The sequence below is a fragment of the Oxyura jamaicensis genome, chromosome 5 (genome assembly GCF_011077185.1).
Source record: "Oxyura jamaicensis isolate SHBP4307 breed ruddy duck chromosome 5, BPBGC_Ojam_1.0, whole genome shotgun sequence".
NCBI classification, from domain to species: Eukaryota; Metazoa; Chordata; class Aves; order Anseriformes; family Anatidae; genus Oxyura; species Oxyura jamaicensis.
The window spans coordinates 50,280,114-50,401,759 of record NC_048897.1 but is presented as its reverse complement, the minus strand read 5'-3'; the positions used below and the strand labels follow the sequence as shown (position 1 = coordinate 50,401,759).

The 121,646-nt window shown below is 46.5% G+C and overlaps 1 protein-coding gene across 1 annotated transcript; it reads left to right on the top strand.

Annotated features, from left to right (window-relative positions):
• The first annotated feature begins 18,406 nt into the window (after positions 1-18,406).
• Positions 18,407-94,058, top strand: PELI2 (pellino E3 ubiquitin protein ligase family member 2). Its single transcript, XM_035327377.1, has 6 exons — positions 18,407-18,593; positions 42,880-43,009; positions 78,735-78,836; positions 84,094-84,291; positions 84,996-85,184; positions 88,026-94,058. The coding sequence occupies exons 1-6, from the start codon at positions 18,517-18,519 to the stop codon at positions 88,590-88,592; spliced, it is 1,263 nt and encodes a 420-aa protein (XP_035183268.1). The 5' UTR covers positions 18,407-18,516; the 3' UTR covers positions 88,593-94,058.
• Positions 94,059-121,646: the final 27,588 nt, after the last annotated feature.

Sequence of the window (121,646 nt, the reverse complement as noted above, 5' to 3'; positions counted from 1 at the left end):
AACAGATCGCATGAGCCTGTTGTCACACCCTGGCCAAGCCCCCCTCCAAGAAAGAAGTGGCTGGTTTTTTGGTCCCATTAGTCTGGAGATACCTTGGACATCTGTATTCTGAGCCCACCCTGGCAGGCAGAGGGGTCTGGCATGTCTGTTAAGGCGACTGAAGGTTTATGGCTGTGATAAGACCCTTAATGGCTTTTTTAATTTACGTACATGCCTGTTGGTTGGCTTTTCCATTAATAAAGTGCAGAACTTGTGAGCAGGAGTCAGGATGGGATGTGCAGTTTGTGGGGTTGTTTTGGGGAGAGGCTTAGACGAGGCACCCCTAGGCTACGTGAAGCACTCAAGGCTGCCAGAGGTGAGTATTGGAGTTGTTTTTTTTTTTCCTTTTTCCATTGTTGCAATGGGGAGGAACCAGAGGGAACCTCTCCTGGGAGTTCTGGTTTAAGAAGGTTTGGTGTTTGGGCAGGTTCCCTCTTTTCATGTCCTCACTGGCTCTGCAAGAGCATCTCTGTGAACAGCGAAGGATGTGCATCTTGCAAATACCTGCAAGGGGTTTCTTGTTATGGCAGAAAAACTCAAACCAAACCTTTAAAATTCAGGGCTAGGACCAAGGCTTGTTAGTGTCTGGTGTGTCACTGTGCAGATAATCACACTCTTTAACAGTTCTGCTTGTAGATCGCAGCAGCGTAACCAAGGGGGAAATCTGGTCCCTTTTGCTTTTGCGTTAATTTGCTTTTATACTGGTACTTCCCAGATCCATTATCCAGGAGCAGAGCTTCATGTGGTAAGGCTAATCCTGAAAAAGAGCAGTTGTGGAGGAAAATCACAGCCTGTGCTCATACAGCAGCCCTGGGCCAGGGGGAAAATCAGGACTCTGGTCTCGCCGGCCGCGCGTTGCTGCGATGTGAGTCAGCTGCTTCCCCCTGCCTGCCCCCGGGATGAGTGATTCAGCCGTGATAACCTTTAACGAGTCTCAGAGACTGTCGCAGCTTCATATTCAAACACAGCCAGACGTATTTCTTATTAGCAGTGCCTGGGATGGAGCTGAAGCACCATTGTAGGGAGCATGGAGGTGGAGCTGGGGGGTCAAAGGATCCCCCCAAGAAGCAAATCCAGCCCCTACAGCATCATCTGTGTGTGCTGGGGAGGGAGCCCATGTCCAGGCAAATCCCTGTGACTCAGCCAAATGTGATTCATGTTTTAATGCTTAAACCCCGCTGCCCTTGGCCTTGATGCTGGAGCTACAGGGCCGTGGCTGTGAGGGGAGGCTCCCAGGGCAATGCAGGGATGGCAGCAGCTCCTGCACTGAAATGAAACCACAGAATCCCAAACTGGTCAAGCTGCAGAGACCTTTGGGTGCCTCTGGCCCAACCCCAGCCCCAGCAGGGCCCCCCTGAGCAGGGTGCCCATGTCTAGGTGGGTTTTGAAGCTCCCCAAGGAGGAACCCCTCTGGGAAGCCTGTGTCTGAGGGGCAGGGGGAGCCGCCGGGGCTCTGCGCCGGGGCTCTGCACTAGGCCCAGGACCTCTGGCCCCAGGCACCTCATGGCTGCATGTCCAACCCAAAACACATGTGCAACCAAAAACAGGCCCCTCGCTTTGCAGGACAGGTGGCTTTTTGGTTGCTTCTATCTGTACAGCAGCTCAGAGAGGTGAGTCTTGGCCCACTTTGGGGTTCTGGGGTGCAGATATTGACTCCAAGCCCAACAGGCTGAGCACTGTGAGGCTTCCCCAAGAAGATCTTTGAACTTCTCTGTGGGGATTCCTGGGAAGGACCACATCTCCTGCCTAGACGGCAGCAAAATCACGGGGCCGGAGGCCATCAGGGCTGTGTGTCCCTGAGGGAGGTGACTTTTGGAGGCCAGGATGAAAGGAGCTGTTGTGTGCACTCAGCATGGGCAGGGCTTGGCACCCGGCAGGACTCATTACCCCAGTGGGGTAGGATGACAGCCACAGTTGGGCTGTTTTAAAACCTCCCCTGCTCCTAGCTGGCCTGCATGTGCTGGCTGTGCTGTGCCTCTCTCATGCTATAGACACCCCAAGGGACTGTCCCCAGAAATGATGGGTACAATGAGCCGTGTTGCTCACCGAGCAGCTGGGTGGCTCCAGGCTTTTCTTTGGCACCTCCTGCTGCCCATGAGCTGTCCTGGTTGGGGACACTAAAGCTGGTGCTGCTGAGATGTCAAAAAATACAAAAGCCTTTTGGGTACCTGTGCAGGTTCTTACCTAACTCAGTTCCTCCACCACCTTCAGAACAGCCCTGTGAATCAGAGAACCATCCAGGCTGGAAAAGACCTTCAAGATCACCAAGTCCAACCATCAGCAAGACCTACTGAGTCCCATCACTAAGCCCTGTCCCTCAGTGCCATGTCCCCACATCTCCTAAATACCTCCACGGATGGGGACTCCACCACCTCCCTGGGCAGCCTATTCCAGTGCTTGACCACCCTCTCCATGAAGAAATTCTTACTGATGTACAGTCTAAACCTTCCCTGGTGCAACTTGAGGCTGTTACAAAGGGTGAAGGATGTTGTGTCTGAGGAGAGGCAGGAAAACACCCAGCAGGACACAGGGCTGGAGTCAGAGCCCTCACCACGGCCCATGATTTCCCTTCACAGCAGTGCTCACATTTGTGGAGGAGGAGGAATCGCAGTGGAAATCAGCTTGTCCGTCGTGGGGATGGTTTCTAGACTCACAGCTTGGCCAGCCACCGCATTGCTCATCTTTTACAAAGCACCGAGTCCCAGCTGCATGTGTTATTTAAATGGAAAGTTCATTTTTCATGGGTGCTGAGCAGTTTCAAAATATGAAGTTTTAAAAATACACTGTCAAATGAAAATAAAGAGAGTGCTTTCTGGAATCTGCTGATTTTTCAGTGTCAGCCTCAAGATTTTGAGGCTCTGGTCTACACTTGAAAAAACACACTGGGTGTCTGCAACCCAAGAAAGGCTATGTGGGCATCTGTTTGAGAGCACAAGAAACCAGGGGCTTGTACATGCTTGTGAAGATACAGCAAGTCACTGAGAAAGTCCATCTCCTTGCTGGAGTAGCCCTCAAAACCCATGGTTTTGGGTAAAGAGTTGGGAACAAAAGGGGTCAGGTTAGTCATGCCCAGTTTGGCAACTGATGCTCCAGCCATGATTTCTCCTCTGGAGATTTGTCCTGGGCTTTTCCTCCAGCTGCTTCCCTGGTTGTCTGCTGAGCAGGAAGAGAAGGAGGAGAAGAGGAGGAGGAGGAAGAGAAGGAAGAGTGCTGTCACACAGTGCTTGCTCTTCTGGGGGTTGTACAGCACCCATGCCTGCTCCCAGAGCTTCTGACCATGACTTTCTCCTCTGAAGCACGGTCTCACTCTCCATACTCCTGTCTGGTCTCTCTTCTCCCCTGTGGCTCCTAGCTCACCCTTTGAAGAGATGCCCTCTGTCTCCTACAGCTTTAATTCATCCACCTCTCACTGCACAGGACACAGGAGCAACATTAAGCACGTGCACATGCCTCTGCTAATTTATGGCCCAGCTTGGGAACCCCTTGGATTCTGGATGTTGCTGGGTGGTTTTGCAAGCAAAATAAATATCACCCCTCTTGGATTTGGGCTGATAGCTTTATTTTAGGCATTTTTTTTTTTTTCCCAAGGGGGAAATATTGAATGTACCCTTTAATTCTTTGCTGATATGTGTTCCTTGTGAAAAATGTTGCTCAGCTGAGTCATGGGGAAAAGAAATGTGTCTCACTGCAGAGTTAGTTCCCACCACTGGGGATTTATGTCATGGACAGCGTCATTCCATCAGGACATAGCTTCTGTGGGCATGTTTCCAGCGAGATGGGAAGTTGCATTTATCCTGTTGTGTGCATGCAGAATAGGTATTTTTTTGGTGATAAATCCAGTGCCAGCGTCTCACTGGAGGATTTCGTTTCTGTGGTAGGAGGAATCTCATTAACACGAGCTTCAGAGAAATTCGGCACTGCCAGCCAGAAGACAAATGCAGCAGTGCTGTCGTCATTTATCAAATGGAGAATGACCTTTGCTATCCATTAGGATGAAATGAAAAGCTTTGGGCTTTAACTTTGTTAAAATGCACATAGCTGTCTTTTTAGATCTCTGAGTTGGTGCATTGCTGAGATTAATCAAATTGTGCATTTTGCTAGTGCTTAAACAATATTGTTATATAATTCAATATCCACGTGTTTTCAAGACAGCAAGCAGAAGAATTACACTGAGCCTGGCTGCAAAAATACCCTGCTGCGTTCAGTGGCTTAGGAGGCAGAAGGGGTTTGGAGCCAGGTGCCAGCCTGGTGTTTTGAGATCGTATCACTCAGATTCAAGTTACTTTTGGTTACAATTAGATATGTGTGCCTATTAAGATGTGTGTGTCCTTGGGAGAGCTCTGCTGAAGGAGGCGGGTGTTCCTCCCTCTGGTCTGCACCAAACCTCCTCATGGAAAGAGGGTGTGAGATGCTTTATTTTTTTTCCTTGTTTTTCACTTTGAAAGATGCTGATTCTCTTTCCTCTTTTCACCAGCTGTTTAAGCAGGAGGACTCAGGACGTGGGTCCCTCCTCTTTGCTCACACCTTGTCTCTAACAATCATCCACCAGCACAGATTTGTCTGTTCCCTACGGAGACGTCTCACAGACCCTCCTCAGCTCCTTGGCCTCCATGGCATGTAGCCTGCACCCAGCAGATCTTCGTGGATGTCTGGCAGCTGTTCTGCTCCCTCTCCCCACACAAGCTCATCCCTGCTCTTTTCTGGTCACAGCAAAGCCCACCTCCATCCAGCTGGTCATATGGGCTGATAACTTGGGATCATCCACAGCCTGGACAGCTCTTGGTGTCCCTACATCAAAACTGGACCTATTTTTCTGCCTAACCCCTCCAGTACATCTATTTTCCTGTTGATCCATAAGGTGAGGACATTTCTACCAAGGAACACAGGCAGGGCACTGAGATGGTGCCTGGAACCTCCTTGTCTCCACCCACCTCTGTACCCCTGTTTTTTTGGCAACTTCTGCTCCTCAAGGAAGCCAGTTCCTGCCCTGCAGCTAAGTCTCATTCCTGGCTGTTTTGGGCAAAGGCAGGACAGGCTTGGGGCATGCGAAACAAACCCAAAAGGTCCATGTGGCTGTGTGCATGAGGTCTGGTGAAATCCATCTGATGTCACACCTTGCAGGTTACCCATGTGGAATTGATAAACTACAATTGGGTCTATGGCTGGAAAAACTGCCAAGTTCATGGGTTGTAACCCAACCTCTGTTTGTTTCAGCACAAGTCTATGGGGATGCTTTGTGTGAAACTTAGACCTGTTTTTTTCCTTCTTATTGTATCTGCTTATTTACAGACATAAATTAAATCTAGAGTACGTGATTTAAGAGGGGCTTCCATTAAAATAATGACAAGTGGTGCTTTGTGTTCCAGAGGGTGCAGCTCAGCTTGCTGAAAAGCCAGTAATACCTTTGCATATTGACAAGCCAATAATACCTTTGCGTACAGAAGCAAACCTAAGTACGTATATCGTGGCTTTACTGCAAAAAGCAAGAAAAAGCAATGACCATGAGTGCTGGAACCTTGTACATCAACTGAGCCCCATCGGCTGGTCTGACAATAGTGGACGAAGAGCGGCCGATACCTCAGTGGAAATCAATCCATTAACGGATAGGTTTCCTTGACTCTTCCTGGAACTACTGCAAGGATCTGAATGAGCGAGGATCTGAAACACATTCTTGTTTGAGGAGGGTCTTCGGGAAGTGTCTCTGTATCTGCAGTTATGTGAACTTCCATCTGCTGGTGCCATCGGTGCTAAAGGTGGGCACAATCCCAGACGTCTCTAACACCAAATACCATTGATATCAGCACACGGGATGTGGCTTTCATTTCTGGGTGCTTGTAGCAAGGAGGTTTGGCTCGCTCGGTTACAAATCCAAGTGCAAAAGTCATGCCAAGGGTGGACCATGAGTACCTGGAGGAGCGGTGGGGCACAGATCCAGTATCTCGCCCCCGCCCTGCTCTCCCTTGGGAAAGGCTCTGCTCTGAGAAACCGAGCTTGGAGGCTTGAACGGGGAACGAGTGACTAAATATTGACTCAGAAAAAAACAAAGATCCCATTTAGATGTAAATTGGAAAAGGGGGGGGGGTGGGGGGGGGGAGGGAAGGGGGGAGGAAGGAAACAGAAATACATAAAATAAGAGTCTACAAGCAGAATTGTCTCGTTGCAGAATCCATTTTCCAGACTTCCCTTAGTGAGTTATCGGCAACACTCCGCATATTTGTGCAGCCGAATAGCTGCGAGGCACAAGTACATTCTCCAGTAGCAAATAATTCCCTTTCCTGATAACATCTCCAGCAGGGCTTGGCTGCGCTGTGCAGGCACGGATCTCGCTCTGGAGGTGGGGGACCCGGCGTGCTTTTTGTCGGGCGGCTCGGATCGAAGTGATAACAATATCTGCACCCAGGAGGGGAGGCTTTTGAAGGCGCCTAGGTTCTCCTGGGATCTCGGTACGTCAGGTTCACCCCTTTTCCACAGTCTGCATTCAAACCTTAACCCAGAGGTGATGGGAGCATTTCAGTTCTCAGCAGGATGGTGCCCAGGTACCAGCTCCAGACAGAGCAAAGCTTTGGGTGTGGAGAGGACCGGAGAAGAGATGCAGGGCAGGAAAATGCATTTTTTCAGTCCTGAGGATTTTTCCACATTGCGGACCTGGGCTGCTCCTGGGGTCCTCCAGCAACTCCAGCCTTTGGAGCTGAGCTGAGTTGGGTGCTGCCAGGGCCACATGTGGACGTTGGCCTTGGCCTTGGCCACTGAGGAGCCCCAGCCTCTTGTGCTCACCTCGGCCAGCCTCTGCAGCCTCTCCATCGCTAACCTGGGTTATCTGCAGTTAAATGAATGCACCTCGCTGCAGGTCTGATTATGGATTTCAGTGCTGGGCTTGTTTTGTGTTACAGCAATTGGAAGATCCGACTGGGAAACCCTGCTAATTTAATGGAGTGGTTCCTTTTTGCCAGTAACGCAGGACGTACCCTGGCGTGAAGTGTTAGCGCCTCAACCCCTCCAAACCAGGGCCTGCCAGACCTCTCTGCACCAGGGCTTCTGCTTGTACACGGTGAGGCTACGCAACCCCACAGGGAGGCCTGGGTGGCCCTGGCCTTGGCCTTGGCTCCTCTGTGGCTTCCCTCTCTTTGAGACACAGCTTGTGCATCGGTGTCATCCACCCGCCTTGCTTTGCTCGGGCACTTTCCAGCCATGGCCTTCAGGTGAGGCTGCAGCAAGCTGGAGTAGATCACATCTGAAAAGGAGATTACTGCAAGAATCTCCCCAGCCAGCTGAATGAGCGCTTGGGATGTTTCAAATTAGGTTAAAGCCACATAATGTCCATTGGTTCGGGTTTTTATTTCTCTCTTTGGTGTCACCAGCTGACCAAGGGAGGTAGGTGGAGAGAAGGGCAGCTGTGTGCTCTCAAGGTCAAAGCCTTTCTGAGCTCTGGCGAGATCAGAAACTGGAAATTAGGAAAAGCTTCTTCATAGAAAGGGTGGTTGGCTCGGGAACAGGCTGCCCAGGGAGGTGGTGGAGTCCCCGTCCTGGAGGTATTTAAGAGACGTGGGGACGTGGTGCTCTGGGACATGGTTAGAGGTGGGCTTGACAGCATTAGGCTGCTGGTCAGACTTGGTGATCTTAAGGGTCTTTTCTGACATAAATGAGTCGGTGATTTTATGATCCTATAAAACACGATGGAAAAAAAAATCAAGTCTCCTACAAAGCCCTGAGCCCACAGTGCAAAACCCTGCAACCAGCAGGAGCTCCCTGGCCGTTGCTCACACGTGCGAGAGCCCAGCCAAGGGCCCCTGCTCCGTCCGGGCTCCCAGCAAGCGCTGTGTATTCCCATCATGAATTTTCCTGCCGATGAGGAGCATGAAGAGACACAGCCCAGAGCCGTGCTTGCAAATTGAATTCCTGAGTCCTGCACCCTTGCTGGGAAGCAATGTAGCAGCGGTGAGCGCTCGCAGTGCGGTGTTTCACCGGGGCACATCGGCAGGGGCTTCGCTTCTTGCAAGGCTCTTGCTCCGTGGTGGGGGAAAATGTGATTTTCCTGTTTTTCTTTATTTTATTTTATTTTTTAGTGGAAGGCTTTACAGGCTGGGAGTTGGAAGCTTTCCCAGCTTTTGCAAATAAAACTGCGAGCCTGTCTGCGGAGCGTTGGAAGAGGAATCTCAGGAACGTGGGAGCTCTCCCTGGAGCCGCTCTGGAGTTTCTCCTGGTGCTGCCTTTAAATGCTCTTAAGGCAGCGGCTGTTCTGCACATCCCTGCGTGCTGCAAACAAAGGAAAAGAGGGGCACAACAGCTGTTTTGTTCAAAATAATAATAAAAATAAAAAAAGAAAATTGGGCCCTGCAGTTGCAGAACAAAAAGAGGGGAATATCAAGCTCGTATTTTGCATAGCGAGCGTGGGGGAAAATTAACACCAGCGGCAGCCCCTGCTTCAGTCTCTGCAGTTTGAAAAAACAAAACAAAACAAAACAAAACTACAAAAACCTCTGCATCTGTGTGCCCTGTTGGCTGTCACCACGCTCTGGAGGCTGACTGCAGGGGCAGGGAAGCAGATTCCTGACTCTGACGGGCCTTGAGCAAGCAAAGAGATGTGCCACAAGCTGAGATGAAAGGATAAGGGCTGCCTCCCAGGCTGTGTGCATTGAAACGTGTCGATGCAGCAAGAGATGTTCCTTTCTTGCCGTTTCCCATGGACGTGAAGGATATGATGACTAATCATCAGGTCTTACCGAACAAAAGCTAATGGGCATTGCATTTCCTTTTTTGCAGGAGCTGCGGCCAGGTCAGGAATGTGGCGAGCCCTGGGAAGAAGGAGTTTTATCTGCTTCGCCTGGGGCTGGAGCCGCTCGGTGCCACCGCCGGGATAATCCGTTTCCTCCAGGCTGCTGCCTTAAAGATGTCAAGAAGTTAAAGGGATTTGAGTAAAAATAGAAAAGAGAGAAAGGACATCCTGCATGAGGGGGAAGCCGGGGAAGCAGGAAGGCACAGGCAAAGCCCATTACTGACGAAGAAACCCTGTAAAAGACAAAAATCCCCCTTCCCAGCCTTTCTCCCAGGAGGGACACGGGGTTACTGCTGCTTGTCATTGCTACCCTGGCATGCACGTAGGGCCACAACGAGATGGGGACCGGGGGCTGAGGGCATCCCAGTGACCCCAGGACAGAGACACGGGGCTGACACAGGCTGCACGGTGGCTTTTTTCCAGGGCTGGGTGCTGAAATATCGTCTCGGTATAATTGAGCGAAGAAGGCTCGGTCTGTCCTCTAACAGCAAATTAAACACAACTTTGTGGGTTTGGTGGTTTGCTGCCAAGTGCCAGCACAGCTCCACATTAATAGCTTATGACAGGGTTATTCTGCCTGTTTTTTTGGCAGGAAGGAGCTCTTCGGCCTTAATCCTGCTTGTGGCTAAGGGAAAAGCCCTGCATGGTCCCTGCACAGCCCATATTTACCAACAGCACCCGTGGGTGCCCGTCCTCGCCACGCGGCTGCGCTTTCCAGGGGTTTGTACAAGCTGCTGGGCTGCTAAATCAAGGGATCTTAAAAAAAGCTGTGTATACCTGTGTAAACCTCGAGTTTAAGTGCCTGAAACGGGGAAAAATTCAGCATAGGGCTGGAAACAGAAAAGCAAAAGGGATTTGAAGGTTTAGGAGGGCACACGATCGGGTCTGAACCTCTTTTGGGGCATCTGGATGAAGGCTCCCACATCATTAATCCTTGTTAAAAGTCACGGACTCCAGCCAAGGGACCTCATGGTCATGGATTATGTATTTAAATGAAAGTCTCCAAATCACACATGTTAAGTAGTTTCCTGGGAAACCCAGAATCTCACTCTTTGCTGCGCTCACAGCAAGGAGAGGCTTCAAGGGATGGATCTGGGGAAAAACTGAGTTGCCAGTGCTCCCAGCTGAAGTTTTGAACTGGTAGCATTTGAAACAGCAGTAAGGTTTTCCTCCAGGAAGGAATGTTCAGAATTTCTCCCTAATTGTCCTCGCTTTGACTGTCTATATCAAAATTTGCTATTTTCTGGGTGGGCGGCGGGGCTGGGCTGGCTCTGGAGGCTTTCTGGCAAGGCAGCATTGGGGTGGGGGAACAACAAAGATACGTGTGTGTGCAAAAACCCCGAAACCTCCAGGAAAAATGAGGACAGCCTTGAATTTTTATAAGGAGGTCGGCACAGCCACCGCTTTGTGCTTCCCACGGGCTGCCTGACAATGTCCCCTCTCACTGCTGCACATTCGCAAAGAGGAGGAGGAGGAGGAGGAAGAAGAGGAGAAGGAGGGAAGAAATGTACAACATTGTCTCCTTCGCCCTGCCTGTGCCAGCCTCGTCCTGCAGACACAGGGGAGGTGACAGGGTGGCCGTGGTGGAGGTGACACCCCTCAGCACCCATCCCCTGCGGGCACATCCATCGGTGCCAGCAGCCATGGCACGGATCCCACGTGGATTTTGGGAGGCAAAAAACATTTATCTCGGCTTTGTGCTGAAAACTGCACGGTGTACCAGGGCTCAAGGCAGCAGCACAGTAAGCATGGGGAGAAAAGAAGCCCCGAGCCCCCGGGCTGCTTTAAAGTTCTCCTGTGGCGCCAAGCAGGGACATCTGCACTTGTTCCGTGCTCCCTTATCTTACCCCAGACACTGCTGCGACTCAGAGGAGCTCCTGCCCGCACGCACGCACACACACACAGACGTTTCGGAGAGGATCCAGCACGTGCTGAAATATTTTAATGTCTCGCCGTGCTCAGGCAGTGCCCTCTGCATAGTCAGGGACTCTTTCTGTTCCTGATCCTGGAAATCGCCCGCGGCTTCTGCCTTTGTTCGGCTCGCTCCAGCCTCCATATGCTCCCTTCATACCCCGAAGTTATCGATGGGCTGCGTGTGGCAAACGTAAAGGTTTGCAGGCGGGGGCTGGCAGCTCACCCAGGTTTTGGCTGCTGCAGATGGGGCGAGCTGCGGGTCCGGCCATGCGGGTGGCACATTGGGCCAGCTCCTGGGCGAGGAGGCTTCCCGTGGCCCTGCTTCCATCTGTTCCCAAAATCACACGAACGCAGCACCAAGTAACTCACGCAGGGCTGTCACGTCCTGCTCTTCCTAATAAAGATGCCAGCGTGTTCCTACCGTCGGCTTCAGCACCTCCCCTGTGCTGGGTTCTACAGCCCGCTGAGAGGAGAATGGTCCACGTGTGTTTTCCTTAGGGCACGTTTGGGGTGTTTTGGCTAAAAGGGCAGGGGGCTGTGGGTGCTGCCTGGAGGGGGTTTCACCCTTAGGTAGGACCCCATCCTTCCCCGTGAGGTCAGTGAGGGTTTGCCACCGACTCTGTGGGCCCTCGTTGTCCAGATGGGATGGATACAGGTGCTCTCTCTTGCATGAAAAAATGACTGGCAGCCTCATTTTTGACTAAAATATCTGAAACAGGGAGTCTTTCATTCCGAAAGGTGATTTTTATTAGCAAGCAGCTGCCTGTTCTTTCTATCCCTTCAATAATGTATTTTTCATTGCTTTGGTTGGACGTCTGCTATATCTATGGCCACTAACACTTAGCAATGAATCCGCGTTTATTTTCTTTCAGCTCAAAGGCTTTTTTCATTCGTCTTGTGTCTCTTACTGTCAAAAAAAAAAAAGTCTCATGGTCTTTTCAGAGCTGCTTCTCGTGTTCTCATACAAAATCTCCCCCTGTTTAACGTCACTAGTAAATCTCAGCAGCGCAGCTTACGGCCGTGCCTTTCTCCTGGCCCGAAAGGTGAGGGGTTCTCACCCTCCTCCAAAATAACTCTGCTCCTTTGTTAAGGAAAGGCATTATCTGATGAGGTACGAGGCATCTTCATCTCCTAATGATGCCAGCGAAAGCCAGCAGCAATCAGGGGGCTACCAGAATTGCATTTCGCAGTCATTACCTTATTGCCGAGAAATACAGTTTCGGCCATCCATCTGCTAAAGTGCCTATAATAATGACAACCCAACCGGCGTCTCAGCTGATCCCGACGACGGGGATGCTTTCAGCTTACAGAGCTAACGACTTCGTAATTGCCCACCGCGTGCAGGTGTAGGAGAAGCGACCATCGATAACTGCAAACGCTCCCACGGCCAGGAGGAAGGCAGTGCTGGGGGCTGCCCTTGCACAGTGCCTTAACAGGATGTTGCAGGACATTGTTCCTTTTGCTACATCTTCCTGACATCTGTGCCCATCTGTTGTTTGGTTTTGCTGTGGGTTTGTTTGTTTTTCTTTCCTCGTGCTTAGATTTCAAGGTTTCGGGGGTTTCAGCATTTTTTTTTTGGTGAGTTTATCCATTGCTTGGCTGAAGGCAGCCTGGATGCCTGCCAGGAGCACCTGGCAATGCACTCGCTTAGTAAATTATAGTAATGAAAAGAATGTCAGATGCTAGGAGGTGGTTACAGGACTCTTCACTGATGTATATACTTTGGAAGGCCAAATGCTGCTTTTAACATATTCTGCTATGACCCAGCCCCCCTTTACCCTAAGCAGATGCAGAGGAGAAAACTGATTAATTGAGTTCTTGCTGCTGGAGAGGTCGGAACTCCGGAGCAGTTATTAACCATAGATCCGATGGAGCTCAGCAAAACTGTGTTTTCCTTTTCTTGTAAAGTCAGGTGCAGACGGCGTGGTCCTGCAGGATGAGCAGGACCCCATGGGCACAGGGCTTTGGAAGATCCCCTGTGGGATCATGCTGGAGGCTGCTTCTGCAACGTGCTGGTGATCCGCTGCCTGAACGGCAGCCAGGGGACCCTCTCTCCTTTCTAATATGCAATGATTTCTAAAACGCATTTCATTTTCTGTCACAGAAATACGTGCAAATGGTGTTTGGTTTTTAAGTGGCTTTGTGGGTGAAATCCTTCAGTGGCTGCAAACTGTGAAAGTTTGGGGTCTGAGGTTCACCCTGCTGGCATAGCGGAGCTCCCATCACATCCCAACTGGAAAAGAGGAGCTCTTCTCCCCCCTTATATCCTGCAGCAATTTGGGCATTCGCGTTAAGTCCGATGGATGAGGTCTGGTTGATTTATGGGCTGGCTGAATGCCTCTTTGTGGATGTGGACCCAGCCATCTGCTGCAGAAGCTCCTCTCCTGGCCTTCCCGGGGGGAAGTGTCGTTGCTGGGGATGGTTTTTGTACTAGGAATAGTGTGGTCCAAGCCTGGGAACTGGTCTCAACAGCTTTTTCTGTGGGGATGAAGGTTGGAGTAGCAGCATTTTCCCTAAATTGGGTTCAAGGGAAGCTGTACCCATTTCCTACCTCCCATCATCGCTGCATTAGTGTTAACTTTTGAAATGAGAGGACATTAAGAGGAAAAAGGGCAACATCTTGGAGGACATCCCACAAAGGGGACATGGTGATGTGAGGGGGGACTCAGCTCCGGGTCTGCAGGCGGTCCCATATTGAGAGGCAATGCTGAGAGCTGGGTTGCTGGTGCTTCTGATTTGGGCAGATTCATACAAAGTGTGTTTATACTCCCTTAGCTACCCCAAGTCCCTCAGGAGATGAATTGCACGGATGAGCTGCTGGGGCACGGGGCAGAGCGATGCCCTTGGCTCTACCCCATAGGGAAAGGGATGAGGACCACCCAGCCAGGGACGTCACAGATTTTCTCAGAATAACCCATGCTGTTGGAAAAGACAGACACGTTTAAGTGCAGGCGCTCCTTTGCATATTTTATTTGTCTTTGAGACTTCTGTTGATCTCTGGGCTAATGTTGCAAGAGAAGGACCTATAGTGACTAAAATCTCAGTGTGTCTTTGCTGAATGATAATAGCTCAATTAGAGCCAGTCATTAGGTAGATATGGCTAAGGTCATCTTCCCTATGTACTTTACTTGGATGTTTTCTTCCTAGGTCCTCCTATAACTCTTTGCAGTCAGCTTAAAATTTTTGGCTTCTCAGCAAACGTTTCCATTATAAGCGAGCTGCCCGGCCAAGGTCCCAGCACACCACCACGGTAACCTCTCCCCACTGTGAAAAGGAGAACTCCAAGCCTTTGGTTTCTCCTGCTGCTGCTCCATGAAGTGCTTTCTTTCTTATCTCGTGCTGCTTTTATTTCTTTCACAGTCCTAATGTGGCAAACCCCTCGTGAAATGGAGGTATGTGATCATGTTTTTTGGCTGTTTCAGAGGGTATGAGTGGGTTACAAACTTTGACTCCTTCCTGCAAAAGCCCATGTTGCCCTCCCTGGTTTATTAATTGCATCCCAAAGTATCCATAATTACCTGTTCTTTACTGCATTTCCTACACATTTGCCAGTACAGAAGCCAGACCGATCGGATCACAGCTCTCAAGCTTGCTCGTGATGTCAAATTTGGTGTTTCCCATCTGCTGGAGACAAACGCTGTTAATAATTCAGCCCTGTCATACCTGAATCTCTTTACAACCCTTGGGCCAGTGACATCTCACCCCAGCAATCTGCTCCACTCTCAATTAATCTGTTTATTTTAAAATCTCTGCTGCTGACAGTGGTATTTAAGGAGTTCCCCAGCACCAGCCCTGATGAAGACAGCATTGTTCTGGGAGCCTCCAGACCCCGTCCTGGTGCAGAGGCTTCACTGAGCTGAGCCACTGTGGTTTTATCCCTTTTTATCCCCTTTTTATCCTCATTTCTTTCACCCTTGCACTGTGGGCTGTCCCCAGCCTGTCCCTGATGTATTTTTCTGTGCATTTCTATGCCTTTGGCAAATTGTTCTGTAACATCATTTTTTCTTGTCCGATTGTGGTTTTGTATTCACCAGTGTTTATGCTGTATTCCCTCTTCCTCATTTAGATGTAGCCTTTTGATGACTGCCTTTTTGCCTCCTAATGGCCTTTGTCACTCTGCTTAGCTACTCTGCTTCCTAAAAACCCTTTAGGGTCTTTACTAAAGAGTTATGTGCTAGGCACGAGCCCGTAACACATTCTTAAGGTGCCACCATGATACTTGAGATCATCTTATCCTTTCAGCTCTTCCATTTTATTTTTGATGTTGTTGCCCTTCCTAAATTTTAGGTGCTACCATAAGTGAGAATTAAGTGCAAAATGAAGACATTACCAGGTCCGAAGCATAAAAATGTCTTCTCAAATATTGTAAAGAAATGCAAATCTGTTTCAGTCTGTGTTGGGCACCAAACCCCACATGTAACACAAGGAACTGGAAGGGTTCTGGTGCCATGCTAAGCCCAGCAGCACATCCTTACCAGCCACCTCCCCAAAAGCTGAACACCGACCTGGCCCCGCAGGACCATTGGGCTGGTGATGGATATCTGCACCCCGGTTTATCACCAAAGCTGATCCCTCATCCCGGGAGGTTCACGTGCAATGTGAGCCACACGTATGGTGGGAGGACTATTGATGTCTTTCAATACTTTATATTTCAAGCTCGTTCCCTAAGCCCCGATTCATGAAAGCACTGAAGTATTTACTCTGAGTCCAGCACATCTGCAAGTACTTTGCTGAATTAGAGCCTTATTAATCTTCCTGTATTTAAAATAACTTTTTACTACATTTTAAAAACAAATGGGCATGCACCATTTCTCCATGTCTAGGATTTTTTCAGACACTGATTTTAATGCTCTCCTGGCTTTGCTGGATAGCCCTCCTGCGAGCTGCTGCCATGGCCAAGCAGCTGCTCGCGATAAAGCCGGGAATGAGCTGCCTCTCGCAAGGAAGGGGCTCAAAGTCATCAGCAATTCTCACTTCAGGGGATGCTCCCCAAAAAAAGCTGTCCTGAGAAGCTACGTGGAGCCATCCCAAAGGCAAGAGCGTAAGACAATTCGAGCTTAAAAATAACTGAATGCAGCTGTAGGTACATTTCTCCATTATTTCAATGGACTTGGGGAAAAGTGCCAGCTACGGTTTGTTTGCTCCAGTTGCAAAAAGGAATTTTTGGAGCTGTAGGAAGCGCTGGTGCTGGTGTTGGTGTGGGACATGGAGCCCTGCAGAGCATGGCAAAGCATCTCCCTGCCCCTGTCTCTACCTCATTGCTCTCATTAGAAAATTAAAAGCAGGTTTCCAGTGCTGGGAGCAGTGGGTCCTTGGGAGCTGCAATGAGAAAACCAGTGCTTTAGGAAGGAAGGCCCTTTAACACCTTGTGGGGCTGGGGCTGTGCCTCCCCTCTCCGTTTTCCAGCCTAAAACAACCAAGGTGGGACTGCCAAATGAAGAGGCTGTTAGTGCCGCTCACCCCTCGCTGCAACATAAGTCACTGTCAAAACAACAGACAGTCGCATTTCCAAGGGAAAAAAACTGCATTAACCCAGAGCCCAGGGGTTATCTCACCAAATACACCTCCCTAAAGCCTGCTCAGCTCTTTTTCTCAGCCCTGCACTTGTCTTTTCTTTTCTTCAGCAATGCAAACCAGTGTATTTTCTTCATTCATTGCATTGCAATAGCACTCACGAACCTCTCTGTGCAAGGCTCTGTCCGTTTTGGCCTCTGCTCCCAAAAGTGCACCATGTTAGAAAATGAGAAAGAAGGAAACAGGCAAAAGCAGATCTTCAAGGTCCTTCCTCATCCTCCATCCTCATAGGGGATAGGGGGCAAGGGGGCAGCAGAAAATGCTGTAAATCCAGCCGGACAGCGGGACTTGGGGCTTACAGGAAATCTGAAAATGTTTCGGATCGCTCCTTGGAAGACAATTTCAGTTTGTTTATGCCGTGTGAAAGCAAAGCTAACACGAAGGTCTTGCGTTCCGTGGGGGGAGAAAGGGAAGGACTTGAAGAGGATGCAGCCAGGAGGACTGTTTTTCACACTGTTTTCCAAGCTGTATTTGTTTTCTTTGACAGTGACTTACGGCCCGGCTTTCTTTTCTATTTTGTTAGGGCAATAAAGAAGATAAATCTGTAATAATTCAGCTCTCTGTCTTTAATAAAACCTTGTCTTCTTCGCACAGCCCCTGGGAAGATCTCCATCCTGCAGCCCTGCAAGATTGGCTGGATTTTTCCATTTCACCTCTTCACCAGAAATGGCAAAAAAATAGCAACACCAGGAAAATTAATAGCTAAATACAATTTCAGCCAGGGGAAAGCTCCCAGCAGGAGGAGCCGGGCTTGCACCCCAGCCCATGGCTCCAGCCGGGGAAGATTTCCATTGAGGGCCACAAGCAGCATTGAGGCCATTGAAATTACTTTTCTTTGTCCTCAAACTGGGTGCAGAGACCTTCATTTAGGGCTGGTGGGAATTCCCATACTCCACAGGCATCGTTTTGGGCTAATTTTGTGGGTTTTCTCCTTGGTTGGGTACTGAAGGAAAGCGAACGGTGGGCATGCATGGGGGCTGCTTGGTGAGCAGCGCAGGGTGGTGAGCCCTTGGGTGTCACCACGGAAAAAATTAGGGTTTGTTTTTTTTTGCACCCTGCTGCCTTTTTGGCCCAGTTTTGGGCTGCACAAGGCCTGGTGATGGCGGGACATGGGAACATGGCTGGCCTGCTCACCGAGGGCAGCGATGGGGCGGCCTGAGGTGCTTGGGGATGGTGCCTATGGATCTGGTGATCTGGGGCCTGGGCTGTGAGGGATCCTGGCACTGAGGGGATCAAGGCCCATGGGGGATCCCGGTGCACGGGGGATCCCAACCCATGGGGGATCCACACCCATGGGGGATCCCAGCCCAGGGATGAGCTCAGCCACAAGCGGCATCGCGCCCACTGCAATTACTTCTCTTTGTCCTCAAACGGGGTGTGGAGTCCTCGATTTAGGGCCAGTGGGAATTCCCATACTCCACAGGCATCGTTTTGGGGCTAATTTTGTGGGTTTTCTCCTTGGTTGGGGACTGAAGGAAACAGAACGATGGGTGTGCTTGGGGGCTGCCAAGGCCATGCACAGCGCAGGGTGGCGAGCCCTTGGGTGTCACAACAGAAAATTTAGGTTTTTTTTTTTTGCACCCCACTGTCACTACAGAAAATGTAGGGTTTTCTTTTTGCACCCTGCTGCCTTTTTGACACAGTTTTGTGCTGCACAAGGCCTGGTGATGGCGGGACATGGGAACATGGCCGGCCTGCTCGCTGAGGGACCTGAGGGCAGCGACAAGATGGCCCGAGGTGCCTGGGGATGGCACCTATGGATCCGGTGATCTGGGTCTGTGGGCTGTGCGGGATGCTGGCCCTGAGGGGATCCTGGCCCACGGGGGATCCTGGGATCACAGGGGATCCGCACCCCCCCCCCCCCCTCCAACATACGCGGCCCCTTTAAGAGCAGCCCCATCCCCTTTACTCTATGTTTACATAACACACAACGCCCGTACCACCACCGCAACCGGCTGGGGGGGGGGAACAGCGTCTCCTTCCAACCCCGCCCCCCTCAGCGGGCGGTGAACGGGCGGCCGCTTCGCCCCTCCCACTCCCCCGCACTTGGTACGCCCCGCGGGCGCTCCTCCCGCCTCCCCCCCCCCCGGGGTGTAGTGGCCGTCGCCGGGCGGCCGCGGGCGCAGAGCGGGCTGGGACCGGCCCCGGCGGGAGGGGGAGCGAGGAGGAGGAGGAGGAAGGGGAGGAAGAAGGGGGCGAGACCTCGCGGCGCCCCCATGTTCTCCCCCAGCCAGGAGGAGCACTGCGCCCCCAACAAGGAGCCCGTCAAGTACGGGGAGCTGGTGGTGCTGGGGTGAGCTGCGGCGGCGGGGGGGCGGGGGGGCACCCCTTGCTGCTTCTTCATCCCTCCTTCATCGTCCTCGTCCTGGGGCCGCTTCACCCCCCCCCCCCCCTTTTTTAAATTATTTCTTATTGTTTTGTTTTATTTTTCCTTTATTTCCCTTCGCCGGTCTCCGTGCGGGATGCTGGGGGGGTGGTTTTGGGGCTGGAGGGGTTGGGTTTGGGGTCGGGGAGGGGTGGTTTGGGGGTCGGGGGGGTGTTCTTGGGGTCAGGGGGATAGGGGGAGGTGGTTTTGGGGTCAGGGAAGATGGTTTTGGGGTCGGGGGAATGGAAATACTAAGGTTTCCTGCCGGGCGCCCCGTGCGAAGCCTTGTTCAGCCTCCCCCAGGACCCGTGCCAGAGCTGCTGGGAGGTGAAAAACCTTATTTATGTATTTATTTTTTTTTGCTCCTTCGGGCTTTTTTGTTGTTGTTCTGCTCGAGTGGTGCCCTCCCGAGCTGGGCTCGCCTCCGCAGAGCGGCTGCTGGGGTGGCAAGGAGCGGGCAGGAGCGGCAGCGGGGCCGGGAGGCGTGTGGCCAGCCCTGCGCCTTCCTCCCTTCGGGGATGCTGCGCGCTCCTCGCGGTGATGCAGGTCAAGGTATGGGTACCGGGGAACAACATCCAGCTGCCAGCAAGGGACGCGGCATGCCCGGCACTCCGAAGACTCGAATTTCAGTGACTCGGTTTGGGCAGAGCGCCTCTGTCAAACTAAATCTAATAAAGGAACGATCTCGCTGTTGTAATTGCGAAAATGGAGGGTACCCTCAGCCGGGCAACGCCGGCTCCAGCAGTAAAGTCAGGGTGTAACGCTGAATCCCAAATCGCATCGGAGCACGTAGATCGCTGTTGTGCTGCAGAGGCTTTTTGTGCACAGCTGGAAGCGTTTTCCTTGCTGTTGCTTTACTATTTTTAGCCGCCGCTGAAAGTACAGAAGTATGAAATGTTTTGGCTCCGGTCTCACCGTAGCAAAGTGCGGGCGTGTTTTTTTTCCCTTTCATATGGAAATGCATCGATCCCGCCTTATCGGCTCTGCCCAAGGTCTTGATCTTCGCTGCAGTGTGTTGAAACGCGCCAATAAAATTGAAATAAACTTCCTATCGCCGAGCATAGTTATTATTTGCCTGTCAGCTGTTCCCTAAAGCTACCGAGGCTGTATTGCCTGGGTATTGCACGTACTAAAAAAAAATTAAAAACAGCACACAAATCCTCTCGTCCTCGTAGTAGGAAGCCTGCGAGCTGGCAGCTGAGTGCGTCTGTGGCCGCTCCGTCTGCGTAGCCCGCAACGGGACGCGGCAAGGCACTGGCTGGCACGGCGCGCTGACGTGGTGCGCTTCGTGGAGGTGGTGTACAAAGAGGTGGAGGTGATGGGGACAATGCAGGGAGTGCTGTTAACTTCGGTAATGGCGCTTGGATCGGTGTGTTAAGGGCCGCTTGACACTTTCGGGGTTGATTGCCACGTTTCCAATCGGATGCTTTAAATGCGATGGGTAGTGCTATAAATAAGACAAACTTGCTCTCTCTTTTTTTTTCTTTGGTGACTCAAAATTTGTGGCTGGGAATTTTTGGAACAGCTTAAGCATCTGTTCAGTAGCATTTAAAAATACATATATAAATACCTGTTTTGTATTTCAAAATCTTTCAATCTGGAGTTCAGTGCAGATAAGACAGTATAAATCTGCTCTGCTCGTCAAAGTGAGACCAAGACCCATCAACTGCAAAAGCCTAGCATTGCAGCCGTTGTCGTAACTGCTTGATTTAGAGTGATAGAATGACCTCACAGCTAATTTGACCCCAAAAAGTTGTTTTGAGATACCTTGGAGTGTTTAAAAAAAAAAAAAGTGATTGTGATGCTGATGAATAACTTCTGCCTGGAGCTGTGAGACCTTTACACTGGGTGGGGGAAAATGACGATGAATGAAGAAATTGGCCGACCTGGCAAACTGCTGAGAGCTCTGTTTTCAAGATGATAAAACTTTCCCTTCGTCTTCTGAACTTAGTCTGCCTTTCATATTAAAGTCGGATGCTCCGATGCTTGGCATAAGCATCAAGGGGAAGGTCTCCCCTGGTGGGTCTCCCACCAGGATGCCTTCCCGCGGTGGCTGTGATCCTGTCTGTGCAGGGTAAAGGCAAAGGTGTCTGCAGCTGGTCACCGCAGCGAGCGTGCTTCTACTCACTTCTCCCGGCAGCCCGTTACGTGCTTTCTGTAAGTGCTGTGGCAGTTTGTGTTTGGTTAGGGTTTTGCTGAGGTTTACATAATCGGTGCTGTCGCGAGCAAACCCAGTTTGTGTAAACCAAGCCAGGCAGGTCAAGATGGCTGGTAAAGAAGAGATCATCTGGCTGTGTACATCTGCTCGTAGCATCATCTGTTCACAGAAGGCTGTGGATTTCTTGGTGAAATACAAACACTTGTAGTCTTTTCATTTTTTTTAGAGGATTATTTGAAGTCCCCTTGAAGTAATGTCCCATTATGTGATTGTTGGGATGTGGGGCTGGGGGATTTGGGAAGGAGATGCTGAATGCAGGGCTTTGTGGTGTTAGGGAGTTGTTTGACGTGCCTGGTCAGGGACTCAGAATGGGTCAAGGTTCAGCTCTGGGCTGGACAAAACCAAGTGGCCCCGTTGAGGTGCCTGTCCTGTGGCCCATGGCAGTGGGGGCATGGTGCTCACCAGTGGGGTCTGTGGGTGCTGCTTGTAAGGTATCTGCCTTTGGACTATGTAAGCACGTACCCTAGGCCATGTGTACACCTTTTGCAGGCTTCTCCAGCGTTTCATGGTGTTGGTGAGCAGCTGTGACCTCTCAGCTGAGCGGTGTGGTTAGTGGTGTCAGCTGCAGGAGGAGCACCAAAGCAGCACATGTCTTAGTGGCTGAGTTCACTGGCAATGGAAGATTTGGGCCCTGACACTAGATGAGCTGAGTTTGGTGTCCTGCCACCAGTTCTTGGGGTTTCTGCTAAGTGTGTGCATGTAGGCATAATATTTCTTACAGCACGTTGAGGAAAACTTTCCTATAGACTTCATGTGTTTTGCAGTATCCGATATTACTTTATTTTGCTGAACGAAAATAAGGGTTGTCACTCAGCCTTGTTATAGTGGTCGCTTTGAAATCTCTGTCAATATTTACGTATAAATTTTCAGAGGCAGCCATTGCAGTAAATGAATGAGTGAACTTGTTAACCGCGTTGCCCAAAGAGCTGCTGTGGGTTGTTCCCCAGCTTTGTTTGGTGTGGGCCGTTGGACATCCTTGGACAAACAGACGGCAGCTCTGCTTCGCTTTAAGCTTTTTCAAAAGTAAAATTCTGCTCTATGTTCACAGCGATAAATTTGACGATAACCTTTGGGAAGTTCTTCTGATTGATGGACTGCTTCGTACTTTGAGCAATGTAATTTGAAACATGCCTTTGTGTTAATCTGAAGGGACCTTCATTTTTAGACTCCTCTTTCTCGCACAGGCTTTTCCTGACTGATCAGAGTTCCTCCTTAATCACTACCTTCTCGATGAGCTAAATAAAGTTCTTTAAGTGTTTCCTACTTCCAAGTACATTTTCCAGTTGTTAAATTATCTGTTGGGCTTTTCTTAGAACTCTTTTGTTCATCTTCCCGACCCGCACAGCGAGAGAAGCTGCTGCGAGGTGCCAGCAGCGCTGTCGGAGGCAGGAGCAGTGTGCTCCTTGCTCGTCCTTGGTGTCCGTCTCCTCCTGCTTACGGCGAAGGCAGAGGGAGGGGTGGTCCTGGCTGCTGTGCTGGGGGTTTACGCTGCACGTGCATGGATTTGCCGCTGGATGCGAGCCCGAGGCTGTGTTTCGTGATTCTGTATTTTTCTTTGCTACATATATTAGTGAAACTGCTTAGATACCCTGTGTTCTGCTTTTGAACCTTATTTTAACTCTTGAACCTTATTATAAAGATGTACTTCAGGCTTCGTTTAGAGGACAGTATAGCAAAGGCTGGTAGCCACCCGCTAAATGTGTTCAAGGTCACCGTTCTCCCAGGGAATCATTCGCTTCAACAGTCATAGCTGGAAGGCTGCTGTTCTGGAGAAACTGATATATATATATATATGAGTGTGTGTGTGTATTTGATATTGATGGTGGCTTCTTGGGCACCTTTGAGCTTCTATTCTGTTAGATCTTACCTGCTACATATCGAGCATGTGATCAGTGCCAGCTCAGAGCTGGTGGGTAGGTTAATCAAACACCAGGATTATCGTGTCTGAATAGAACATGTGGGGTAGGAAAAAATAGCAGGAAAGGTTATATCTGAGGAAAGGTTGGTGGATTTCTTCAATGAAAGCTTGTGTATGAAAGCTGAGTAGAGCAAAGGTTCTGCTTCATTTACACTAAGAAAGAAGACACATCCGAGTTGGTTCTCTGTGACTGTCATATTCCTTGGAGCACTTCTGACTTCCTCAGATTTGCAGGAGTGCAGATCTGTGTTTGGCTGTTGGCTGCCTTCACAGCATCTTGATCCCGATGTAAAATCGGAGAACAGGAATCTCAAACTTGAGAAGTTAAGTTCTATGTGAGTTGAAGCAAATCAGAGCATCAAACGTCTGTGGGTTTAATGCTTGTTATGGAGGGGGGAGAGGAAAAAAAAAAAGGAAACAGGATGCATTTGGGAAGTTAAGCTGTAATCCCTCTGGCATGTGCAGTCAGTAGGTCACATGTAGAAGACTATTTATTTATTTTTAATATGGAAAACAAACTGTTTACTCCGAATAAACAAGTGTGATAAATGTAAGGCTTTGCCTCTGACTGATGCACTTCCCATGCAGAGCCAAATAACTGCTCCTTTCCCCCCTTGGCAGAACCAGGGATTCATAGTTTCCATTTTCAATTGGAATTTATAAATGAGTAGACGCTATGAAAGTCCACTTGGCTCTACTTAAAAATGTGCCTATAAAAGCAGGAATGACTTTCTAGGCTATTAAGATTTGTTTTTTTTTTTTGTTGCTGAAAGCAGCATCTTGTTGAAGCTATTGCATGCTCCATCTTAACAGCAGGCTGTTCTTCAGCTGCGATTACAAGGTTGCTTGAGAACAGATTTTTCCTAAGAAATCAGGAACTTTTTATTACCCAGTTCAGACTAAATTATGGCTGTTTTATCCTCATTTATTACCGAGTTAATGCTGCCCTTTAACTTGCTTAATTCTTGTTCGTTAGTAGTGATAGCACACACCAGCTTGATGCTTTGAGAAGATGCAGCCTTCTTTCCCGGTGCTCCAGGCTGCATGAATGGAGCGTGGCACTGAGCCTGAGCCAACACACCTCCCTGAAGGTAGGGTTTATCAGCGCAGAATGCCAGCAGAAAAAGTCTTACAGCTGTCTGCAAAACACCTGTAAGCAAAAAGATGTTAAGGTGGGCTGAACCAGCCTTTGCCTTGTGTCATTTTTTTTTCTTTCTGGTGTTGCCACACGTTTTTGGTTCTGAATTTGTCTCTTATCTGTGAATAGCATGGGTACAAAGCCTTACAAAGGAGACACCTCTACCATGTTGTACGGTTGGCAGTACGACCTCACAGTTAGCAGGAGCGCTGCTGGTGTCACCTAGGGTTGTTGGGTTATTCTGCACTGTCCTACACGTGGCTCACTTGTCCCCTGGTCAGCAAGGCAAGTGAAACTGGGGAGGATTCAGTCAGAGTGCCCAGCTTCAAGCAGAAACTTTTGTTTCCAGGTGTACTTTGTGCTGTCCGATAACCCTAAATCTCATTTCCATTAAGGATAATTTTTATTTTATCAACAGATATGCTTGGTGTTTGCTCTCGCTCACTTCCAAGGTCAGCAGTGAAAAGCTAATGTGAGGTTTGTCCCAAGCCTAGACGTTGAGGGACAGGAAGAGGGATGCAAGCCTTTCCAGAAAGGCTTGTAAGGCACAGCTACTCACTTTTCTTTTTTTATAAACACTTAATTCAGTAAGTGGTGATCTCACGCCAGTCTCTTCTGTCACCTGCATGTGCTAATGCTGTATTGAGGGGTTCCTCTTTTCTTTTAGCTGACTTCCCTTTGGACAAGATGCTGTTCAGAACTTTATACTTCCCTTTAAGTAGAGGTTGGAATATTCCATCAGTTCTCTCTCTCTACAGTCTCTCCTAGTCCTGGGTTATTTCTGCTGAAGCTCCTTTTATTCTTTGAGCGGGGAAGAGTCTGGCCTCTCTGAATTCGATGAAAGGTTGTTTCCATGCCTACGTAAATGTGTGCCACCTGTACCAGGGCAATTTCTCGTGTTTACTATTTAACAGATCTTTGCTTTGGTGAGGTGTGAAACTTTTATTTAGTTGGTAGCTGCTTGTCAGTTCTTGCAGAGGAGTGACGATTCTCCTTTTATTAGTAAGATAAATATTATTTATTCTCATGTTTTAGACAGCTCCTGGTAGAGCTTTACGCAGTTTATTACTGGGTCTGGAGATCAACATGTCCTTCAGGTACTTTGGGGTGGGGGACTAATTTGTAACTTCTCTGGCAAGCTGTAAGTAACTGGGATTAAATTTATAATCCTATTACTCAGTGGCCTCGGACAGGCCTTGCTTGAACACCAGGCAAGGGCAAGAGGGGCTTCCAGAGCCGCAGGTGAGTGTGCTGGGCAGGATGATAGCCGGAGCAGTGCTGTCCAGCTCTGGCACCCCATCGTACGTCCTCCCTGGGTGATCAGGCGTGCCCCTTGTGTGATATCCCTTACACATTTAGCCTTGTAGTGTGGCCACGTGTGCGAGTGCTCTCGCTGGGTCTCTGTACTGTTGATGACTGTATAATAGGCAAATTTCTGGCTGTGTGATTCAGAAACAAAAAGACTGGGGCAGCAAGGGGAGGGAAGGGTGGCAGGCACAAAGCTGTATGTGGGATTGTCTTCATGTCATAATGGGTACCATAGCTCAGGGGGTTCATCAGGAAATGTCACCTATCTTTTGGGGTTCAGCTAGCTCTTTCAAAACAAATGTCTTTCCTACAGCCCCTGCCGCAAACAGCACTGGTTGAATAGAGCTGATAACAGAGACTAAGGTGCAAGAAAGACGGTCCTTACAGGAAAGCTTCAGCAGCAGTAATAGCAATGTTCAGAGTCTTTGAAAGCTTGATACCGAAGGGCTGTATGGCCTGAGAATATGGGGTTTTAGTACAGTTGGGTTATGGGTGGTGTGTGAACGAGGTGGCACTGGACTTGCACTGGCTGACTGCAGCTTTTTCTCATTCTAAATAGTACAGCTTCTGTGCCTAGCTTTATGGCCCTGTTGGGCAGGATGGGTGAGTATTGACTGTTTGCACATAAGGTTTGTTCAGTTCTTCGTCCATGAAGTCCTGTGAGGTCAGCCAGAAGCGTGTGCTGCTGCTTTATAGGGTCAGTTAGGTCAGGATGAAGAAAGAACAATTCGCCTAAAAACTTTCCTGTTTCACAACAGAAGGGCTCTATAGATGACATAAACAGTTGTGAAAGTGGGTACAGGCAACATCTACAATGCTTTATTTTTTTGTTAAGAACAAAGTAGTTTAGAGCTGAGCTTGATTAGGCACAACGTGAAGGTGCTGGCTGCTGACGACCTGTTAGGCACGCTTCTCTCGATAGCAGCTTGTTCCACTGGTAGGCAGGGAAACCGAGCAAGCCCTGTCTTGTGCTGCTGGAAGGGATTTATTTTAGCTGATTTTTCCCTATTTAATAATATCATCTTTAATAGAGGGCTTAAGTACACTGTATATCCTGACCTAATACTCATCTGCCATATCTTATTGCTTATGTTAACTACAACATAGCTCCATGTCTGACTGTAGCAGTTAATTGCGTTAAGTAGAGACAAAAGCAGTCATTTGCACAGTGAGACAAATCCCTAAAATGTCAATTTATTGTGCTGCCTTCCCAAAGGAGTGGAAAGGCAAGAAAACACAGCTGACAGCGTGTTAAAAAGGAGAAGGCCTAAAAGCATTAGTCCTCTCCTTGAGTACTGTAATGCTAACTAATCCCTGTTGTGAAATTCTCCTTTCCTCCTTGCATCCAATGAATTAAGGACAAAGGAGAAACGCTGGCATCATCTTTCTCTGATTGATAAACAACGCTTTTCAGAAGGCAGTCATGTCCAAGTGTAATGATGTGGTTAGTAGGATTTCAAATTACTCCTCACCTTGAAGTATATATATGCTGCCTTCATTTTAGGATCCAGTAAGTTGATGAATTGTCATGAAAGAACTTTATTCTCCAAACTCGATGGCTTTAGTAATGCTTAAACAAACAGGTAAGCTTCAAACTTACGAGGTATATCCTCTTAGGGCATATAAATGTCATGGACAAAGTGATACTGACTATGAAGACAATTAGTCACTATATAAAAGTAAGCTAAACAAATCGAAGCATCTAAAAGCTTCAATCTCCCTTTGCATATTACAAATAAACTGGAAACCAAATGTGCAAACTCTCTAGCACGTGCCTTTAGCAAGAGTGAAAGAAATGTTTAGTCTAGACGCAGAAGTTAATGGGCTGAAACTTTGATATAAGCACAGCTGTAGTTCTTCTCATGGAGCAGCACGACTTTATTTTGATTGTTGCTGTCTGATCTAGTAACGGCGTGGTTGTAGTCTTTGAAACAGAAGTAGTGTGCGTGTGCTTCTTTTGTAGGAAAGACCGGACTGTTGAAGGATACTGAGAGCCGTACAGTTCCCACGCGTCCTGTGGCAGGATTCTGCACATCTCTATAGATCACCATGTATTTTAATGGAACATTAACTAATAAATCAAAATGTTCTTCCATTTGGCTGTTCTTCCAACTCACCTTCCTCCTAGTGCGCACTTGACCTCTGAGAGCAAGCAGCTGTGAAACCCAATACCTGGAATCAAAAATCACTTTGGCTTTGGAGGGGAATATTTTGGAGCAGTTATGGTTCATTATCTTGTAGTAATTGTCTTCACCTTCCTGCTAACAGACATGTAAGACGTTGTTTGAATTATTTTCTGGATCTTAACACTCGCTGGAATAGTTTCCAGGTGCATCAGGGAGCGAGTTGTGAATTCATGGGCTTCATGTGTGGCCTCTTGTCACGGCCTGTGGCCAGAGGAGGTTATTGGGCCTTGCTCTATGGCTGTCCCCGCTGGTAGAGCAGTGCTGGGGACAGGATTTGATCATGAGTGTTTGTTAATCCGAATCTGCCACAAGACTTCATTAAATGGGCTGTCAATACTTCAGAGGCTTTCGCCAAAAAGTACTGGCAAATGAAACCAATTGATCTTGGGGCCAATCTATGAGGAGGCAAGCGTTGGCTGACACGAGCGGCTGAGTGTCTTCCTCCATCAGAGCTAAATCTGGAGACAGAAGTTTGGCACTAGCCAAACATCGGTTTTGCATGGCTTTCTTACTCCTCTTTTGTCTTTAGGTGGTCTTCACCAGGTTAACAAGAAGCCATTGACCAGGGTGAGACTTCCCTTAGATAGGGTGTCTGGATGAAGCTGCTGGAGCACAGACTGCAAGCTGCCCTTTTGTGTTTTAGGGATGTGCGCCGTGTTTGTCATCAGTTCCGAAAGGATTTCTTCAAGTAACTATTTTTGGTATTGAGTCCCTGCACCCACTAAAAGACTCTGACAGAGCTTTCCCAAAAGCGCTCTGAATATGTTCTTTCTTCTCAGTCTGAGAGGTAATTAAGCCTTTCTTTGCTGTGTTTTCACAATCTGCTTGCTGTCAGAGCAGAAGAGCCTTAACTTCTGACTTCTGTTTTATGCCTTATTTTCAGTGTTTGAATACAAAATACTGTTGTTATATTGCTGGCTCAGCCTTGCCTTATCTCCTCGCTTGCACAATCACATTTCCAGCTGTAACGCTTGCATTAAAACTAGATACATAGCCTTCAAGTTGTGAGTTTACAGTGTGCAGAGGCGGGTGTAATATAGCAAATACCTTTCCATGTAAGGATTCAGGAAGACTACAAAACATAAAGCACAGTTCCTTCTGTAAGTAAAGCTAGGGTTTAAGCGATTAGCAGGGTCTATGTCAAGCCCAAGGTACCCTCCTAGTTTTATTATGTGCGATGTGACTTTGAATTCGATGCAGGAATTGGCCTCTGATCGTATATTGTGACTTTGCACCTTAAACTTCTTGGAGAAAACTGGTGTATATTAAAGCTTCGCCTACTGGAAATCTCTCAGCATAGAGAGAACAACTGTAAAGTAATACGCTGTTAAAGAGTCAGGATCTCTCTATGGCAAAAATGATTTGTTCTTTCTCCTCTGGGCATTTTGTAGCCAGTGCAGGCAGGAAGGAAGGAACTGGATTTGGGGTTGGCCGGATTCCAGCTGCAGGCTCTATTCAGACCCCAGCCAGCGAGAATATGGGCTGGTTTGTAAGTTTTGGGCAGGGATGGCAGTTTGAGAAGAAACAGCCGCCCCAGTTTTGTGAGCTGACGAAACTTGCTGTGAGTGTGTCAGGTGGTAAAAGCGTGATGCTTTGTGCAGTGTGGAGTTGGTGAAGTGCATTCGAGATCGGTTCGTCATGCGCAAGTCAAGGGAGCAAAGCAGCTGAGTGAAATGAATAAATGAGCACACATGATGCTTTTTAATATCCAGAAAATAAGCGTATTCATTTGTAAAAGTAGCAGCTTGTTCATTAGATCCAGATGTGTTAAGTGACTTTATACTTCCCCCCCAGCCCCTGTTGCCACCATTCTTACTTGTGCATGAAGTAGGCGGATTTGATGTAAGTGACTGGAAGTAGTCTCTTGTTTACTTAAGTGAAGGTCATTTCCCACCGATATTCATGATTAACTTAATATAAAGAGTGGTATGGTTAGGGATAATGTGAAAATCTAAGCTCTCTTTTTTTTTTAATTTCTCCTACTCCTAGGTGTTAAGTATACTCTTGCCATTTTTTGGAGAAAGGGGAGTTTTGGTTATGCACAGTGTGGCATCATAAAATATACTAGTCATAGCTGTTGTCAAAATAAGTTTTTTTTTAAAAAAAGGTATAGCATGTTGCACTTGACAGGACCACTTTAGTTTTTTTTTTGTTTTTTTTTGTTTTCTGTTTTTTTTTGTTTGCTTTGGGGCTGGGGAGTGGGGAGAGTCCAGATGCTAACTTCAATGTGTAGTTTGGTTTGGAATAAATTAAGCCTACATAAAGCGTAGAGAAATTCTGTGTAGGTGCCTATTTCAAACTGATCATTGTAACAGCTTGTAGCCTCTAGAACTGCTTAGGGGTACTGAAGTGGTGTGAGGCAAAGCGTTCAAGGCTCTGATGCCTCTCTGAGACCACAAAGGGTAGATGTGGGGTAGGGGCAGAACTGGGTAAGGAGGTTTAGGGTGATGACCCAAACAGATGGAGACAGATATGAGGTAGCTGCTAGAGGACTCCACGCTGCAATCTGCCGGCACTGCTGGCTCCCTGTTGCAGTCATTTTCCATCTGCCTCTGATGAATGCTGAGTGATTTACTGGAAGAGGTAGTGGCAGGTGAGGCTGTAGTCTGTAACTGGAAATGAGGTATGTCATTGAGCTGATTTTATTCCAAAGCCTCCCAGTGCTGTTTGGGCTCTATTAAGGAGAGTGTGTAACATAAATCAGCCCCCCATCCCCCCCCCCTCCTTTGTTAGGCATCAGGGATCCATGTGCCCATGTTTGCCTCACTGCTCAGGAAAAGTTCAATTGGAGCTGTCACCGTAGCAGACAAAGAAGGAATCCAACTGCAAGACATGTTACCCAGAGGAAATCATGCTTTGCTGCCTCCTTGGCTTATGAAATTCCTTGGTTTTGATTGTTCTGTGTCACTATCATTGCCTCACCTCTACTGCTTGTAATATTTGTGGGATGTCAACCTTGAGTGAATGGGAACGAACGCAGACGTTTGTCACTGCAGGTAACTGGTGTGAAGAGGTCTGGGTGCAGAAGTGCTGTGATCCCTACAGGCAGCCTGGGCCACGCCATAAGGTCTGTCCCAGGTGGCTGTGAACAGCATAGATGTCTGTTGTGTTGTATATGAAAGTCAGCATAGTGCCTGCCGATGGAAAATATCTGTGGTAGCAAACGGGCTCCTAGCAAAGCCTTAAGTAAGTGTTCTCAATGAAATGCTCAGTACAGGACCAAGATCTCATGGTGATGTGTGCTTTTGTTTTGGATAAGCTCATTTCTGCTTTTTCAGTGGAAAACGATGTACCTGAAGAATAACTGAGTGTCTGCTTTTCCTGGAAAATCAGCCTTTTGGAGGCATTCTGAAACTTTGGGGGTTACAGATAATGTCCTGTGTAGTTCAGCAGCCTCATCCTTTTGCATCTCGTCTATGAGCTCAGTTCAGAGCCCAGATTAGCATTCTGCTACTCAATGTAAACCTTAAATTTTCTGCTGGGCAAAAGTTGGACTTTCTAAGTGCTTGTAAAACAGGCCAGAAGTCCCAGAGAAGTTTTTTTTGGGATTTGTCCAAATACGAATGTTTCTCTAGCAGACTTAAGGCTTGTTATGTTATAACGGGTGGTTACAGGAGATGGACTTGAAAATTTTACAGACTGAAGATACTAAAACAGGCTGACGAGATGCGTTTCTGTACATCTTCCCTATCTTCTGCTAACTGCTTGGTGGTAGAGTGATGGCATCTCTCGCACAAGAGATTTCTACATAATAGAAGCAAACGCTGTAGCTCTTTCCTGTGTTTTTGATAGAGCACTGGGAGGAAAGTCAAACAGTTGTGGGAGAACTATACAGGTAGTCTCAGAGGTATAACATCTAAATTTTGACGGGGTAACAAAGGAGTATTTTTTTTCTGTCAGTGTGTCTAGGTGGGCAAGGGAGAAGAGGTAAAAATGCAGGTATCTGTCAAATGCTTATGTATGTGCAAGTACATATAACCTATAGAGATGTGTACATGTATTTATACATCCTCGTGGGCTGGCAAGGCAGTGGGATGTGGCATTTCTTAGCATCATACACTCCTCTGGTCAGTTGGAAACAGCAGCTCTTGGCCCAGGTGCCCTTATGGAGACTGATGTCAGCTATAAAAATCAGTGAGGGCAAAAGGGAATCTTTTGAGCCAGTCAGCTGTAATCGGTTACTTGATTTCTGTATCCCTGAACCAGATCTCCTCAGACATGCTTTCAGCTGCAGTTCTGTGCTCATCAGCTTTGATTTCTATGGCTGAATTTCTATTTGGCTTGCAAATTCTGCTTTAAGTCCTGTAATACTATTTGGGATTATAGCCCGTACTTTGGGAAACGCTGCTTTAAACAGATCCTCTATATTCTTGGTCTGGTTTGCTGTATAGTGCTCCCTTGCCTTTAAAAACAAAGAAATCGGGATAAATAAAGAAAAACATATGGGGTGGCTTTTTTTTTTTTTTTTTTAAAGTTGGTGAACAAAAATAGTAATAGTGTGCTGACTGTGTTTGTGGGTGTTGGCTAAGAAAGAGAGATTTCCAAAGGAAGAAAAAGAGAGAACTATATGTGGTTTTAACTTGTTTTCTGTTCTACTTGTGCTGCTTGTGTGCATTACTTCGTATCGGTTGGAATGTATAAATGCAGGTTTTCTGAAACTTCGCTTTGTAGAGCCTAACCAGAAATAGGCAGGCTGGATTAACGCTGCAAATAAACGAAGTGAAAATTGTGGTCCTCCAAGAAACTTAGCTGCTGCAGAGCCTGCAGCGTGGCTTTAAGGTTTCAGTGGTGGCATCCGTGTATAAACAGTTCAGCATAGTTAGCTTGTGACTGACCCAGCACGTGTCTCGCTGCATCACTGACAGTGGCTCGCCTTCCCATCTGAAGATGTGAGCACTACAAAGGCTCCTGTTCAAGCAGTCATTGACCGAACTGCAAGAAGCTGTGAATGGGATTCTTCTGGAGATCGGAATCTGAGCTTCTAGAAACGAAAAACTTCAGGCATATATCATTTATGCGACTTTGATTCATTCTCAGTAAGTGTACGCAAATATGTTGTAATTCCGAAATATTTATGGAGTTTGTCTTCTGCGATCAAGCATCTGTAAAGGTTCGGTGTTTATCTGATGTAACGTTTTGGGAAGTCCTCTTAAGGGCAGAAGAATCTCAAGAACTTTGCATTAGAGTGTAAGACTGAAACACTTTGCAATTATAAAGCTATATGGAATCAGAATTGGTTTTTCTGATCAGCCGCAAACATCTAACAGCCTTGCAAAGTCTTTTCCTGACTAGAGGTGACCGATTAACTTTGTTATAGATTATGATAAAAAGCAAACGCCCAAGGATGCTGTGAATTAGTAAGCTGTCAGGGTATTTTAATTCTGAAGAAGATACATTGAAGTCTAGCTCTCTGCACTACTGCACTGTTAATTTCTGCTCTATTAAGACTTGGGGTGGAAAAAAAAAATCACAGCTTCAGCTCTGCCGCAATGCTTGCTTACCTCTGCTGAGGTTTTATCTTTACATTTTCCTCATAAAATGCCTGTTCTTGGTTTGTATGGTTTGGAGAATGCGACTTGGAAGTACAGACCTCTGGCAATAACACAGAATATTACATGCTGAACGTAACCATGGAATGAATCTCAGCTAGGTTGGTGTGTCTGGTACCAGGTGATGGTGGAGAAGCCCTCTAAAACGCATCCCACTGGGGAACTTCCAGCCTGTGGATCTTGCTAGGTACTGTAGGCAGAAAGGGAACTCCTTGGTTTTTCCCTTTACTTGCCTGCTCGGAGCAGGCCGTGCGGTAGATTGCCTTGCCTTTGGCTGTGCCGCCCTAGCAGTCAGCGGTGATGCAGCACCGGCGATATTGAGGAAGCTGCTGTGGTAAGAGAGGCTGTAGTGTCTGCAAGCGCTACGCAGGAAGAAACCCAATTACTTATTTTCTAGTCCTGAGGCAAACATTTGGGGATCTGTTAAGCAGCTGGGATTGCACAGGGAGCCGTGCATTTGTAAGGCTGTCTTCCCTGGGAAAGTAAGAGGGATGTTGAAATTGATATGATTTGACATAAACGTTGCAGGTCAGGATACAGTAGCTGAGTGCTTCACTTTCTATTCGGTATGCTGCCTCTGAGCTCACCTAGATTCACAAAATGGATGTAAATTTTCTCTCTTCCTCTGTGCTAAATGATACTGGAATGAACCTGAAAAGATTCTTGTCATGCTTGAGTGTTTGAAAAAGCTGTAAGTAACAGACCCTGCAACTTCTTGTCTGTGGAATCACAAAAATATTACAGCTGCTTGTGTTTGGAGGATAAGCAAAAGTGATAGCTTTCTTATTTCAGTTATAAAATGTGAGCAGTCAGACAGTCCTTGATAGGGTTTTAAGGGGAGCATTTGGCAGTTTAGGAAATGAGTTGTCTGAGTTGCGCATTTGGGTTAATGGCCCAAACGATGCTTCGCATCCAATGTAGCTTCTCCGTAATGCCTAATGCAGTGAAGTTTCAGACATAACACGATGTTATTCCTGTTCATTCCTCAGACTAACATTTGGACAGTTTGCTTTTGCACCCTCAAGTATGTATGAAGCACAGATGGGTTGGGAACATGCTTGGTATGTCAGGGCAGGTATGTTTCATAGTCTCCTGTCCCCCTGCATTACATAGTCTTAATTTGTTTTAATTTTGCAACTTCCAGCCATTTTGATCTGCTATGTAAGAAGAGGCTGTAAATTGTTTCCATGTAAAACCGTGTGTGGGTCCTTAGTCTGTGGTGTTTCGGTTAAACAGACTTCCCCCCTCGCTTCTTCTCATTTTCATCAAAATGATATGCACAGCTGTGCATTGTACTTTTCCTTTGAAAGGAATTTTGCGTTTATCTGACTTGTTTTGAATGTACTGAAAGCTAGATCTCACTTTATCATATCTATCTGTAGCTTAACAAAACGCTGTATCAAACAATTTCAGTGGTATTTACCTAGATTGTAGATAACTCCCAGATGAATAGCGTTTTTTCTGCTATGAGAGATTTGGGGTTGGAAAGAAGATTCTTTAAACATGGTGCTTTGCCCACCTTTTATGCTCCTTTAGCTAGAAGAAAAAGCATGCTTTTGAAATGAACTTGACTAGTTTATACCCTGTTATTTTGCCGTGCACCGGCATTGTTGGTTTTATGCAGTGGTGAATGGTTTTAGTTGACAGCTTTGGAGATGGGCTTAAAGCGCTGAAGGAAATTGCCTCCTTGTTAAATGAATGCTGGGGGGGAGCAGTAAAATGCTGGAAATAAGGATTGTTAAGGAAGTCATTATGTGAAAGAACTGATTCTCTTACCCTTTGCTTTCTATAAAGAAAACCCCTTGCATTCTAATGCTCTTCTGGCATATTACTTACGTTGGAATTGGGATAATAGTGTCTTAAGTGGTAATAGAGTCTTGGTGAGGCTGTTTTTTCCTTTTTTTTTTTTTGTCCTACTGAAGGTAGCTGCTCTTTTTCCCTGCTAGCCAGATGGCTGTGGATGACTGCTAAGGAACATATGATGCAGGTGCAGCTATACTCGTTCCTGTCTCTGGCTGTAGTGTTTAACTGGGTTGCTTGGGTAGGTTTTCAGCTGTTAAGTTGTTTGAAACAGTCAGGCTATTTGACTATTTTGTTTGAAGCTCATCCTGAGGCTCTGGTAGTCTGCATCAGCATGTTCCTTTGGGCTTGTGAAGAATATGAGCATTCGTCAAACTCTTGTGCTGTTTGTATAGGTGTCTTGCAGAAGCCCGTGCAACCTGTATCTTCCACTGCTGCTTCTTGAAATATGCATTTCCACATTGGCAATAATACATGCAGTGGAAGATCTTCATTTTTTAATCAATCTAGAGTTACTATACCAGTTGACATTGCTACAGAAACATGTCTTTCAAAGCTGTGACAAAGGTCTGCTGTCCTTGGTTTCACAAGAGTGGAAAATATATATATATTTTTTCCAGAAAAATTATCTGGGACAAGTAACAAACCACTCATTAAGCAGAATTTGGTCAGAGTTTAAGAATTTTCTGAAGTAAGTTCCCCGTACTGCAGAAGAAATGTGAGATCGCTTGCACAAGTGTCAAAATTGTGGGTTTGGTTAAAACTAGTCTTTATATGTTAAACGTAGCTGCTGTGATGAAACCTGACCCCTGTGCCCCTTGTTTGCAGACTGGTTGCTTCTGCCTCTTGGGTTCCGTGTTTGCCTGCTCTGTAGACGCCTTTCTGCATCAGGGTGGGGGAAATATCAACATGGCAGGGGCTTGGGCAGTTTGAAGGAAACTGAATGTATAGTGCAAATAAAGCAGATTAAATGCACCTCTTAAGAGATTAATACGGTATTTGTAAGCAAATAGTACCCTTTAACTTTACATAGAGGTTCAAATTTATATAGATCAAATGTGTATCTTCTTGGGTTGCCCACATAATGTAAGCTAAACATACAGAGGGATTAGTCAGATGTATTTTCTCTAAATACTCTCCTTAAAAAAAAGACAACTTTTTACAATTATGGTTCTCTAATTGCTACAATGGCAGGGTGGTCCTGCTGCTAGTGGAGGGGATGTGTGGAGGAGCCATGCTCCAGCTGAAGAACCAGCCTATGACTTGATCCGAACCATAGTGTGCCAGCTCCTTTCATGACTTTATGGGGTGGTGGAATTGGGAAGAAGCCAGAGCAGCCAGGGATAGCTTCGTTCCCTCAGCCAGGAACACAAACCAGAAGAACAACCAGTTCTGTTCCAGAATGCTAGAGGAGAAGCAAGGTGACCCTGGAGAACTCCTGCCACTTCACACGTGGCTTCTTGCAGTGTTTTCGGTAGATAAGGTTCAGCTTAATCTGAATACCCTGGGAAGGAGGGAAGTAGGTTCTGGGATATCTGATGTGTTGCAGGTGGCTCTGATGGCCTTTTTCACAGTCTGCATAACCCTTTAGCCATGTGTTCAGCTCATCCACACTTCTCTTTCTGATCAGAAAGAGGCTGGCTGCATTTGACCATGAAAGCACAGTAATACTACCATAGAGCATTTAGTCATGGTGGCTCCTAGGTTCTTTAAGATAGCAGGAGCAATTGCCACTATCTTTTGGACTGTAGTTAAAAAAACCATTTGTAAGGGTCCATGTCTATAGCAGACTTTTCAAATAGTCTCAGTTTGAGTAAAAATACCACCTCTAATCATTAGCCAGCCATGCCAACTCAGCCTTTGCTCTGACAGTCCGCCTAATAATTACAGGGGTTATCAGGTCAGGCTGCATTTCATTGAAGCACTGTAGCCTCTTCGGAGGCTCTCGGGCTGTACAGGTAGCACTAAACAAGGCGGGCAGTCCTAAAACCTGGTTCTGGGGACCAGAGGCTTGTGGTGAGCACCCAGGATTGATCACTGTGCCAACAAGTGTTCCAGAAGTACTGGAGAAAGGAATACTTTCTAAGGTGTTTTATAGGGGTAAAATGACTTCCCAAATGCAAGTTACAAGAACAAAAATTTGTCTCGCCCCGGGCGGGGGGGGGGCAGGAGGGGGAGAAATGCTGATTATAGCCACAATGAACTATTCCGACATACCTTTCGCAGGGATAATCAAGTTCACAGATGCAAAAACATTGCCTTAATTGGGGAGAGAGATGAGATTATTTGGGACTTCAGAACTTGCTTGTTTGGATTTTCTTGCTCTACAGGAAGACTGCTTTATTAAGCTGCTCTGCTGGTTAGGAAGCATTTAGGCTTGTAGAGATGTCTTAGCCAGCAGAGCCTGAGGTGGGACTATGTGGCTTTTGTTCAGGATTTCCCCAAGGTTGCTTAAACCTTGTCTTGGATCCCTGGCTCTTGTTAATCAAAGGATGGAAACCCTTGTCTTACCCATGGGTTACTTGATGCTGTAGTTATAGTAGCAAATTCTGTTTAAAGCTACTTTAGTTAGTGCTGTAACTTCTTCGAATCTCTTCTTTCAGAGAGAAAAATAAGATGGGAATCAAGTCTTCTAGCACATGAGCCTGCTGTAAAATGAAAAAGAGAACAGATTATTTAGGTTCCTTGGTGGATTTGGCAGGGAGAACAGGAAACTTGCTTTGACCTGGATCTCCCTTGTTGCATGTATGGGGGAGAGTTGTAACTCTGAAGATGTTGAAGTTGTAGGACACATCTATTGAAGACACACAAATGCTGTTTGCAAGGTGGAGAGGGCTGGCTTTCCAGATCAACTGAAATGTTAACAGAAATGTTGTAGATGCACTGGATCAAGTCCTCAAATTGGGGATGGACTGGATGACGTCCTGCGGTTCTGTCTTGCTCCATCTTCCGCCATTCTGTGACCAGCAGGCAGCTGTATGCTTTCCCAAAGGTCCACCTGGTAAGGAGGGAAAGGTACATCTCTGGAACACAAAAGAGAACCTTTTGGTCAGTCTGGGCTCCTTGAGCTACCTCTGAGGACTGGAAATAGCTAGACTTAGAGTGCTGGGGATGTTGGCAATAGTACCCTCCTTCCTACCTCCCAGGAACTTCTGCATTAGAAGGTTTTCTTGTAATCTGTGGCAGTCATCTGTGAAGCACTACAGTGTTTGTTAATCAAGAACCAGTCCTGCATTCACTGCCAAAACTTCAATCAATATTATTTTTAGAAGGAAAAAAAATAGAAAACCCCAAACCATTCAAATTACTGTGCTGAAACAGTACAGGAGTTCTGTGTACAAAATGAATTGTTTGCTATGGTAAGGGAGTGGTGTAAAGAATGAAATATCAACAGTGGAATTACCTAAAAAGAAATGTAAGTTCATATATTTTGCTACTGATATTCCATATATTGGAACTTTGTTTGCATTTTGTTACAAACTAGCATGTGGACTTTTTTGCCCTTTTAGTCTGTGTTCAAGAGAGTAAAAGTTGGGTGCTTCAAGCAGAAGAGGGCTTTTCAGTTGGTCAGGACTCTAGCCTACAGTTGTGAAAAGCCCTGCAGTTGGATATTGGCAAGGTGAATAATGTATCTTTAGACTTAAAGCATTGTAGGTGTCCTAACTGTAGGCTCACAGCACTGCCAAAGGAATCTTTCTCCTGCCCCCTGTGCCTTTTTTTCCTCTTGTTAATGTTACAAGTGCTTCTGTGGCCTCCCAGTGAACTGGGGAGCAAGGTATTGATGTGGTTTAAAACTAAATTTAAAGCATAAATCTGGTTTTATTTCCAATTCATGTGAACCAGGGAGAGAAGCTGGGAACAAAATAGCAAATGAAGGGTGGGACTGCCGCTTTTGGCTGTGGTGTTGGCCCACACTGGTTCAGTGATGGATTAAAATAAAAGTGTAAGCCCAAACTGACTTTTTGCTCTGTGCTGAGCATCTACTGCTGTATGATACCAAACACGCCGTCAGAATGTACTTAAAAGGAAAAATTCACTCAAGCCTGACTTCACAAGGAAAACTGTTGCTAATACTTTTGTGGTGTTGTTGTTTAGCGCAGCAAAGATGTGCTCTGAGTAGCATGTCAGCTGTTTGAAGCTGAGGCTCTGAAATGGGATGGTTTGCCCCTAAAAACGATGTGCGCTGGAGCCTTTGGTATTAGTGAGGAAAGCTAGGTGAAGTCGCTCTTTGCCCAGTAGAAGTATTACTGGTGAAAATGACTACCTGACCTGTTGTAGTCTCCTGGGAGGTAGGTTGCATAGGTATGAAGTGTTTAAGTTTTATGGTAGTTTGGATTTTCATAGCATTGTAAAAAGTTGGCTGCAAGCAGCAGCTTCTGTGTATGGTAGGTAATGGCTGTTCTCCCTCATTTTGGGGTGACTTCCATGAGTTGAAATTGAACTTTCCTAGGTGCAGGTCAAGATTTCTAGAGCTCTTCCCCTAAATTAGTTCCTTTTAAAAGTAAAAGGGGTAAAAGAGAAAAGGAGAGTGGGGGCACCCAAAACACAACAGCTTGTGGAACAAGCATCCCATGAGCGTTTCCAAACGTGATGATCTTTGAAGCAGACCAGTAGGTTGCTACAGGACTGGTGGAAAACAGGAACTTGCCACAGTGCTTGGCCTGTGGGAGACAGCATGTGTGGTCTTGCTCTCCGGAGAGCGGAGGGGAGGCTCTCGTGGCGTGTCCCAGCCCTGGGAAAAGCAAGACGGGAGTTTGCATGTCATTGTATAGCGAAGTCCTCCACAGTTTGATGTAGATGTGTAGGGAACTGGCTTTGTTAGTGATGGTGCCCGCAGCCTGTGCCAGCACCACTCCCTTATTTGCAAGGAATAATGCTATCAACAGGAAGAGTTATCCCATGAGGTTTCACAACGGCAATCGTCCCGGGATTGAGTATTTGGAAGAAGCATGGGGCTGCTCTTCCACCCGCCATGTGGTAGCAGCTGGAGAGCTTCAGGAGCACCCCTCAGACCCACGAGGGAGCAGGATGCCCTCCATGCAGGTGGATTTATCCTGGAGCAAGTTTCCCTAGCTGGACACAACGCTGGCTTTTGGCTGCATGTGGACGGCACTATGTTCCTGTGAGGCAGCTCGACTCAGGAGGCCGACGAGGCCAAGCCAGTGGGGTGGGTGCACGCAGGCCCTGCTGCAGCTGGGGAGATCCCGTAACCTTAAAACTGCCTCCTTTGTGGCTTTTTTTGTGGCTTTTTCGCCACTGGGGTTGTTCAGGAGGTGTTGGGGAAAGGTGCGGCCCAAGTGCTGTGGGGAGGGCTGGGCCGTGGTGCGCAGCTTGAGAAACCGGGCCTGGAAAAAACGAACTCGTCCGCTGGCTGCGGAGGGGGAAGAGGCAAATTCTGATGCTAATTTTTTCTCCTGGGAAACATTACTGGTATGCCAGTAATTGTCCTATCTCCTTTTTAGCAGCGTCGGATCAAAATTAAACTTACAAGTCTATAATTAAAGCATAACAAATAGTAAAAACTACTCGAGTCCTCCTGCCCTTTTCACAAAGGAAATTGAGAAATTGGCACAGGGAGCCTTCATGAAAAACTTGTCAGTGCTAACCGGGATGAATGAATTAAACTTTCACTTTGCTTGCATTTCCTTCCTATTTGAAGCTTCCAAAAGGCCTTTTAACCTTGAGTGGCTTCTTTCTTTCCCTGTTTAAAAACAGTTTAAATCCCTCAAAAAAAAAAAAAATGAAATCAAGTAGCCTCTCCAGTTATAACTCCTTTGTGGATATGAAGAAAAAAATAACAACCCCACCCTCCTGGTTTTAACTTTCAGTGAAACTGCTTAAATTTGGTACTGTTAAATAGTTACATGAATACAAAAATGTTTAATTACAGAATATAAAGCTAATGGTGATGTTACTTAATACATGATTTCTTCAGGAATTACTGGTTTCTTCAGTTTTTAGGTACAAATACTGGTAGGAGGAATATTGTCTTTAACTCTCCTAGAGTAAAAGTTGCTGGCGTATTTGTGGTAATAGTGTCACTGAAGGATGGCACATGTATATATCTGAGAAGATTCAATTTGCAGAATCGAATCACTCACGTGTTGAGGGCTTGTATTCGAGCTGTCTGTGGATCGCGATGATGTATTTTTCTGTGAAGCAGTCTCTTTTGTGGTGAGAATCACCTGTGTTAACTGAGTGCGTGTCTAGGGTTAATAACAAGTTTCCTGATCCGAATAGGCATGAAATAAGTAATTTACTCCTGGTGTTCTGCTGCGTTGGGGAATCTTTGTTAATATTCCAGAGATACAGAAATCTTCCCTGTGAAAACAGGAGTGGGAGAACAAGTTCAACTGTAGCCCAGCTGAAAAGCTCTTAACTTCTTGTTGAGTCATGGGATCGTGTTTTTAAATATTTATTTAAATAAACCTCAGGTCTGGTTTTAAATGTTTTAGAACATTTAAGCCCTTACGTTCTAGAGCTTAAATTTGAGGCTGAAATCTCAGATCTGTTCTCATCTGCACTGATGAACGTTCAGCAGTCCTGCAGCTCAGATCTCAGGTACTCAGATGTTGTTCAGGAGAAGTTTAAACTATTTTTCCGTGTGAGGCTGTAGCCTTCTGCAGGGCAATGCTGCAGGGCTTTAGCAACGAGACTGCCTGGTTTCATCTGCTGTACTTCTCTTTTTGCAAAAAGATTCAAATCTCTCCAAGTACATTTTCTTGTTAAACAAACTAGGTGGGTATGTATGCAAAACGGTAATGATATGAAAAGTATAATTCTGGGCTACTGCACTGCTCTTTCCTAGTCAGCAGTTGTCAAAGAATTTCTCGTACAACCTGAGCAATGAGTGACTATTGGCCTCCTGTGGGGCTACAAACAACTTATTGTAATCTGAAGATTACAATAAGTTACAAGGGTGTAGAGCTGAACTTCTTGAAAGTGCAACTCTAAACAGATGAGTTCTCCTAATTTTTTTAACCTCTTTTGCTTTCCAGGAAGTTTGTCACCTTTAAATCTTTCTCTTCCTTCTCCTGTCCAGATTCTTTTCCTTGCTGTGTTGTTAGCTTTTAATCACAAAGACTGTAGGAGAGGAATGTACGCGATCTAGTATAGAACAGACCTCCCCAGTCAGACTACTGAAATCTAGAAGTGGAATTGCAGCTGTAGTTCTTCAGGGAAAAGTCAGAAAACTCTGAAGATCAGGTATGAGGGAGGCATCTGTGCAGTAAGTCCAAGCCCTGAGACAGCTTCACAGACCAGTTGTCAGGGATGTTACAGGTGAAGGTGTTATGATGAGAAGCGCTTACCTTTCCTAAATCTTTGGTGAGGGGGAAATGTGATTTCCATGCTTATACACTGCAAAGAAACTTTGCTTGGTTCCTTCCCTGGGGAAGGAATTATCCCCCTTGAGGCTTAACGTTTCTCTGAATAACTTATCCATTGGGGCTCTATCCTGGGAGAGATGAAAGAACTGGTGAAGTCTACTGTGTTACACCTGATAAAGGCTGTTATTAACAAGTCCTCAAATAGTCACATAAATTAATAACATTAATGTCCTCCTTCCTTAATAAATGAAACCTTTATGATTAGATTTTAAAAAATTCTATATGGCTAGACTAAAATTCCATTTCATTTAGTTTGGATTTCCCCCAAATTGTGTGGGTTTTTTCCTCCAAATCACTCCTTTCCTTCCACTTGTCTTCTCTCCTCTTACATGAGCTGTGGGGAAGGGAATGGTAGGGTAAAGGAGTTTTTCAAACTCCCCATGTCATGAAATTGCAGAAAAGATTTAGAACTCGTTCTTCCAAATTCCTTTAATTCTAGAGGTGAAGAACTATTTCTGTGGCTGAACAGCTCACTATCATTTGTAGTTGATGACCTTATTAGCGATGAGTAAAACTTCAACCATTGGCAGGAAAGGAATGTTGGAAGGCCCATAGTAATTTAGGAAGCAAAGCTTACTATGGCTGTTACTTGTTTTATAACCACATCCTTGAAATTATCAGGATATTGTGACCAAATTACTGCTTTCCTTTTCTGTATTCTAAATTGTTGATGTTTATTTAAATGACATCCTTTTTTGTTCCACTCTAGGTATAATGGCTCCCTCCCTAATGGTGACAGAGGACGCAGGAAAAGCAGATTCGCCCTTTATAAGCGACCTAAGGCAAATGGAGTTAAGCCCAGCACTGTTCACGTGATTTCTACTCCTCAAGCATCCAAGGTATGCAGCAGTGAGACACATTTTTTGGAGTGATCCTGGGTTGAGAACAACTCATGTATCACAGCTGCCTGATTTACCCTGCTGTTGGTTCATTCTGTGGTATTCAGATACTTGTTCTGATGGAAAGTCTGCACTGGTGGATTTTCTTTCTAGAGATGTGTATCTTTAATCCAGTTACTTATTTAAAATAGTCTTTAACCTCAGGTATGAGTTAATCTGACCCTCCTGCCCTTGTTCAGAAAGCTGATGGATTTATCCGAGTCATAGAATAGTCATGTGATGCAAACACAAGTATTCCTTTTTCACTGGAGTGTAGGATTGGTGTGTGTTTCCTCTTCAGGAAGATAACTGAAATGGCGTTTTGAAACAAAACAAACAATCAAAAAATCAACTGAAACAAAAACACAGTGATCCCTATAGGCCATTCATTTTGTTGCTCATAATATTGTGTATATTTTCACCTGAGGCCTAGTGTAGGGGAAGAAGAAAAAGCATTACAGCAAATATGTTAACATAGTAACTTATTAACATATAGAATTGTCTTGGTTAAAGTTCTGTTGGTAGAATGCATTTCATGGTGCAAAAAGTCACCTTCTCTCCTCTCTCAAACCACTTTTGTCAGAAGCAAAAAGTAGCTAGAGCTCTGGTCAAATCGGAGGGCAGTCCTCTGGTGAACCTCAAAAAAATGGATGGTTTATACAATGTATATTTCACTTCCCCAAAATATATCTTGGGGAGAGGGACACCATACTCTGTTTTAAGTGTGTTTTCTAACGTGATTAAGAGGAGTATTGTTTAATGCATAGTATGTTGTTTTCTTTCATAATACATACCATGCATAGTGCCCACCCAAGCATATCAAAATGTACTATATCAGAGTGTTTTTTCAAGACTTTATAGGGCCTGCATAGTGTAGATGGATATGTAGTCTTTTGGGTTTGTGTAAATATTTTTCAGCATTCATATTCTTAAAATAAAAGTATTGGTGACTTAAATCTTCCTGATGAAATCAACTTTCGAAATAAGCCTGTATTATCTGTGTGTATGTTGGCAACTCTGGTTTGTTTCTTAAAATTTAATAAATTTAAAAAAGCACGTTTCACATAGTTGATGGAAATGTACACATACTTGCACTGGATAATCTTAAGCATTTGGACTTCAGATAGTATTTTGGCATTTGATTTTCAAAATATTTAAACACCTGACAGACACCACAAGGTATCTGGTTAATGTACATCTGCTTTGTTATTGTAGCGCAGATAAAATATGTGCTGTACAAATCAATGTCCTTATAAAGATAGCATAGGGTCTGAGATGTTAAAGTGTTTCCTTCAAGGATCTGGATTCAGGTGGCTATGTCAGGCTGAATGTATTCTTTTTGCACTTTATCTGAACCCTTATAAAAGAGCTTTTCTGTATTTATATTGTTGTCTGGGGCAAGGCTGGTGGATGCGTTCCAGTACAGTGATGCAGTGGATTTCAGTTAGTGTTCTTTCATATCCACAAAAATGACATTTACATTTTAAAACACTTTTTCTTAGGCTTTTCTGACATCCTAGACACCAGAGTCTAAATCTGTTTTTCCAAGAATGGCTTCTGCACACAACTTCTGTAAATGATTCTAGAAATGCAGGGAATTACAGAATAGACAGTGAGATGCTTTGTTCTTGGAAAATAATGTGCAACTTGACCTTAAAAAAATCTTTGTTCTGCTCTCAATCTTTCAGTTTAATTCTTGTTTAGGGAAGAAAAAAACCAGTGGGAACATGTACTGCACAGGATATTACAAGTTTCCTCCCTTTACGTGCTCCCTTGTAACTTTTCAGATATGAGTTCTCTGCTTTACTTTTGCTTGTTTGTCACTGTGTGAACTGAATCTCTGAGTAGAAAGAACCACGTTATTCCTGGGCTACTGATACTTTTTTTGGTGGTGGTTAAAGCTCTGTCTCCATCTGCTTTGTCACTGCTGTGGCATGGATCCTTGAATGCTCAGCGTGGCTGGTTTTGTGCTAATTCCGTTAATGCAGCAGCTCAAGAACTGTTGACTGTCACCAATTCTAAGTTAGCGTGTCAGCTTGAAAACTGCAATAGATCATAAGAGCGTGCTTGTCATGTTCCATTGTCCCTGCTATGCAGGTGTCAAGGACAGCTGGAATAGCAATGGTTTCAATAGTAAATTTAGCTGGGATAATTGCATATGAATCAGTGCCTTTTTGTTTTTTTTCCCCTGGAGAGCTTGTGTTTTGCCACTCTGCCTTCTGGAGGTGCTGAAGAAGATAATTTGGAGTTGTTTGGCCTCCTGAGGATGTATGGATATATTCTGGGGGGAAAGCACTATGTGGGGTAGTAAGTCACAAGGTTTTTTCAGAGTACTGAAAACACATGCATGCAGATTTTCAATTTTACATACTTCAGAAACTATTTTATTAACTTTGTGCTTAGGCACCATTCAGAGAATTTTCTAGTGTCATTCATTTCCAAGGCTCAGGCCATTTGTTGGAGACAGACTTTTCCAGCAGGGTCAAAATTGGTTGTATTGTAAGAAAACTCCTAGGCTGTCTCTGGCTTGTGACATATGACCGTATCAAAATCATCAAGTCACAAAACAGTGTATCCTCACTCTTCTTAAAACTGGAATGTAGAACAGGAGAGGCCTTTACTTTCAAAGGCTTGGATCTCCTGATGAAGAGGAAGTCTGTCACCGGGTATGATCGTATGAGCTATGAAAACCTTCTGTGATTACTCAAATCTTAGGTGCAAGTTTGTTCATAGCTCATCATGGCATAGTTAGAATTGCTGATTTTTATTTTCAAGCTGTGAAAGCAACAGCGAATAAACTCAACCAAACAAAAAGCCTTTAATTTTGTTAAAGTTTTTTTTTTTTTTTTTTATTTGAGTTTAACTGTTGCTTTCATATGTAATAGTTAATGCCATGGAACTCAGATCTGGGTCTGCTGGTGGGTGATGTGGTTACAGGCTTTACTCAAGCAGTAATTTTCCAATGACTGTGGAACTTCATGAAAAGCTACATCCCCCCTCACTATAATGACCTGGGAATGATGAGATGTTAAAATGGGGTTTACTGGGTTTCTTTTGTTTTTTTCTTCGTTTTGTGGGTGGGTGTTATTTTTTGGCTGGCGTATATAAGTAGATATGTCTGGCAAGGAAAGAGGTGTCTGGCTGAAAACAAAACCAGCTTAGAACAACGTTTGAGGATGGTATGTCTGTCTTACGGATCTTAAGTGGGTGACTAATACACCCTGCCTAAATAAGACCCTGATCCCATTTTCTGCCAAGCAGAGATGTGCATCTTCCCATACACATCCAATCTGTTGGTTCAGTGGGCTGTTAGGTTAATGCTTTCCCCCTGTGCAAGCTCCTCTTTCCTCCTCATCACAGCCAACACGAGCTCCTTGTTGGCTGCTGCTACCTGCAGTTCATCTCCTGGCACGGTGGGAGACGACTCCTCCTGTTCTGCCCGGGTACGGGCTGCTGGCACCTGGCACCAGCAGTGCGGTTCCTGGCAATACCAAACGCGCAAGTGATGTCATTGCCCACAACCAGTTATTTCTGCATTGAGCTTTCTTTATGGGTTTCTAATGCTTTGGAACCGCTTTCATGGGTGTGTAGGTTAGAAAAATGAAGTGCTTCATGCGCTCGAGTTACTCAAAGTATGCCTTTTGGAGACATGAATTGTGCACAGGAGTGAAGTGGTTGACATTAGCCCTCCAGGTTTCCCTAGGATTACTCTGGAAGCATGAATGAATTCTATTGTAGCAGTATATAGGAATTAACTATAACTACAGTAGTGGCTTACTTGCTACGTGAGACCTTCCAGTGCATTTTACTCAATGGGCAGGAAAATACAACCAGCAAGTACTAGAAATACTCCTTTATAACAACAGGCTGTTGTGTTTTGATACCCAAGCTTTCTTGTTGGATATTAATGCAGACTTGATAGTAGATTGCAAACATCCTTTGAATTGCTGCAGAGTACAAAATAAAAAAGAAAAATCTACCTTTCCTGTCCTTTTTGTGGAGGTACGACTTGGCATTTTTTGTCTGCCTTGGGATAAAAGTTTTCCTGTGGTACATAAAGACAATGTATTTTTCCCCTATGAAATTACTGTTTCAAGCTGACTGGGAAAGATCTTTCTGACTTCAAGTCCAATTACCTGCCGAGTTGGCTTCTGCCTTGTGCTATCACAACAGCAGCTTGTATAGTCACTGGCTGGGTTCCTGCAGCTCACATCAAGTTTCATGCTGCTACTGGAAAAGAACAAAATGCAGCCATATGAGTAATTATCAGGTCAGGGGAGAGAGCTGCAAAGTGTGCTTTGAGTGACTGAGAAAAGGAACGTGTAGGATTCCTGTGATGAGTTCTCTAATGCAGATTATTGCACGTGCTTTGATGTACTCTGTGAATTCTGAGCAAAAAGGCCCCTCATCCTTCTGAAGCTTGCAGCTTTTGGTGCTGCTTTGGGATGAGAGCTGTAGAGCTTGGCTGCTCTAAGGACGGCGCTCTCTGTCAGTGGCTTGTCTCTTTCCTCTTGGGCTTATTTTTGGTGTAATCAATTCATGGAGCATTAACCTGTTCTGAAATAACTTAATCACATGTATCTTGAAAGTCCAGACTTGCAAAAATTGCAGAGGCAATTTTTTCCGGGCTCATCTGCTTCAATAAGGGTTCCTCAGTGTTGAGCATCATCCTAACATGTGAAGTCCCTACCCCTTTGCTCTGGAAAACAGTAGGGAATGGGTAAGCAGAAAAAAATGTTTAGACCCATTTCATTAGTATGGTTTAATAAATTACTACTTTGTTTGATGCTCTCCATCCTAGGCTTTTGGGACCTATTGAACAGAATGCATGTCAAAGGTTTTGGAAAATCACTTTACAATGTTTCCTAACAAAAACCAGATGCTTAGTGAAGGAAGGGGAATTAAAATTGCTGAGGACTACAATTACTTTTTTTATGACTTAACAGTGTTTTTGTTTTTCATGCTCTCCTTTCAGAGGGTAGACAAAAGATCAGAAAATGCTTTCCTTGTAAACTGTTTAAACTACATCTGCTATAAATCAGGATTTAGAGGAGATTCTTCTTGAATTCAAGTGTCCTTTGGAAGCGGAAGAAGGAAGTGCCGAAGGTGTGCTGTGCATTGTGTTTCCCCCAGGCACTTCCATTTCATTTCCCATAGGGAGCCAGGCTGTATCCTGCCACAGCACAAGCAGTTCACAACTTCCCTTACCCTGTCAGAAATAACCTGGGGGATTTCAGCCTCATGGAACTGGGTAGCTGGGTGAGCTAGAGGCTGTGCATCCCAGGTGAGCTTAAAGCTGCAGTGAGAGCTCAAATGCTGCAAACCTTTGCTGCTGGTCAGGGCAAGGTCTTCAGCTGCTCTACCACTGGAAAATCTGCCAGTAGGATCTGTGCTTCTGGCAGCAGAGCCACTTGTTTTACTGAAAGATGATAATTTCACTACTTTAGCTTCAGATAGCATGACTTATTTGAAACTAACCTCTTCCAGTATGAGTGGGTTGTGCAAGCCTGTCCACACCCCAACACATGAACACCCCCTGTCCCCAATTTAGAGTGGAAGGCAGGGACCATCTAGTGTGGTGGTGAAGCTCTGTCCTGTGACACGCTTCCTTTATTCATGCTCTTCGTTGCCTGGAATGGATCTGGTCTTAGGAATGGATCTGGTCTTTGAGGTGCGTGGGCCAGTCTTAGCTTCTCAAAGGTTAATAGAGAACCTGAGGCTGGGTTGTGATCAAATGAAACTGTACGAGCTGTGCTTGGGTGATGTTGCTGCTCCTCGAGCTTTCTGTAGGAGAAAACAAATCATTGCAAGTTGGCATCACAAAGTGAGAACCTCCCCAGAGTGCTACAGACAATGACAACCTGCTGCTGTGTTCTAGGGTTTGGTTTGGCTGTGCTGCAGCACGATTACAAGCAACCTGGTGCCTGTGCACAACTGCTAGCAGCATCTGGGACTGTGAGCATCTATGCTACAGGAATTCCCAGCTTCTGTTTTGGAAACAAGCTTCTTCACCTCCGTCGTGGGGGGACTTTACACAAACCTGAAGTGCGACTTACATGTTAGGTTTGAACACAAAGCACCCGCAGGGAGAGACGGTTGGATTCTAGGCTGTGCAGAATGTGGATTTATGGCATGTGTTATGCAGAGAGCCTGTCCTTGCCTGAGATGTGTACCGCAGAGCTAAGACAGATGTTCTGGCGCTGTGAAGAAGCGTACGGCCGTCTGCATGCTGTTCTTGCATTACCATCTTTCAGGGAAATTGAAGGTTCCTGGAGCATTTGTTGCTGATATGTGCATAGGTGGTTTCGTGTTCAGAAGAAGAAGAAGAAGCGGTGAAAAGAGGAGCACGCAGCCAATAATGGATGCGTTATTCTTTTCTGGTAACCCAAACTGTAGTGTCTCAGGGAAATTGCCTTAGATGGGCATAGCCCTGTATTTTGGAAAAATGAGGTAGCACGTACTCAGTCACAGCAGTACGGAGCAGCTGTCCTGGAGCAGAGGAGCTGGAACTGCATCAAACAGTAGATGAGACTCCTGTGTTTTAGGGGTTTGTTGAGAGGAGCAATTATTTTGAAAACACAGGAAGCGATTGAAGCCTCCTGGGCCAACAGAAACTTTTCAAAGAAACAAAGCGCTGCTATTCCTGTTTTACAAATTAGAAAACACACATTTTCCAGAGTGCTTTGAGGTTTTGTTGATGGAAAGAACAAAATCTAAGTTTCTTTTTGGGGGGTGTCTTACAACATCTGCAAAATGAGCAATTTCATCTGCTCGCTATCAGTGCTAGGGGGTGACTGACTTTTGAGGCTATGAGATTCTTGTTTCTGCTGCTTGCAGGTCTGTGAGAAGTGTTTATGCCTTATTTTAGATGTAGGACTGCTTCATTTTGGGGTTCTGAGGTTTTGTTTCTACTCAACACCAAAGATCTCACAAAGATTTTACAGGGAAAATGGGGAATACTTGATCAAGGTGATCTCTTTGGAAGGGATGTAGCCATAGCAAAGTTCTTAGGATAATTCTTCACCAAGCTCTTCAGTGTTTACAAAAATAATCTGTGTTTGGAGGTCATAGGAGTAACTCAGAATTCCTTAGCACCAAGGATTTGCTTCCACAAGGCCGCTGTCTTTTTTGGATGGTCCCGTGAGGTGGCCTTTAGTGGGAAGCAGCTTGTCCAGCCATTGGTTCCACACCAGACCTCGTACTTACGTGACCTCCTTGTGAGGCTGTGTGTTGTGTACAGACTCGCCTTTAAATTCTGCCTATGTCTCCTGTCCGTGGTGATTCTGCCAGTACTTCAGGAACTTCAGGACTCTGCAGATGCCTGCTGCGAGATAATGTGTTGTAATACATACTTTGGCCTTCTAATTCAGTAACAGCAGATGCCTATCGCTCCGACTCGAGGAAGCTAATTATAGGCCCAGCACTGCCAACTTGCTCGGTTCTGCAGGACTCAGTTTTCCTCCAACTCTCTATCAGTGCGAGTTCTGTGTCCTCTCTCCTCCACGGAGTTCACCACAGCCAGGGAGTGATGGATGATCCCTCCTCTGCTTTTTGATATTGGCAAGCAAGGAGAGGGATCGCTCCCTGTCAAGCTGAAAAACTGGATTTGGTGCACCGAAGTCGGATTTGCATTTCCTCCCCTGAAGCTCTCACTCTGACTCCTGGCTTGGCATTTCACTGGCTGCTCATGGAATGGGACCAGTGTCTTAACAGTGATCTGTCGTGGGCTGCTCTCTCTGCCTTGGATGTTGAACAAGATTTCCCTGGGAATCGTTCCTGTTGTCTAGGTTTAAGATACTGAGATGTTTTTCTTCCCCTTCTGCTCTCCTCCAGGACAGGGAAAGGAGAAACAAACATAGCTTTGATTTACTTATTTTTGACATGGCTCCCATGTGACCAAAGGTACTCTGGTTCCTCGGCTGCAGAATTGTTTCTCCTCTAAGACCTCTCAACTGATGGCTTGATTAGATGACAAAGCATTCCCAGTTTGCAACTTGAATAGCTCTTGTGTCTGAAACAGGAACGCTCAGCTTCAGTTAAGGATGCCCTCAAGAGCAGGGGAATGTGAAAAGAACACTTAAACTCCTCCTGGTGATAAAGACCAGGTTTTATGCTTGCTCTGCAGCAAGGCAAACTTCTGTTTTTATTGCCAGTTAATCTCAAATTCAGTTAAGTTTAACTGAGGAGATGCCTTCTTTTGTAGGTCCAGACTTCTGGGGATCAGGACTTTGTGGGACCAGAACTTGCATGTTAATATCCGTGATGCTCATGTTGTTTCTGAACCTGCTGCAGCCTGCTTTATTCCATCTCTTTGATGAATTATTGGTAGAATATGGTTTTGGGGTAGGGGTTACAGCATCTCGGGATAAGAGCTTCTGTCCCTTTCCCAAGACAGTGCTTTTCCTAAATAGTTGCTGTTTCTCAGACTTAGTTTCAGATGAATCTAGAGTCTACTCCACCTTTTCCCTCCCAGTCTTCAGAAGTTGCATGCATTTTTGAATGAGTTACGCTGTTTCCTCATCATCAAGAGTAAATTCATAGGACCAGCCACTGCCCCAAAATGTCCGAAGGTTTTATTATATTGATTTGTGTGATATTCTCATAGCTGTGTTAAGACTGTTGTGGATTCGGTGCCTGCAGAATGGTTCAGCTCCTGGGATTGGCTTCAGTTACATGGTACCATCGTAATATAACACTTGGCAAAATACAGAATCATAGAGTCGTTTAGGCTGGCAAAGACCTTCAAGATCATAAAGTTAACAGTCTACCTGACCAACCAAGTCCCATGACTTAGTTCTGTCCCCACATCTCTTCAGTGCCTCCAGGGATGGGGACTTGACCACTTCCCTGGGCAGCCTGTTCCAATGCTTGACCGCTTCTTCCATGAGGAAATTCTTCCTGATGTCCAAGGCCACTGACCACCCGGGCACACTTCTGGCTCATGTTCAGTCCTAGATGTTCCTGTTCGTGTCTAGATGCAGCACCTGGGGAAAGCTTTCCTTTAGCCTTTTGAACTGTGGAGCCTGAAAGCCTTTTCCCCAAAACTGGGTCTCCAGGTAGTCTTGCTTGGAGTCTCACTGGATGGAGGGAGGTAAGCTGATCTCACAGATAAAAACCGACCTCTCTTTGAAGCTCTTCCCTTCGCAGCATTTTGTCTGTGCATCTGTTTAGCATGCAGTCTCCTTCAGAGTCCAGAATTCCAGAGGAGGTAATTAAGGAGATGATGTGGTTATGAAAAAGTGAGGGAAGGGTATAGCTTTCAGCTTGAGGTTTGAGAGCGGTGGCGAGTGTTACTGAACCAAAAGTTCTTTTATCTGTGTTGCATGAATGCCAGTGAAGTGCATGAATGGTCAAAAAATCTTCAACAGTAATGGTCGGACTTGTTTAGATAGGATTTCGCTAGTGTGCACGTCTGTTGGTACTACTTCATATATCAAAACTTTGTTTTTTAATTTTCTACCAGAGCAGGTTTGGAGGAAATACTGAATAGGACGATGACTGACGGCAAACCCACAAAACTTGCAGGATGACTGAAATGAACTTGGGGTGGGCTTTGTGGGTTCCTTTTGATGCTGGTCATCACAGTGAGTCTTTTGTCTGAATCTTTTAATATTAAGACATACAGAAACGTTTTCCTCCTTTCCTCTGTGTTTTTGTATGCTAGCATTTAGTCTTCCGTGCCATTTTCTCTCTGCTTCAGCCCACCAAAGAATCCTCCAGTGCTGCGGGTCAGCAGTAAGGCAGTGCCTTGGTGGTCCAGGTGGGAGGCAGGCAGGAACAAAGCTGACCTCACTTCAGCACGGGCAGCTGCTCTTATTTTGTTCCAAATGAAAAACTGGCTTTGGAAAGCTGGATTGCAAAACTAATAGCTCATAAAGTGTTCTTCCGAACTTCTCCCTCCCCCTCAAAGCTTTCTTGTGTTCTTCTGTGGTGTTTAATCACCAAAATGACTCTTATTGCTGTTGTAGTGTAATAAAATAAGCTGGAAGTCAAAATGCTGGCAATTTATTGCAGAGACTGCCCCTGTTCTCTTAAAATGTCACTCATAGAATCTTGACTGTAACTGAGAAGGACCAGCTATGGTTTACTTGTTAAATATGTTTTTGTTCTTCAGCGTAACGTTTGAGTATCCTTGTCCTGGAGTAGCACATAGTGCTAGAGCTGCGAGTATTACACGCCTCCTGTGATGCACGTCAAAACACAGGACTCTTCCTGGGGAGCTTCTTTTTCCTGGGAAACGATAAAGGATTTCAAAGAGGAAAAGTTGCATATCTGAATTCCCTTGGATGTTTGCATTTACTAAAGATCTCAAGTAGATGGTGAAAATTCTGTCTCTTGAGTCACAGTAGCTCCATTCATTAACTTGAAATCTTCTTCCGGAAGTGTTTCGGTGACATATCTGTGTAATGTGCAGATGTAGATGGTGCAAAGGATGTTTAGCATATTTTTTTTTTTGTAAACTGCTTTTATGGCTTTTGCTGTAGAAATATTTCAGGGATTCGGAAAAATGGAAGCGTTCCAATCACTTCTTAAATAATACTGCTTTTTAGACAGAAAGGATTCGTGGGTTTAAATCAATGGAAATAAAACTTTTAATTGTAAAATGTGGGTAGAGGGTTCTTTCACTTTAAACAGGAGTGCATGCTCTTTGTTTGACCTACAGTAGCGTACTGTGTTCCAGTACTGGATGTCGGACAAAACCCCTTTACAACCTAACAGTTAAATCCTTTGGCAGAATGCTTTTCTTCCTGTTTGCTGCAGGGCTTTAATTCCAGACGTTCAAGTTCAGAAGGCTTTGTCTCAAGGAACATCCCCAAACCCTGACAGATCAGTTTGCTCCTCCCACGTGTACTTCGTAGCATCCAAGCTTAGATTCTAATCCGTGGTGCTCTGGGATTAATAAGCTGGTTTTTGGTATCTGCATGCTTCCTGCTGTCCTGTCTGCTTTCATTTCAGTTTGCCTCATTTTGGGTATAAACCTCTGTGAAATGCTGTCCAGGGCTTTGGAAATCAACATGTGCGTGATGGGGGGGGGGTAAAGCAGAGGTATTTCATTGCTTGATTCCGTCGCCTTCTGGAGAAATTTCCCCCTCCTGCAGTCTTGTCCTCTTCCAGATGAAGATTTTATTGCTAAGATGAAGAAGTCGGGCCCTCACTTCTCTCTGACTGGATGAACACTCAATTCTGTGTAGAAAATAGATTGATTAAACTTAATGGTGACAGTGTGCAGGTATGTATATATGAATACCGAATAGCGATGACAAGAGGGAACACCGTCGTATACTGTGACCAAATGAATGTGCTGAGGCTTTTTGAGACTGAAGTAGGAATTGGTTTTATTTCGTGACAATGAAAGTAACCACGTGTAGCTTTAGAAGTACTCAAATGCATGCTTTGAAAGGGGAGTGTGGAGACATCTTCCTAGGTCAAAGGTTTAGATGGCTTCAAACACATCATTTAAAAAAAATGGAATGTAACAAGCTGTATATCTGCCTCAGGTAGGATTGCAGGCTATGCAAATACTGAGAAATGCTACTTCTGCCTCAACAAGCAGACACTACAGCTTTCAGGAAGCAGCAATCCTGCCTGTTTCAGCCTGGCACGCAGTGCGTAGCTCCAGTGTTGGTGGCAGAGCATTACTCGTGTATTAACTGATCTGCTACCCAACTATCTTGCTCCCAGCTGTAAGCGTATCAGTCCTGCCTAGCACTGCTCTGAATAAGCCACCGTGAGATAAAGACAAAACGCTGCAGCAGTGCTCAGAGGTAGGCGCAACAGAGGTAGTCCAGTGCTTCAGCAGCCTACCTGTTTTGGCAGCTCCTGCTTAAGGTGGTGATTAGGGTGTCTGTGGCCGTCAGATGCTCGTTCCTGTGCCAACACTTGCTGCACGTGGAGGTGGCCAAGCCTCAGTATTAGTCGCTGTCTCAGCGAAGGAGGCTCGGCCAAGCAGCATGTGCTGTTTTACAGCAAGCTTTGGTCAAGGCTCCACTGGCTCAGTAGCAGCTTAGGCATCAGGTACGTAAGGAAGGTCGCTTCAATTCACCTGTCGTAATCTCAGGCTTAGCCACAACTGAAGGTGACTCCAGAAGGAACTCTGGCAAGTTTGGGTGCAGTGACTGACGTTCTGGGGAGCCTCATGCAATCTGTTGTCCTTCAGTAGCTGTTCTGCCAAACAGCCGAGGAACATCTGAAGGGTCTTTTTTTTTTCCATGTACTCCGGCCATGATTCAGGTTCTCCTTGTCCTGAACTCTGGGAAGTCTTCTGCAAGGAAATGTCACACCCAGAATTGTTTATTAAACATGCATAGCTTTGTTCATGTTCAGGGCTGGCTTTATTAGCCGGATGCTGTCCTAAATACAGTAACTTACTGGCTTTCACTGCTCTTTCATTTGGCAATTTGTGAACTGAATTATTAGCGTGAGCGAAAGATGACAAATCACAGGTGCCTCGGCTCCCTCACTCTGTTGGGTGGCTCAAGATTTGCTTCACTCCTGGGTTTCTCAGGCTCTGTTAACAGGAAGGAGAGAGCACTCTGTAACGTTTGTTACAGGTACATACTGTATTTTCTGTGTCACTTGCATAACATTTCAGGTTGTGCATCAGTGTGTACTGGAAGGACAATGAAGATAAAAAGTAGATTTTCTTAAAAATGAAAGTTTCCTCATTCCAGCAGTAAGGATTTGCAGTCTCAATTCAATCGCTGTCCAGAGCGTTCACTTTTATTTGATGTGATGGTTTGCTGCTCGTGCACTCCTTTATCTTTGTTTTATTTATACATTAATCTGGATACCTCACTCACCGTGTTCCCACAGTACGTGACCAGTGCTGAAGGAAGCTTGCAGCCAAGGCGTGGAAGCGAGCGGTTTCCAGTTGTAACCCTTTTTCGTGAAGCATCTCTGATGCATTTAAATCTGCTGCTTTAGTGCCAGCTGACCAGCCGGCGTGGTGTCTGAGTGCTTTTTCCTGCAGACTAGTAGAAGACGGAGTGGAATGAGATTACTCCTTGATGCCAGGCTAACATAATGTCAACAGCAAACAACGGCATGCGGAGCGGAAAGACGGAGAGCCTACTGAATGTCTCGGCGTGGTCAGCACTGTATTGCTCTGATTTATGGTTGCGCCTTGCTGACTGAGCGCGTATCGCGCTTTTTACTGGGGGCGGGAAACCCTCACCTTTAAAAACAGGGTGTGTGGTTATATTAAAGTGCTTCTGGCAGAAGCTGAGATCGATACCTGTCTGGGGCTGGGTGTCTTGTCGTGAAGCGTGCTGTTGGGTCGGTTGTGTGTGCAGACAGGGCGAAAGGCTTGCTTTCTGATGTGGCGCTCTGTGCGAATCGCTGCGGAGTTGCTAGGCCGGGAGCTAGTTCCAAGGTGCCAGGATTTTAAAGCATTTAAAATTTGAGGGGGTGAGGGGATATATTGCATTAAATGCTTAAATAATTGACACGCAGGATCTGGCTGTAACAGTGTTAAAAGAATGTACTTGAGTATTTTTTTATATCAAGATGACGCATAATGTGGAAATAAGGCGAAAAAGAAGCTTGCAGTTTGTCATTTCCCCTTACACGTAATCTGCCGTGCATCTTCTGAAAATAAATACAATATGTAGGTAGTAATAAGCCCTTCTGCAGTTACTCTGCCTCCCAGTGCACCTCCCCACTCCCATCCCCTGCCAGCTGCTTGTCTCGCAGTCCTCTGCCCGGTGCTGTTTTGTCGTGGGTAAGTGATGCCAGGGGTCATGAGGTTTTGTCCTAGTTGGCCTATTGTGGGCATCGGCGGTGTGCCTTTGCTGAGGTTTTCAGAAAAACGCACTGAAAATTTTCTTTTTGGAGAGAAAAATGTCAGAACTCTACTTACAGGTTTTTAAAGAGGTTTTCCCTTCTCGTTTTGCATTCAATATTTAAAACATGCATGCGCTGCTTAGCACTCACTGCCGTTTTACTGCCTTGCTCTCCTGGAGTACACGAGGTAGAAAAGCAGCCTGCTCAGGAATTGAGACTTGCTGTGTCCCAGTTTTCAGCCGTACCACTAACACTTGCACCACGTCGATCCGTCACTCCGTGGTGCTAGCATTTGACTATTTATTTTCCTCTTGAGCTGGCAAAAACTAGACACTCGTTTTTGCCGTAGCAGGTTTCTTCCCTCGTCTCTTAACGCAGGCTGTGGCAATGTAGTAACAGAAAGGGAGGGGCGTGTGTTGGCAGAATAGTTGCATATCATATCGTGCATAGAAAAATACTTTAATCTAAACCATAGCGATGCTTTTCTACAAATGGCTTTCTTACTCGTTTGTTTTTGACGACTGTGTGCATGCAGGCAGTTCTGAATGCTGCCAGTTCCAGCTTCAATCCTCAAAACCTTCCCAGAATTTCTAGTTTTGAGCCTTCCTGAATCAACTGATCTGTGTAAAGCAAGAAGTTGCAGGACTGAAGGTGATTTTATTGCGCTGCTGCTCCTTTGTGTTCCTTTGAAGGGCGAAGGAGGATCTTGGAGTCGTAATCAGGGTATTAGTTACACCAGATAGTCTTCATTTGACTATTTTGTAGTGAAAATCACTATGTGCTTTGCCTAAGATGCACCAAAGCAAGCATTAAAAATTACACGTTACAGCTGACTTCAAGCTCCTCTGCTGTCTTTGTGTTTTTCTTGGTACCGGGGCCTTTTGCTACTGAAGGGAAAAATGCAGGATACATGCTGTTCTTTCAGAGCTATCATTTCCTCCAAACTATTATTTGGCTTGGAAGCCAGTCTGAGCAGAGAGTGTCAGTCATCTGCGTGTCTAGCGGCAGCACACTGATTTGTGATCTCCTGGTGTCACAAATAAAATAAGTCTTTGCAGAGCTGGACGGGATTTCAGCTTGTTTTTCCTGTAGCATTTGCACTGGGAAAGCTTCGTGGTAACAACCCAGCCTTTTTTGCTCCAGGAGGCATGCCTGTCCTCCTGTTCTCACAACTTTAACACATTGTTCTTTTATGAATGCTTTTCCCAGGAGGGCTGTGTAATTTGTGTTTGTGTTTTATTTATTTATTTTTAGTTAAAAAACAGTTGTGCACTTAAAAAACGAAGTCTGAACTTCCGAACAGAAGTTACTCAGGTTGATGTGCAGAGATACAAAGCTGCCATTATTATCTTTGTATTCCCTGGGGTGTCATTAAATTGGCTCTTCTCCACCTGCCTCTGTTTCCCAGCGCTGTGAAGTTCTGGATTTCAGCAGACAAAACAAATATTTTCCTGTGTAGTGTTTCACTCTTACAGATTGACCATCTAACCAGTCTTTTATTTTCCCCTGTTCTTACAGCAACAGGAGAATCCGTGCAGGTTCTGGCACACTTTCTAGCCTTTAAATCCACTTGTTTGATAGCGATAACAGCCGCAGTCTCAACTGTATTGCTGCATCAATTCATGGCTGCCATCAGCTAAAGGCAGGGACAATTGCATCTCTGAAACGGCTTTAGACTGGTGTATCTCTGAAATGGCTTCATCCAGTCTGACAGGTGCTCGGTGCTTTAACCCTTAAAACTTTATGCTTCAACAGTTTCATGATGGGATAGTGCCTCTTTAAGCAGACTCCTGAAGTTTAAGATTATCAAATCTGTTGCCCCGAGGGTAGGAATTTAATGCTTCAGATCTTCCAGGCAATTAGTTACACATCACAGTTGTGCAGTTGTTTTCAGGTAATGCGCTGTCTTTTCATAATGCTTTGTAAACCTTCTTCCCTTTGACCATTTTAGCTATCGAAACCAAAGTTTGAGTCCTAGAGCAAAATTGTAATAAAGATGCATTAGCTTATAGGCACCAAAACTAGCTGATGCTTGTGCTTTCCACTGCGTGAGGATGCGTCAGTTGGGCGCCTGACATTTTAAGACCCTTTAAAATGATTAAACTGCATATCGTTCATACTAAAATTTCATTTATGACTTTAATGACTGCTCTTTTTTCTTTCACATTTTCAAGGGGCATAGTCCTTTTTTTTCCCCCATGGTGAGTACGGTGGTATCTTTGTCAGAAATTAAGTGTTGAGTGCAAGTGAGGCAAACAACTCTTTAATTCTTATATTCTTGTAGCAGTTTGGCAAAGGAATATCTAAACTTTCCAAAAGAATTTACTGAAGTCATGATTTGCAATTCACAATGCTTTGCCGGTGCCTGGAAAGTGAATGCTAGCTATTGTTCACTATTTATTTTTAGAAATAGAGGTGATTAAGGGCGGTCTATCCAAAATATTTGCCTTAAGAGAACATGTTGTGGTGAGGATGTCAATATATGGATCTGGCTCCACGCAAATCCCAGCTTGCTCAGACTCCTAGCAAGGAGGAGGGGGGGGGGAAAGATGTACTGTGAGCAGTGGAAACTAAACATTCTGGTGTTATGCACTGTTTTCTTCCATTTCAATGGAAGGCAGGGCTGTACGAAGGGTGACCCTAACTTTATTGGCACCTGGGATTGGCAGCTGGGTTGAAGACAACTTAGTGCGCCCAAAGGTTCTAGTCCAGAGAAATTCCTTCCGTGCCTACACAATAATGCAAGGAATCTCTGCAGATCATCACTTGAGAAGAAACTCCGTGGCATTTCTGTAATTCGCTGAGGATTTGCAGAAATGAAACGCTAATATGATAAGGGAGGCTTTCAGAAAGGACATGACGTAGGAAGGGAAAATGGGATTCTCTAAACGAGTGTGCCATCCTATTTGTTGAGGAGGGGGACAGGAGCACAGCATGAATGCCGTGATCTAGTTCCTCGTAGATCTTGGTTCGTTGTGCCCCTTATGGTATCTTTCCCATAGCAAAAGTAATGAGGCGTTCTTTAAGTTTATTAAGAACAGGCAAGAGCCTGGCTCTGTTTCCTTCCCGAAGGCAGGTGGGAATGATAAAGCGTGCCCAGCACCTCTTCAGTGTCTTTTCATCTCTGTTCGCAAGCGTGTGTTGTTTGTGTTTGGGGAAAAAAGCAGAACGCTGTCTGTATTCACAGGAGGCTTATGAAGTGAGTCCTGGTCTAATGAGTACCAGGAAAAACACTGGTAACGGGGTGGATTTTCAGGAATCTGAAGTGGCCAAAGAGCGAGCCAGTGCTGGCTTGGTAAGAGACTGCAGTGGGGGAATTCCTGTAGAGTTTTAGAGGTCTGCTAGGAGCGAGACCAGGTAACTGATGATTAGGGACTGTAGGTGCATTTGTTATAATGCCACGTGCAGGATATGGTGTATTGTGGATGCAGCTCTGTGGGTAACGTGCTTTTGTCAATAATACGCTCATTTCTGCACCTCCTCAGCACGCAAGCTTGTCTGGTTAACTGTACCAAAACCCTCCCTCATATAGCGGGGAGCGAGTCGTGGTTCAGCTGCCTAACTGTGCTGTTACTATGGCAAATGCAAAGAAGGAATGTGAAGAAGCTTACTTGTTTTTATCTGAGCGGGATGAAATAACTGCTAGTGTCCCGCAGTACCGTGTGATGCTCTCAAAGTGCGGATTGTGCACAGAAATGGTAGGACAGTTGATTGATAACTTGTATATTGTGTTTTCCTCAATTCTTTAAGGTTTTTTGTTTCTTTTTTTTTTTTTTCTAATTATATTCTGGTACGAGAAACGAAGAAGAAATAGGAAGAAGCACTGTGCGGTATTAATATCTTAACCATTATCAGCTGACTATTAATTCATTTAAATCCCAAGAAATTATTAAGGAAACTTAATTTCCTGAGCCAGTTGCTAATGGGATTCCACAGAGATAAGCAATTTGCTGCCTTAAATGGACCATATGAAATTGAAGGGGGGGGGGGAAACCTACCCTAGCTTGACAAAGCCAGTAGCAGTTCTTCTGTCAGAAGGGCAAATAACAAAGGTGGCTGCGTAGAGTGCTGTAGGTGGGCTGGTGATGTGGGTTAAAAAAAAAAAAAGGAAAAAAAAAAAACATATTAATTAGTTGGATTCAAACTGGTAGCAAAATACTATCAAAGCTAAATATTCAGAGGCTTTAAGTCAGGTCTCTATTGCTGTAGGGACTTGTAGTGGGTCTATGTGACAAGGTTTTGGTAGCAGGGGGCCATAGGGGTGGCTTCTGTGAGAAGGATCTAGAAGCTGCCCCATGTTTGGTAAGGGCCCCACTGCTGACCAGAACTGAGCCAATAAGTGATGTTGTTTGCGCCTCTGTGAGAGCATATTTAAGACAGGGAAAAAAAATGCTGCGCCACACAGCAGCTGGGAGAGTGAGAGGAGTGAGGAACAGCCTTGCAGGCGCCAAGGTCAGTGAAGAAGGAGGGGGAGAGGTGCTCCAGGCGCCGGAGCAGAAGTCCCCTGCGGCCTGTGGTGAGGACCATGGTGAAGCAGGATGTCCCCCTGCAGCCCATGGAGTACCACGGTGGAGCAGGGTTCCACGCTGCAGCCCGTGGAGGAGACCACGGTGGAGCAGGTGGCCCTGCACCGACGGAGACTGCGGCCTGTGGAAGACCCCTGCCGGAGCAGATTCCGGGCCGGACCTGCAGCCCGTGGAGAGGAGCCCACGCAGGAGCAGGTGACCTGGCAGGAGCTGCTGCCCGTGGGGGACCCAGGTTGGAGCAGTTTGCTCCCGAGGGATGGACCCCGTGGTACGGACCCATATCTGGAGCAGTTCTTGAAGAGCTGCTGCCTGTGGGAAGCCCACGCTGGATCAGTTCAGCAAGGACTGCATCCCGTGGGTGGGACCCCACAGCACAGGGGACGAGAGTGACCAAGAAGGAGCGGCAGAGAAGAATTTCTATAGACTGACCATAGCCCACATTCCCCCGTTCCCCTGCGCCGCTCGGGGGGAGGAGGTGGAAGAGGGGGGATGGGGGGGGAAGGTGCTTTTGGTTTCTTTCCTTTGTTTCTCACTTCTCTAGCTCGTTGGTAATAGGCAATAAATCTTATTATCTCCCTATGCTGAGTCTGTTTTGCCCATCACAATAATTACTGCGCAATCTCCTCGTCCTTATCTCAACCCTTGAGCCCCTTTCATCGTATTTTCTCCCTGTTCCTCTTTGAGGAGGGGGAGTGAGAGAGCGGTTGTGGTGGAGCTCGGTCACCCACCCGAGCGAAACCATCACAGGACTGTATCTTGGAAACTAGATTTTTCTACAATCAGTAAAAAGGGGTAAAACAGTTCTGGGATGGGACAGAAAGGGAAGTAGAGGTAAGGGAATGATAGCATCACATAGTTTGAGGTTGCTTAACAGCAGTCAGTATGTAGTTCTGGTGTCAGCTCTTTGAAAACATTTCAGAAAACTGAAGAGGATGCAAACAGGAGTTGCAAAAATGATTTAGAGGCAGAAAGAGAGACCGACTTGTATGGCATCAAATGAAAACCGCTGGCCTAAAGAAGCTGCTTTTGAAGTCACTCACTGCATCTATGGAGAAACTGCCACTTGGTGTAGCAGAAAGTGGCTCGCAGGTTTGCCTCTGAAGTGCAGCAGCTGCCTAGCACTTTGAGCGTGCTGCTGGCAGAACGCCGAGGCTCCTTGAAGCACATTCGGCTCCGCTCAGCGGAGTGCTGAGCGCTGTGAGCGTGCAGCCTGCAGCCACGAGCACAAGGGATGCTGAAAGGCATCCTGCTCTACCAGGAGGGTCGATAACGAGAGCTAGACGCTGAAGCCAACTCAAATGGGAAGCTTTTTAGCTAGGGAAGAGCTAGCTATTGGAACAAGCTGGCAAGGAAGATGATTTATTCCATCCTGAAGTGATCAAGTTGGCATGGATCAGTTTTAAGGAAGATTTTAGCCAAACAGTGTGCTTATAAAACCACTACAAGAACAACTGGATGAAATTGGAAGACATCTGGTATGGGGAAAATTGGACCTGGCTTTGAGATATATTTTTTTATAAAAACTTTAAACTCCGAGTTAGTTAATATTGATTTCTCCAAAAGAGCCCTTAAGTGCTCCAAGGTATCTGCTTGCTCTGAAGCAGGTGTTTGCTGTTTTCTTCAAAGTCTGTTTTTTTTGGGGGGGAAATCAGTCATACCGCAGTAACTGTAGTGTTGTCTTCAGTGATGGAAGATGCTCCAGTGTGTGAAAGCAGGCACCGTTTGCATTCTGTGAAGCTGGATGTGGAGGGTAAAGGATGCCGTAAAAACAAATGAAGGGTGGCTGTGAGTAAGTGCCAAAACTGAGGCTTTTTTTCAGGTGTAGAAAATGATAGTGCTGGGCTGGGGGGGGAGTAATATCTGTGTGCACAATGAGGATGGAAAACCTGGGGAGCTTTAGTCTTGGAAGATTAAAGGAAGCTCCTGGCTTTATAGCCCATATGTGATTTGTTGGTTCAGCTCTGTCTGTGGAGGCATCGAATTGCAGGGAAGGAGGTAAAAGCCTGTGCCTTCATGGATGTGGAGGAAGAGTCTCAGCTGTTGGGTTTTCTGTTTCTGGTGCTTCATTAGACAAAGCAGATGTAGTCCATCCTTAACAGAGTAGAGATTTAAGAGATTATTTGCTGTTGTTGTAGAGGCTCAAGAAGAAATTCCAGGACCAAACCCCTCCTCAAACTGAAGCTTGCATTTAACCTGTAAAAGATGAAAAATTGGAACAGTGCTGTATGTAGTGTAAAGTGGTTTATAATCTTCTATGAATTATAGCATCTTTAGATCGCTGTGCTGTCCATCCTAGCTGACTGAACTTAAAGTGAATCTCTCGAATGAAAATGATCTGAAATCAGTTGCCATGTACAGAAACTAAGAGGCCAGAAGAAGACACTTAAGTGAAATGATGTTCTAAGTGACTTATTCTAGTTGTATATGAATATATTACGTATATAAAAACAACTGAGGTTGACATATGAGGATAAATTAAGGTAGTTGGAAAAAAAGAAAGTAGTTGTGGAGTGAAATTATCACAGAGCTTAAGTATGGGAGAATCAGTATAGAAATTATTTCCATAAGGGGCCTGTTGGACAAGACGTTCTGGGACAGTAAGTTATTTGAAGTCATGTTGCAGATGGGGAGTACACTCAGTTACAGAGCCAAAAACTAACCTCCTTCCTTAGGTATTTATAGAAGAACTGAACAGGAGTTCCTCTGTGTTTTTCTGAAAGTAATCCTTTAAATAAAGCTAGCTACCGATGTGATGATCTGGATATAAAAGAATTTTTGTGTTGGTGTTGCACTCCGTGTGGTCTCTGTTTTTCCAACAATACCGGGTTATTAAGTGCTGTTTTTTAAAGGATCCGTGAATCTGTGCTAGCTTGCAGGGTGCTTGTTATGCAAACTGATAAGCTGTCTTCAGCTATAATTTTATTAAATGCAAATTTGGACGTGCCCTTCAGTTACTGACTTTGAAGAGATTATATTTTTCGTTGCATTTCCATTTGCTATCCTTGCTTTAAAAAACTAAGTTCTTAACTTTATCTGGCATTTGATCTGGACTGTCACTTTCATCTGTTGTCATTAATTAGTCATCTTGCTGGGTTTTGTAGCTTTACGTTCGTACTTTAGATAGAACCAGTTGGTTGCACTGCAGATTTCCCGTGTTAACTCTTTTTAAATCATTTTTAGCTCGGCTAAGTGGCGGCTGTTCAATTTTTTGCAATTTCATCTTCGCTGTCACTTTTCTGGAGGGGGGAAAAAAAAAAGCCTACTCATTCGTTTTCTACTGTCTGTGTTAAATAACCTGATCTCTTATATATAGATAATATTTGTTCCTAGGAGTTCCTGGTAGCTGGTCCCTAATTCACCCCAAAACTCACCATTTGTACGTTGTGTCCTTGAAGATTCCTTTGGATGGCATCCAGATGTTCCAAGCGTGTAATGGAATGTGATCCAGGGCCATGTGATTGCCGTGCTCTATATTTGTATATGTTATATAATTAATGTATCGCACATGTAACTCGGTTTTCCAAGTCACGCAGCCCGTGTCAATAGATAATTGCTCAATAGCACACAGAGGGCAGAGGAGCCTGGAGGTGAAGGTGGGGCAGAGGAACGGGGCAGTGCAAAATGCCAGATGCAATACTTGGAATGCTTTCATGCAGCAGCTCTTCGGCAATGGGGCTTTTTGGCAGTGGGCTTGCAGAAGGGAAGGAATCTTTTGTTCTTATCTGCAGCAGACACTTCGTCATCGATTGGGTGATTCGGAACGCTTCCAGTTTTATGCTGGAGTCATCAAAGCTCAGAAACTTTACGAACGTTGGTCTGTAGCACGCAGCAATTGAATTTATATTCATTTCATGTGCCGAATGAACTTGAAAGCCTGTGTAACGCGAGCGGTCGAGGGGCAAAGTTTCAGACCCCGTTGTGCAGATGGAATAGGCTGCCCTTCAAACAGCTTGGGTAGCAGCTAGCTCAGCTCCCCGGGATTCAGACAGGTGAGGGCACTTCTGCACAAGCTGTTCCTTTGGCAGGAGCTGGGCTGATGGGCTCCGAAGTGAGAGTGAGCGAGTGGTAATCTCCTCAGCTATGTGCAGAGCGTGTAGGCAGCGATGCTCTTCTCTTACCCTGCAATCTCCAGCTCGTGTGCTGCCTGCAGGGGAGAGCAATGCCTGTCTTACCAGCGGGCAGGAGCAGTAGCAAAAGCTTCTGGAAGTTCAGAGCTAGAGCGTGGTGTGGTGGACGTACCGTCAAGTGTCCTAGGCTCCTCACGCTGTGTGCTGTGCTAGCGTGGAAGATGGTAAGAAATGAAGTATTTGGGTGGGGGGTTGTTTCGAGTTGTTTTTTAAGCAGCTACTCCTAAACTTGGCAAATTGTGGCTGGGACGTGGTTTAACTTTGAAATGTGTCCAGTGTTGCTACTAAAACTGTTTGACAGTAGCTTGTATGTTCAGGTCTCTTATCTTAAATGCAAGTCGTTATCTTGAGGTCGTTTATGTCCTTTATTATGGGCAGTCAGAGTACTGAGCGCTACATACTCCACCACAAGGCTTGGTGGGATTTGAAGCTCTATGAGGAGAGGAGCTGCACTGCAGTGGGGATTTTCAGACTTGTTTTATGCTAGTTTAAACAACTGATACAACTGACTTAAGAAATTAAGTAGCTTAAACCACCAAACAAACAAAACCACCACCACATGACTTAAATCAGTTAATTCTGGGAGAAATGATTAACCTTTATCTAAGTAACGTCTACCCAGGTGTTCTGGTGGGGGGGAAGGAACTTGAAGTACGTTTGCTGCATGTAGTTTACCAAATCTTCCGTATTCTCCAGGTAAAAGCAGACTGCTTTATCCTTAGGAGCAATTGCTGTTCTAGAGCACTAATAACGGTGCCTTATTTACAGAGGGGGCCTCTGAAGAGCGCTGTGTCACTTCAGTATTTCTTCTCAGCATTTGCTTCATTCAATATAGGATCCGAAATCCGGTACCTCCAGCTGCTGTGTTCCATAGAAATGGAGAAGTATCCCATAATTTGGTTACCGTGACTTCAGTCTTGTGCTGTACCTTTTATGTGTTTAATTTTTTATTGCTTCCGAACCTAGAGGGTTAGAGATATCGCTTTGACCCCGTGTTCAGATAACTTGAGCTTATCGCTGAACGTACACCCGAGGAGGTGTGTTAATACAGGACAGGAATTGTCTCACTTATTTCTGAGAGAGGCTGTGCGTGGGATTGGGGGAGGGAGGCCCACGGGTCAAATCAGTGCTAAAATCACGTGTGAACTGCCCGGGTTTTGAAGAGACATTCTCTTATCTAATGTTACATATTCATATGAAGCAAGTTTTCTGTGAAGCTTGCTTTAAATTTTAATAAACTGCCGAAGAGATAAGGGGTAACTTCTGGATGCGAGTGCATCCAGCACAGCCTACTAAACCCAGATGCCAGAGCTGCCTATTTTTAAAACAAATCTTTGCGGCTTCAGTTTTTAAGCTGGCACGATGCATTTAAATTACAGGGCCATAAATTTTCCTTCCCCACCCCCATCTGAATCAATCTTACTGAAAAATGATAGGAAACTTGCATTGGAGAACACAATGAAAATAACAGGAACGGAGACCAGTAGAGGCTACTAATCCTCTAATTACTTTCTGTGAACACTGGGAGTTGTGCTGCAGAATATCCTTCAGTTCAATCTAGCATAAGCCAAATTTATTCCTTCCCAAAGCCACAGAGGGAGGGATTTGCTGCCAGCTCAGACTAGTGCTGGGCTGCGGTGGTCTTTATCAGACAGAAGTGAAACAGATGTGGCCGCTCCGTTAAATATCTGTCTTTGGGCTTGACTTCCCCTGGGCGCTGGTTGCCCTGTGCTCGCGCTTTCACATCCTGAATTTTGGAGTTGAACCAAATGATCAGGTGGGTACCGTGCTCTGCTCCCTTGGGGCTGAGGACGTGGTGCTTTTGTCGCAGAGGTGGTCAGTGTTGGACTGGGGAAGTTTTTTGGCTCGGCTCCGATATCAACGCTGTTTAATGGCAGACATTCCCCATATTCTGGCTCAGGTACTTTCATTCTTGTAAGTTATTTTGGACTTGCTTCTACTCTGTAGCTTACTGTTGATGCTTGAATTTTTAGCTCATATTCCACACCGAAGCAGGTAAACAGGCAAAGGTGTTAAATAATTGCCTTTTGGTCAAACCTCCCAATATTAGTATTGAATTTATTTTGTAAATCTGTTTAGTCTGGACTGTAAAAGTACTCGGAGTGGCCGCTAGTGACAAAACACTTTGATAAATGAATCCTGAATTTGGTTGTTAGCAGCAGCTTATAGTTGGGGTGGGTGACCAGGGATGGGATGCCTACCGTGCACTCTGTGGCCTCTGCAGTTCGCCAGGTAGGAGATGGCGTGACACTGCCTCTTTGCATGAAGACAGGGGCTTTAATTATTTCCCTGCACAACTTTTGCTTTTTTAACACACAGTCTGTGAATCAGGGCCAGACTTGTTGTCAGTTCTGCGCAGATCCAGAGACAGCACCAGAGGGGCTCGCAGCCAGTCCTGTTTGGAAATGAGCTTGGCAACTGCACGAAGAGTGCAGCAAGCTCCTTGCTTCCTACTTGTTAGCGGGTTGATTTTTCAACTTCTGTGCAGCAGCATAAATCAGGATTGCATTTTCACTCCTGTTTAGTGTGTTAACTTTATGGCTTAAATCACTTCAGTAGCTTAGTCAAACAGTTTAAACAAAAAAGCGTCGGTGTTTTTTTTTAAATATACTGAGCTGCGTGTAAGGAATGTGAGTAAGTTCTGAACTTTACACAGGAAGGTGCTTGGGAATATGTGTAACTGGTAACTGCAAAGGTTAGAAGTCCTTTTTTCTTACTGTAGGCTCATAAAGATTAAAAAAAAAAGTGGCATGCAAATGCGTGCCATTAACTGGCATGCTGTTTCTCCAGCTTGGATATTAGCATCTGAACGTACACCAAGAGCCTGCTGGTCACACCGATCTTCATCCAAGTAGGAGACAGATCCTACAGGCATACCCCTTCTGTACCTTCTGCTCCCAAAATGCATTACAGGAAGGATGCAAGGTGCCAGGATGCTTTAAGGTGGGTTTAATTTGCTTTTCCTCTGAGGGATGCTATCAGTAGTGTTCCCCCAGCTTGGTCAAGTACCAATTGAACTATTCTGCAGGAGTTTTTTTCGCTGGTAAGAACACTGAAGTCCAATTTGTTGCAATGACTTGTTGCAATTTCTGTAGGAACCTGGCCGATAGAAAAGAACTGAATGCTTTTGGGTTTGTTCTATCAAAGATTGCCTTCTCTTGGGACAATACTTGAGCTATAGTGTGAAGTCTAGAAAGCAACTTCTGTCCCTTGTTGGGCTTTAAAAAATGTAACTGCTTTCTATAAGCACTAAATGGCTTTTTGGCAAGAGTAACTTCACATCTTTTTTTTTTCTTCCTCTTGAGGGATTTTTGTACAGCTGCTTAACAGGTCTGTTAAGGTAACTGTCTAGAGAGTCTTTGGCTGTCTTAATGTAGAATTGATTTGTGTCAGATTGAATTTATGGTTTCTGGAAGCTACAGAATGATATGCAGCTTCTCATCGTGTTGTTATGTGCTCTCCTTTGGCAGGCTCAGATTGGTGCTCGTGGGTGCTTTGATTCACAGAAGCATTCACCGCTGATGCGCAGAGAGTACAAATCTTTCAGTCTGCGTATTGATAGAAACCCTTGAGGGGACTCGAACTATTTTTTTCGTGTGTTTTTAGTTAAGGATTCTAATTTGTGGCTATTCTGTGTGCTTGGCATAGCCAAATACGTAAGTGTAGCCACGCATCTGCTGCTTTTGTTCGTGATGTATATAAATGAATTGGAGGCTGCTGGCAGTCCGCTACAAATGCTGCTGCATCCTTCTCTAATCACTGACACTTTGGTGGGTGTATTGGCAGCTTGGGGGGGATGTGCTCCAGCTGCTGTGGCTAAATCGTGTTTATGCCGTCATGTTTTGATTTATAGGCTTGTAGTCTTCCAGAAGAAATCCTAACCTTAGTGAACTAAGGCCGGGAGCTTGAGGGTCAGTATTCTCTTTGGGAGGCCACACACATCAGGGGAAGTCTTAGTGGTCTTCAGCATGCGATCTTAGTACAGCAAACAGCATATGCCATATAGTTTTCAGTGTAGTAGGCTTCTTTTCCAGTCAGCCTTATAGTATTTCTCTGCAAAGCGGCTGTGTTGTCTGCCTTAGAAGAACTCGAGTCCCTTCATCTTCTCTCGCTTTTGAATGGGAAGGCTTCTTAGGCTTCCTTGCTGTGATGAGAACCAGCTCCATTACACCGTGGCAGTGAACCTTATTTCTACTGAAGCCCTAGCATGGTGACCAGGAACCGTGGCTCTTGGCGTAGCTCAGGTTTTTCTCTTTCTTTCTTCCCTGTTTGTTGCAGATAGAGGACCTTAAATGTTCGTTGTAAAGTAAAAGGTCTTCCAAAAGCAGTATCTTGACTGGGAGTATGTCCCAACTCTTTGGTCCTGCTTTCCTGGGCTGTTTTGCTTCCTTTGCACAAACGGCTATAAAATATCCCGCAGAAACCACACGTCAAATTCATGCCTGTATGCGTTTTTCCTTTAGACAGTGATATGACTGTGTGGCGGGTTGAAGTTGAAATGGGAACAGACGTGTCTTCCAAAAAGTAGAGTAACCATTCCCCCAGACTGGAAGAAAATAAAAATGACTTCAACCTGTACTGACAGGTACATGCAAATCCAACCTGCAATACAGCGGGTGGATCTCTGTGTGGAATCATCTCGGTTGGAATAGACTTTCAAGATCATCAAGTCTGGGAATCAGCCTGACCTACTGAGTCCCATCACTAAGCCACGTCCCATATTGTCTGTAGTGAACGGTGAAGGTAATGAAAAGAGAATACAAGGTGGAATAAATGAGAAATTATGCTATGACTTTATTTTTTTAAAGTATGAATAAATTACTGTTGGCTCTCAGTACATGATCTGCAAAATTTCCAGGAATATGCGTGTCCTGGAAGCCTGAGACTTCCTGGATTTTTTAAAACCAGGTCAAGTCACATGAAATAGATGAAATAGATGAAACTGTGCAGGGCGGTGTTAAACATATGTCTGCTGGGCTTCCAAAGCAGGTGTGATGTGCTCAGTGCAGGACTACAGTAGGCAGCTCTGGAGCAGTTGCAATAGAAAGAAAGCCACGTGCAGGCAGTAATTTGCCCAAAGGAGCCTTCTGGAGTTCGTGGTTATGCTGTTGGTGGTTGATGCATCTGACTCTGTTGTGGCTTATTGTGGCGTGTGTCTGAGCTGTCTCCAGCTCTTGTCTGCTGGGGGAGGAAATGGAGCAAGCTGGCCAAGGGAAGAGAGCTTCCAGGCTCCGTTTCGGAGATGCCTGAAAGATCGCTTGCAGCGTGATGGTACTTAAAATGGAAGGGGAAATTAAAAGTTTTCAAGGGTTACAAAAATTAAAAGGTCAGACTGGGAGGAAAGTGGTTGATGGGTTTTGTAGGTCGGGTGTTGATTCAGAACCATCAAAAGTTTGTGACTCTCAAAACAGATCCCGAGGCGCTCTTGTATAGCTGTGCCAGCTAGTGTAAACCTGCACCTGCTTCAAGCTGCTTTTAATATGTTGAATTACAAAGCAGAACAACTTGGGTTGCTTACCAGATCTGGTCAGGAGTCCTAGGTGCTGAGGCAGGACACAGGGCTGCACTAATGATGGGTTTGGCCATCTTTCTTTCATCCCTGCAATTCAGGCAACACCTTAGGTATGCATTTCGAACGCCTGCTTTTGTCTGAGGAGGAGCCTGCCCGGGAGTAAGGGCATGCACAGAGGTGGGGTACTGTATTAGCCAGCTGTCTAAAACTTGAAATTTGTATACAAGGGGCAAATTCAGCAAATGGAGAAGGTAGTTTGAAGTCTTCCTGTAGAGTCAATAAATGATAAATCGCTTCTGTAACAGCGCACCACCTCACCTGGAGCAGGTGGCTTGGGTGTGCCCAAGAAATGAACGTGTTATCCCTTCTACTCCGTCCCCCTCAGCACAAAAGGGTTCCCAAAAAACAAATGTGCACGTTTGAAAGCCATGAAAGTTTAAATAAACTGGAATATTTGCTGCAACTGTGTTTGCGCAGGCCCTGAGCCGTCTACCTTGAGTTTGAGGGTTTGCCTTGTGCTTGACGAACGGAGGAGAGGCAGGCTGGGTGTGAGGTTGGACAGTGCCACGCTTTAACAGATTTTCATTAAATAAACTGTTCATCTGATTACCTGTTACATGCCTATTTTTAACTTCTCCCCCTCAGTTTTGAATATTTGTCACTGTTAGTACTGAGGCCGTTTAACAAACAAACACGACTATCTGAAACCGGAAGGGCATTTGTGATATTTTTACACGCTTGTGGTTTTGGTTTGAAAAACTCGAGCTTAGAAGCAGAAGACCAGCATTGCTGTGCTCAGCTTACCACCTCCTGAAGAAAAGCTTTCCCTGTAGGTAGTCGCAACACCTGCATGTGTTTGAAATATTAGTTGGCGATGAGAACTGAGAGCTGCCTGCAGAACCCAGTCCATTTCTTTGCGGGACGTTAATTTTCCTTGCCCTTACTGACTCTTGAGGGCTGCTTTTTAACCATTTCAGAGCGCTCAGTTGAGAACATTGACACCTGAAAATGAGAGGTAAGAAAAAGAGTTAGTCGTGGTATTTATTTATTTATTTAAAAAGCCTAGATGTTGCCGTGTAGATGCTTGCTGACAAGGGGAGGAAGACCCCTGAAGGATGGGCCTGCATGGCGCTGGGCAGGAAGCAGATGCAGGCTTGCGAAGCAGCTGGCCCATGGCTCTGGTACCCTTGTTTTAGCCCCTCTTGTGGCGCACAGAGCCCATAAAATTTCCATAATAATGTCTCTTATTTTCTTTGCAGAAGGCTGGAGGACAATATATGTAATAGCCGTATCAGTAGCTAGAGGTCAGCGTGAATTTTCAGTGTCATTGAAATGCGGCGCTGCAGAAGGAGTAATTCTGGATCATTACTGCTGGTTTTAAGTCGAGACGGAATAAAACTGCAACTAGTTTTTAGTTAATAGCTGCATGGACTGAAAATTGTCATAATTTGATGGGCAACTTCTGAACTGGCCACACTTCCCTGACGTGGGCAAAATATGTCACAATCCTGAGCTTTTGGTGTGTGTTTCGTGATAAGCTGATGTCTGCTGGCTCTGGCAGACAGTCAGTCCAGAAATCCAGTGGAAATGCGTTCTTCACTTTAGAAGGACTCCTTCCTCACTAGCTAAAGCTTCCTTTTGCTTTCAAGCTGCAAGAACTTTTGTCTGATGTCCCTGAGTGTTCTTTTTTAGAAAAGAAACTGAAGGCCAGCAGCCAAGAAAGCAAGCATTTAACTCATGAAGGCGCTGCTGCTGTCGTTAATTTTGCACGCGTCAGTGTGGTGTCGGTCAGCTTGACTACCGACAAAGAAAACTAAAGTGTTCGCATAAATCACTTCATTGTCCTAATCCAACCTAATTAATGAAAGTAGAGACCCTATTCTAATGGAGCAACCCTTCCTGTGAGACATCTGCCTCTTTTCTTAATGGATTTAGCCTTCCCTTCTGCTGTAGTGGGGAAGAGTTGGTAACCGTAACAATGCTAAGTCTGTCTCATGATCTTTGAGGAGCTGGTTAGGCACAAGCGGACCGTAAAGCTTAAATTTCCAAAAGCAGGGGATTTTTGTCTTGGAAATACTGTCTGCAGACCAAAGAAAGCGGCGACATTTCTGTTTCTGGAAGTGGATTAGACCTGCTCCCCATAAGCAGCAGAGAGAACTTCGAGATGTGCTCCTCCAGTTGATTCATCGACACGCTCCCTGCACAAAAGGTTTGATCTCTGTTAAATTAATGCAGTCATGCAGTGAGCTCCTGACCTGTTCTTGAACTGTGGGGCTGAAGGTGACTAAGGAAAACGAGCAACTTTATCAACGTCAGCATGCCAGAAAGAGCTGCGGACACCAGCAGATGCTCCTAGATAGGGAACATCTGGCTGGTGGTGGGTGTGAGGTCCATGTATTTTTCCCCTTCTAGGTGATTTCTGTAGGTAAATGTAGAATCTCATACTAGTACAGTTTGGGGGCAAAAATACCCCTGTACTTTGCAAGCCTTTCTTTGGGTTTGATCCTTACTCCAGAATGTTTACTATACTTTTTAGACCATCAATCGAGGTAGCATTCATAGAACTTGGCTTCCGTAGTAAGTGTATTACAGTAATTCATGGCAGGATGCAAAATGGGCTTTCAGAGCTCTCAGAGAATAGCCTGTAGAAAAGGAGTGGAAGGAAAATACGGGTTTCCTTGTGGTGTCTTGAGAAACCTAACGTTGGAGCAGTTCACCTCTTGAAAAAGATTTTCCACCTTAGGTCAGGATATTTTACAGGCTTTCCATGTGCTCTTGTGGGAGGGGCGGCTTGCTGCTCATTTACCTCCCTGTGCCTTGCTGGTCAATAAAGGCATTTCTGGGGCTGTGTTGACACTGACCATTTCCTGTTGTGCAACAACAAATTAAAGTTTATTCTGAGAGGTGTTGCCCTATCTGCCTACTGCCGGGCTGTGGCCACGGGTGGCGTCTGTGGTTAGGAGAGAGGTGGCACTTGCAGCGCTGTCACAGTCCTGAGTAATGCTGTATGCTCGCAGATGTGGTTTGTGCATGGCCCTTGGTTAAATGGGCATACATCTGGTCTGCTGAAGGTTTCTTTAATGGTGTTTTCCCTCCTTCTTCTGTGTCTTTTGCTAACAAAAAGAGTTCTAAGAAATGCCGTTGGCTTTTTTTTCAATGAAACTTTTGTGTGGTCTTATCCCCCTTACCTGCAAGGTGTTTTCATGTATGGGTAGAGGGCCCTTTACTTTCTCACTTCTCAAAATAGTGGTGAAACTGATAGCAGGCACCTTTCTGGGGACACAGAGGGGGAGCAAAGGATTCGGGTGGGCTGGGATGTTACGGGCGGGCTGAGTTGTAGCACTGCTGCTGCAAAAGTGCTCTGCTTGATCTCTGCTCTGCCGAGCCCTGCCAGGTTTGTTAGCCTTAGCCTTTGGCTGCTGCTTTGATAGTGAGCGCACAGTGCTGTGATGAGGTTTTGTTCTCAAGCTGGAGAGAAAGTGGCAAGAATGAGAAGTGTGTGTAGGGAAGTGATGGGGGGGAAAAAAGGCCAAGCGCAACTGAAACCAGTGGGAAGGAAATACCCGAAAACTTGAAGAGCTGCTACCAAAGCAGGGGTGGGAGGGGGGTGCGTGGTTGTGATTGTTCTCTTAAGCTGAATTGCTTGGGTCATATTAGTGTGAGGGTGGGGTAGTGGGGCTTCTCTTATCTACCTCGCTTCAGTCTCTGATAATATATGGCAGTTCTGATGTCCCTAAATCACTGGGATGCAAATCTCGAGGCTGTCAGAGCACTGCGTGGCCAAGCTAACTGCAGGGCTTCCTTGGAGTGATGGAGAGGAGAGGAGCCTTCCTCTTAAGGTAAACTGCCCCAAGGTACAGTGAGGCTTGGAGCTACTTCAGCGTCCTCCAGCTGGAGGTGAACAGATTGCTGTGCAAACGTGAGCTCCGATCCAAAAAGATGCTTTTGGAAGTCTGTCACTTCGTGCCAAGCAGAGTACAGCACCCCAGTCGTCTCCTTTTGCTTTCGTTTGGCAGTTGGACTTACTGAAGTCCCTCAGCCCCACTGTGGACATGGAGCTGCTGGCAGCAGAATTATTCCGGAAAATCTCCCACTGCCATCATTTGCTCCCCTTCTTCCTCCATGGGTTTTACGTCAGTTAACCCCCACTCTGTTTCCCCCAAAGGGATTACTTGAATTCAGCAGCCTGAGACAGCTAACTGTATCAAACAAATTGCTGTGTAGGCGGCTGAATTAATCTAGCCTGCATCTTCCCAACAGTGTTCCTGCCGGACAGGAGGCAGCACATGCTATGGCCAGCCTGAAGCCACGTGTTTCTGATTTCTTTGGCAAGCTCAGGCTATGCACGTTAGCAAGGTAATTTTTTTCCCAGCAGTTGCTTCTTTTGGGAACTCATTTCGTTTTCTTTTGTCCTGTGCTCAGTTGCTGGTTTTAACTGAACTTGTAAGAACGTGCAGTGGTGGGTCTTGGTGGCCGTGAGCAGGAGGTGGGGAGGTCCAGGCAATGTTTGTGCCTGGTTTTTGCTCTTCTGTGTGTTAGTTCTGCCCAGAAGGTGGAAGTGGTGGTGTCCAGCCTGAATCTCTGAAGTGATCTGCTAGAACTTGTGATGCTATCGTACGTCTTGTGAGAGTCAGGACTCTTCAGAATTTGCCGGAGCAATGCAATTAGTGACAGCGTCAAAGACTGGGGGAGTGAAAAACAAAAATAAAAGAAATCCTCCTGGCAGGAGTAAGTCTGGAAATCTGAATGCTGAAAGCAGTGAAAAACCAATCTCTCTAGTTTGGATGATAGAAACCAACGAGAATTACAAGGGGGTTGGGGCAGTCAGTCTGCAGGCTTTTTTGGGACTTGCAGTGCTGTGGTTCTGTAGCTCCTCAAGCTGTCAAAATCCTTCATGATTTTGCCTGTGGCTCCATTTGACCTACAATACGGTTTTATTAAGGTATTTGCCCTACACTTGTCATAGTTCACTGTGCCAGTTTGTGGGTTTTGTATAGTTCCTGAAATACTGTTACTTTTTTTTTAGTTGAAAGTGGTCAATTGCTTTGAGACAAGCAATTAAAATAACAGTAAAATGTGTTTTGAATTGGAGCAACTGTTGGTGCTGAGTAGGCTGAAAGGACACGGGTCGAAACATTTCTCATAAAACTCTTAGCTTTTCGAAAACTGGTAATACAATTCCAGGAACCAAAACGTGGTTACCAAATAACTGACCAATAACTGACCAATAACAAAACCAAATAACTGACTTTAAACAGTGGAAGGCAAAGAGAAGGGGAAATAAAATGAGGAAGAAAAGATGGGAGGGAAAAGAAAGTGCAGGTTATGCCCTACCTTCGTTTTTCAGAGTAGATACAGACCGTGTCCAACCTAGTGGGAATTATTAGCATATCTAAGCCCTAAGTTCTGTGGATGAGGACGTGACCTTCTTAAATGTATGTCTGGTAGTACTTACCCTCTCACTTGTTTTGTGTTGTTTTTTTTTTTTCTTTATTTTTTTTTCAACCAGACCTTAAAAACTGCAATGTCGGGTCTGACCAAGGTTTCTGTTTGATCCAGTAACATCTGACAAGAGCAGAAGCTTAGGGCACGCGTCCGTGCCTGGAATTTCACCCATCTGCTGGTGGCCAGTGCTGTATGGCCACAAAGCGGTGGTGACTTCGTTTGCATCACATCTACAGATGTTTGTTTTTGCGGCACACTGCATATCAGCGTAATGGTTACTACAAAACAGGCCGACCATTTACAATGAGAAACTTATAATTCATGATCAGTGGGGTACTCTTAACAGATAGATCCTGCTTACCTCACTTTTTGGTGGTCGTTATGACTGTTGAAATAAAATCGGGGAAACTAGACTGTATGGCTTGAAAACACATCACCTCCTAGGTGTTAAAAGCTTGCAGACAGAACTACTGGAATGGAATAGGAGAGGTCATCTTACCCAATGCTTTGCCTCTGGCTGTTATCACCTAAGCCTAAATCTTTAGCAGGTGCTGAAGCTGCGAAGAGCTTTCAGCAAGAGGCACGTTGTAAAAGCTGTTTCTGATCTGTTGCTGCAAATATTCAGTTTACAAAAAAAATATCTGTCATTGTTTTTTCAATATTTCATCAATATGTTTGCTTATCCTGACTAGGCTTTTAGCGTGCACATACATGTCTTTAATACTTCTAACACTGAGTAGAAGTTTTTAATGATTTGTTTAACAGTTATCTGTAGCATTAGGATCATTTAAACTCTCGTGAGAGATGACAGATGAGTAGAAAATTCTTATTTGCTTAGTTGAACCTGGTGCTTAGGGACATGTTTTAGTGGGTGACATTGGTAGTAGGGTGATAGTTGGACCAGATGATCTTGAAAGTCTTTTCCAACCTTAATTATTCTATGATTCTCCCATCCCTAGCTCTGAGCTGTGATTGTTGTAGATGAAGAGCAACATGAAGGAATGAAGCTGTTGAGAGAGAACCTCTTGTAGGTAATGACTCCTTTCAGCAGAAAAGTGGAGAAAGCTTTAATTTACCTATTAAATCAGTACTTAAGTGTCTGCAAGTGTTTTCTGGGAAGTAACAGTCATTACCTTTCCTAATTGTGTGCCATTATATGGACTTTATATTTACATTTATTTCCTTGTTAGCCAATAGACTTAGTTTCTTGGCATGTTCCGCTCTGTCCTGAAGCTTTTATCAGTGCATTTACATCGTACGTCTAGTGCAATTACACTGACACTGCATAATCATTTAAAGTAAGTGTTAGTCTTTAAGCTTGAGGAACAATCACTAGTGCCGCAGAAATTTTGTGTGCGTCTCAGAGGTTCTGAAAAGATCATCCAGTCCCACCCTTTCTTATCTCTCTGCTGTGACAGCTGTGCTCTTGTCCCTGAAAAAGGGTTCTTACTGTTTCTTTCAGAGCTGTGGGTGCTCCTTTGTGGGAGTGATGTCTGTTCTGTTCTTGAACTAGTTCCTGGACTGGTACATTTTAACTTTTTTTTTCTGAAAAAGACAACCTAGAGACGTAAACCTGGGAAGGCTCGACAAGTAAAGAACTCAGTCTTAACCAAATAGAGCAGAATAACAGGAGCTGTCCTCTTGTCTTGTTTTAAATACTGAAATACTATTTAGTCTTTGCTACACTCATATCTGTAGCTACACTCATGTCTTTGCTGTGTTCATATCTGTAGAGATCAGTTTCCTTTGGCAGACAGTAAGAAATACTCTTTGGTGAGTGAGGAAGGTTGAAAGTGCATGTTCTTCATTACAACTGTTGTAAAACAGTGACTATTTGGTGTAACTAGAAATCTGCTGAACCGTAATGACATCCTTACCTCTGAAATCCTGGCACGTTTAAATGGAAATCAATGGTATTGCTCATCTATTACAAAAACAAAACACAATGAAAGAACCACAAGACCTAGTCTTCAACGGGGATACAAGTTCCTCTGAGGCTTAGGAACTTAGTATAATTTCTGAGGTAAGACCTCAAATTTCTGAGGTTTGGAGTCGAAACTGTGAAAATGGTAGGTACCAGGTACTTTAGAACCAGAAGCAAACAAGTGCAGCTTGGGATTTTCTATTAAAAACAGAACAAAAAGTCCTTCTGTATTTATTTACCTAGCCTTGTAATACAGTGTTATGAACATAGTCAAAGGTGCTTATAAAGTAAAATAAATTTGATTATAACATTTATGTGGAAACTATAATAGATATTTTTTGTTCAACAGGCTATCAGCTGTAAAGGTCAGCACAGTATCTCTTACACTTTATCCAGAAACCAGACTGTTGTAGTGGAATATACTCATGATAAAGACACAGACATGTTTCAGGTAAGACCAGTTATTTTTTTTTAAAAAAGCAACATGTGAAACCACAGTTCTGGATTATGTTCTTCCAGGTATTTTGTCTGTTCTGTGGAATTTTAATGACCAAAGCCAGTTGCCTAATATGAGAGCCCTTGGAAATTTTGCATTGTCTGTTCTCAAACCAGCGCCAGCACTGTTGGTATCCTTACTGCCTTCCTCCTTTCACTGCTTTTTCCTTTTTCTACAAGGACAGTGTCACAATTGTATAAGAAGTACTTGAAAAAAATGAGTAGTCCAAATTCATGAATAAGCACAGGAGTGCACCTTTCCACCTACTCCCCACCCCAGCTTCCAGTTAATTGAGTAACTGGAGTAAAAAGGAAGTAGATAAGGAGTAGAGCATGGGACAGGAAAGGGAAAGTAAAAGCAAAGGGAGGAAGGGGCATGTGGGAGTTCTGCATTGAAGGAGGCAAGCTGGAGATAGGATAATAAAACTGTTCCTGGAGGGTATGCAAACGTATCAAATGGTGTAAGGGACTGTGCTGGGTTTCTCTAAGCAATCTTATATCCAACCCATATGTTTTTTTTTGTTTCTCTGCATCATCTAGCATTCTCGTAACCTATTTTATTGCATAACGCTTGCTTTTATGCTTAATAGGACTTCAGAAATTCAGTAGAAAGTTAGCATAGAAGCTTGGGGGAAAACACATATGCAGCCTTTTCCACTCTAGACTAATCAGGTCTGTCTTGTCAGTGACCTCTGTAATTAGGGTGTCTTATCAGGAATTGTTATCCCTCCTTGTTGAGTCTTTCAAATTCAGAAGGGTCAGCAGCTGAGAGGTGTTGACAGAAGAGGAAATGACTGACAAGATGAAAAGGCTCTTACTTAATGTGGCTTCTGTTCTTTTCTCTGTGTAAGACTTTCCCAATGTGACTTAGGCATGATTAGGTCCAAATAGAGATTGAGAAGAAGCAGTTTAGTTCATGTGCTGCTGCATGAATGGATCATTAGAAAATGATTTCACGAATGAACTGGAATATGCTTTTGACTGGTGAAAAAGAAAGTGCAACCCATCCTTTTGGGTTACTATCTGATATTTGTTTTCTCTCTGCAAGGTATTTTTTGTGCTTTGAGTAGCTCCAGTGAAACTTTTTCTGTATGTCAGTCATTTTGAAATGCCATTTTTGATAGCTAGAATTTTTCTGCTGCTTTTATACACTAACACAAATAAAGAAGAATTGCAAAACAGCTGCTTTTCTGGTTGTATTTTATTGAAGACTCCTGATTGTATAATAATGTAGTGGTAGTTACAGCTTTGGGTGCTGGAGGGATATCAAATAATGAGCTGGGGGGAATTAGCTGTCACTAATGAAATCTAGCAGCATGAAGTGCGGAGATGCAGCACATTACAAAGCAGTGCTGCACAGACTGCAGTTTGGGTGCCTCGTGTCTAAGGCAGTAAGTTACGGGTGCTAGTCAAGGATTTTTGGCTCAGAGGAATTGTCTAGTGAAGTGTAGAATAGCCTGGCTAACGTGTCTTCCCCTGGTGCCCTTCAGGATCCTGATACTCAGAGCAGAGCAGGACCTTGTGGGGTATGCACTGAGCCAGCCTGGTCTGTGCTGGGGTGGTTGGCACCAGAGCACACATCTTCCTAATGCTTTTCAAGCCCAGATCAGCTCTGGGATGCCTAGTGAAATGTCACAAAAGCTCTCCTTTTGGCCCCTTTACTCATGCACTTCTGAGAGGCTGCCTATGGTTCAGGCCATTATCTGTCATACACCTGTAGTTAATGACTGGTTTGGCTTGTAACAGGCCAGACTATCCCATCTTAATAAAACTTTTGGAGCCGAGTCTTGTTTGTAGAGCATCTCAGTCCTTCTGGTGGCCCCTCAAATGGCTAATGTGTCAGTGTTACGGCTTCTTTATTGTTAAAAACTCGTCTTTTCAGCATGGTTTGTTTCAGCAATCTTGATGTGTTGTGCTGTGACTCGATCTCAGCTTCCCCGCAAGCTCAGTGTCCTGGATGATGTTTCCCTTGTCTGTAGCTGTCTTCAGCGTGCTGCAGGCCTTGGCCTAGAGGGCCTGATGGCTGTGAAAATGGGAAAAGGAGTAGTCTGGTAGACTGCAGCAATCTTTTGCTGCTGAAACATTCTCAGGCAGCAGGCTGAAGAGGCTTCTGTTATTTAGGTGAGCCACTAGGCTTTAGTTATTCTCAATAATTGGATTGTGGGCAGTCTGAAAAGCTGTTTGAGGGCTGTCTTGTGCTGCCCTGGTGGCAAATTCCAAGGTGTCTCTATGGGTCCACAGTGTAAAACCTTACTGCTGATCAGCCGTTGCTTGCATAGACAGTCCTTGGAGCTTGCTGTTTTCTTCACAAATGTGTTTTCCTGGCTTTTATTGAACCCTGGTAAGGACATGGAAGCTCAAAAGAGAAGGATAATGCCAAGACCATAGGATTATCCTCAGCCACTGGTTACATATATTGTCTTGGGCAGATTACTTAGCTTGTATCTCAGCCTTCCCCCTCTGAAAACGGGACAATAGCACTGCACAGCCTCACTGAAGTAACAATACTGGGGGCTGTAGGGGGGGTTATGAATAACGCTGGCAGTGGGACCTGAAAGAGGGAAAATGGAGGGAAGAGTTCTTGCTTTCTTTCTCTCTGTAGCCAGGGCACGACTTCTAACCCGTGAAGATTGAATCCATTCAGTTAGAGCTGATTTCTCTTCAAAGTAAGGGAGATTCAGTTCTTAGAACCTGACACCTATTTCCTTCCTCCACTTTGAGAGCCTGTAGTCAGTCCTTTCTCTGAAGGAAAACGTGCGAAGTGTTGGTGACCTGTATTCTTCAGTTCTCTAAAAGGAACCACAGTGTGTAGCTAGTACCCTAAATAACTACTGATATATATGGGAGCAACTATATTGCACATGAATGTTGGATTTGTGATTTTATTTTTTTTTTTAAAAAAGGAAACAAACAGCACTGCAGAAAATGCACGGTCCGCTTCCCCCCATCGTCAAAGTGAAGTTCTGTTGAGACTAAGAATCTACAGCAGTTATGTTATCTGCTGGCAGGTTGTCTGGTTTTGCCTTGTCTCAGGAGTGGGGGGGTTTAATAGCATTCCTTTGACTGACGGTAGACGCTAGCAAATTGATTGACTGCCTGGCTTTTACAGCTCTTAACAATAACCTGTGGTGTAGACAACAGAAGCTGTCTGAGGCATCAGTTGGAAGATTCGTAGTGTGTTGTTGGAAGTAGCTGAGTGAAATAATACGGAGTTTTTCTAAGAAGAGTCTTGAAATGGAGCCTAAAAATTTCTGAAAAGAAAAGCCTCCTATGCAATAGAGGAAAATGGAAGAAAACTACCAAATATAATGAAGTCTACAATGAGTAGCTTTGAATAGTGGAAGGTGTGGAGTGATGGTACTCTGACTGCAACATCAGATGAGATAAAGTTGTTTTTGTAGTTGGTAAATCCTAATCAAATTCGTCATTTGTTTCTGAAGGCTTTCTTCTCATGATACCAAAATCCAAAATTCTGAGTTGATATGGAGCATGGAAAACCGCTGAAGTGTAGCGCGATACTACATGGACTGATCATCTAGAATGGTCTTTCAAAAGACAAACACAAATATTTCAAATATTGGGGGCTATATAGACATCTGACACAAATGAGATTTAAATAAATTAACATGGTGCTCAAAATTTACTTGTAATGTCAGATTTTTAAAAATTTTTTTTTAAAAAAGGTTAGAGTCCAAAGTTACAAGCAAGTTCCTGGTCAGAGCTGACTCTTAGCAGGAGCTGCATTGGGTGGGACACAGGAGCCTGCTGGTGGTAATATTTTAAGAGGAAGAAGAATAAAGCTTTATGACTTTTAGCTTGAACTTGTCAAGTTGCATAAATCAGAAATGTCCTGTATGAAGTAGTTTCTAAACTGTCTCTTGGGCATTCTGGTAGTCGCTTTATTTTCTGTGAAAAATAGAAGTGCATACTTTTTGATTAGACCTGGTTTGGTTTCTCTGTGGCAAGCTCATCACATTTTCTACTTAAAGAACTGTGATACGGAGGAAAGAACTGGATCTGTCATGTGAATTTCAGCATGTGTTTAAGAGCAACACTGAAAAGTAGAACTGCAAGTATAGCAGGAGTACGGGAAAGATACCCGTTCAGTTGTGGGAAGGCTTAAGTATTAAAAATATTACTTTCTTGAACTCCTGAATAATTGTTCTTCACTGTTTTAAACAGGCATAATGAATTTAGTTTGTGGAGTTGTTGCTGTTCATGATGGAACCACATGTGACGGGCTTTGAGGAGCAAGAAGCTAAGCTGAGTGCAACTTTTGGGGGCGGTTTAGTGAGGAGGATATTTCATATGAATGTGGATATTTCATATGAATGTGGATTCTTGATAAGTAGTTCCATGTAAAGAAAAGGCTTAATTCTGAGTTTTCTGTTTAATAACAAGGTGTCTGTAGAAAAGAATATTTTTCCATTCTTTGTTCCTCAGCTCTACTGTCCCAGTTATGCTCAAACTTGGTGCAGTGCTGATTTGCTTGTAGAAGTACTGACGCAGTCTCATTGTGTTTGGTGGGCAGTCTAATCCCACTGTCTTTTTTGTAACAAAACTTTCTGTTCTAGATGCCTAGATGCTTCCAGTTTTTTAGAATTAAAATTCATAGGTGGCAAAACTTAAAAAGAAACAAGCAAACAAAAAAAACCACCTTTCTTCAGAAGAAATGAAACACAGCGGATCAGTAGACAAGAATGTTTTTCTTTTTTATTCATGCATATGCATGATTAGGAATAAATTTAATCACATTGTGGGGTTTTACCTGAAAATTCTTCTGTTCTAGAACTACAAATTCTGAAAACATGAAGGTGGGTAGCTTTTTGTTATGATGTACCAAAATAGCCAACTTCTGGGTTTAAAATAAAAGTCCTTGATTTTCATGGCAAACTGGGTTGAAACTAGACTTGTGAACAAAACATTTTTGAGCTAATTTTTTCTTAATTGAAAAAATTGGGCAAGCATGTGCATCAGTTATAGTAAGTGAGCATTTGTCTTGTGGTGCCAGTGGTGTATTTATACCTAGGACAAATGTGAAGAATATGGACTAGTCCCTAGTTGGATCTTGCCATCCAAAAATTCAGTAGACACTAGGTTCTTAATGGCATCAACCTTAACTTGATAAAATCCCTGATATAACTTGACTCTTAATGTTTGATACTTCTACAGCTTTTAAATTATACCAACATCTTTACTTTTTTTTTTTGCAGGTTGGGAGGTCAACAGAAAGCCCCATAGACTTTGTAGTAACAGATACTATTTCTGGAAGTCAAAATAATGATGAAACTCAGATTACACAAAGCACCATATCCCGTTTTGCGTGCAGGATTGTATGTGACAGGAGCCCTCCATATACAGCAAGGATTTTTGCAGCTGGATTTGACTCTTCCAAAAATATATTTCTTGGTGTAAGTACTGGTACTGATTATGCTTCATGTGAGCAAGCTCCATTTTTATTCTTTTATTTTCAAGCCCCCAAATTCTCTTGTACGAGTCAATGACTTATCCTATCGTTAGTTTTTTATTACTGCGGCGTACCAGCCACGGTGTTAAGCAGAAGCTGCTGTTTTATGTGCCAGATTTATTACCAGCATGGACTCTTGGTGATAATTACTAATGAAGTTCTACTTCAGTAGCCTTTGTTAAAGGGTTTTTCTTTAGGTTTGCCTATTATATTCTTGATACTCATTGTGAGTAAGCTGCAACTGTAGTTTTTGGTGCTGAAGACCAAGGAACATACCGACCACAGTATGGAAACCAGTGCACACATTGCAGTGGTGTTCCTTTGCAGTGGTTAGGGGTATTTCTACTACTGACCTTGGAGTAGACCTCAAGGTCAGGTTGTAGTTCAAGCCACAAGTATCACCTGATGTGCAGAGATACCTAACTGAGTTGATAATAATACTTAAGGTCATAACTGGAGATGCATGAGCAAAAGATGTCGCTACTCTTGACTATGAAGGTCGTCTTAAAAATGCTTTTTCTGTGAATCTGTGAGCTGATGGCTGGTGAGGAAATGTTACGTTTTAGACATGGCTAGCAAAACTTGGGGAAAGTTCAGTCTGTAACCTTTTAGACAAACTTTCTCTCCTGGTGTGGTTGTCACATGCAGGAAAAAGCAGCGAAATGGAAAAATCCTGATGGCCATATGGATGGATTAACAACTAATGGGGTGCTGGTCATGCATCCAAAAGGAGGGTTTACTGAGGAGTCTAAACCTGGAGTTTGGAGGGAGATCTCGGTCTGTGGTGATGTGTACACTCTGCGGGAAACCAGATCTGCTCAACAGCGGGGGAAACTGGTAAGTTGAAAGCATCTGGTAATTAAAACAGAGCAAGGGCTCTGAAATCAATGAACTATGCATATGCTACAGTACATTCTTGTTGCTGTTCTGTTTCTGCTCATACAGAACACTCCTTAGTTTTCTGCTAATGTCCCTTTTCCAACTGAAATAGCATAGTGTAAAAGCTAAACAAACTTTGCTCTTGAATCCCCACCTTTTAAAAAATGTCCTTTTGGGACATGGGAAGATCTGTAAGTTAGTACTGCAAAAGGCATCTCCCTGTGCATGTAAAATCTTAATAGTATGCTTGCATGCAAAACAACTTTGAATAGTGCAGCTTCTGTTTGATTTACCTGCTACTCAGAAGATCAGTGTGCTCCTCTGTTACCCTATGGAGCAGGATGGCTTTGCCTTTACCAACAATAAAAAGTTTCATCTGCCAGAGACCTGTGCTATACATAACTGGATAGATGTTCCTGTGAAGGCATGTGTCCACTTCTCCATTGAAGATGGGAGCACAGCACTCTTGTTCTTTCCCCTTCCCAAGATCTGCAGAGCCTAGGAAGGAAAATGCTATCTTTGTTCTTCCTTCTTTTTACCTGCCCATAACTTAATCATCCAGCTGCTAGACTTTAAACACTGACAGAGTAGTGCTGAAGGGTTTTTTTTTTATCCCTCTCTTCTTCCTGAGCAAAGTTATTTTTGTGCTGCATCCTTGAGGTCCATTTAGCTTGGTGGTGTTAGAGTTATCCTACGTGCTTGCACTGAACTGACTTTCCAGTTTTGCTATTTGCTTTGGTGAAAACTGATTGCTTTAAAGGGGTAAGGAAAATGGAGATTGGATGTTTTGTTCTGCTTTCAGTAGGCAGCCTGCAGTACATAAATTGTTTTGCCATTATAATGGTGGGAGGCAAACGTTGCCTCAGGGACTGGGACAGATGATGTTGCAGTTGTGCCCTTTGTACGTGGTTAGCGAAACACCTTATTAGAGCTACTAAAAGATGGCAATACGAAAACAAATAAATTCCCTTTCCTGCATCCAAAATGACTCGAGTTCTCATTTAAATAAAATTACATGGCACACTGGTATTGATGTGATCAGTGTTCGTTGATTGGGTTCATAAAACCAAATGCACCCTCTATAATGAATTGAACGCATTGCATATGAGAGCTTTTTTCTTTTCTGTCTGTGAAGGAATTATACGAGAAGTGCATCAAATCAAGGATTCTCTCTACTTCAATTGCTGAGGTTTTTTTCTCTGCTGGTAGGACTATGGTGGTGACCTTTTATCTGTAGTCTGTATTGTACTGTCTAGGTGTTTTGTGCAAGGATGATCCACAGTTAATCTGTGAATTTAAACTGGATTAGAATGTAAATGCCAAAGCAGTTGTCATTCATGGAATTCCTGTGCCGACATGATGACTTAATGTGACCTATTTTATGTCCAGGGTATTTATTTAGCCTTAGTGGTAGTTTCTATTCATTTTCAATGTATAAACCTGGGGAGTAGGTCTGTCTTTTTAAATTTCACTTAGTGTTTATGCATCGCTATGTAACTGGGCGCAATAGCACAAGTTGCCTATGTTTTTGACATTAAAATAAACTAGAGAACATTTCACCGAAGTACAATATGTCTCTAACATAATCCCTTGAAAATGTATCATACATACCTGCTTTTTTTTTTTTTCAGGTGAAAGAAACCTTTAGGCAGTGCACATTGGTGCTGTAATTGCATGGAATATCTCACTGAATAAAGAGCTAACTAGTTTGGGGGTGAGGGGCTAATTTTTCAGAAGCTGAGGCTGTGTGGCTCTGGTTGCAGAACTTACCACTTGAGGAATTTGTCTGATAATTCGCTCTGCTGTAGTGATATCTGTGAAAGTACCCGTGCACGTAGCTGGTATTGAATTTGTCATTTATCCATAATATATCTGTGGAAGAGTGTTTCACTGTTGATGAGGTAGGCTGGGAGAGCTCATGCTTCTGCAAAATGCTTTATGCTTGCCACAAGCCAAAAAATGGTATCTGAAGAGAGGTCAGAGGGTCTGTCCTGGGTGTAGCTGTTTTTGGTATAAAGATCTTTTGCTGCATGAGCTGCCCTGTGCCAATGTACATCAGCAGAGACTTTCAGGGGAACTAGTTGGTGCTCTGCTAAGGGAACGGCCAGTTTCCTCTTCAGTCTGTGGTGACTTTACCTTAACCACCAGAGGCATACAGAGAATCAATGCGAGGGAGGAAAACAGCGTGCTCTGAGGTGCAGGGTATCTGTAGAATCACAGGACAGTACCTCACAGCCCACCTAATTCCAGCCCCTGCTATGGGCAGGGCCCCCTGCCCCCAGCCCAGGCTGCCCCCAGCCCCATCCAGCCTGGCCTGGGGCACTGCCAGGGATGGGGCAGCCACAGCTCCTCGGGGCAGCCTGTGCCAGAGCCTCATCTCTGCCATCATAGTAAAGAATTTCTTCCTCATATCTAATCGAAACCTATCCTTTTTTGTTTCAAAACTATTACCCCCTGTCCTCTTAAGAAGGACTCAGTGTAATGTAATACCTTCCCAAAGAATCACAGGAAGGAAAACTGTGCATAATAGCTAGTATTCCCACAGCATGTAGCAGCTGTAAATTTAGTACCTCATGTAGAAGCACAGCATAAAAGAGACCCATGCTTATAAACCGAAATATAGGAAAAGAGATGAGATGAATTTAAACAAATGGGGTACCAGAAGGAAGCAGTAAGGCAAAATTAGTTAGCATGCTAGGAAGAGTAACAATTTGAGAAAGAGGACACATTTACAGATCTAACTCTGTCTGTAAAAGTGGTATCTGAGATCTGACCATCATCTTTGTGTTCTGCCTCTAGGTAGAAAATGAGACCAACGTCCTCCAAGATGGCTCCCTCATCGACCTGTGTGGAGCCACCCTTCTGTGGAGAACAGCAGATGGACTGTTTCACACTCCAACTCAGAAACACATTGAGGCTCTGCGACAGGAGATCAACGCTGCCAGGCCGCAGTGTCCCGTCGGGCTAAACACATTGGCGTTTCCCAGCATCAACCGTAAAGATGTGGTAGAGGAGAAGCAACCTTGGGCGTACCTCAGCTGTGGTCATGTCCATGGCTATCACAACTGGGGACATCGCAGTGACACAGAAGCCAATGAGCGGGAATGTCCCATGTGCAGAACCATTGGCCCCTACGTACCTCTCTGGCTCGGTTGTGAAGCAGGCTTTTATGTGGATGCTGGCCCTCCGACTCATGCTTTCACCCCGTGTGGACATGTGTGCTCTGAGAAATCTGCAAAATACTGGTCTCAAATCCCCCTGCCTCATGGTACTCATGCATTTCATGCTGCCTGCCCTTTTTGTGCAACACAACTGTCTGGGGAACACAACTGCGTCAAGCTAATTTTTCAGGGTCCAATTGACTGATATCACTTTGCAATGACCACAATAACGTTTTCTTTAACAACTTACTGTGAAGATTTTGCCACTAACTCTAGATTTTACCTTTTTTTATAATGTTATTAATAGGGTGGTAGGGTGGGGATGGGGAGCTGACAAGGAAATTGTGAGGGGCTGTGGTGGAATGGGATACATTGATACCTGGAACTTGACAGATATCAGTGGTGTTGCATGCTCAAAAGCAGCATATTCATGAAGTCTTCTTGGTCAAATTGTAGTATATTTGTAACCTTTTTATTAGCACCCTGGATCAGAAAAAGGTGTCTTAATGATTTTTTTAAGCTAAGATTTTTTAATGGAAAGGTTTTTTCTTCTAAACTTTGACAAGCCTTTAAAACCTATTTTTCAAATCTAGAAGGAACATACAGAATGTAACAGTCTTTAATTTGCAATATAATTTAACTTGAATAGTTTCTCAAGGAGCTAATACAGAATGTGTGGACAACCACAGGTGAATGTTCACTAGAGATAATTGGATATGTAAGAGAAAAATTAGCTGCCTAAATTGTAGAGTATAAATGCTATTAAAATATCTATTATGGTATAACACAGCTGGCCAAAAAGGCATCAAGGATTACTTGAAACTGAGGAAATCCTGTTTGCATTGATTTCCTTTCAGTGTAATAGATATCCACTGTTCATTACGTATGGTATATGGCTGATTTTCTTTCTTCCTTTTCCTCCCTGTTTAACCTGCATCTGGTGAAACTGCTTTACTTTTTTACATACATAGGTCTGGTTTGTAAGCCGGTGTTCTGTATATGTGTAGTCTGGCCTTTTTATTTCAGCTGAACTTAGCTTGCCCTAACTGCTCCTTGCATGCCCAGAACCATTGGGTTAATTGAGATGTGGCGACCCTTTAAAAACTGCATTAATGAAGGGGTAGTGCTGCAGCAAGATGGAAGGTTTAGGTACAGTTTATACAGAGCTTATCTACATAGACCTGAATTCAGGAAAGCACTTAGTAAATGTTTGAATATAAGCCCGTGGATGGGACTGTTTAGTGCTTCAATGGATTGTGGTTATATGCTGTTATGTTTTGAAATAAAACAATTAAAAATAAGGTATTATTTAAGCTCACTTAGTAGCCAAAATGCTGTGAGGAGAGCATCCTATCTAGTTCAAGTGAGTGTTTTGTTCACTTTTCAACTTGCTGCCATCTGTCACCTTTTTTGCAGATTGAGATGTGTTTGTATCCATTTTTTTTCAAATGTTTGCAAATCAAACAGCATTCAAATGTAATCAAATATATGTATCAGGGTGGTGCATCTGAAGTGGATCACTTGAAATTCCTGACTTTTTAAGGGAGCTGGTAAATGTTTACTATGGAGATAATTAAATCAGAATTTCATATGAGATGTACCCTGCCCACTGTTAGTTTCATTTCATACAGAATGATAACTCTTTGATTTGTGTTTTTTTTTTTTTTTTTCTTTTGCTCTCTGTACTCTTGGTATCTGAGGTATCAATCTATCCAGGTTTTAAAAAAAAATGGGAGAAAATTATAGCACCTAGATGAAAATAGACCATTCAAGCTCAGTTCTGTTTAATCAGCTATAGCTTTTTGCTATATTTGTGCCCTTTGTATAAATATATAATTTATATGATTTTAATATATTCTGTATATATACTTGAATTGGCCTGTTCATATTTTGGTTGTAAAATTATTTTATAGTTAACCTTATAAACATTTTACAAGTCCCTTGCCAGTGGTGATGGGATATACTTTGTCTGCTGCTGTTTTTAGTGTAATTTTGCTGTATAAACGTTCAGCATTTTAATGATTTGAAAATAGCTTTACTTTTCTTTTTATTCTTTTGCTGCTTTAAAGAAACAGTGTTGTTCTGCAGCATTTTCTCTAAAAATCCAACTGTACAGTTTTGTCCCACTCGGTGATTGGAAATAGGGCCAACCTTGTTAACCTAAACTATGTGCTTCTTCCTAGTGCCTTTTCAATGAGATCCTCTGGTGATTCCATACTCTGACTCCTTTCTCCCGCAAGCCAACCTTGTGGCTAATCTTCATCAAGAATGGCAGCCCAGCCAGGTGGGAAATAAATGCCTTTGGGCCTTCAGTTCCTTCTTACGGTTTCTGTCATAAATGTTGTGGAGGTGCCTCTTCCCTGTTTATATTCAGCTCAAGTTCCTCAGGTTCCACATGCATACTGCAGCATTACTTCTGGTTAGCATATACCTCATCCGCAAGAGGCACTCTCACCTCCATCTTGTTCTTACTGGACTCTGAAATACTTAACCTTGTTTCTCACAAGAGATGCTATGAAAACACTTTCAGGAAACGTTTGTTCACTGAATTAAGGCCTCAAGCTGTGTGTAACTGCTGGGGGCCAGAAGATTCCTGTATGACAAACTTCACCGGTCTGGGGTGGCGGCTGTTTTTTTTACTGAGCTTTAGCTGATCAGGACGTGTACAGGTATCTCCTTTTGAGCGTAAATGGGTGTAAACGTGCAGGTTTCGAGGCATCTCCATTATCCCGCTTCTTTACTTGCTTCCTTTGTTGCAGATTAATTGCTGCTTCGGGGCTTTGTATAGCTACACCCTGTGCAAGGTGAATGTACGATGCTGGAGGAATGCTCGCTAGAAATGCCAGCACACCATCGGGTTGTGTTTGGCTTGCATGAAGTGGAAGACAGGCTAATGGTTTGTGTCTGAGGGAAGCGTCCTTTGGAAAGACTGTTTTAAGCAAGATTTCTGTTTCTTTTGTCAGCAATTCTGTGGAACAACATACTGTAGGAGGGAAAACTTGCCTCTTATCTGGGGAACAAATTTCCGCAGTTCCTTTGCGTGAATTCAGGTACTTTGTCATTAACCAGTATTCAAATCCAGAGTGAGTCCCACAGAGCTGGATTTACTGGGAAAGCAGGAGAGTCTGTAGCATTATTTTTCTCGAACACTAGTGCCATATATGCTGCTCTGACTAAATGACCCTTTGGCTGCTTATCCCTTTTCTCCTTCCCTTCTCTCAATAACCACACACCTTCACTGATCTGGTAACTCAGCTGGAAAAAGTAATTTCTAGATAAATAAGACCGATTCTGTTTAGAGTGACTCAATTTGAAAACCACACTCAAACTTTGTTTTGAAAGTTGATTTCATGATTTCAGTGTGATGATACTCCCTGTATACCACTTCACATGCTGGCAATGTATTCTGTATGGATTTCTTCACCTGTTAACTGTTGATTCTATTTAAATGCTTCAAAAACAGCTTTGACTGCATAACGTACGGCTAGAAGTATTTTTCTATCTTTAAAAAAAAAAAAAGTCTGTCATATCCATGCATGCTGGAGCTGTAATGCTTTCCTTTTTCCTGGCAGCTTCTTGGTAGAGTGCTGAAGTCTCTAAGCGGCTCAGTGGTAAGCGTTGTTCTTATTTGAATCGTGTTCCAAATAGCACAAAGGAGTTAGCATGATACTGCATTTTAATCAAGATTTTTTTTTCCAAGTGTGGTCACTTTGTGCCTCGGGTACAGTAGTAGTACTGTACTGGCATAGTAATTAAAGGATTGGTTTTCTTCCTGAGGGTGGGAACGGGGCTCAAAAGAGACGCGAGGCGCTGTCAGCCCGGTTCCCCGAGGGACAGACCGCCTTGAAGCAAAGCCATGCTAGGAGCCGTGATGGTAGCTGTTGTGCTTTCAGACGTGGCTCATGCTCTAAAAAGCATTTGCTTTTGTTGGAAGTCTCAGGATGAATTGGAAAGGCTGGAACCACAGGTGGTCCTCCCAGGAAAGTGTTCCTTGGGGTTCTAAGGACAATTCATGGAACTGAAGGGAGGGTCCTGCCTAGAGCTGGAGCAGGGAGCAGAGGTGCTGAGTGGGGGCTCCCCTCAATTGCTGAGAAACTGCAACAGTCTGTGAATAGAATTCACTGTTTTAGTCTGCACACCACCCAAAATAAACTGCTGGCTATAACTGTGATAACTCTCCTTTAGTGCTGTTGCCGAAGTCGATCGCCTTGGCTGCTCACTTTTCTTTTTTGCTGACCAGCTGTTCTTCTGGAAATGGAAGCTTTTCCAAGACAGTCGTGTTTCTGTTCACAGACACCGTACTCTTGACTCTTCTGTGGGGTTGGAGAACTGTTGGTAGTGTTCTGGCCATCATTACAACTGACAGTGGTTTAAATGCATTTTTAATAGGTTAGAAAAACCAACCTGGCTTGACTCCGGCTCTTGATTAAAGGTGAGCTGCAAGTATTCTTTTTGAGACAAGCTGTGCCTGTCTGTTCTTTGTCAAGAGTATTTCTGTCATGGGTGACAAATGCTGTTTTCCCCAAGATTGTTGCTGACTTGCTGCATGGGGTGTGAAGTGACAGCTCCCGTGGAATCGATATGTAGAGCTGTTGATCTGAAGAGGTAGGAAGCAGAAATCTGTCAGGTGTTGGAGCTGAGCAGATGTGGACAGCCCAGCTTCTGCGGACAGCTCTGGCCAAGGATCCTCCTCCTCGTTTGCTCAGTTTTCAGTCTCTTGTGAGTTATTGGTTCCTCTCATTCTCTGCTCATCCATGTAGTTGCAGGTAAACAAATAGAGCTTGAAATGAAAACAAGGAAGAAAGTATTAAGAGATACCTTCAGGCCTGCTTCTGTTCAAGGGAAACAAAGTGAAGTTACAAATGTCTCTCACAGATTTTTCTCAGTATTCTCATTTTATAAGCACTCTTCACAGTTCTCTACACTTTGTGAGTTACAAGGAAAAACATAGAAGGAAGGGCTGACTTCGGGGTTTTGGGGGGGTAGTTTCTAAGATGAAAGTCTCAATGTGCAAACCAAGTCCCACCGACGGCAGCAAACACTTTGATATTGCAAGAACCGTAGAGCGAGCCTCAACAAGTAGTAAAGATCCAACTTTACTTTGTGTTGATCAGCCTCTGTTCATTGGCAGCAGAACAAAAATAAGCTGCTTGGACAAGCAAACTGCAGAAAAAACTGGTGGCTGTCAGGATTTCCTTTGACCAGGGCACATTTATGCTTTCTTTGTGGACAAGCCAGTCTTCAAGTCACCTTGAGGTCCCTTCGAGGTCCCCTCTGTTTCTGTCGTGGTGATAAGGGATGGGCGTTGTTTTCCTCTTGGATCAAATACGTGATGAAGAGCCCCTGGAAGGCTCCTTCCTGGGACCCAGCCATAGGAAAAGCCTCATCCACACTGCGAGCCCCATACGATGGAGAAGTTATGTTTACTTTTGAACAGTGTTAGCAGCTGTTAAACTTCTGGATATATTTGTAACCTTGGTCTTTTATACACCATGTGAAATGGACTGAAATAATTTCTTTGCTGTTGTACCTGTGGAAGCACAAGCCATTTTACAGGAAGAAAAAAATTTAAATTAAAATGTTATCTCAGTATTGTCATCGACTCCTTCAATTTCTTCACCTGCTGGCTGGTTGTCAAGGTTTGACTTTGATTTGCGAAAACGAATAATTTTTAAAACAAAACAAAACAAAAAAAAACAACTAAAACAGTTTCTCCTACTCTTTTATCCCCTTTCTTCTATTCCTCGACCAAAACCTCTGAGGAGTCTTAAGTACTCAAGGTAGTGGAGTGTATTCAGGTGTGAGTGCCCTGAAATTTCAGTTAATTCACTTCCCTGATTTTTAAATTGAACTGTTTGTTTTCAGTGCCAGCTGCCTTCTTGCGGTGTTAACATAATTGCTAAATAAAAGCAATTTCCAGGAATAATATGCCTTCTGACTCTTGAAATTAATTTCCATGATGGTAATTCACTGTTTTGTTTATATCTGTATTTGTCCCTTTTGGTATGCAATCTCTGTGAATACATAAGCTTATTTTTTTTAATGAGCTAAAATAAATGGCTTTTTTTTTGGTAAGCGGGGAAAAAAACATCGGTATGAGCATACCAGGGAAATAAGGGTTTCTGCAACTTTCTCTAAATGTGATTGTTGGCCAGTGGGCCTTCCTTGTAATGGGAGGGCATGAAAGTTGGAGGCTTTAAGGCTACTCAGTTCATGTTATGCAAGACAGTAGGACCAAACCTCTTCCTAAAGGTACCATCTCCCTTGCTGCTTTTTCTCCACTTTCTTCTCATTATGCAGTTCAAGACGCTGCGGTCTCGTCACTCCCCATAGCAAGGAGCGTGTATTCCTGCCTGTAAAACTTCGCAGCGACTGCGGCTTTTGCTGCTGTGAAATGATCTTTGTGAGGTTTCTGGAGCATTTGTGGTTACCGCCTTTCTCTCCCTTTCAAGGTATTGCTGCATGGATGCATATTTTTGGGAGGAACTTAAGAAATCTCTTTCATGTGAAAGTAAGGCAGACAGAAGTTTGACAGAGATGTCTGAGTTGTCTCAGCCTGATTCTTTTTTTCCTTTTAAAAATTTAACTCCGTGAAATCTCATGTCTGAATACAGGCTCAAGATGAGGAAACAACAGCAGGAAGGAGTTCACCAGAACCCCAGTTACATCAGTGTTTAAAATCATATATAATTATGCAGTACAAACACCTTTTGTGGAATATTTGCCTTAAATGCTGCATTAAAACTCTGTGAAGGCAGGGCCTGGTCTTTGAACCGAGTAGAAATTTGTCACCTTTGATGAAGAGCATCCTCCACAAGAGAAGCAGAAGGGAGGCAGAGAAGGGAGGAAGGCTGAAGCTGGACACCAACTCCCTTGCTCCATGAAGGCTCTTGTTGCTCTTTCTGGAGAAGTGACCCAGCCTCATGGTCTGGTTCATAAATCTCTGTGTAGGAAGGGAGCTGTGCTGGCCATAGGCAATCTGAGCACATAGACCAGGCAAAGAAGGGGTGCTTTGGCTCTGCTGGCAACCAAACCCTTTGCTATGTCGTGGTGATGGAGGCACCCTTGGGCCCAGTGCTCTGAAGGTGCTTAGCGTCAGCCACAGAGAGCCCAGATCCTCGTGCCTCAAACATACTGCTCAGTTTGGGCCCCTCACTGCAGGGAGGACGTGGAGTTGCTTGAGACCGTGCAGAGAAGAGAGGAAGCTGGTAAAGGGGCTAGAGAACAAGAATTGTGAGGAGAAGCTGAGGGAACTGGCGCTGTTTGGAGAAAAGGAGGCTGAGGGGAGGCCTCCTGGCTCTCTACAGCTACCTCGAAGGAAGCTGCAGCGAGGGGGGCTGTTGGTCTCTTTTCTCGGGTGATGGAATGTGAGAAAATGGCCTTGAGTTGTGTCAGAGGAGGTTTAGACTGGACATCAGGAAGAATTTCTTCATGGAGAGGGTGATCAAGCACCAGAACGGGCTGCCCAGGGAGGTGGTGGAGTCCCTGTCCCTGGAGGTATTTAAGAGACTTGGAGACATGGCACTGAGGGACAAGTCTTAGTGTTGGGACTTGGTAGGTTGTGTTGACGGCTGGGCTTGGTGGTCGTGAAGGTCCTTTCCAGCCTGGATGGTTCTCCGATTCTCTCAGTGTTGAACCCTTGCTCTGACAGAGGGGCTTCAGCAGCAAGAGGCCATTTGGACCTCAATAGGGATGTTTTCCCCTGCATCCTTCTGTGCCCTGCCAGGGGAAGGTGCAGCAGGCACTGCAGGCTGCTGAAAGCCAGCGCCATGCAGCTGCACAGCCAGCTGGGTTAGCCACGAGAGGAGCCAGGCTCGGCCTCCAGGGCAATTTGGGATTTGGGCCAAACTGCCTGTCAACTTAAGACCATAAATCCAGCTCAGCAGGCTGATGAGAGCAATGAGCAGCATCTGGCTGACCTCAGGGCTATGGTCTGTGCCCTCTGCTCTTTATTTCTCTGCTTAAATAGGAAGAGAGGAGCCAGGGAAGGGACCATTTAGGTCCATTCTGAAAGTTGTGCAAGCCCATACAGCCCTCATAGGATAGGGCAGCTAATGCAGTATAGGCACCTGAAGTCTGTAATGCTAATCGAGTCCCAGGGAAAACAGCAAAGCCTCAAGGAGGGCAGGCTTTGGGCCTGGCTTTTCCCTGCTCTGACCTTGGGCAGGAGGCTTTTCATTTCCCATTCCCTGCCTAAGGAAAGGGAATCACAGGACTGCCCAGTCCTGCCTGGAGGTCTGAAACAATTATTTCAGTGCTTTCTGACAGAAAACAAAGCTTTATTATTTTCATCTTGCAAGCAGCAGAAAATATATCTACATCTCTCTCTCCTATATATATATATCTTTTTGTATATCATTATTTAATGCTTATTTCCCAAGAGCCTGCTGATTTTTTATTTTTTTGGTGGGGGAGAGGGGACACTCCCCACGGGCAGGCTTCTCTCCCTTCCCACCAGGCCCCACCGGTGCCCTCCAGCCACGCTCCCGGGGATCTGAGTGCATGTAATGGAGAGCGTCCAGAGATCCAGGAGCCTCCAGAGCAGGGAACGGCAAGTGTTACGGGCAGTCCCTGACCTGCCAGGCAGAAATCCTTCCTCCCTTGCACATGTGTGGGCCAGATGTCCTGCCTCGCCAGCACTGCGGAGCTCCGTGCGCTCCTCAGCCACGGGAGGGCAAGCGGTGAAGGTGGGAGGCTGCCTGAGGTGAGGCTGCCTGTGGCAGATGCGAAAAGGGCTTGGCCATGCCCAGAGCAGGGGACCTGATCCTGGGCAGACAGATGAGGAAGATGTAGGGAGTTGGATGAATTTGGCTGTGTTCCCACTGTCTGTGTGAGGTTCAGTGCTGCTGCCATGGGACCCCCAAGGGTGGCATCGCTGCAGGCCACGGGGGCAAAACGTGCATGCCAAAGAGCTCTCTGCACGTGGAAACAGCACGTAGAAGTGCATGAGTACCCAAACCTGGTTGGTTGGCTTTGTTTGGACAGTTTGCAGGCTGAAAAGGAGGAGATTCATTTTAATAATAATAAATAATTCACAGCCTGGCAGTTAAGAGTTATCCATAGCCTCACTGGATGCCTGTTGCAGTTAAGGCAGAGGAGCAGCTTGTTTTCCTCATCCCCTCATTTCCTCATTCCTTCTTCCACTTTCCAAGGAAGGTAAAGTTTTGTTGGTGCTCACAAATGCAAGGCTCCCCTGTTAGACTAAGTACAAAACCCCACTGATTTGGTTAAAGTTTCCCCCACTGAGAAAACTTAATTTTGTTCTGAGTAAGTTCTGCAAACAAGCATCACTCTTCCTTCGCTGTTTCTGAAGAGAAGTTTCGGGAATTTCTGTTCCGTGGAAGCTCTCAGCATTTTAAACTCCATCTAGAACAACCAACTGAATTAAAATACTGAGAGCATCTGTAGGACAGCATTTCCAGAGGGATTTAGATGTTCAAGTAAATGATTCCCCCTTGGCTCTGCTTGCTGGAATTACCATGTGTGCCAGCAAACACCAGAAATTTCCTCAAAAGCCCGACGTCTTTTCAAGTGATTCACCACAACAAGCGGGCTGGGAGCAGAACCCAGACATCGTCTGCGGAGTTGAAAGACTTGGCATGTTTCGGATTCAAGGTCTGCAATTAATCAGTGCAGAGCCTGCTACAAACTAGGGCTCCGGCCCCTGATCTCAGCAAGCCTAAATCCAGGCCTGGGTGTGGATGCTGGTGAAGCTGCTGTCACAGCATCTCCCCCAGTCTGGCTTTTTTTTTTAAGGGAAGTTTTTGGAAACAAAGGGGGAGGATTTGGCAGCACGACTGCCTTTGGCCTGGGAGGAGGGAGGCCCATCAGTGGCACCAGGTGTAGGGCAGTCGCCTTCCTGACCAAAAGCAGGTGCTGCTGCCCTTCTGCATTGATTCCCCCCATGCACTGATGGGTTTTGCTGGGGGGGAAAATAAATAAATAAATAAATATTGGATTTGGAGTACAAAATCTCTTAGCAATGTGAAAACAGAACAGCTGATGGTCTCCATAGCCCTAGGCTGGCTCTGGCACCCTCTGGGGCTGGGGTTTCCTGCAGCGTGCCATGCAGCAGCCAGCAGGAGGTTCCAGCCCTGGGTCCCCGGCTGCTCTTTCCAGAGGGATGTGATGGAGCTCTGTGCTGCTGTGTAATGGTGTAAAGGGGACAGCATCACAGAAAGTCACAGAAAATGTTGAGGCTTAAGTGTTTTTTTTTTTTTTTTTTTTTTTTTTTTTTTTTTTCTGAAATCATTTTTTGCTTCATTTTTGTCCCCCTTGACCTTGTAGGGTTATGGATGCACACTGAGCTGCCTCCTGCTTTCCTTGTCAGCTGTCCCAAGCCCCTGCCTGGAAAAAAGCCAAAGCACCGTCACCCCGAAGCAAGGGCTCTATATTGCTGCTGAGCTGCTGCTTTCCCCAAAATCAAGCTGTGTGCTGTCTTTGTGGCTCGTCTTCCCGTTCAGGTGCACTGACAGATTCAAGCCCCTTTCACCCTCCTTCCCAAAACCTTTAGCAGGATGAGATCCTTATGAGCCTTTCTGCACGCTGTTTTCTCTGGCCTTAAGACCATTTCTGTGCTCTTCCTTGCTTTTCCAATTCTCTGCCTGGTCTGTGTGTGCTGTTTGCTGCTGTGTTCCTTCATGGGGCGCAGGTGTAGGACCCTCCCAGGGTTACCTGCAGTGTGCTGCGGAGTCAGTAACCTGAGCACTACCTCATTAAGAACGAGAGCACGTTTGTTTAATGCTTATTTCCTACAAAACCACCCAGTGGAACCAGATGTTTTTGCATCTCTTTGTTCCCCAGGAGCTGAATCCTGCAGAGATGCACACGATTTTCTGCCCAGGATGGATGGGGGCAGCCCAGGTCAGCCCCCTCGTTGGGTCTGATCCCGGTCCCACACCAAGCCATCTTCCCACATTTCTAGAGCTGCCCTGACACCTGCAATCAGTTGGACATTAGCAGTGCTGCACTGGCTGCTGCTCAGCTCCAGGTTTCTCTTCCCTTAGCCTCAGTAATAAATGCCCTTTTTCACCCAGTCTATCATAACACGAGCACTCTCCACCCAGGCATTTGCTTTTACACATTTTCTTCTGCATCTTCCATCTCTCGTGACCTGGCACAGGGGATTCCCAAGCCCCCAGCCCCAACGCCCCCCTGGCTCTGCTCCCCAGCAAGCAGCACGTCAGTTTTATTAACTGGATTATGCAAAGCATTTTCCTGGGCGATGAGGGACCAAGCAGACACCTGGGATCCTCCCTGTCTTGGTGCAGGCTTGGGGAGCACTGCAAAGGGCTGGGTGGGCAGCGCTGTGCTCCCCGAGATGCTCACCGGGCTACTGCATGGGGCTGTGCTTTAATTCCCCCCACATGAGCAGGAACCAGAGTGCTTTCTTCCCTCTGCAGGGGGCAGGATGCGGCCATGGGAACAGGGGCTTCGCCTTATCTCTGCATCCAGTGCCTGGCAGCAGCTCTGACTTATTTAGCCAGCCAAAAAATGCATTATTTTTTTTTTTTCTGGGAATTTACCTGGCAGTTTGTGGCCGTCTCCTGATGCTGCAGAAGCCAAATCATCCTTTGCTTTTCTAGCAAATCCCCATTCCAGTCCACTGGAGCACTGAGGGACCCGACACAGCCCCATCACGGTCCCTGCCTCCGTGCTCAGACACAGATGGGACCTTGGACGCGGCTGCAGGTCCCCGGGGTTCCCACCATCCATGGTGCCGTGGCCTTCTCCCAAATTTTCCACAGCTGCTTTGTTGTAAGGATGAACAGCTGGAGCTGGGCGAACGTATCCCAGTTGCCGCTGTTTTTCCTTTTTTAAAGCCCATCTGTTTGCAGGGAGAGACACAAACCTGAAAGCACATCAAAAGAAAGCCAAACATAGAACGTTAAAAAAAAATAAAATTAAGACAAATAATAGCAAAGAATGAGTGAGTTCCTAACAATCTGCTGACTTTGAAGCCAGTCTCCTGACTTAGGAGCATTGAGAGCTGCCAGTCCTGGGAGCAAGACCACAAAAGAGGCACTGCTTGGCCACGGCATCCTCTTTGCGCATAGGTAAAACCACTGCAGCACCTGAGTGCACCGACATCCCATCTGCAGACCCCCTCAGCCTGGCAGAAGCGATGCTCCGAGAGGTTTTACTCGCTGGATTTCCTGCCGTGCTGCTTGTGCTGGGGATCTGTCCCTGCCAACGTAACTCGCAGGAGAGCATCGGCACGGCTGCGCCGACAGCACCCAGCTTTCCGCGGGTGTTTGGCTCCTGCAGAGCACATCCCTGTGCGGGCATCCCCGCCTGGCACCAGCCACTGCACCGAAAAAGGGTACCCCCCCCCCCCCAAAAAAAAAAAAAAAACAATCTTTTTTTTTTTTTTTTTTTTTCCCAGTGATTTTGGCAGGAGGAAAAACTCAGCCCAACAAATGGCCAAAGGAAGGCGGTGCCGTGCTGAAGGTCCCGGGGTGCTGCGCGGGGGCCGCGTGCGCAAGGAAATAGTTGCAACAGTAAATAGAGCGATTAGCCATTTTTCCAGATGTACCTCGGGCTAGGAGGCCGAGAGGAAATTCCTAGCTGAATGCCTGTCTGTGGGATAATGCTGTTTCCATCGGCCTCCCTGCCAAGAATCACTTAATTATGAGTAATTAAAAAAAAAAAAAAAAAAAAAGGCTTTGATTTGGCTTAAAACTGCCGAGGGATGTGGGGACTGGAAAATGGAGTGAGGGAATAAACAGAAGTGAACCGAGCGACCTCTCCTGCGTGGGGGAAGCAGCGGGTGCAGCAGGATTGGGGTCCTGCTCATGGGGGCAGCGACCGTGCTGCCACCCCATGGGGATGCCTCCCGGTGCCCTAAACACGCGCGGCTCCTCCTGGCCAGAAGGCTCGCCAAGTGTGCCGTCGCCTCCTTTATTCTCCCTGGCAGCCAACGCTCTGTTTTCTCCAAGGGTTCGGGGTTGGAGCGAGGGCGCTGGCTCTCCGGCGCATGGAAACACGCCGCTTTCCCAGGAAAACGTGCCTGGATGGGGTGGGGATGGGGTTTCACATCCTCAGATGAGGTGAAAAATCAGAGCCCCAGAGTGTTGTGGTCAAAATGTACCAGGATTCTTTTAATTTTCCCCTTCCCTCCCAGGGATTTTGGTATGGGCTTTCTGAAACCCAACCCTTCAAGCAGCAAAATGATCCCACCATGCAACGTTACCCCTGAGAAAGCAGAGGTTTTTGCTCAACCCTAACCTTATAGAAAATGGGGTGGGGTCGGTTCGGAGATTTCTGCCCTGGGGATGCGAGCCACCAAGAAAAAAATGCTTAATTTGAAAATTGTCATTGAAAATGGCTTTTGCCAGCTGTTTGCCCCAGAGACAGAGACAGAGCCGACCTGGCACAAAAGGATTTTACTTTGAGGATACCTAAAACCCATCACTTGGGGTAATTGGGGCTGTTTGGGGTCTGGGCTGCCTTCTGGGGGAGCAACGCCCTCGGGGCTGCCGGCTGCTGCCCCTGGCACTCGGGGAGGCTTTAGAAAAGCATAAACGTGGGATTTTCATGCCGTGCATTCGTTTTGTCCACATTTCTAAATCTTGGAGACCCGCAGTGCCAACGGGATGAGGAGGGTATGGACTTCTGGGTGTTATCATGCACTTTTTGACCCTCGGGCTGTGTTATCTAGGTGCTGGCACTGATCTCATGTTGGTCTGCGGAGCCGACGGCTTTGGAAACTCTCTGGGTTTTGTGGGAACAGGGGAGCGAGCTGGAAGCGGTGCAGGGAAGAGATTACTCCGAAGGAAATGGGTGGGGAGGATGGGAGAGGAGGGGCGGGCTGACCGTGCCTCATGTCCAGGTTATGATGGCCACGAGGGCAGTAAAACAGCCGGGATGACGTGTCCGGGACCGCTCCCACCCGGCGGGCGATGAAGGCTGCCCATCCTCTTCTCATGGCTGCAGGCGTGTGAGCGCCGCCAGCCCCCAGCTTTGGCTTTGGGTGCCAGCAAAAATAAAACATCGTCAGTGCCCCATCGGAACGCCAAGTCCTTAAACTTTGGGTCGTGCAGGGGGTTAGCCCTTAAAAGCTGCGGAGCCGCAGGTGGGTGTCAGGATACCCCGTAGGGAGTGCGGAGTGCCCCCAAATCCTGCCCGTCCTGGGGTGCAGCCAGAGCCCTGCTGTGCTCAAAGCAGATGCCGAGGTGGAGAAAGGTTGGGAAAGGTCTAAGGGGAGCGGGATGGGAGGTGCTGGTCGAAGTTTGCTCCCTGCCACTGTTAAACCAGAGCCGTGAGCACCACCTCAGGCACTGATTTATCAGCTTTTCCCCACTGTCTCTCCAGGATGACTGGGAATAACTGGGAATAACCTGGACTCCCTAAAACCATTCAAGCCTTTTGCAAAAGGCCTGTAGGTTTTGACAACACTCTCCGTATGAACAAAGCCGCAGCGACCATCCCGAGCAGCCCTGACTGTGACCTTCAGCTGCCTGGGAGAGTGCCACGGGCACTGACGCGGGCTGAATACCAAGGACCCCGACGTCTGCGGAGGAAATAAAACCAAATTTTTGCAGGGCAGCAAAAACTCACTTAGCTGGGGTCTGCCAGGAGCTGGGGCTCCGATCGGCTCCCTCTGGATGCTGTGAGGGGTGGCCATGCCTCCTCCCTCTCCTGGGGACCGGGAGGAGATGTCTGGGGGGTGCCCAATTTCCTGGTGCCGGGTTTCGGTGGGGTTTTGGTGCCTGGCACCCCAGGAGCTGCACCTGGGTGAAGGCACTTTCCCCTGTATGGTGGGACAGGAGCGGGGGGCACCGGCTTTTCCCTTTGCTCCCCCAAGGCAATTTCACAGCATCAGCAGCACCCTGGGGGCTGTAGTCCAGGAGCTTAAACCTTTAAACCACGAAGGTTTCTGCCCCCGTGTTTGCCTTTTGGCTTTCATCTCTTGTGCTCTTGATATCTTCAAGTCTTCTCCGGCTCGGAGACTTCTTTTTTTCCTCTCTCCTGCCCTTCACAGAGCCATCAGCTTTCTGACGTGGGAGTTTTATTGGAATAAAAGTAGATTTTTATCTCCCCTGCCTGTTTATTAAACTCTCTCCCTTCTTTCACAGTTGGCTACCGCCCACCCGCCCAGACGTTTGTCGATTCAAATCAGGTTTAATCAACTCGCGGTATCGGACACAGTAAAATTGGATTTCTGAAAGCCCAATAAAGTCGCGCCAGCTCGCCGTGCTGCGGCTCGGGGAGCTCAGATTTCATCGCCTCGTGTCGGCAGCTGCGAGAAGCAGCCCACAGGAAACTCATCTGCTGGGCTCCAGCAGGCTGCTGGAAACGGCTGAAGCCTCTCCCGAAGAAATATTGACTATCAGTATTCCTATTAACACGCTGCTGTCAGGGATGACCACGGGTAATAAATACGGCTGTATCTTTTCATCGGCCCGCCCGTTCATCACTGTCTGGGGAGCTTCCCTCGCTGCTGGGCTCTCCCCCCGATGCCGCACAGAACCCGTCCCCCTTTGCCCCCTGTCCTTCCCCAAAGGATCAGGCTGTTTCGTGCCATGATCTGGGGTATTTTCCCTTTTATTATTATTATTATTATTACTTTTTATGCAGCAAAGAGCAGGGCGAGGAGCCCCTGCAAAATGCTGGCTGAAGTTTTCACGGGCATGGGAAAGGGCAGGCGAGTGCGATGCTCCTGCTGGCCAGTAATTAGATTTCCATAGTTAAAATAGAGATACTAGCAGGCTTGGATTACCCTTGGGTCCAATTTTCTCCACTGGGAGTGGAGAAAGGCAAGCAGCTTTCTTCAGTATCGCATGGAAGGCTCTGAGGCATGGTGGGAGACAGCAGGTCTGTGCTGGACTCTTTGCCCAGCAGCTTTACCTGGCTGAGAGCCAGTGCCAGAAAAATCCCTGTTCACAAACTAAATTTGAGGCAGGCGAGGGCCCCGTGTCCCATGGAGTGCTGGCGAGGACAAGACTTCCCTCGCTCACCATGAGAGTGGCACCCAAGCAAGGCACACGATAGATAATTATGAAATTAACCCCGAGGGGAAGCTGATTCGTGTATTAACAAGCCAGGGTGTCCAAAATGCCCCCGATTTCCCTCCTGCCTCCTGCACGATGACAGAAACCTGAATGCCCCACGCCGAGCAAAGCAGCTCTCCCCCGAGCATCCCATACTGGAGACACTGGTGGCTGGGGGTCCCCTCGCTCCCCTGCCAGGGCTGGAGATGAAATCCTGGCAATTTCCAGGTGTCCCAGCCTGCCCGGCACAGCAAAAGGCTGCCCTGGAACAAACCAGCTGCGGCACGGCGGAGGAGTGATGCCAGCAGGGTTTGGGGCTGGGAGGGAGGAGGTGGACAAGACAGATGGCTGGGTAGGGACGGATGGAACGGGCTGGTGGGGATGGAGAGGGAAAAGATGACAAGGACGCCGCTAAAAAAGACAAAGTGCTGGGGTCTTCCAGCAGGGAGCTTGCTGAAAATCAAAATGCAGGAAAAGGGCGCTGGGTGGGTGCTGGTGCTGGTTGCTTTTTGGATGTGGGGAGCCCTGCTGCTCTCCCCCACCACAGACAGGTCCCCACGGCCAAGCACTGCAGGGGTCTGAGCCCTTAATTAGGCTTTGCCATCACGAACGAAGATGGATTCCCACCCCAGCGTGAGCATGGGCAAGCTCAGGAATATCTCCCGTCGCCCAGACCGCAGCCATTGCACCCTCAGCCCCCGGTCATTAAAAGGAAATTCATTTCGCCGGGTGCTGAAGTAAGCAGACGTTCTGATTTCGGGTCTGTTATGACTGTTAACCAGCTAGATCTCGCTTTAATAGCTTATTTAAAGCGCCGGGCCTCTGACAGCCCGCGTGATGGATGGAGCTGTCAGCGCCGGCTTCGTTTGGAGAGGAGAGGAACATCTCTTCAGCCCGAAGCCCCATAAATCAAAAGGATGAAAACCGCCGAGTGCATTTTTCTGGACAGGGGCGTCCTTCTCCCCACTGAGTGTAGCAGGCACTGAATTGAGCAGGGATTTATCTGGCCTGAAACCCCTTCTGACAGGTGCTTTCGTGGCTCCAGCAGAGGACATGGGGCTGGGAGCAGCAAGGAGAAGTGCTGGCTCCTTCCCGAGCCCACTGTGGGGACCCGGCCACGCAGACCCTCGAGAACCACAACCCGAGGCTGCTGGGGGCCGGCAGCACCCTAAAACTGCCCCCAGCCCCCCCGGAGACTCATCCTGCATGCAGGCTTTCCCTTTCCCTTTCCCTTTCCCTTCCCCTCTCCCTTCCCCTTTCCTTTTCCCTCCCCCTCCCCCTTCCCCTTCCCCTTCCCCTTCCCCTTTCAACTCAAAGGACGGGCATTTTTTCAAACACACGCACCCAAGGCTCGATCCCAGCCCTTTCGAGGTCAAACCCTACCTTTATTAAACACTTCCCAAGGCAAAACCATGCCTCTAAAACCTCAGGTGAGCAGCACACGCTGCCCCATCCCCACCAGGCACCTTGGTGCCTCTGAGCCTGCTGACACCCATCGGGGACACGCCGGTGGCTCCCCCCGCATCCGCCTCGGCTCAGCGATGGGGAGGGGGCCTGGGGGCTTTGCCCCCTGCCCAGCCCCGGTTCCCGATGCCAAGGCAGCGCTGCTGATGGTGCACAAACCCAGGTCCAGTTTCACACCGCAGCCACCGCCGTGCTCCCGCAGCTCCTTTGGGCTCGCCGGTGGTCTCCGGGAGCTGAAGGGAGAGGGAAAGGTAGCAAGCCACGTAATTAGTTGTCGGTTCAGTGATGAATATCACTTGCAAACAGGTAATCTCAGCCCAAGCAGGCTTCTTCGTGGCACTTCTCCTAATGAATGAATGTAGCCGGCTGCTCCTTCCCCTTTTAATATTAATACGAACGCGTGCGGCTGTTGCCGGAATAAACAGGGCACCTGTCGGCGAGAGCAGACCTCTTAATTTCGGATGGGAAACTCGATGATATTCATCACTGCTTGAGCTAAAACTGCTGCCCCGTCCCTCGCGTGGGCTGTCAGCCCCCAGCAGCCCACCGGCCCTCCCTGCCTCGGCTGCAAATTGGTAATTCGGCTCCCGGCACTGAGCCCGGAGCATCGCATTTGCATCATGACAGCGGCGTCGTGTAAAATCGTCACGGAGTGGTAATCGTGCCAGGCAGCAATCCCGTGCGTGGCTCCCAAGCAGCGCCCTGCCCTCATTTCAGTGGGATTGAACGGGGCCGGAGGAGGATGCTCTGCTCCTGTGCTTGCTGCAAATTCATCATCCCCACGGTGAAAAGGCAGCAGCGCAGTGATTTCGTCCCAAATGCAATTTCCACTTTTTGGAATAAAGCTGCCTGACCTCTGAGTCAACCCAACCTCAGCGCACGACCCACCCGGACTGAATTTGGGGGAAATAGCTGGGCTTTTTCTGCAGCGGTGCCCCTGGAGGTTACCCAGAAGTGGCTCTTCCTATCACAGCCCCGGTGCCGGGTTTCCTTGCACAGGCTGCACTGCTCTCTGCAGACCCGGCCATCTGTGACTCGGGTCACGATTCGGCGGAGCTGGGGACACGGATGACCCTATGGCTATCATATCCGTGCACTATTTAAAAATAGAAACGTCGATAATGATCCGTCTCTCTTGCAAGCCCAGAGGGTAGCGGCTTGATGAGCTTATTGATCTCATCGCTGTGCCCAGGGAGGGGTGGAGGAGGCGGGGGTGCTCCGAGAGAAATCGGGGAGCAGCCGGGATGGGAGACCCCTGGGTCCCTGGGTGCCCAAATGGTGCCGGCAGCTCCTGCTTTGTGCCCCCAAACGTCCCACAGCCTGTGGGGCTGGGGCTGGCATTCAGCTGGTGCAGAGGGGATGAAGGAGATGGCTTTGGGGTGCTGTGTTGTCCCCACGATCAATAGCGGGGAGATATGGGAAAATAGGAACAGGGAGAAGGAGGAATGCTGTGAGAGCTCGCCACATGGTGCTGGGATGTGCCAGCCTGCAGTGGGGTCCCCTGCAATGCCATCATGCTCCTGGCCCCGTCCCTGAGCCCCGGGACCCCAAAGGCAAATCTGGGGCTGTTCCCAGCTCGCTGCCGGTTTGTGTGACCATGGCAAAGCCACTTCATCTTCCTTCCCAAAATCCAGGTGGATCCCTTCTTCCCAAGCCAGGTGTTGTTGGGACCTGGTGATGCTGTGTTCCCCCAGTCTGACCCCAGGTTCCCTGTTCCCAGCCTGAAGAGGGGAATCACTCTGCAGCCCGTCAGCCGAGCCAAACCCCACATTTCTGCACATCCGATAGGAAGAGGGGAAGGTATTCAGGTCCCATCCAGGCATCAAGAAATCAATAAAGCAGCAGCAGTCAGTCCCTGCCCCAGGGTGACCGCCTGGATCAGACGCACCCCAAAGGGGCCACGGCACCGGGCTGAGCCCTGGTTTGGGGTTTTACCAAGCAGAGCGAGGCAGCAGCATTGCCACGTAGCTGCCAGAAGCGCGCAGCATAAAGCAAATATGTCTCCCGATGGATGGGGACGGACCGGCGACGTTTTAAAAAAGTGATTTATGCTCTAATCGGTCTTGAAGCTTCATTATTCCAAGCATTAGTGTGTCTGATCCAGTGGCCTTATTTGTTAATGCACTGAAAGCAGCAGCAGATGTGCTATTTTTCATCTGTGACCCGATCAGCTCGCTGATTCATCTACTTCCATTTTCATTCTCCTGTCATTGATTTATTAATGATGTCTTACTTATCTGGAGCTCTTTCGGAGGGCTTCCACGGCACAGCCCCCCGAGAGATGCCGGAGGAGTCCCCTCCCCACCTTCCCCCATTTTTAAACCGCATTCATCCCGATCGCTCCAGAGCTCAGCTGCTTTAATCATTCAGTAACTGCAACAACCTCTGCGGCTCGTGCAATTTGTGCACCATTTGTCTGCTGCCGGAGCCGCCTCGCTCTTTTCTGTCGCGGGTGGGGACGGAGATGGCCGGGGCTGTACGTGGCAGCGGGGCTGGGGGCACAGCATGGGGACAAGGGGGTCTGACCCTGCTCCAGCTGCCCAGCTGTGATCTGAATTGGCTCCAGGGATAAATAATCACCCCCTGCTCTTCCTCTCTGCCCCACGTGCTGCTCGAGCACGGGGATGCCCCAAGGTCTTTTCTCCAGTGCCCATCCAGAAGCTCCCCAGGATGGCGATGTCCAGGCTGAGAAAAGCCTCTCTGCTTTGGTCCAGCCTGGGAAAATCCCTGGGGCAGGGCTTGTGCAAGCATCTCAATTTCCCCCTGGCTTTGAGAAGAAGCCGGTAAGGAGTTGGGTCCAACCGTGGGGAGCTTACGTGGGTTTTCTTGCACAAACAAGCACCTGCTGCGCTGCCTGTTCGACCTGGCTGTGCTGGACCTGTGGGCAGTGCCTTGGGTTGTTCCTCCTCTTCTGAGAAGTGTCTTTATTCCCATGTGTCTCCTGAGTGTGAGCCTGGGATGGGTCACTGGCTTGCTTTTGCTGCAGAAGGGGGTTTTCTTCCTGCCACTGCCCTGTTCGTTGATCCCTTGTGGCCAAGCCACCGAGCAGAAGGACAGCGGTGCCCTGGCAGAGAAGCTGTGGCTGTCCCAGCCCCGTGCTGTCCCCAGGATCCCCTGGCCAGGTCAGGCTCTCAGCACCCAGCATCTACCAGCCTTTTGGCTCCCCAAACCTTTCCCTGTTTTGCCATTGGGCTTTGCCAAGCTGCTCAAAGCAATCCCATGTCCCCAAATCTGCAAGGTGTCCTCTTGCTGAGCCACTCTGCCCTAAAGCCTCGTAGCTTTCCAAAAACCAGGCAAAGAAACCAAATTCTGCACACAAACAAAAAAAAAAACAAACTCAGAAAAGCACACACAGCTCAGCAGGCTTTTGTTCAGCATCACTGCTCGAGTGAAACCCTACAAATTCCCATCTTTAATGCCTGGCAGTGCTGGCCCTGGGGACACCTCCCTGTGCTGCTGGGGCTGCCGTGGGGCTGGGGGTGCCCGTGCACCCCTCCTGGGGCCCAGATGTGCTGGTGGAGACCTCGCTCCTCCATCCCACTGCTCCTTTGATTTCCAGCCTCGCTAACTCCCTGGCTCTTCGCATCATACTTGGCTCCTACGTGTTATCCTGGCCTTTAGCCTCTCTTTATATATTTATTTTTTAATTCTTTATTTTTTCTTGCAGGGGAAACAAAGTTTCCCGATTTTTCCCTGTGCTCCCTTCACCTCACCTGAGGCTTGCTGCGCTGATGCAGGGTCAGAGCCGCCCGTGTGACAGCCAGCAGGTCTGCCTTACGTTATTGGCACTATAGACAAGCCCTCTCTGCTTTTATAAATGTAAGTACCTTTCTGAATCAATAAATCAACATTAACACTGCTTTAAATTGGTACAACATGTCGAGGGAATTTGCTGGGTAATTCTTTTTCCTTCTGATTAATTCACTTTGTCCGCTCCAAGCCCTGCTGCTTCGGGGGCCGATCCTCATCTCAGCACCTCGGATTTTCACCAGCTGAGCCAGAGCCTGATGGTTTTGTTCTCCCCGGGAAGGGACATGCCCAGCACCACGAGCATGGACAAAACTTCCCCAGCCCCTCTGGATTTCGGCACAGCTATTATCTGCCGGAGCCACGAGCGCGCGCTTTGTAAGGCTGCACAGATCCGCATAGAAATGGAAGAAAGGAGCTCAGGGTTCTGGTCGGGGCTGTGAATAATGCTGGTTTTAAACTGCCTGAATCGAGTGTTTAGTGTAATACACCCCACCTGCTTCCCAGCCACAATTAGGGCTGCTGAGATCAAGCGACTCGCTTGGAAAGGCCCCGAAGAGATGTTTGCACGTTGACACAATCCATTACCCTATCTCCACGGGTTTTATTGTCACTATTTATTAAGGACACTGTAAATGTGCAAAGCTGCCTCATTCTGCAGGGAAGAGGCCCTTAATGGGCTCGGGGGAGACCAAAAGCCCAGACATCTGTGTGGGAAATCAGTGCCCCCCCTAAAGGGGCGAGACCCCCGGGACGCGCTCGATGGGGCTGAGTTACGTGCGTAGGAAACTTTCCCCACGTCTTTTTTCCTAAAACATTTCGAAAACAAAGCCCTGGGTCACCTCGCTTCAGCTCACGTCTCCCCCATGGCCCCTTATGAGAGGGACTCAGCTCAGCCTCACATCTCTTGCAATTACCAGTTCGCAGCCTTGGGGCTTCAGCCTCTCGCTCCCTCCAAATGGGAGCTCTCTTGGCTTCCCCCCATACTTTCTGCCTTCTTCCTCTATCTTCTTTCCCAGCATTTTTTTTTTTTTTTTTTTTTTTTTTTTTTTTTGTACAGGGAATTTAGGTTGGAAATGCCTTTTTGGATCTATTATTTAATTTATTATTAATTTTTTCCTGCTTGCTCGCAGCATCCTAATGGCTCGGCGCGCGGATCTGGGGAGAGCCGGGCGTGGATGTGGCGGCTTGGGCTGCCCTCTCTTGGCATTGCTGCTGGTTGCACAGAGCAAAACCAGCATTTCGAGGCAGCTCGCTCGTGATGCTGGGTTACAAGTGCTGCTTTAAAGCTCTCCCACTCCCTCCTCTCATCACATCGTGCTCGGGTTCCCAGCTCGCTGGTTTAAGGTCACGGACCATATTGCGGCTGGGCGATGCGGGCACATCTGTCCGCCAACTTCCTTAATGAACCTTTTCAATCTCCTTTTTGGCCCGCCGGTAGCTCAGACACGGCCCTTGGGGGAGTAATTAAGGATTTTCACGACATTTGTGAATGTGACCTCCTGCCTCCCCCCCGTTCCGGTGTAAATCACTGCGGCGCACACGTGCTAAGTCACGAAATCCCCCTGAGCCACGGGGGCACGGTGCTCAATAGCGCTTGGCAAGTCCTGCGACTTGTTCTTGGCAGGCAGACTGCTGAATTTCATCAGCGAGATGGAGAAAGGTTACAGCCGAAGGTTACAGACAATCTCTCTCTCTTCTTTTTTTTTTTTTTTTTTTTTAAATAAAAATTAAATTTGGGTAGCCTCGAGCTGTTTAACCCAGCCTCGCTTGTTGGCAGCCTGCTGGTTCTCCCCTTTGCAGGGTGCTCGCAGGAGGCATCCGGGTGCTGTCGTGTCATCCCTTGGGCTCTGGAGCAAAACCATCTGGGTGTGCAGCCCCAAAAATGCCTCGTTTTGCTGCAGCAAAGGCTCCTTCGAGAGCCACTTGTTCTCAAGCTCCCCACAGTGACCAGGGCTGGAAGCCGGACCGGTGCCTCCACCCTTTGCAGAAGTGGCACCAGGAAATGAACCCCAAAGGCACGTCCTGCTTCCATGGTGTTGGGTAAAACAGCCCTTTCGTTTCCAGGCAGCCCTATCTCGGGGGGTGAAGGACACGGTGTGCTCTGCCCCTGCATTTGTCACACCGGCCTGATGCAATATCTCGTGATTGCTAATTTCTCTGCTGTTCTTTTCTTCTCCGGGGCTCTTATCGGGGTTGGTAGATAAGGCAATGCGAGACTGAGCAAGTGGATGTGTCGGGCAGAAAAATAAATACTGTGCCTTACAACTTCCCTCGCCCTTCCATAAATTCCTCTGCAGCTGCAGCATTAGCAAAGAAGTCTTTTCCTCTCCTCATTTATTTTATTTTTATTTTACTGCAATTTTCATCATCGCTCCTGAGACTTAACTCCCTGGCCAGTGGGTTTTATGGAACTGCCCACCTCACTGTCATAGTACTTTGGGATGGAGCTGGAGCACATCGGGTGGCAGGGCGTTGCTTTTCCTCCAGCAAACTGCCCTCCAAAAATCGAATTTATGGCCAGGTATCCCAGCACCCACCCCTTGCCCCAGCCGAACGCCGGCCACAGTGTGCACTACCCAAAGCCGCTTTCCCAAACACTCCGATATCTGGGGGTCGCTGCCGATCCCAATGGTCACTGCCCTGCAGGGATGACCGGAGCAAAACCCCCTGGCTTGCAAAAATCCCCGAAAAAGGGTCAGGAGAGGACTGCTGCAGTGGGGGCCCCTCGCTGCCTGCGCGCTGCTGCCACCTAATGCCCAGAGCCGGGGAAGAGAGTGCTGGAAGAGAACAAAATAACCCCATTTCTTCAAGGAAATTTGTTTCTGCAGGTAAATAGGGCTCCTGGCCCAAGCACCAGCCCCCCCAAAACCCTTAGGGATAACGTCCTTAGAGCATCTAAGCAAGGCTGCAGGGTGGCCGCGATGTCCTTAGGTCAGGTTTTTTGGCTGAGCGTACCCAAAATCTGTAGGAAAACTGCCCTACTCCTGCAGGCACTGCTCCCTTCAGCCTTTTTTTTCAGCCTTGTCAGCCTGACAGGGAGGTATGCGGAAAATGGGAATTTTTCCATCGGGCCACATCCTCTGGGGTCGCTGTCTCCGTGTCCTCGCGGTGCTGCTGCCTGCAGTGGGTTTTTGTGGGGGTGCTCAGCAGCAGGATCCTTGCTCTGGGTCACTTCTGCGTCGGGCTGCCTTTTTCGTGTGCCCAGTTATCACATCCAATGAATGTCAGTGGGTAAAGGATGAAAAATGGCTTTTGTCCTGCTCAAAGAGTGAGCTCCAGGGCTGGGAAGAGGAGGCATGGGGCTGGTTGGTGAGACCCCCATAGCAGTGCCTATTTAACCTCCCCAGGGTTTTCCGAGGGGTTTGATGACTTTGCTAGTGGTGATTTTAGGTTTTCTTCCCGGTGGTTTGTAAAGGATGGGGAGGGCAGGAGACCCACAAGGCTGAACACAACACAGCATTTGGGGTCACAGCATTTGGGGTTGCCTCTGGCTTTTGGGAAGCTGCTGCTCAGCGCCGGGGTGGAGCAGGGCGGAGGTGAGGGGTGCTGGGGTGCCTGAGGCTGAAGGCTCATGTGCTCACAGGACCCAGATGAGAAGCTTCCTAATGACTGCAGCAAAAATCAAAGCTTTATTTTATTTATTTACTGCAAGAGTGTTTAACTCCGTGCAGCTCCTCAGGGACGCTCCTGGCCCTGCTGCCAGCCAGCACGGCCCCAGCTCGATGGCGAAGCTCAAGCAGTCGGACACAGGAGCCGTGTTTGGCCTCCAGTAATTATGCCAGGTAGGTGAAAAGCTTTTTTTTTCCTTTATTTTTCTTTTACCACTGGGAAGACCTCATCTGCACACACACCTCTGGTGGTCACAGGGCATCCAGCCACTGTCTCTGGTATTTCTTTTGCCATTTCTACATGCAAAGGGATTAGGTGGCAGCGGCTCTGTGCCGGCATTTGGGGTCTGAGTGCTTCTTTCAATTTAGCTTAACTGGGTGAGGAATTGACTTAAACTAGATTGATATAAGCCACTCTTAAAGATTTAAGCCCCGCCGTAAGAGGATGTGCTCATGGTTTTACACTGTATTAACCCAGGCATTTGAATAACAGCTCCAAGCTAGGTCTATACTTGGGTTTTACAGCAAATTATTGCAGTTCAGGCCTGCCTGGTTTTTGTTGCTGTTGCTTTGTTTTTAATTAAATCAGCAAAAGTGCTGCTCTGGATCCCCTTACACTGGTGGGAAATTATCAGACCGTGGGTTAACCTGGGGTGGTTTGCAGCTTTCCCCAGAGGGGGGACAATGTGGAAGGCTGGCACAGTGGGAGGGGAGAAGGTTTGTAAACCTGTCATGTACTTTTATTAGCAGTGAGAAAAGAGGAAACAAACTTTTGGAATAAAAGAAAATGAAACCACTGCCTCCTGTGGCCAGCAGCAGAGAAGGAGGGAGGGCAGAGACGGCCCTGCTCGGGGGCACGTGGAGCAGCAGGTCCCAGGGTGAAGCCTTCCCAGTGGTTTCTCACTCTAAACCCCGTGTTCTCATCCAATATTTCCATTTTTATGGCATCCCCATCCCCGTGCCAGCCTCACCCCGCTCGCTGTGCCAGCAGATGGGGGATGTCAGCCCCACGTCGGGCCGGGCGCCCGCTATGGCAGCACTCAGCTGCAAAGCAGCGAGTTTTGGCTAATCCCTCTCCTAGCACGGTGTATCCCTAGCACGGATACGCCGCTGCTTCCTAATGGTATTAATAATTCTCCTTTTATTTCTCACCCAAGCACTCGTGGAAGGCTCATCCAATTTAAGTCACAGCTTCTCTAGTTAGCGTGTGTCACCACGAGAGGGCAATAAATCATCTAATTACGGTGATGGAGCCCGGTGTCCCTTCACAAAGCCACCCATGATGAACTTAAATGGATTTTAAACATTAATATAATAGGCATTTAGTAAAGAATGGGAAGGAAAAAGAACATTTTAAACAAGCCAGCAGGTTCCCCTGAATGTATTTGGGATGCAGGGCCTGGATTGGCCATGAAAATCATCCTGATGTGCAGGGGAAGGGAGCCCTGCCTCTTTGAGATGCTAATTCAGGTAAAAGCTCATTTTGAGGAGTACAGACGTACTGACCCTAATGATTTGGAGCCATTTGGAGAGCTAATGGAGGGTTACTAATTTCAAGGCACATCAACCTCATAAATAGCCAAAGAGGATGTTTCCTTACCCGCACTTGTCCCGAGGGATGGTTGGCATGGCCCAAAGCTGGCCCTTCCCAAGGGGGCTGTAAAGTGGCCCCGCTCTTGTGGGCATTTTGTGGCTCCTGCTGGCAAACCCCCAAACTGGACCATTGATGGTGGTGAGGGCAGATGGCTCCCACCTCCTGCTGGGGTGACCTCGGCTGGTTGCCAGCCATGAGCTGCTCGAGGGTGAGGGTGGAAGATGTCCCCGAGTCACCTGGCTTTGGGGAACCTCGTCATATCGTTCATTTGTCTCTGATGGGAGTCCCATCCTCGCTGTCCTCATGTCCCCAGTCTTCCCATCTCCTAGGGAAAGGTCTGTTAGTGACAGAGATGTCTGGGGCTTTTCGAGGTCTGCCATACCAGATGTCCCTGGGATATTCTGGTAGTTTCACCTCTGCCATTTGCCTTCCTTTGTGTGTGATGGGATGAGACACCAGGCAGGTACATGCTATGGGGCAGGGAGAGACCAGAGCTTTTGTACAGGAATCTAAAATGACCTCGAACCATGGTTGGAAGTGAGCAGGATGGGGATCCTCAACAGTATGTTTAGGGGAGAAAAACAGGACGCACAAAGTGCTAACCTGAAGGAGATGCCTGCTGTTGAAAGCAGAGCAAATCGCAGCCCGGGGCTGATATGACACAAAATATACACTTTGTTTTGGGTGTTTATTACCATGTGAGCCCTGCCAGTTGTTGTCCTGCCCCTGCCAGGCCCAAGGGGAAGCACCATGTCCAGTCTGGGGCCTAAAAATGTTGTGAGTAACTTGGAGAGAGGCCGGCTAGGAGGAACAGAGGCCCTGGCACTGGCTTCACGGCCAGAAGGAGCAAAGCAATGTTGGTGGGAGTAATATTCCCTCCATCCTGGTGCCTGGGAGGGCAGGGAAATGCTGCTTGTGGTCACCTCTGGAGGGTCCCCACAACCCTGCACGAGCCTGGGCCTCATTGCTTTGTATTCCTTCAAGAACAGGGCTGGAGATTAGCCTCAAACTGCAGGAAAAGGCAAGAAAGCCCACATTAAACTGCCAGTGAGACCTACAGCACATGCTGTAGAAGAGGAGAGGTGCTGTAGATATGCCACCTACAGATGGATACCTGCTGTGAACCCCGGTTAGGGGCCATGTACAGATCTGTCCTCCGTGCGTGTCTGGGTCATCAGGGAGGGCACCTGGGTCCTCCTGGCAGCAGTTTTCAGCCTCTTGCCCTTGCATGAGCAATGGGATGGAGGAGGCCAGCATGGTTTGGACACAGTGTGGGGGCTGCACACCGTGGTGTGGGGGGGTTGGTGTTTCCCATGCTTTACCCTGATATACAACAGGAAGGCTGTGAGGTCCCAAACAGCATAAAATGGCCGAGGAGGACACGGCGACACCCAGAGCCCAACCAAGTTCTGTGCTGATTTTCACAACTAATAAAGATCCCTTATGACTATGAGACTGAAAGGCCTCCGAGCTGATTACATCTGCTTGATATTTAGGGTCCCTCCCCTGCCCCTCCGTTAAAGGACAGTCTCCCCCTTCAAAGTGAGCGACGGCCTAAAGTGCAATGCTGATTATTGCTGAGATTCTCACACCGATGCAGGGCATTGAGAGGGGGGAAAGTAGGGGGGAGAAATAAAAATCCCTGTAGGGTAGTTTAAAGTCGGCGTGAGCAGTGTGTAATCTACCCAACAGGATTGATCCAGGTCAGGCATTAAAGGCTAAAATGGATTAAACAAAAGACATTCCCCTTGTAACAAGGAGGAAAAACTTCAAAGGTGGGATTTGTTCTCGTTATGACAAAGGCTGTGGATTTGCAGGGTGCCTGGGGGCACACCCCTCCGCGGTGGCTTACAATTTGCTGGAGTTGCTGGGAAGGAGCAGGACGAATGTGCCGAGGTTTCGCCGCGCGCCGCCGGAGCCCTCCCCAGGGTAGGCACGTTGGGCTAAGAGGATCGGATTGGCACCGCTTTCTCTTGTTTTGTTTTGTTCGCTCTTTAAGGGTAAGAGAAGAAAGGGAATAAAAAAGAAAAAAAGAGAGAGAGAAAGGGAAAAGAAAACAGCGCAACAAAGCGGGGAGAAAGGGAGTGTCAGGGCAGCGATTGGGGAAAATGTGCAGGGTGAGGATGGGGGGAATGTGTCTGGATGGAGGGATGAGGGCTGAGATGGGGGAATGGGGCTGGAATTGGCCCTTCAGAGCAAAGGGAGGCCAGGTTGTCCCAGGCAAGGGTGAACAATGGTGTAGGGGCTGGGAAAGGGGCTGATCCTGCTTTAAACAGCAGCCACCTTCCAGAAAGGGATGACTTCTTCCTCCCACTCCTCGCCAGGGGCTGCAGCATGGCGCAGGTCATCTCCATCCCATGGGGACGTGGCTCCGGGCTGGCACATCCCCAGCAGAGGGGAGAAGGGGGCTTTCAGGCAAACAAGTCTTGCCAGGCCTCCAGGTGAGTGTTATATCCACTTGGATTTATGAGCACCGCACCCTGCCGAGAGGGGATTATCGCTTTCTTCTTGCTTCTTGAACCCACTCCAGAGCAAAGACAGCTCTCCTTCCAGGCCCAGAAAAGCCCAGTGGCATCGAGGTGTGGTGGCAGCAGGGCATGGTGGCATCAAGGTGTGGTGGCAGTGAGCCATGATCCCTGTGACACAGCCCCATCCTTCTTCCCCAGGTCCTCCCATCCCACCCGAACCTTTCCCAGCACCATGCTCCCACAGAGCTGAAGCTGCACCTTCAGGGCTGGTGCCTCAAAGTGTGAAGCATCTCCCACTGGCCTGGAACAGGATCCTGGCTGTGCAGGAGATCTCCCAAGAGGTCCCTCACAGGAGCTGCACACTGTGGCATAGTGGCCCCCTTGGTCTCCAGTACCTCAGGTTGATGGGATCCGGACTGCAGCATGAATGAGGATTTTTGCAGCCAGATTTGCGTCATTTTTAAACTATTTTCTGGAGGGAGCAAGCCCTGGGGCTTGTCTTGCATCATTACAAGCTGGTTGTCTGTCTGTCTGTACAAGTTTTCCACATTGAATCCAGGCCAGTTCTGTTAGGAAGTGGATCCTCACTGTTGTGCAGCACAAGGCTATACTCTATTTCTATCTAATTACCCAGGTAATTGCAATTAGGCAATTAGGTCTAATTTGCTATCAAGAGGAGAGGTCCCCAGGTTTGCGCAGTGTAAAGCCTATTGCAATTAAATGTGACACACTCAATTATGGAAACGTGAAAACATCTTTTGGAAGCTCTGTCTCCGTCCACGCACATTCTGTATATTAACCCACAGACCTGCACTACAACTCATTTGCTCGTGGATGGAGAAGGACTTCTTATCTTTCAATGCCCAGCGCTGATAATTACACTCATTATCATTTGTGGGCCTTGGAGGTACATTGTGAGGCTCCAAGCACCGCGTGCCATGCTGGGGAGCCAGGAGCGAGTGGAGATGTCTCTGCAGCACCTTCTGCTGGGGCTTGGCATCTCCTGATGAGACCTTCCCGGAACAGCCTCACACCAAAGCAAAGCCTTAGAGGCAGTCCCATGCAATGGTAAACCACTGATTTCTGTTTGAATGAGTTGTTGAGTGGTTCCCACCACGGTGCATCCACCTCCATCCCTCCAACCCCATTTTAGGGATTCCTGAGGGCACTCGGACACGTGCTGACAGCCCCATGTGGCCTTGTGGTGGTTGCCAGCTTGGGCATCCCTCCCTGGCCAGGTGGGCAGAGATAGACATGGAAGGGGTGTCCCCGCTGGGGCTGTGATCATGAGACCCCCAACACAGCGCTCCAGGCTGCTCTGTGCCTCAGTTCCCCTCTCTAAAGTGGGGATGGCATCATGCAGTCCTTCTCCTCCCTGTCTTTGAGCTGAATGGCACAGACTGGTACCCCACAGACAATTACTGTGTTCCCATGCCCCATCTCTGTAGCTCATTTTATTTTTTTAAGTGTCTTAGTGCTACACTAATGCCCTGGAAGCATTTTGCACCTTGTGACAGGTGAGTGTTGTCAGCCAAATGCATCCCAGGTGGTCCCTCCTCATTCCCAATGCACCTGGTGCATCAAAACCTTCTGTAAAACCTCCTGCACCTAACCCATGCCTTCACAACCTCTTTCTTTTCTTCATCTCAGCACCCAGCATCACACTGGGGCCACCACGCTGCATCCCAGGAGCTGGCAACTCCTCTGTGGCTCTCCCACCTCCTGCTCCCACTCGGGTTGCTCCAAAACCCCGCTGGGTTTTGTTTGGGTTTTAGCAAACACGCTCTCGCCTGGCTTTGTTTCTTTGCCACCTTCCCATTTTCTTCTCCTTTGAAAGGGGCTTACGCTCCCCATGAACTTGGCACGCGGGTGAAAAGAAAGCGCGAGTTTGGCGGCTCCGCAGGTGAGTTTTGGCAGGGGGGAGACAGCGTTCGCCTGGTTTTGCTCCACCGCCACTGGAGCTCTGGCTTGCACCAGGCTTTCCGTGCACTCAGCTGGCTCCTGTTTTAAAACAGGGGGAAAAATATAAAAATCGGGCAAAGCGAGGGAGGCATGGGGCTCATACAGCATGGGGAGGTGGGGAGAGCACAGTGGTGTCAGTGCTAAAAGAGCAGCAAGAAGGGGGTGCTGGGCATCCTGGGGCAGGGGCCGGGGGATAATTCCCTGCGGCAGCAACGTGCCATCTGCAGAAACCCATTTGGGCTGCTTTTAGGGGAACTGGGGTGGTAGAACTCCATTCACTAGCAAATAACTTCAGTATTGCCAGTCACGTCACATTGTGGTTGTTTGGAAATAATTATATCCATATCACAGACAGTAAATAATAGATGTGCTTTCACTAACATTTTATTCATGTTCTGTTTTAATATGGCAAACTTAGAAGTAATTTAATCTCCCAGTAAATTGAACTGGTAGGGGGTTCTTCACACAGAAGATTGCAAGTTATTAATTCCAGGCAGTCTTCATCTTGTACAATTAGTCACTGTTTGCAGCTGGAAATGTTTTATTAATTTTCCATAGCAGTTGATTTTCCACAGTTTTCTCAGTTTAAATTAAGCAGTAAGAGCTGCTGTTTCTTCTTAAATAAATTTCCTTTCCACAAAAATACATGCCTCTGGCTATGTCAATTTTCCCGTTTGATTAAAGTGCCAGCAGGCAATTAATAACTTAATGCATTTTAAAGTACTTTTGGAAAAGTAATTTGAATAGCCAAACTTGTATATTTGAATTGATTGTTGCAGAAGATTTAACACACGTTCTTAAATCACAGAACCTTGTAAAGGACAAATGAGGAGCTGCAGAAGAAGTAGGCACCGTCCGGAGCTGCCTCCTAAATCCAGGGGATCCCCTAAGGCTGGGCCTTCTGGGGGATGTCCCCCTTGTCCTGGACATTTCCAGTCCCAGCAGGAGCTCCCAGCACACCAGGATCCCACCAGCTGCTGGGTCCCAGAGGGACCATGAGGGTTGTTCAGACCTAAATGCACTGCCCATGTCCATGCCTACGTCCATGCTCATCCCTGTTTCCATATCCATGCCCAGGACATCATCAGTGCCATATTTTTTGAAGACCTTTGCCCACGGCCGGTGCAGCACCGAAGCAGGGCTCAGCAGGACCAGCTCTGCACGGCCACCTCCTGCACATCCAACCCTTCCCTGGCACAGAAACCAAAATTAAGGCTGGCAGAGACCTCAGGAAGCCACCTCACCCATGCCTGGCCTCCAGCTGAGATCAGCGATGTCTGAACGAGATGGATATTCCTCTAACTGGCTCGTAAAGACCTGCAAGAGCCCGGGACAGATCCTTTGCTGTCCCTGGGAGTGATGCCCCAGCTGGACCTGCCTTTGTGGCCATGGAGGTAGCTGTAGGGCTGGGTGCATCGCTCCGTGAAGCTTGTGGGATTGCTGAGGTCACGGGGAGTGGCCGGGCCAGCAGGGTTCTGGTGCCTCACACCTCACATTGGGATCCCTACGAGGTGATGGGCGAACAACCCCCTCGAGTCAGTAGCATTATTCCTCTGCCTCCCTAAAACATGCACTTAGGGGCTGGATGGAAATGCTGCATGGACCATATGTGAAATGCTTTAGCCCTTACCTTTATCTTCCTTTCAATCAGTCTTGGAATTGGTCTGATACTTCTTTATTACTTCTTTTAAGACAAGCCATCAGAATCAGCAATTTTATCACGCTCCTTTCGCAGAAGCCACCAAATGTCCTTCCTGCACTGCCCAGCTGTGGGCTGCTTCCCCACGAGAGACAGCCACGAGTTTCACCTGATGCCTCCATGGCCTGAAACAGGATTATTTTTCTCAGTGCTGAGCTGACTTTTCTGCTTTTCTGATTTTTTCAGCGCAGGCTCGGGAGGGAGACGGAGCAGCAAGCCGTGCTGTGGCCATCGGCGCTTCGACATCTGACAGCGCGGCGTGCCCCAGCTGAGAACTTCAATTCACTTAGCACACGCCGAAATGGCAGCTGCGTTGCATCGATTAAAAAGTAATAATCGTGATGAAGTAATAGGATTAAGGCCAGCTATTGCTATTTAGCCGAAAGGTCATTCTGACAGATGTAAGCTTCATCGGGAAGCATCAAAATATCAGATTAGTTTTGTGATTTTATTTAAGGAGAGGGCAGCGAGAAGAAGAAGTGGGGAAGGTGAACATGCCTGGACTTCTCTGGGCTCTGGCGTTTGGGCTGGAAGCAGCTTCTGGTCTGCAAACACCGTGACTGGTGCCAAAAAATTCAAGGGGCTGCATGGTCTCGGCTGACCCCATCCCCTGCCCGCCCAGGCTGGGGGTGGTTTCCATCTCCCTGGTGCAAGCGGAGCCCAGATGAAGCCAGCGTGCCCCAGTATGGTGAGGGAAGTGGCAGAAATTGCTCTGGTTTTGT

Excerpts from the sequence above, each read along its gene's own strand:
- PELI2 (XM_035327377.1), top strand. The coding sequence starts at position 18,517 with ATGTTCTCCCCCAGCCAGGAGGAGCACTGCGCCCCCAACAAGGAGCCC. Across the intron at positions 78,837-84,093 it reads AAGACACAGACATGTTTCAG|GTTGGGAGGTCAACAGAAAG; the intron begins GTAAGACCAGTT and ends TTTTTTTTGCAG. Across the intron at positions 85,185-88,025 it reads CTCAACAGCGGGGGAAACTG|GTAGAAAATGAGACCAACGT; the intron begins GTAAGTTGAAAG and ends TTCTGCCTCTAG.